Raw genomic sequence first — 144,179 nt, forward strand, 5'->3', positions numbered from 1 at the left:
AAACTAGTTTTCTATGTTGAACAGCTTCTCTCACACTGCAGGGTTCCATTTACCTGTGTTGCCACTGTCCATTACTTAGTTTGATTGTTCCCTTAACTTCAGAGGCCAGGAAGTATGAACCAAGAAGTCACATGCATCCAAGTGTGTTTAGCAACAGCAATACTATTTAGACTTAAATACCGCTTCATAATACTTTACAGCCCCTCTAAGCAGTTTAAGAGTCAGCATATTGCCCCCAACAATCTGGGTCCTGAACCTGGAAGGATGGAAGGCTGAGACCAACTTTGAGCCCCATCAGGATTGAACTGGTGAGTTTGCCTGCAATACTGTATTTTAACTACTGTGCCACCAGGGCTTCTGCTTTAGTGATTAGATATTGCTAATATGGCAAAATGGGTTCTTAAGTTATGAATCGAAGAGATCAATATTTTGTCACATTATAACTCAAAAATGAATCTTATACATACTTTGTATATATTGTACTTGAATGCAAAAAAAAAATGGTGATCATGTATTGCTGGAAGAAAATTTGTGTGGCAGACTCCACAAGATGACTTAATGACATTTGTCAACATTCAGCATTTGATTAGCAATTTATCAAAAGAGGTAAAACCAGAGAATATGATTCTGCATGATCTAGATTTAATTCATTGTTTTCAAATTACACTATAATGATGAATTTGAAAAATGTAATATAAAATTAATATTTGAAAGTTATTTTATTCTTTTCTATTTTACATAAACAATCTTTTTATTTTTTTAAAATCATGTTTTTTTTCTTAACCTTTTCTTTTTTCTTTTAAGTAAATATAGGGCTTTTTCTTTATTAGATTGTTTTTCCTTCTAAAACATATAGGGCTTTTTGTAATTTATGTATAATATTAATATGTAAATGCCTTTTAAGAAATTAAACTAATATATTTTAAATGTAATTTTCAAACATTTTAAAAAGAAATACATGCAGGTGTCATTCTCAAGGTCATTGAAGCTAGTGAGGCTCCCACCACATGACGCTTGTAATTTCCAGAGAAGGAATCATACGATATAAATTTCTAGTGAGGGAATGGCTACTATGTGTAATTTTGCTGATACAATAAAACTTCAAAAATAGGTTGCTAATTTGAGCTCAAAATTTGCAAGAACCTTAACTCATCAGATAAAAAGTGATTGGAAAGTCAACATCAAAGTTAATCTTGTATGGGCAAGATGTGTTTGAACATGATTCAACAGATGAGTTTATGAGAAAGCTCTGAATAACAAATGCACTCAAAAGATATGATAGGTATGTTCTGTAACAATATTTTGGAAGAGACAAGAAACTTTAAAAATCTGCCAAGGTGGCAGCAAACACTAAGCACTGTCCTCTTTATGCCTTAGCAAACATGCTTCTCCAGTTGAAACAAAGCTACCTGGCTCAGTTTAAAAAATTGCTGAATCTCACTCAGAAAGCTATTCAGCAGAAAGCTCAATAGCAATACAGAAGAATTAGATAGTAATGGCATCAAGGATTACATTTGCAGTTTGGAGGGTTAGAATAGAACAATGTAAGGGACAATCAGGACTGATTCAACTGATTGTGGGCGAAGGCCTACCAGATAAATATGCACTGCCCAATGTCGTAGGCACGGCAATGGGCTTTTAGCTGATCATCTCATGGGAGAACCTTCCATAACCAGATATCCTGGATTGTAATAAATTTTGTGTATGACCCTGAATTTCATGGGAGTTACAAATGACACCAGTTTTTGTGGATACATACTTAAATTGTATGTGAGATAGCCTTCTATCCTTATTTAGTATGGCAGGGCGGTGTTGGTGTTGGTGGTTAAATAAATAAACTGGTATTTAGCTGGCGGATGCTCTGATCCTGCAAGATTATACAATTATTTGGGAAGGAGAGAGAAAACAATTAAATGGAATAAATAATCTCAAGCTTCCACAGTACCACTCAAAAAAATTAAAATTCTGGGATGAAGGGTATTAGTATTAGCATTAGTAGCATTAACATTAGCATTAGTATTCAGAAGTCAGTTCCTGAAACTTTTCTACAGACTTATGAGTAGAAATAGGGCAGGCAGCTCTGCTTTGCAAAGGTCAGCTCAGAACCACTGTTGAAAAAGAATGAAACAGTAAGAATGAAGATGATGAAAAATATTTTCAGTCTTGCAAGATTGATGTTAGCCCTTTGAGACAGTTCTGAGAAGCACAACTAGGAGCATCGGAACTATCTTTATTGTATGGTTACATTAAACAGGATCTTGAACGACTGAAAATATTTCTCCCTTCATCTCTTTTTAGTCTCCAGAAAATTGGAGATCCTTTCTGAAATGGTTCCCATGCTTCCCCCAATTACAGACTGAGCGGTCTTTTTTCAGATTGTTGCCTAGACTACAGATCTTCCTCCTGTGTACCAAGCCATCCCCACATATCACAGGCAGTTAAGAGATTCACCCTGGATAACAACCAGAGTCTGGTCATCAAACCTCCAACCATGGACTCACATTCTGGGGAGAGCTGTAGATGGAGGAAAGAGCTGTAAATATTGGAGGATGAAGGTGGGGGTTGGCCATGCGTGTGGTGGGACAAGGTGGCATTTGCCGAGAGACTTTGCTGATGAAGCACCTCCCTCATCTGGTTCCTCTGCGTCTATTGCCAGCTTATTCCATTTTCCCTATTTTTAGCTTCCTAGCTGCTTTCCCATTTCCCAGTTAACTGCAGTAGACACAAAGTAATAGCTTCCTTGTGCCTGCAAGTTAGAAAGTGCATAAGAGCACCAGCATGCCTACCGTTCCTGTCCTAATGTTCCCTTTGATAGTATCCAATTCGTATGGTTATTTCATGCTTATATTTTTATATACTGTTGTGTTTGACAAATAAATAAATAAATAAATAAGTTCTGGGGTTCATTCCACCTACAGGCCACAGCCAATGGTCCACCTTTGCTCCACTTTCAAATTTTGGAATGGAGTAAGGAAAAACAAATCTAATTCCATTTTCCAAATGGAGCATTTTGTGGATAGGCTGCCCAGGAGTTGCCTCTGGAGTACTGCAAAGATATGAAGTGTGGGGGGCCCTAATACAGAGTCTTACTATGTTCCTGCAGTCCAACCTGTGATGAACCACAACCAATACTTGAAGAGATCACCTAATTATGGAAGTTAGTGTAGAGGTTGATAAAAATGTCTACCATGGTATGGTGCCATCTCCCTTCAAATGCTCTCCTAAAAATCCATCTTTCCTCTGTAGTTATTGGCTCAACCTCCTTGTTCCAAGGCCTTATTACACTCCTCTAATCCTTAGAATTGTGTCTGTAAGTGGGATGCTCAACATTCCCATGCTCATCAAACTCTTGAGATCTTTTGATTTATTTTCTTAGATTGTTTTAATCTATTTCTTGTAAAATAGAGGTCAAGATACCTTCCAGTTTTGATTTTTTATTTTATAAGAAAATAAAAATGCTAGATGACTTATATTTAGGGGAGCAAGGAAATCACAGAAAATTAGAAATTACATAGTGGCTCTTTCTTTATAGGCCTTCTTCCCTTTCCCTTTCTTTTCTCATGATTATTGATGGGAATTTGACATGTTTAGAAAATTTCAAAACCGGAAGCAACTGGAATAGATTACTATTAAAAATTGGCAATATAAAGATAATTCAAAATGTATCAGTGAATATAAAAAACCTGCTCAGTTTTATTCCCAATTTTGTCATGCATGGACATATAACTTTACACATTCTGAAGGCTTTCTATTTTCACTGGTAAGTAATTCAGGAATAGTGAAATAACTGTTTCCAGAATATGCAAAAAAATCTCTACCTGCCATTCACAATGGACAGCAACTCCTAGACAGATTTCCTGTATACCCAAGTAGAAGCTGAACAAAATCATGTAGAAGAGAGCTTTCTAATGGATTAGTCCCTGGTGAGACAGATCCATCTCAACAGTCTCACACTCTACCACTCTTAATGGAACCCTGAATCTTGAGATCACGTTGACTCTTCATGACCCCTAAAGTGGCCACAACACTTCTGCTCATGTCAGCCAATAGATAAATCAACAGCAGTTTTATAAAGCAGAATACCAGCTGCCTAAACAAAACCTTATTAGATTATAATATGTCCTACCTTAATGGAAGTGTATCTCATTGTTCTTCATCTCTCTCCAAAATGTAGTTCCAAAATGTACTAAATGTGAATTATAAACTTGTGGAAAGAAAATAGGATTATACGTAGCTGCTTTTGCAAGGCCAGACTTTGTCCTTCAGTTTGTTTCAATCTGCTCTGTATAGCAGATAAAAGAGAAGATATTTTTAATGTTTTTATTTCATAGCAGTCTTTAGTAGTTTGTTCTTAATGTAGCTAAAATGTACTGAAAATAAATTACAATAGAAAAGTAATGCAGTGGGATGAGGAGTTTGCTAAGTTCCTTAAGTAAGTGGGTGCAAGTGAACTTTTCTTATCAGGTGTTCAAGAATCTCTTAAGCAGTTGGATACAAATTTAAGTTCTTGATTAAAAAAAGGGAACATCTTGAAGACCATAGATACAGTTAGCTGGTTTACAAGACTGATCGTCACATTCAAATTCTACACAACAATGTTGCTGGTCAGTAGGATCATCTCTACAGTGATAAGAACTTTGTGTCCCACTTGTAAATCTATCGGAAAGTGATAGAATAAGTCACCATTTAGAACTGCACTTTAGACCATGCTACTTAGAAGGACAGCTTGCATTTCCCAATGGAACAAACTCAGCACTGAATTCAACATTCTTATCTGCTGGAATGATTGATTCATAACATAAATTTAATTTTAGATATTTTAACCCAAAAATTTTAAAATGCCAAGATGTTATAACATAGAGATAATTTAAAGAATAAAAACATTTATAGACTTTGATTTTAATGCAACAATTTCTGAAATACAGTGATAACACTATTTTTTTTAAAAAAACCAGAAAGGGGGGTAATTGTTTTTAATTTGTTTCTCATTTGTCTGATTTCTGTGAGATGCTCTTGACAAGAAATAGCAATAGCACATAGACTTATATACCGCTTCACAGTGCTTTACAGCCCTCTCAATAGGTTTACAGAGTCAGCATATTTCCCCCAACAATCCGGGTCCTCATTTTACCCACCTTGGAAGGATGGAAGGCTGAGTCAACCTTGAGCCTGGTGAGATTTGAACTGCCAAATTGCTGGCGGCCAGCAGTCAGCAGAAGTAACTTGCAGTACTGCACTCTAACCACTGCGCCACAGAGGCTCAATCATGGATATTAGCTTGGTTTATGAATAAAGCCAACAATTTAAGCAGCTGCAAAAATGGGGACAAATCCTTTGGCCAAATTTAAATAAGCAAATGCAAACTAGTTGCAATGCATAATCAAAGTGAAAAATACTGAGATTTCTATTTGTAAGACAGTAAAAAATGAAATTCACAATGAAGCAAATGAAAAAGATGTGCTGAAAAAAATTAACTGAGAGCTGTAAGGAAAAAGAGATTTATATCTACTTGGGAAAAATCTCATGAAAGAGCTTCCTTTGGGTCAAAGCAACCTAGGTTATCAATTATCAATTTTAATATCAACCGGCTTTAAACTGTCTGAAAATATCCAGCAAGATTTTTATGTTTTAATATATTTGAATGCTGAATCCTCTGGTAATTTGATGCATTTCTAATGAAATATGGGGTTTGTGCCTTTTAAAATATGCATTAGATTTATATTGGTAGATAAAATGTGACTTCCCCACTGTTTCTGCCAATATGATAAATATAGAGCAAATTGGAGAGAATGTGGCTTCTTGTGATTGTTTCTTTCTATGGCAAGAAGCCATAAAAAAAACCCCAGAAACTGTGTGATTATATGTTTGATTATGTGCCATCAAATCAGTGTCAATTCTTAGCAACCACATCAGTTTTCTCCCTGCCAGTCTAACCTGGCCCTGCAGATCTTCTAATGGTGCGCCCATAACCGCTTTGAGTTTGCTCATCTTGCTGCTGGTCATCTCCTTCTCATTCCTTCCCTTTTTCCCATCAATAGAGCCAGAGAACTAGGTCTTCACATAATAGATCCAATGTACGATCATTTGAGCCTGGTCATTTGTGCCTTAAGTGAGAACTCTGCATTGATTTGTTCAATAATTTGATTGTTTCTCCTCCCCCTTCCCCACTCACTGACATGGAATTCTCAGGAGTCTTCTCCTTGAAGTTCAAAAGCATCAATACCTTCTTTCCTACTTCCAAGTCCAACTTACACTTTCATTGAGCGTCAGAGAAAAACATTGTCTGCTCTGCTCTTTGTAGGTATAGGCATATCCTGCTGTAAGAATTTATTTTCCAAGAACTTCATGGCTTCCCTGCCAAATGCCAGAGGGCAAGATATTTATTGACTTGCTGGTTCCTCCACTGTTGAAAGTAAGTCTTAAAAGGTAGAAGCTATGCACCACTTTAATGTCATTGTTCATTCAGGCTATTACTGTACCTGTTATTCTATTTATTTTATTTTATTCGATTTTTATACCGCCCTTCTCCCAAAGGACTCAGGGCGGTGTACAGCCATTTAAAATACACAATATACACATTAAAAACAAAATTAAAACAAGACATATTATAGGGTGGCCGAAAATTTAAAACAATTAACAAACCTTAAAATATAAATAACCCCGATTAAAATTTAATAAAACTTTTAAGCCAGTCCCGCTTGAATAAATAGGTGCGTTTTCAGCTCATGGCGAAAAGTCCGAAGATCAGACACTTTATCATTACTTTGGTCTTTCTTACATTTTATTTATATTTATTATAAATTATATTGTAATTATTACTTTTGGAGTTTTTTGGCTTTTTAAATTATCCATGTGTATTTGCAATGTTTCTTGTTCCTTGGCCTTTTTAAAAGATGACTTGAGCATCTGGTATCTCACTTTCCACATAGGGTTCTAATCTACAGTGGATGGTCTTAATGATTATTTTGCTAGCAGGTGAAATTAAGGCAAATCTACACTGCCATGCACTCTGTTAAATCTCCTTGTATTGACATTGCTATATAGATTGACCTCTTCCAGTCTTTTGGTCAGTGTGTCATTCTCCAGATTTCCCTGATTAGAACCTTCATAGATTATTCTTCTGTTGCTTGCCAAATTTCTATATAATCCATCAATTTTTATAGCTTTCCAACTTGGTAATAACTCTACATAGAAATGTAGAAAACTGATGGCAGAAAAAGACTCAGCGGTTCATCGAGTCCTTTGAGACCAAAGTCTTTTGAAAGGTTTTCCTTTGTTTCCTATGTGTTTCTACCTTCAGTGTATTTACAGATGTCACTGTAACACTGTTTCTTGCCTTTTCTAACAGCTCTTTAAAATTCTTTGCTAAGTTCCATCCTGAAATGGTTGCCTTTCTTGGCTTCTGCTTCTCTTCTTTTCTTGGCAATTTCCACTATTTTTTCTGTCATCCAGTATGCTTTTTTGATTCTTGGTTTCTTTTTACATTTATCCTTAACAACTTCTTTGATTTTATTTCACAGTTCTTTTGATTTCCTGTCATTGAGGTTCATGACTTCAAAGCATTTTCTGATCTTCTCCTTGAAAAGTTTGGGTATATGTTCAACATCACATTATGGTAATTTTTTAGCTTTTTTCTTCCACTTTAACTTTGAACTTGCATAAGAGCAGTTTGGCCACACTCAGGTCTGGCCATATTTCTGTTGTTACAACTGAGTTTTTCCATCTCCTTCCCCCAATAATATAGTTAGTTCAGCTTCTGTGTACTCTATGAAGTAAAAAAAAAGTCCATATATACAGGTATTTTTGTGGTTGTTGATCAATTGCGTTATCGATGAAGAATTCACTAGACTAGAGTGATACAAATTGACCAGTTCTTCTCATGTTTCATTTTGGTTTCCTAGGTTATAGAGTCAAATCAGGTATATCCAATTTTGGCATTCCAGTCTCTAACCAGAAAAAAACACATCTTGCTTGCATGTTCTGTCAGTTTCAAATCTATATACTAAAACTCTATAACTTTTAACTGGGAAAACAGTGCAACATAGGGCAACAATTTTTGAACCAAGGTAGGTCAAATGATCTACCCTACAGAATGCATCCAAAATCTGGAGCTCATAACTCCCATGGGATTGAAATTTGGCAAATCTGTGGTTGCTTCAGTGTTGCTGAGATTCAATAGACCAATACCACCTAGTCTTTGAAGACCACATAGACTGGTCTCTTGTATTGCTGTTGCCCAATATAGGTGCCTGATTGATTTAGTTGTACAGTTTGCATTGGGTGCTCCTGCTGGCATACTCCTCCCAGGAAGATCTCATGAGGTCATGCAGTAGAATTTAGGAGACATTATATAATATCCATGTCTACATTTTATAGTACATAACCATCCACTGAAGTACATTTCAAAAACAAAGATATTTTGTCAGAATCAATATCTAACAAATTCCACCAAACTATGTCTTACAATTTCTTAGAACCATATCTAACACATACTTACATTTGCTAAATCCTACTCTTAAATATAACCCACATATTCTAGAGGCAATTAAGTCTTATAATTTTATATGATTTTTTTTTATCAGTAACCATAACAAACCTAATTACTGGTCTATTTGTATCAGCAATATATTTCATCAATTAAATAATAAAATATTCCATAGATACTCATAAGATTTATAATAAAGCCCACAAGGCAGAGCCAGCAACTATTTCAGACCAGAGATGCCACAGAAGAGCCTAGTCTTTCTAATAAAATTTCCCCAGCTCCAAATATAAATTCATGGACAGATAAAAGCTAAATGTGTCAAACCATAGCAATTGCAATAGCAATAGCGCTTAGACTTATATATTGCTTCATAGTGCTTCACAGCCCTCTCTAAAATATTTTACAGAATCAGCATATTGCCCCCAACAATTTGGGTTCTCATTTTACCGACCTCAGAAGGATGGAAGGCTGAGTCAACCTTGAGCCGGTCAGAATCGAACTCCTGGCAGTGGAATGCAGAGTTACCCTGCAATACTGCATTCTAACCACTGCACCACTCTTACCAGGGCTGTTTTAACTATGGCTTGTTAAATAATTCTTTGTTTCACTAATTAATGAAATGTAGTTTAGAACATAGTTGGATTCATCCAACCTGCTAAACAAACCAAACCAAACCATGTTATTGTCAGCATTGTGGGCAAACTGTGCCTCTGAAAGCTCTTTGATAAGTCACAAGTCTCACCATTCTTGATTAATCATCAAATTTGTAACATGGAATCAATGCAGTTTATCCTACTGGACAGTTAAAAGGATTACTGAATCATAAGAACATAAAAGCTCCTGCTGAGTCAGGCCACAGACCCTTCTAATCTACCATTCAGTGTCACAGAATAGTCATTTAGGAAGCTCCTGAACCTGGGCTGTAGACCAGTAGACCTTTCTCAATATCACTTCCTAGCAGCTACTAGAGGCATTACTGTCCAAGATTCAGGAGGGAAATGATCATCATTATTAAGAGTAATTTGCCCAGCCCCCTTGTGAAACCATCCAAACTGATTGCCATTCCTTGCGCTTCAAGGTTTTGGTAACCACCCTCAAAGCGCTCCATGGCATAGGGCCGGGTTATTTACGGGACCGCCTACTGCTACCGAATACCTCTCACCGACCCGTGCGCTCTCACAGAGAGGGACTCCTCAGGGTGCCGTCAGCTAGGCAGTGTCGTCTGGCGACGCCCAGGGGAAGGGCCTTCTCTGTGGGGGCTCCCACCCTCTGGAACGAACTCCCCCCAGGACTCCGTCAACTTCCGGACCTCCGAACCTTCCGTCGCGAGCTCAAGACACATTTATTCAACTGTGCAGGACTGGCTTAGATTTTAAATTTATAGGGGTTTTTAAATTGGTTTTTTAATATTCATATTTAGATCTTTTAATAATTGGGCATTAGAATAAGTTTTTTAATGATTATCTTAATTTGTATATAAATGTTTTTATGTGCCTGTGAGCCGCCCTGAGTCCTTCGGGAGATAGGGCGGTATATAGATTTGAATAATAAATAAATAAATAAATAAATAACGCTACCCATTTTATTACATGCCACGTGAAGAAAATATTTATGTTGGTCTGAAAGTTCTCTGCATCTAGTTGCAATTGATGACCTTGAGGTCTAAAACAGTGAGAGAGGAAGAAAATATAGTATATGAAGCATCTTGAGCACTCTTTTGCTTTAGAAATGTTAATCATTCCTATTTAATCACCACAACCACATAACATTTGCTTTCATTATCTGTTCAGTTAGTTTACATCGACAGAAGTTGCTACTAGGTGTGTCTGTGTCTAGGCGGAGGGCAATTGGCTTTTCCTCTAGTTTTTTCCATATTTACTCTTGCCTGGGCACTGCTCCATGGGTGCACCTCCCTTGGCCAGCAGGCAAGTGGTTCTACAAGGGTGTGTCTCTTGAGTTGGCACTGCTTGGCAGACTGCCTCTCTGAGCTGGCTAGAGCCAGACACAGAGCTATTTTCTACCAGACAAACAGGTTGACTAACAACTACCGGTTAGTGTTTTCCTTTTTGTCATCTGAATAGTATCTCTATGTCCTGTTTATTGGTGACTGAGTTCATGAATGCCATTGCACAAATGAATGATCCATTAGATACAAAAGTCATTAAGAATATCCTCAACTCACACACTGTATCTAGAACTGGCTAAATGCTGAATCAGAAGTTTAGTTCCAATTTTGCCTCTCTCAGAAACTTACTAAAGGTTACCACTTGGCAAGACATCCAAGTCTCCAAATCTGCAATAATAAGATTGATTATTGATATTGATAACAGTATTGATTTAATATACAGATCTATTTCTTCGGATTTCATACTATGTTGAGTCTTTCCATCTAATTTAAAAGTTTACAGTACAATTTTCTGCAGATATTCTGGTGTTTATGTAACTTATCTGTTGTCACTTTGACCTGCATGATAAGCCTCCGAAAAATCTCAATTCTGTTTTTTGTCCATTCTCTGATCCACACAAGTCTTCTCATTTTTAGCCTTGAAACTACCAAAATCTTTTTTTCTTCTTTCCATTCTAGTACAGTTCTTTTCCTTCTTTTTCTTTTGCCCATCCAACCCACTCTCTGTAATTGCTTATTCCTTGAAAAACTTCATTCTTTTTTGTCAAGTCTCCCTTCTAACAGGAACCTCTTCCCAGAATGCTTCCATATGCCCATCTCTCCTTCCTCTACATAATTCATTTCTTGAAAATCTATTAAATACCATATTTTCCTGAAAATAAGACCCTGTCTTACATCTTTTTGAACCCTGAAATAAGTGCTTGACTTTATTGCCATGTGCTCAAAAGCCCAATTGGGCGTATTATCAGGGGATGTCTTATTTTGGGGAAAATAAGCTAGTATCCTGTTTTAAGTAAGCCAAAACAAATGTAATTAAAATAATCACATGTCTTCCTCTTATTTTACCCCAATCCTTCTCAGAGTTCTTATCTGTTTTGATAGGGTAAGTTATTTATTTATTTATTGTTTAAATTTATATACCGCCCTATCTCCCAAAGGACTCAGGGCGGTTTACAGGCATTTAAAAAACAGGTAAATACAATCTAAAAACAGTTAAAAAACTTATTCTAAAAGCCTAAATTAAAAATATGAAAATAAAACCCAATTTAAAAACCGTAAATTAAAATCTAGCTCAGTCCTGCGCAATTAAATAAGTATGTTTTAAGTTCCTTAGTTTAAAAGTCCTTAATGCATTTTTAGGATAGATGCCTTCCACAGATACATGGTATGGTGTCATACAGCCTTTTAATAGGTGAAAATTACTACTGCTGTGGGAAAACACCACCAAAACCGGTTTAAAATAAGAAAGCGAATTTCCAAGACTGTGTACATTTAGATATCACATTCATTATGCTGTATGGTTTAAGAATAAATCCACATTTTTACACAAATTTCTCTGTGCAACTTGCCAACTACGGTACTACAGATGCTAGATTAGTATTTGTTTTAGAACTCTTGTAATATCTGTCAATGACTCCCACCAGTGGTGGGATTCAAGCAATTTAACAACCGGTTCTCTGCCCTAATGATTTCTTCCAACAACCAGTTTGCCAAACTGCTCAGAAAGTTAACAACCGGTTCTCCCGAAGTGGTGCGAACTGGCTGAATCCCACCATTGACTCCCACCCTCATTAACTAGGAAAACAAGCCTAAACAAAAATTGTGGGCAGATAACGGTACTCTAAACAACGTAAAAAAAAATAGCCATTTGTTTTCTATGTGAAGTGGCAGGCAGGAACCAGACACCATACTAAATGAATTTGCAGCAACTATAAACCAAAGTGACTATGAAGTCTAAACATAGACAATAACCCTCCAACCAAATCAGTTCTTCCTTCAAGTCATTTTTTTCCCTCCAAGAACCTATGGATGTGCTAAAAAAAGAATAATTTGGAGAATGTTTAATTCATTCCCAGAAGAAATGCTCCCAGAACTTTCTACTCCACTTAGCGTAAAGTAAAGCAAAATAGGAATGTTGTCAAAATATATAACCCACTGTTTTCACAGAGCACAGAAAGTGCCAATCTGCACGTCAGGCTTCAACACTACTAATTTTTGTACACACAATCAGAGATGCCAGATAAATTACAGAGTCTGAGATATCACAATGCTTTCCCCACTCCTGTGATACTGAATTAGCAATATTTTAATGGACTGCAAGGGAACAATATACAACAGCAGTAACCATTCTTTTCTTTTACAGCATCTATCATGTAACTCAGCATCAGGCAAGCAGTGCAGATTTTTTTTTAAGTATGACGTTTTGTTTTATTTGTCATCCCTATTTTTTTCTGCTTAGATTACTTATTTTGCTTTTATTGTAATAGTAATAACTTTTTTTAAAAAATTGCACATGAATATTTATTTTGTAGGGAATCTAGTTTTTAAAAATGTTATTTAGTGCGCAACTCAGTTCACCATTTGGATTAGCCGATTAAAACTGAGCATCGTGATTTGCTCTTTCCTCTTGGCCACGCGTGCGCTCCCTCCCAAAGCCTGCAGCACCTAGCTCACCTCCAAATGTGCTACCAAGCTGCAATTTTAAATGTGCCTAAAACGTTACACCCAGAACTACATCTTATTGCATTTATTAATATAATCGGTTTTTTTTATTGTCCTGACTCATACGCTTTTTTTATCCTGCCCGTTTTTTGCACCCCATTCCAGATCGCCAACGGTGGCCCTAGCCTTGAGATGCTGCTGGCTTGTGGCCGTGAGTCCGAAAGATCTCTATACATGCCCAGAGGGGCTTTTGTCTTCCCTTGAGCTTGGCCCAGGGTTTAGAAACAAGTCTTGGAGAGAAGCCGGCGGTGAGGGCGACAGGGCTTCGTTTGAATGGAGCTAGGCGGGAGCTGGCTGCTCTCCCTCCTGCAGCGGCGTGCAAGAGGAGGAGGAGGAGGAGGAGGGAGGCGCGGTGAAGCAGGCGAGGCCTGCGCGCCGGAAGTGAGCGCTGACTGCGGGGAGAGGAAAAATCCCGGCCGGCGGAGGGGCTCGCCGACGCTTGCGGTGGCTGCGGTCGCGCCGAGGGAGCGCGCGGCTGAGAGGCATCTCGCGCGGGGAGGAACCTTCGTCTGGCTCCGCTTCCAGAGCGAGCGAGAGCAGCGCAGCCACAGCGGGAAGGGAAGCGAAGGAAAGGGAGGCAAGCAAGCAGCCTGCTCCGCCACTCAAGCCAGCGACCGCCGGTAGCAACAAGGGCGTTAGGAGAGAAGGAGAAGGAGGAGCGCCGCCGCCGCCGCCGTGAGCACTCTCTTTCCTTCACCCGGGAAAAAGGAGGGGAGGGCAAGTCGAGTCGCCCCGTCTCCCCCATTTTCGCCTTCGGAGGCTTCGCGAAGGAGCGCCTGCCGTCTCCAGGCGGTTGAGCCCCGGGTGGGGTGACGAAAGCCGAGCTGGGTGGCTGAGCCGCTGCTTCGGACCGGAGAGGCTGCCTTAGGCGAGCAACTAAGGTGCCGGGTGAAAGCGGAGCCTGGGATCGGGCTCTTTTTTTCCCCCCCCTGCCTCGGAGATTGGGGGGTTGGGGGGGGGAAACACCCATTTTCTCCCGACGGGGCAGGGCTTACAAGCCCATTCATCCAGCTGAATCTCGGGAAAAGAATGCAAATGGCCCACTCCATTTCTCCCTGAAATTTTTTAAGAAATAACACAATTTCAAGAAACGCAGGAGCCAGGTCGAAGGCTGGTTGTCGTGCAGACTCTCTATTTGAGGAGTGGGTCGAAGAGCGTTGGGGTAGTTACTGCGCATGTGCTTATGGAAATAGAATCCCTTAACCACCCATAGAAGAGATACTATACTGGGGAGGGGGGGTGTTGTTAATTATGCCTTCATGAGCAGGAAGGGATAGGCTTGAGGGAAAGAAGCCTTACGTCCTTTTCTCGTTTATGAGTGCATTAAACCACTGCCTGTGGATCCATCTTCTCCCCTTTCACGCCTTCCTTCAGGGAGCAGTTAACGTTTAATGGGTTTGCCTAGTCTCTGTTTGGGCCTCCTCTTGTCTGAAATCTCTTCCAGTGGCATTCATAGTGATAGCTGTCAAACAAGCAGAGAGGGATTCAACCGGAATAATCGAAAAGCAAATGCCACTTGCAAAAGGGTTTGTCCAGCACTGAGGCAGAAAAAAAAATTGTTACAGTGCTGAGATACAGAGATGTTGCTGCTTCCAATGAGACTCCACCCTGTGGAACTTGAATGAATATAGTTTTCATCCCCAGCTTCCAATAAACATGTAAATTTGTGTGGTATTATTCAGGAATCCAACACTGGTTAAGTGATAAAAGTTAATAAGAGTTGATTGCTATGCACCATGCCTTTTAGAATGCCTTCAAAAAGCTGTTTTTAGAAATGATGTTAGGCTAGGTCACTGAAATATCTTGAAATTGTAGCTACCCTGTTTTCCCCAAAATAAGACATCCCCTGATAATAAGCCCAATTGGGCTTTTGAGCACATGGCAATAAAGCCAAGCACTTATTTCAGGGTTCAAAAACATATAAAGCAGGGTCTTATTTTCAGGGAAACACGGTAGTTACCAGTACTTTCATTAAAGCATTTTCATTAAAGCTGAGATGTTATTGACTAGCGAAAATTGCTGGTAGTGATAGAGAAACAGATTGTTATCTCTTAATATTTGACCTTGGCAGTGATGATTTTTGCAGTAATATAGTAATGTTGGCATGTGCAAAAAGGAATAAAATGAAGTTTTTAGGTAAGTTTAATTTAGAACAGTTTCTTGAATGCAGTTGAGTAACCTAACTTCCATAAGCCTGTAAAATAAATTGACATTTTTAAAAAACTGCTCAGTTTCCTAACAGTTTTTCTTGGTCAATGGAGCTGAAATTAATACACAAATGAAGGCAAATATACATGTCCCAGGATAATGTTGCAGAATCCAATCTGGGTCAGTCACTCGGTTGGACCCAGATTGGATTCCGCAAAATTTAATGCAGATTTATTACAGGACAATTATTAGAATAGAATAGGAAAGTAGCAGAGAAAAATCCTCAAAAATAAGACTACTAGTTGCAGCAGTAGTGTACGCAGTTAAAAGGGAAAATTAAACATTTTTGGCTGGGGCTGAAAAATAGCGCCATTGGCTTGTCTCAGTTTGATATTGCATATAGCCAAGAGTTATGAATGCAGAGGCTTTAATGATTATCTCAGGTAGAAAAATATGGGAAGAGGTAGTACATGAAACATTGCTATGAAGGCTAGCACTAACATTTTGATTTTGGATGCGAGATAACCATATTTTTCCAAAAGGAAGATCCTGGATTTATTTACTCTCCTACAAAAGGCAATATAATCTGCCTTTATTGTCACAATGTCAACAAATCTTAAGATGATACTTCTATTTTAAAATTATCATAAAATAATATTTAGGAGTATGTGTGAACCAGGTTTCCTTTCAGTAAATACTAGACAATCTATGTATGACCTGTTGGGTCATCCTGTGATGTGGCATAATTGGGCTGGCTTTCTTTTTAACCTGAATGCTGGATGTTCATCATCTCAAGAGTATGCCATATGACCATGGGACACTGCTATGGCCAGAAACGTGGGAATAAACTGTTCCAATCATGGTGGAAATTTCAATTTCATAAGAATAATGGGCCCTGGGATCTTTTATGCATTCTTTAAATAAGGGGATTTGAAGTACATTATATCAAAACTTGTTGTGATATAATATACCAGGAGTAGGGAGCAACTTCTGACTTCCTGTTGGTTTCCCCATTGATTTTGCTTATGGGAAACTCAACTGGCATTAAAAAATCAGTCGTGATCACAGCTGATCAGGGTAGTACTGCAGTAGCTACAAGTTTGCCAATACAACTGATCTGAAGATCCTTGAAATTTCAGTTCATTAGAAATAAAGGGTCCCAAAGTTTGTATGCATTCTTTAAATTAGCACATTTGAGGTATCTTGATTCAAAAAATGCTGCCCTATGATGCACCATTCCTGTTAATTAAAGGTTACAAACAGACAAATAGAGTTTAGTGGTATATAGATAGTTATTAAAACTCAGTTGCAGACACGGAATAACATTTTTAGGCCATCTTCAAGGGCAACGCTACACATAATGTGTTGTGGCCATTTAAATGAGAAATTAGAGATCACTATCATGGATAACAAACTGTTTCCCTCTAGGAAAGGTTGTAGCTAGTGACCAGTCCAAGTTGTTAAAGTCAGTCTATGCTACAGAAGACACTTCCACAACAGGCTGAACATCTATCTATATTGATTGATGAACCACCAGTACCAATATTACAATCTTGTTTGGATAAAGTTTAGTTTATCAATCTTCAGGTCCATGTAATATCATGATGATCAGGAACTTCCATTGCCTCATCAGGAATTTCTAAAAAAAAGAGAAACTGCTAGCACTGTATTTTAGATTGTTGAACAACTGCACTTTCAATAGCTGTTTAATATGTGATAGAGCTCTGCAGAGCCCCAAAGAATAAATACCATAAGCTTGATCAGAAGTTCCCAAGTATGAGACAAGCCTCACAAAGCAATATTTTCATTGGACAATGAAAGGGTACCATGGCTGAAAATATTGAAAGCTGTTGAAATACCAAGGGAATTTAAGAGGATTGCATTCACCAATCCCATATGATGATGAACACAGATGTGTTTTCAAAACTGTGCCTAAACATTAGTTGAAATGTATTGGGGAAATCTATTAATTTTAGATGTCTCAGTATTTTAAATGGTATTTGTTAAAAAGTAGTGAAATACAAAATAATTTTTTAACATAAAATAGTGAATTAACAGACGCAGAGCTTGTTGATCGAAAGGTTGGCAGTTCAGCGGTTCGAATCCCTAGTGCTGCCGTGTAATGGGATGAACTCCCGTTACTTGTCCCAGCTTCTGCCAACTTAGCAGTTCGAAAGCATGTAAAAAATGCGATTAGAAAAAATAGGGACCACCTTTGGTGGGAAGGTAACAGCGTTCCATGCACCTTTGGCATTGAGTCATGCCAGCCACAAGACCACAGAGACGTCTTCGGACAGTGCTGGCTCTTCGGCTTTGAAATGGAGATGAGCACTGCCCCCTAGAGTCAGGAATGACTAGCACATATGTGCGAGGGGAACCTTTACCTTTAGTGAATTAACAATAAAGGAAAAAAGCTTTTAAATATGTTACAGTAATTGAGCTAAACACAATAATATAATAATAGAAGGAACAATCCATTTGATAAATATAAATACCTATGTTACCCTCCCTATTTTGGCTAAGATCAACTGTAGTCTGGATGTAATCACTTACGAATCTTGCCAAATCCATGATAAAATTAACTTTAGACTTGAATATCCATAATCACAGTCATGTATAGTTTGGTTGTATTGAATATCTTAAGTCAATATTAAAACTATACTTAAGGCCAACTTGAAAGTTTTAGAAATGTATAAAATCTCAAAATCTCTTAATCATTCAAATATGTTACAGAAAGCAGATTGGAAGAAAGCTACTTAGTATTGGGCACATGATAAAATTAAGAATTCAAAAGGTTATGTTTTTTATCTAGTTTGATAAATGATTTATATGATTCTTTATTGTCTGCAGAGTTACCTTTCCTTTTCCTCTTAATGTTCAAATTTAAATCTTGTAATCATACAGTGGAAAATGGATAGTGGGATTCAATTCATTATTGTGTGGAGGGATATACTGTATAGTATCATAGAATCATAGGTTGGGAAGGTACCCTAGAGGTCTTCTAGTTCAACCGCCTTGCCCAAAGCAGGAGACCTTATTCCATCACAGACAAATGGCTGTCCAAGCTTTTCTTGAAGATCTCCAATGATCGAGCACTCATAACTATGTATATGTGACAAATACTATATTAACTGGTGTTCAATTTTAGCCCTCTACTTGCTGAAAAAAGTCTATATAAATGAAGGATGAAGGATAAGAATGTGGAAAATGCTGAATCAGAATCTAGTATCTCAAATGTGTTTTTTCCCCTCTCTCCAGGAACAGCCAACAATATTGGCTGTTAATGTGCATATTTTGGCTTTGCATGCAGTATAGCGCATTAATGGTTTTGCTTGCTTTGCTTATCTTGCCAAATTGGTTCCAAACAGATATTCCAAGAAAAGAACAGTAAGGAATGCTTCCATTTTTTAAGCATGTAAGTAGGGCTGAGCAGGACTACATTCCAATGTATACATTATTTGGTAACAAGATGTAAATTCTACTGAATACACATGCATAGGATCAGACTACAAATATATCTATTTCTTGTGATATTTTAAAATATTTAGGAAAGCACACAAATATTAGTTAATTTTATATTTTGATAATTGATAAGAATACATGTCTTTCTGTTCTATTAATATGTACCTAAAGAAACTAGGTATAGTGTTTATACCATCAATTAACATAATATTTATGCTAAGTTGGCTATATCTAGTGTGCAGGATAGTGATCTGTATGTGATGCAAACAAGTGGAGTGAGTGGCAAGGGATCAGAATGTTACTTGAAATGGGCTGAATTGTGAGAGGTCAGAATGTTAGTCAAAGTGAGACAACCCGAGACCATTGGATCATTGCTTAAACATGTTTCCTTAGCTAAACAGAAAAGCAGAATAACCAAGGGCAGGCAAGAAAGCAGTGGGAGCTGGACTGACTTCTTGCCAGCTTTCCCATTCCCTTTCCTTGTAGGAAGCCAGCAGGGAGTGTTCAGTCATGTGACTGCAGCAAGGTGGTGATGTGGCAGCACTGGAGTGGCCACAACTTTGCCAATTTCAATCCCACAGAAGTCATGGGTTCCATATTTGGGAACCATTCTTTAATTTAGCCCATTTGAGGTATGCCAGTTCAAAAAAAAAAAAAAGACGGTTGCTCTATGACGTACCATTTCATCCAATTGAAGGTTACGTTACAGTCAAACACAAGAATTCTAGTAGAATATAAATAGGGTGAATGGTGAGAGATCACAATGTTAGTCACATTTGGTTTCAAGGGATTCTACAAAGCAAGAGCTGAAGCTCGGAGGAAAGGGAGCGGAGATAAATAAAATTGCCTTACTCTCAGATACTGGCTATTTGCTGTAATTTCCAGTGTTTTCTAAGCTTCTGTCATTAGAAGTAGAGTTGTGACCAGATGGATTTGCATCCAGGAGATCTTCTGATAGATCTAGAATTTGATACTAATAATCTAGAAGAAATTAGTTTTTCTTTAAAGAAAAAGATAAATATGGAAATTGTAAGATAAATATGGAAAGCAAATCCCTTCCTGGTCCACCTGCATTTCTTGGAAGACTTGAACAACTTGTAAATATCAGTCCAGAAATATGACTTTATTATTGATTTTTTAAAAGATCTTGAAATCAGACACTTGCCTTCTTTTGTTCTCCATTCTCTCTTTTTTATTTTTGGTATGTGAAAAGATTCTAACTGATGTTCCCATGCTCTCATCATTACTTTCTTACATTCCCACCACCCTTGAAAGGCACAGCATTCTTCAGCCTTAGGGGCTTCCTGTACATTGGATTTCTCAGGCACAGAATCTGAACTTAGATGTCACTTCCAGTGCATATTATACATTGCATCCAAACATTATTCTTACTAAGTCAAAACATTAAGTTAATACGCATTTTTGTTAGTAACATGTCATAAACTTTGTATCAGTTAACACAAGGATATTGGTTGATTAATTTCTTTGTCCTGTGTAGATTTCGGGAGAAATTGCATTTGTTCTGTCAGTTATTTTGAATCATGAATTTGAATGGTTCTTCGCCATTGGATTATTAAGAATGATTTGCTTATTTTTACTTGTTGTTACAATTTCAGAGTATTCTCCCATATACATTCCCTGGCATAAAATAAGTTTTTCACATCTGTGGAAACCCATAAATATTGTAGGAACTCTGTATATTCCTTCTGTTATATCTTTCAGTAGGACTGTGGAGATTTCTGTTTTATTTTGTTGGTGTCAATTTTTCTTCCAGAAAACCACCTTAAATTCCTGTTGTCTCTTAAAGTATATGGTAGGGACCAATGGATTGTTCTGTATTGTCCTCTCTGTAGTCAGGGAGAGCAATCTAACTTCAGTAAGGGGAAACCATTGCCATAAATCCCCTGGGAATCTGAGGCTCCTTTGTCTCAGAAAGGGCAACAGTGAAAGAACAGAGGTTTTAGTTGTACAAAGAAAGGCCAAAGGGCAAAGACCATATATGTTCTTCAGCCAGTGCTATCCCACCTCTGGTTGTACACCCAGCAGGGGAAGAACTTTTTTATGTATTTATTTTATTTAATTTTATCAATTAAAATTAATTAAATTAATTAAAATTAACTTACTACTACCTTTCTGAAATGTTGGATAAATCATTACATTCTGATGGACTCACAGTGGCCTTCAATTTTACTGTACCACAGCACTCCAAAGTGAATGATAGAATGCTCTGCAATTTGAAAAATCTCATTATTTTTGGTTTCCTATTAAACTATGTCCTCACTCAGGACTTTCTGCTTATGTGGCAAAAAGTTTGTTTGGAGTTATTTTGCTATACAGTTTTAAAAATTAATTTGGTCTTGCTTATGATTTTTCTCCCATTTTGTTTCTCTCTTCAATTTTTTTTTTGTACCAAATTAGTATTCTGTGGAACTTTCCAAGAGCCAGTTTCCATGGAATGTAGAAAGCAGCTGTGCAAAGCAAAATGTATAAAAGTTGTGTATCACTTTGAAAGAAAGTACACTTCTCTCTTCTGTTTTATGGCTATGGTGCAAATCCACACTGTATTATCTCCTACTTATACAAGTTTTGATTCTTTCATTATCATAGTGGCCCAGAATACATTTATCACCCAGTTCCCTGTTACTAACAAAATAGATTATGGCTGGTAACAGTTGGTCCAAAATCTCAAGAGGGTATCAGGGTCTCTTCTACAATTTTCAACATGAATTCATCAACAAATAGATGCTGTAGGAATATTTGTATATTAAAAGAAAACATGAACAAATTATTTAAATGGCATCAGTGGTGAGTTGCTACCGGTTCTCCACAGTTCGCAAGAACCGGTAGTAAACATTTTGAGTAGTTCAGAGAACCAGTAAAAATTCTGACTGGCCCCGTCCACAATCTATTGCTGCCTCCCGACTCCCAGCTGATCGGCTAGAAGGAAAAAACTCAGGGCTCACTTGACAAAGAAGAAGAAAAAAAAATGCAAGACACCGTCGCTTTAAATTGAGAAGCCAAGAAGCCTCCCAACTGATCGGCTACAATGAAAAAATCAGGACTCGCTTCTCAGCCAGGATATCGCTTGGCAAAGAAGCGGGGGATGGGGGGGAACGCTGTCGCTTTAAATTGACAGAGCTGGAAGCTCCTTTCTGGATCAGCTGAACAACAAATTGGATAAGTGAAGGAATTCTTATATGGTTCAAAGTTTTTGAAGTTTTGGGGTTTGTGCAACATGAGGCTTTGTGTTTCTAAAAATGTTTGGGCAATTTCCATTGTGAAGTATCCTGTCTTGAATGAGTTTTCTGCCTGCTTGTAAATGGAACCGAACTTCCGGCTTTCACCTCTAAGCACCGGTAGCTGTTTTCTGCTTACAAAGTTTTCTTTATGCAGCTGGCAGGAATGTGGAATTCCAGGCAGGTTCCTTGTTAACAGCTTAATTATTTCTTAATTATCTAGTAATATTTTATTTGGGAAATGAAGAAGGGGGAGTTTGTTGAAAACTTCTTCAGCTTCAATCACAACAATACAAGAGCAAACAATAGATTTAAACTTAATGTTAACCGCTTCAATCTTGACTCTGTGGTCTCTTCTCAAAATCCCAAAATCTTTAACCAAAAACGATCTACTATTGACCTCACCCCATTCCTAAGAGGTCTATAAGGGGCGTGCATAAGAGCAAAAACGTGCCTACCGTTCCCTGTCCTATTGTTCCTCTTCATTATATCCAATTAATATAGTTATTACATATTTATGCTCATATATATGCTTATACATTATATAGTTATTTCATGTTAATGCTTATATATACTGTTATGACAAAATAAATAAAATAAAAATAAAAGTTATGACAAAATAAATAAAATAAAATAAAAAAGTTAATTCCTTCCCAGAACAGATTAGTGGGGTGGGGAGGGAATGGGGATTTTGAAGTAACCTTCCCCTGGAGTGGGGAAAGAATGGGGATTTTAGGCTTGCTGTCAAACATCAGTCATAATACTAATGACTGTTTTGAACAATATGCAGGTTGTATTACATGAATGGCTATTTTATATGTGAAATTATGACTGAAACCTATATAGGTTCACACTGTCAGGAAGTTTGTCCTTAGTTTTAGGTTGCTTCTCTCTTTGTTGAGTTTCTATCCATTGCTTGTTTTGCTTTCTGGTGCTTTGGAAAATACTTTGCCCGCCCCCCCCTTCTTTCTAGCAGCCCCTTAAAACCCGTTGCCTATCACACTCTTGGGCAAAGCATGAGCCATTTCCTCCTTTCAGTGGTCCATGAAAGTGCATCTATAGCAGAGGTCTCTAACCTTGGCCACTTTAAGACAGCAAAGGCTGAGGAATTCTGGGAATTGAAGTCCACAAGTCTTAAAGTGCCCAAGTTTGGAGACCCCTGATCTACAGTATGTAGATAATAAAGTTGAAAAAAAGGTGAACAACATTTTTGCAGAACTATAGATACGTTGAGGCTGGGTGTGACAAGGAATGTCTGGGAGGGGAGGGTCCAGGCAAGGTACTCCTTGACGTGAGTGACATTAAGTTGGCCACGCCTACCCAGTCACATGACCATCAAGCCACACCCACTGTCACATACCATCAAGCCACACCCACAAAATAAGCCACGCCCACAGAACCGGTAGTTAAAAAATTTAGAACCCATCCCTGAATGGCATCATATGATCTTGTATATTTTTCTTTAACACATACAGTCTTTATTGCTTTTCTTTTTCAATGCTACTCCTCAACTCTTTCTTTTACAGTGTCTGTTCAAACTTAATGTTGAAGCTTATCTGCAGTACTATTTACCTTTTTGCATTACGTTAGCGCCTAATTTCTTTGAAATATAGCTTGGATTGAATATATAGGAAAGAGGTTTTTCTTTTAATAGTAAAATGCTTTTAAAATGTTCATATTTATTTCAGGTAGCATTATTCACTTAATAAGATGCAAAACAGAAATATTACTGGTTCTTTAATTCATTGCTTCTTTATATTATTCCTATATTTACAGAGAAGTAAGTCAGATAAATTCTCCTTCTAGCTAAGCCATTAATTGGTATTCTAGAAATATAGCTGTGTGCGCTGACATAGCTATGGTTCTACTGTATATATGGGTAAATAAAATCCTCTTAAGATGCCTTCCAAAATAAGTTATTTTGTAATAATTACAATATTACTTAAAGCATTAAAATTTGTATAAACATTTTCTAATCTGTAGAACAATAAAGTGGAATTTATAAGTACTTTGGGAATATCAATGCCCATTATTTCAGCTTACTTCAGGCACTTAAAATCATATTGGGTATAAATGTTGTAGGCATGTGAGAATGACCTTGAGAGACAGGTTGGACCTCAGGCAGTTTAGCTCACAAAAGGAATTTGGACAACATGGCAAATGTCTCAGAGGAGACCTTCCCTCGCTTATTGTTCTGTAAAATCAAAGGGAGAAAAGCTACTTTCAGACTTGCAATAGCCATCAAATGTAGCCTTATAATAAAGTAGAATTAGTTCATCTGTTTGTGCTTCCTATCTGGATTACCTAAATAGGTTGATAGATGTATAGAAATGGTTGAGAGAAGAGGAATACCTTTGCATGATGCTGAAAACTGATACAGCAATAACCAGACTTGACTCTGTGTGAGAACGTATTCTATAAGTGTTTTTTTATAACTCAAAGGACCAACTCCACTATAGTTCCCTTACTCTTACTTGGGAAGGGCATCTAGAGGAGATAGTTTTCAGTTAGGTCAGACTGGATATCTGATGGGAGATAGTCACAGGAAGAGCACAACTATCAGTCTTGAGTTGTTAATCTTGTGCATCTGTTTGACCTAGCCAAAGTTCACAAACAATTGTCAAAGGTTTTCCATGTATTGTACATTGCATTAGTCTAGCAAAGAGGTTACCAGGAGTGAAAAGTCACTCCTAGTCCTGAGAGCATCTCCAGTGTGAACCATGTGAATCTCATTCACCTGGATAGATTTATTCATCAGTACTGTCTTTGCTTTTGCTGAAGTCCTTGCTTAATGCAACATGTTGCTACAGCATCCTTAATACCTAGTCTTTCAGTCTTTATTAAATGCCTCCAGCACTTCCCAGCAGTGTGTTCTACTAAAGAAGCAGGATAGGTAATCTTTGATTAATGATGGTAATTGGGATCAGAATTTGTGTCTAAGCAATGCAGTCATATATTACAACTTCACATGATTTCATCAATTAGCAATGGAAATCCCAATGGTTCCCATTGCCAGTGTTAAGCAAAGACCTCACATAACCACGATATGCAAGTTCTTGCTGACTTCCAATAAGTAAAATCAATGGGGAAGCCATTGCAGGAAGCTGCAAGTCTGGCGCATAAGTGCTGCGGAATGGGATGATTTCCTCTCCTATTCGTTTTTTTTTTTTTTTAACTTAAAAGCAAAATTCAACTTGTTGGTGGTCTTGATCTACTGCTGACATCATCTTGAATTCTGTCATCAGTTGGCTACTCCTTCCAGCTTTTGTATCACCTGCAAATGTTAAAAGCAGTCTCACTGCTCCATCAGCAAAACACTGAATAGCTTATAGTGTCAGGCCTGGAAGTCATCTTTTGCATTGGGCCTTCAGGCCTGCCACATTTACTACTGTGGGAAATTGGGAGGTGGGATTGTATGGAGCATGAGTGATATATAGTCATAATAACATTCCTTTCTCAGAGAATCAAGGACATCTTGCCCTGCATCTGGAGGGCTGGAACTGGGAGACATCTCCAGTTGGGACGGTGTTTCGATTGGACCATGTGATGGACAGTGGGTGCTGGGCTGGGACTTGGACTTTCCTTTGGGTGGGAAAACCTGGAAGCTTTCAGATTCGGGTTTTCCCAGATGTGCCAATAATGACATCTCTAATAAAATGGAACTTTGAGGAACTTCAAGCCTCGGAGTTTTCTTTCATTGGGGGTGTTATTTGGAACCCTGATATAGAGTCCAGCACACATAGCTCTGCAAAATTTTATTTGATGCTTAATGGATATTCTCTGAAAACATTTACCAGAAATTAACAAACATTTACCAGAAAACATTTACCAGAAATCCAACTCATATTGTACATCATGTCAGTAATGAAGACAATCATGAAAGAACTTACCCAATGCTTTACAGAAATTGAGCTATGCTGTATCTGTGACACTTATGATACACCAATATTCTAGTTAACACATGACAAATTTATCCTGTTTTCAAATGTTCGCCAAATAATTCAAAATATAATTGCATGCTAATTAATTTGATCAGTAAAATGTTAACTTCTTAACTGTAAATTGTTAAAGTAGATAATTTATGTGATTAAAATGTATATAACTTATGTTGTTATTGTAAAAACTATTGAATAAGTGCAACCGTACCCTGGTGCTGCAACTCTAGGTATCCTTTATAAATCACAGCATAGACAATTTTTCTACTAGGATATTCTTGTAGAAAAAGAAATAAATTCACTGCAGTTGCCCTAAGGATGCCTAGACAAAGGGAGCAATAAAATTTGAAATGTCCTTACTACTTTTTAAATGTGTTATTTCATTTCCCATATTAACTTTCAAAAATTCAGTCAATCTAACTTGGCTCTAAGTAATTCTTAGTTGAATTTATAGTTGAGAAAATAATTGATACTCATTTGAAATTCAAATGGAAGCTTTACTTTATTAATATTATCTGTCAAATATGTTTACATTGCTGTGGTATTGGTGCCACCAGTTGAAAATAAAACATCTGGGTTTCTTGTAATTTCTTCAAAGTAAATAGTAGTGGTGGTAAAACTGATTTGTGAAAGCACTTTCACAAATTTTTTGAATTATGTTGCTATATTCTGGGGGCCTTAATAATGAGATAAATATTATTGAAATTCAATGCCAATCTTCTGCTGACAAAATTACATATGCCAGCAAAACAAGCACTGTAATAATTCTTTCCTACAGAAATTATGATCGTTATAGGGAGATCTTTCTCCTGTGAATCCACTAGTGGATGACTGGCAGTGAATTCTATATTTAATCATACTTAGTCAAAATAAGCAAGACTGAAATTATGCTGTAGAACAAGTCTGGATCAAATCCAATGTATCTCCTGTTTTTACTTGTTTTGCAATAGTGATTGTCAATACCGATGATGTTCAAGTGATGCTCCAGATGTTTTGGGATTGCACCCAAGGGATCTATTACTATAGATAGGAACTATCTTTGCTTTCTTTTGCCACAATCATTCTACATCTATTTGGAAATATTTCTATTTTGCTATTTTCCCCAGTTCTTTTTCTTTTATTCCGCTGTCTGCAGGTACTGCAAATCCACTATCCAGACTATTTTGTCTTTCCTACCAACAATTGTTAAATCTGGTGTTATATGGCAGATACTTGTTTGAATTCTAAAGTACCAGAGAACTTCTTTATTTTTTACTTCTTTGTTTTTCTTCTTTATTTCCTATTATTTTGTCTATTTTGTAGTCCCACCAGTTCCTGCTTGCAAGGAATGGTGTTTTATTATTATTTTTCTATATTAATATTAATATAATTATTAAATATTACTTAATAATAAAGCCAGTTTGGTGTAGGGGTTAAGGTGCTTGCCTTGAAACTACAAGAATGTGAATTCTAGTCCTGCCTTAGGCATGCAAGACAGCTGGGTGATTATAGGCCAGTCATTCTCTCTCAGCCTACCCATCTCACAGGATAGTTGTCATGGGGAAAATAGGAGAAAGGTGTATTGTCTGTTTGCTGTCTTGAGTTCCTTATAAAGTAATAAAGGCAGGATAAAAATTTAATATTCCAAAGCGCTCGTTTCTCATGTGATTTCCAAATTTCATTTGTAAAACCTATTCAGTTTGAGAACAGTGGAAAAACATTGGAAGAACAACTTTTCAAATATATTGTAAGAATCCTAAGGAAATTACAGCATTCATTTGTAGTTTTCAACTGCTTCCTTTTACAAATTCACATGATGCACATATTGGGTTATATCCAATATTATATGTACGGATTTCCACTCATACAATAGGACTTCCTTTGCTCACCTCCCTTCTGTACCACCCTGTGTACGATTTTACAAAATCCACTAACTTTCTCAATCGTATGTGAGTGATGATGAATTGGAGTAATACGCTATGATTTTGTTCCAAATTAGAGTTTGTCAATGTATAAGCATTGTTAGAATACAATCCATTAAATCTAAATCAAGACTAAGTTAAGTATATTAAAAGTTGTTTAGTAAAAATGTGTTATTTGATAGGGAAAATATGGAACTAAACATAGGAAAATCAGTCATATACTAACTAAAACATTTTGCTTTTAATAGTTGTAACTAGAGCAAGTTTTTAGCATTCTGCTATCTTGAGAATATAAACCTGTAAAAGGTTTTCCTAATGAACTGCTTCATTTCTATTATGGCAAGAGACAACTCTTATTCAGCATTCATATGGCTAAAACTATTATGTTGTCTTCTTGATTGCTGCACTTTCTCTCTTTAGGTTCACAAAATTTAATTTTATAAAAAAACTGATTAACATTTGGATATTGGTTTACAAAATTTATTTTGGACACTTTTATGCACAGATGTTCTATAGCTTTTTTGAGAATAATGTACTGCTCTGCAGATTATTATTTCACAAGAGAAATTTGTTTGGCAAAAGTATTTCCCCTGTCATATAGACAGAAGTCTATTTTTAGCCTTGCTGCATAAAACCTTCCAGCTGTATTTAATTTAAATAAAATATGCAAGTAAGCCTACATAGTGAAAAATTTCTGTCAATTCTTTTGTTGCCACTTCAGTGTGCTAGTAATTCATTCTAATGAAAAACTGCTTAAACTTCAGTGATCACTATATTCAATGTAATTATGGCAACTTGGTGTGTGTATTTATATTATTAGATTTTTCTACTCTTTTATTTATATTAGAGACTTTTCTTGAAAGAAGTTAAAAAAAATTTAAGTTTTTGTCATGGAAAAATCAACTAATATTTTTCATTATTTTTCGTTATGTGCATTTGGCATATGTAAACTTAGTCTATCTGGCGTGTTTTCTTCCTGAATAGTCGTAGAAATCCAGAGACATGTAATGAACAGAATAGCCTTTTAAATGTGTGATATGCAAGCTAAATAAACCAAAAGCAAAATTTACCTCTCAGCAACAAATGGCTATTTTACACTTCTGTTGCTATTAGAATAGTTGACCAAAAGAGCCTGTAGAATTTATAATGCAAGGGTAATATCTTTGGATTAGTCCCTCTCAATTGCTAGATTAAGTTGCATCATACAGAATTATTCCTGGACACTGGCCATGGTGACTGGATTAATGAGAGTTGGGTCTTCAGCAACATCTGGAGGAACCTAAGGCTGTCATCCTCAGTTAGCTCTAAATTCTGAGTAGATCCTGTAGTAAATCATTTGTTAGTCATCAATGTGAAATAGTATATGTTGTAAATATATATCCTCTGAATAGCAAATTTAGGGGATTTTTTTTAGTGAGCAGACTATTGCTCACTAAGATGATAGAATATTTCAATTATTGTAGATGGGCTAAAATAAACAGATATTTTATTATCTAAACAGATAATACAGATAGTGAACAACTATTTCACAAACTCCTTGTTGTGGAAGAAGAGAATGTATGTGGTGTAACTGCAGCCAGTCATTTCTCATTCTTAGCCTTGTGAGGTAGGCAAGGCCAGGAAACAAGAATTGCTGGGAGACTTGTAAAGTAATGTCCTTAAGTTTTGAGTCTCAGTCACAGCCCCTTTCTACTTCAATTTATACCTAACACAGTTGAGGTAAAATTATTTTGAGTTCCATTTACTTGTATTCTACATTTCCAGAACTCAAATATATTTCTTGTAATGCCTTGGCAATATTAGTCTCTACCTTAAATGCCATCACACTCATAGTTGACTGATTGGCCAGAAGAACATGTAAGATCAGTAGGGAAATTCAGATAACTTTAAAAGTAAACGAATGAGCAAACATCTACTAATAATTTGTTTCCAATTGGTCTATTTATGAACTTCATATGGAACTATTGAAACAATTTTGAAAGGGATTAGCATATTATGATTCTTCACTACCAAATAATTTTATTATTATTTGGTAGTGAAGAATCATATTATTATTTAATACATAAAACATTATTTTAAAATAATGTTTTATGCATTAAAACATTAAAAGAATTAAAATGCATGTGCAAATTATTTAAGCTAATTCTGTAATAAATTGAAGCATTTTATTAAGCCAACAAATGCACCATTATGGCCATTCAAATCAGATTGCGATTATGTTCTTCATACGGTAATTTTCATTATTAAAACTTCGGTAATGTGAATGTCTGTATCTTGCATCCTAGAATTGGCTTATGCAATTCTTAGCAGATCCGTGTCTTCATGCCAAAGAAGATATTTTTGAAGAAAGGAAAATAATTGTTGTTTTGGGATGTTATTCACATACAGTGTCTATCTAGCCATGCCAATATTTTGTACAGCTGCTAAAATGACATAATAGGCTTTTTGTTTAACCAAGAGTAAGAACTTCCTTCCTTCTTCATTTGTATGTCTTTCAGCTACATGTAGGATAAAGATTTTTGAGATAAATTATTATGAAGTTACTGTTCACTGTGAAACACTTTTTTAAACATTGTAATTAGCATATTTTACTATATAGATACTGAACTATGTAATTGTCCCCAAACCTCTAATTTTTGCATGCTTGATTAGAGGCTGGGTAACTACATGGAGAAATAGAAACTGAATTAAAAGGAAAAAAATGGGAATTAACTTGCTGGGGAAAACAATAACTTCACTTTGATGATTGGAAAATTTAATAAGTTTTTTGTTAAAAGTGAAAGAAGAAAATGCAAAAAAGCCAGTCTGCAGTTCAGTATTTTAAAACCCATGTAAATGGCATCCTATCCGAAACCAAATAGGTAACAGATTTTGTCTTTCTAGGAGTAAACATTCACACAGTTTACAATTGTAGGTCATGAAGCAGATATCGCTGCTACTTAAAGGAAAACTATGACCAATGGACAGATGTCACATTGACCGCAAAAGATATTTTGCCAAGTGCATGATTTCCCAGTTGTAATGTATGCCTGTGGAAGATAGATCATGTGAAAGACTGACTAAAGAAAAGTATATGCCTTTGAACTGTGGTGCTAGAGGAAATTGCTTTGGATCTCAAGAGTAAGAAATCATTCCAAGTTTTTAAAAATGTTAATTTTTTATCCAGTTAACTTTGTTTTTCTATTTCAGAGAGACAAAAGATAATTTGTTTTTGGGCTAGTCATTCTGCTGTAATGTGAACATTAGCAACGTTATTTTTGTTACTTTAGTAATAATTAGCAATTGAAATATGGACATCTGTGACAAATTATTTTTAAACAAAGGCACTGTAGTAATTTTGGGATTCTGAATGAGTTCCATTTACTAATTGTTGATGCTATAATGAGCTTTACACAGAAAGTGTAGTCCAGCACAGCACTAAGTATCTCCATCCTATCTGGTATTATTCATTTATATGATGTTCTCTATAGCTGTCTGTCTGTCTGTCTAATTTATGTGCTGCTCAACTCAGTATTCAAAGTGACTCTTGGCAACTCTTGGTTTTATATCTAAATGATTTCAAGACTTTGTCCATCTACAAAAAGATGTAACTCCTGTAGAGATGTGGCTAACCCACATTGGAGTAGCCAGTGGTATATACCAGGACATCAATAAGCAGGTGAGTAAGAATTCCCTCATGATTGGGATTGCGTATCAAATGAAGTCAAAGCACTGTGTGACCTAATCCCTCATCATTGTATTACTTTAAACTCTATCTAACTATATTTATAATTCTTGATTTAGCACAAGATTAGCATCACTAGGGCTGGGTTATGTCAAATAAAGAATTTAGTTAAATGAAGTTAGGAATTTCCTTTGCCTCAAGCAGAATAGTTTAGCAGTTGCAACATTCCTATTGTTTAATGATTATCAAAATAATTATGCAGAAAATGTTATTAGAGTACTACAAGTGAGATTTCAACTTTATAGGTGTTACGTTTTAGTATTCTGAAGCTTTTGTTGTTTATCAAATCAGGTGTTATCAGTCATACTTGGAATTGCAGATTATATTATGTACTTTATGATTCATTTCTTTATTAAAACACTCTACATATTCATTATTTTTAAATGGAAATTGCTCATTCCAAAGATGGTCTAGTGGTCCAGAAATGAGCTTATGATTACAGACAGCCGTGCATTTTCTGCTCTCTTTGTCCCATGTAAAATATAGTATGCTTGCAACTTAGTTGTGGAACAAGATATTTATTCCAGATGTATTTTGCAGTTCAGAAATATGTTTGGAACTGAAAAGCTTTAGAAAACTTCACTAATGGTTAATGAGTTTGTATACAAATATTTGATCCAGAAAAATATGTTCTATCTTGATTCTAAAATATGCACTTGAGTTTATATTTTTACTGAAATAACACAGATATGACTTGTTATTAATTACAGATAAGAATGTACTCAGGCTGGAGAGTCTAGGGATGTTTGTTTCTTTACAAAAATGATTGCGATTGTTTTTTATATATGCGTTCCTATAATGCTACAATTTAAAAAATTTCACTGAAAGCTTTATCGATTGTTGTCATAGTTAATGTCCAAGCCTGCTTGTTCTCTAGTACTTAAAAATGCAGCAAGACCTAAGTTACATTAAGAACTAAGCCTGAGCTCAGCTCTGTTTACTTTCACATAAACAACATGCATTGGACTGAACGGTTAGTTTCATGTCTGGTGGTGGTAGAAATGTTTTTTCCCATGGCTCATAGGATATAGCAGAGATTCACATTTTTTGCCATAGCCTGGGGAAATGCTTCATGTATCTCCCAAGGAAAAGGAAGGGTGAATCTTCAAATATTTCAATGAAATACTTTTTTTAGAAAAAAAATATTCTTAGCTGCATTAAATTCCTTCATGTTGAAGAAATACTGGTAATCCTAGACTTACAACAGTTCGTTTAGTGACTGTTCAAAGTTACAATGGCACTGAAAAAAGTGACTTATGACCATTTTTCATACTTACGACCATTGCAGCATCCCCGTGGCCACATGAACAAAATGTGGATGCTTGGCAACTGGTTCATATTTATGATTGTTGCAGGGTCCTGGGGTCATGTGACCACCTTTTGCAACCTTCTGACACGCAAAGTCAATGTGGGAGCCAGATTCATTTAACAACCATGTTCCTAAATGAACAACTGCCATGATTCACTTAACAAATGTGGTAAGAATGGTCATACAATAGAGCAAAATTCACTTAACGAATGTCTCAGTTAGCAACAGAAATTTTGGGCTCAAATGTGGTCATAAGTCAAGGACTAACCTATATATGTAAATTTAGAGAATTGCTTCCTGGGCTTTAACAATGTCTACCGGACCTGAGCCTTTGACTTATATACTCTCTCCTTCTCCTCAAGCATGCCTAACTTCCTACTTCTGATGAACCATAGCTTACTGTTACGCCAGAATTGGCAAACTGTTTGGCCCTTGAAACTCAAACCAGAATTGGTTTCATTGTGCCTTTCCATTGCAGTATGCTTGAAGAGCCAGTATGCTTGAAGAGCTATAACATATTGTTTGTCAGAATTAGGAAGAGTTGTCTTGTAAGAGGAGGCATGAATCCTTAGCCTGGGACTCCACTCTAAGCTGCGCCTATTCCTCTGGCAGTTTTTAACCATAAAAGGTTCTCCAGTTAGTATTGGTAGAATATGGTACCTATGGTTGCCTTCAAATAAGCAGAACATTGAGTTATTATCCTAGTTAACCACTGAGAGGAAAGGGCACCCTAAATTATAAAGAATAGAATCAAAATCCAATTGTTCTCATTGAGTCAGAGTAATCCTTTCTCTGACTCAATGAGAGATTTAAGACTAATCTCTCAGAGTAATCTTAAAATCTTAAAATAATTTTATTATTTTCCCTCTCCCTCTTAAAAGTCAGGCTTAGACATTTTACTATGGTTAGTTGCACAGTCAGTCCCGTTTAGAATGGATTTGGCATTTCTATCCAAAGGACTTGGGACAGACAGATGTTCTTGTTTGATTGCGTTAAAGGTATCATTGCAGGATGTATAGTAAAGTAACATTGCTTCTGCAAAATTGACTAATATTATTATTAAAAATGTTATTTTATTACAATAAATATTTTTCTACATTTTCTACATTTTCCTTACTTGTAAACAAGGCATTTGTGAATTTTGCCCTGTTTTACAACCATTTTTGCCACAGTAAACCCAAGAGACAGGTACAGTTATATGACACCTACAGCTGAATTCACTTCAGTAATGAAGTACAGTTAGTTCTCAACCTACAAGCATAACTGAGCCCGGAATTACAGTTGTAAGTCATGTGGTTTCTGAAGTGGCTCACCCTATGAAGGCACTCCATCTTTATTACATTTTCAGTGGTCGCTATGTGAACAAAGATGTCATTGCGTGTGGTAATCGTTAAATGAATCCATTATACTCAATGGGCATTTTTTGCTGGAATCAGAAGTAAATTCTGGAAACCAGTAAAAATTGATTTAAAAATTGCGATCACGTGAGTTCGTTGTCAAGTGTCCCAATGTGATCATTTGACTGCTCGATGTGTATGTATGTGTATGTAGCCATTGTAACTTTGAAATCAGATTGTAGGTACCTTTTGTGGGTCTGTCATACCTATAAATGGTTATTAAATGGCTGGCCATAAATCAAGGACTAGCTGGATTGCAGATTATAAAATGTTATTAACTATTTTTTGCAAGCATCAGACAATATAGAAAGCCAGATCTATTAAGCATCAGATATGCCATCATAAATAACCAAAGACTACAGGTTGTTAAACTTTTTCCAAGAAATATAAAGTGTTGATTTCAGATATTATTGCCCTTGGGTCTTTATAAAAGTAGAGACAGGCTAGGAAATGGGAAGGTTCTTGAGAAGCAAGGATTTCAAAAGAGTTGTGTAAAGTTAATATGCTGAAATATTAATGAATGGCTGCAGGAAAAAAAATAACTCAGACTGAGGGTTAAAAGTGAGACTCATTAGTAATGCAGTGTTCTTTGGCAGTAATTTGTTAAAACTCCAATTAAAAAAGCTTATGCAAATATAAGCAGGCAGAGCCTGCAGTTTTCTTTTTGCTAGTTCCTTGAAGGATTTGTTTTATAGAAATGTATAATAGGTGTAATTTAGCAAAAAATATGGACTATTAATGGAACAAGAATTTTTAACTGGAATCAAAGTGTCATTGGCTTTAGCCTTAGTGGTAGTTGGCTGTAATTATACACACTCACAGACACACACAGTAGTATGGGGAAATGTTTTTACTGTAGCAGCTACAAAACTGAATATCTTTATAAAAACGAAAAACAAGCCACAGTTGAAATGCTGATACTGAGTCCTTGTTGAAAGGAATTTGGCAGCTTCTCTGGAGTTTTACTGGATAAGTACCCACATTGTACAGTTCAACAATGTCTCTTATGGCAGAGAATCTAAAAACTAAGCACTAGCATAATTGCCACTTAAATCTTTATATAAAGAGTCCCTTCAGCAAGAATAAGAAAGAGTTCATTATTTCTCCCTTTTCAATAATGCTAAATCTTTACACACTTTGTTTAATAGATTTGAGACCTTTAATACTTTCATAAATAGATATTTTTTATTAAGGGATTATTCCAAACTATACTTTCTTAAAACAACAGTTTATTTAAAAGACACTTTTAAATGATAGATAGAAAGCCATGCAGGTATAAGAGATATAGTGTAACTGTGGGTTATGTCTAGATATACACAGGTAGTCTGACTTATAACCAGGGGTGGTATTCACTTACTTTCCCTACTGTAAGGAACTATCCCTTACAGTTTGCAAATGTGCATGCGCGTATGCACCCAGCCTTCCGCGCATGTGTTTTGCTGGCACGCACACCTTCCACGCATGCGCCCAGCCTCAAAAACATGCCTAAATAGGATGGCATAGAGCTGGGATGGGGGGCAGGCCACCCGCAATTTTTGCTACCGGTTCAGGTAGCGGCTGAATACCACCTCTGCTTATAACCATTTAGTAACCGTTCAAAGTTACAGTCGCACTGAAAAAAGTTACTTACAACTGGTATTCTCCAATGTACTGCTTTGAGAATCCAAAGAGTGGATATTGCTCCGCCTTCTTCTTTTGGAGAACTGAATCTGTTGAGCTTTCTGCCACGCCTCCCCTGGTTGCCTCCCAGTTTGATTCAATCTTGTATCCAGGAGAGACGCAATTTCTTTTTGTTGAGCTATTAGAGAATATTAGAGTTCATGTGATTGCCATTTGTGATCTTGCCAGCCGGCTTCTGACAAGCAAAGCCAAAGAATTTAATGCCTGATGGTCTGAGGTGGAGCTGGAAAGATGATGCTAGCACTGGGGGAGCGGCTACAAATACAGATAAAGCTTCACTCGCTCACCCACTGCTCATCTCCAGCTGTGTGGCCCTGTTACTAACAGGCCACAGACTAGCATCAGTCCATGGTCTGGGGAGCCTTGCTTTAAGTGGCTAATCACTTCCTTGCTTATCCTATAAGCATTGCTCTGAAGGCATTCATAAGGAAGAGGGTAGATATTCTGTACACTTGCAGGATGAAAAAGCACGAAAGATATTAAGTAAAAATATATGAACATGTTACCATAGGATTACTTTTAAAAACCCAAACCAACTTAAGGAAACAAACAGCATTTTTAACTAAGTACAGAAATGCATTGGAGAGTATAATACTATCATTATACTGCTTATTAAAACCGTCACAATCTAATTATGTAGTAGCACAAGTTTCTGAATCATCCTTAACGACAGTCCTGTATTGGGAAGTTACCAGAGTGTGGGCAATTTTGACCAGATTGTTTGTTTGCTTTAGAAATATATGTACCAGACAGACACTACTCCCTAAAAAAGATTTATCCTTCAGAATCACAGTTACACAGACCATTTGAGCTTCTGGTGACTTTTTTCCCAAACACTTGAAGCTAAATAACAGGGATTCTTCCCCTTTCCGATCAGCTTAGCCCAGAGGTTTCTTCCTGCCATCCGTTACAACAGTTGAATAGCTTCCTGTCTCACGTTGAGGAATCCTACAGTAATAGCATTTCTGCCCTGGCCAGACTTCATTTGCTTACTTCCATCCAGTCTGTTACTGCCTTTGGGCACCATTTTGCCATTTGTTTTGCCGGGCCTGCTGCCAAAAACAAAGAAGCTGTATATTATCTGAATATTGCTTTCTAAAACTGAACAGCTAGTCCTTGCTTACTTACCATTGGTAAGCGTTTCGCAGTTCAGCAACTGTTTAAAGTTGGGATGACACCAAACAAGTATTACTTATGGCCATTACAACATGCCCATAGTCATATGGTCACAATTGGGTGCTTTGCAACCGGCTCACACTTATGATGGTTGCCACACCCCGTGGTCATGGGATTGCCATTTTCACTATCCTACCACCTTCCCACAAGCAAAATCAATGGGGAAGCTGGCAGAAAAGGTGGTGGTTAGTTTCAATAGGTCCTTCTGGTTTCTCTGAACTCACATGATGTGCACCCTCTGTCCCATGGCTTTCCATGTTCATCAGGCACTGCACCGTTTCCCCCGGCTTCCCTGCACTTGCATGGCTCCACAGCCTGCTTTTCTTGAGTTCCCTGCACTTGTGCATGGGCTGCATTGCCTGTCACAGCACCTCCCCAATCCCCATTGTCACCCCCCCCAATGCCACCCCATTCTCCTTACCTGGAACTCTTGTCACTTACCACTTAACAACCTGTTTGGCCCATTTGCTGTTGTAACCTGAAAACTATCTATACAAGATTTCGTTGAGGGGTTTAATCTAAACGTTTTGCAGGGTTATAAATGCATAGTATGCAGTGAGTGAGGCCTTACAAATATAACACAGAGACCTTCCCTAAATTTTGTTGCAGAGTTCCTGGGGGAGGGCCAAATAGATACTGTATGCTTTCGATCAGCCATTTAGTCCAGAGAAACCCTCTCTGCTGCTGATTTTTCAGGGAGGAAGCCATTAATTACTTGCTTCCCTCATTAGCTGGATTGGCAGCAAGACTAAAGGCTGAATTCCTTTCCCAGGATGAGCAAAACTGGTTTGTTTATTTATTATTAGATAGTTCATTTAGAATCTATCTGTGACTATGCCTATATCTGTATGTCAGAGGCCTAGAAGAAAATCCAAAGAAGAAAAAAGAAAGAACGAATGCCTTCTGAATAACTATCATCTTGAGTACAGTGCTTTTTTTCAAGCTTCCCTGATGTGACCTTGTTACTCTAATTCACTGGATTCAGCTCCGTTGTTGCTGCCTGGGGACTTTTCCTTTCAGTGATTCTTGGATAAAATGGGCACTTCCTTCTGATTCTGAAAGTCCACCAAAAAAGGAAAAAATCATGTTTTTGATTTGTTCCTCAGCATTGGATTTTCCTGAGATGGACAGATTAAACTAGCTTTTCATTAATCCTTTCAGTATCTGAACCTCTTCGGGTGGAATTTTCCACATTTGCTACATACATTGAGTAGCAAGGGGAGCAGAGGGCATTAAAAAGTAGGGTTTAGTTCAGTGGCACTATCCTTGGACACAAAAGGCTGATAACAGTGTTACTTCTGATAACTCCCATTCATTCTTAACTTCTCCATAAGACTGTTAAGGTGTGTGGTATTGAATGCAACTTAGCCATTCAGAGATCACTCCTGTTTTGATGAGACCATCTAACCTTTTGGTCAGAGCTGTTGTGCCCAACTCCAGATTGGCCTCTATTTCAGCTGGCCTCAGAAAATCAGTACTATTAAAAAAATCTGGATCCCATTTACCACTTTGTCCTCAACATCTTAAGAAGAACATATTTGCCACCAGCCTATTAGTAACATTTTTCCAATCCAGTAAATTTTTCAGGAGTTGTCACACTTCTGTCTTCAAATTTAGAGCCATACTCATACCATGGCTGGATGGAGTCACTGAAGCAGTTGGCGTGAGCTTAAATGGACTCCAGAGGATAGAGGACAGGAAGGCCTGGAGGAACGCTGTCCATGGGTTCACAATGGGTGACACGACTTTGCAACAACAACAACACTCTTTTGAAGAGAAGTTAATATATGCTTGGATCCAGTCATTGATCCATCCTTCATACGTTGTTGCTGATACTGTTTATTCTACATTTATACTGCTGAATCAGTACAAACTTCACACAATCCAATAAGTTAATATTAACAATCCAATAAATAGCTATTAACCAAAAAGATAAGCCAGTCAAACCAATTCAAGTATCTTCTCTATATTCTCTATATTCTACAAATTTAGATGCATCTAATAGGCATTGCATCCAATTTAATTTGTCCTCAAAATGGCTTGCAAGAATAACGTGCTATTTTTGGGAACAATTATGCCTAGCTTCAGGATCACCTGTTCTTCTCAGATTGACCTAAATACTTCTCCCCAAGACAGTTGAATGCATCAGGGCCAAGAACTTTTTTTAAAAGTCAAGAATAAACCTGCTTGTATTTTAAACAAAGGTAATTGTGACTACAAGAAGTCCTAATTTAGCGACCACAATTGGGATAGTCATTAAGCAAAGCAGTTGCTAAATGAAACTGAGCGTGCTTATAACCTTACTTCAGCTTTCCTTTGCTTTACAGACCTGCAAAGGTTGTAAATGTGAAAACTAGTCATAACGTTTTCATCACTGTGACTGTGAATGGTCGCTGTATAAGGTAAGCACTAAGGAAGAACTAACTTTATGCTTATAGCCAGTGAGATGAATGTAACATCAGCAGAATCGCCTGTATGTTTCACTATCCACTACAATACGGATCTCAAACTCAAGGCGTCACATGTTTCCATTCCCGAAGCTGGGGTGGGAGTTGCCTGCACGTCACGCATCTGGCCTGCGGGCCACCAGTTTGACATCTCTGCACTACAAGGTAGAGGTAGTCCTCAATTTACAACAGTTCATTTAGTGACTGTTCGAAGTTACAACAGCACTGAAAAAAATAACTTATGGCCATTTTTCACAGTTACAACCATTACAGCGGCCCATGGTCACATGATCAAAATTCAGACCCTTGGGAACTGACTCATATTTATGACTGTTGTAGTGTCACGGGTTCATGTGATTATCTTTTGTGACCTTCTGACAAAGTCGATGGGAAAACCAAAGTCAATTAACAACCATGTTACTAATTTAGCAATTGCAGTGATTCACTTAACAACTATAGCAAGAAAAGTCATAAAATGGAGCAAAATTCACTTAACAAATGTCTCTCTTAGCACCAAAAATTTTGGGCCCAATTGTGGTCGAAAGTCGAGAACTACTTGTATTAATGGTTATCACTTGCCTAAATGATAAATGGAAGGAGAGACAATTTGAGTGCAAAACTCAATGTTTCTTCTTAAAAACTGGTTTGATGCTGAAACCCTAATCATCCTCTGTACTCCAAAATATTTTTTTTAAATACATTCATATATATCAGGCCTGGCACAATTCCAACAATTGAACAAAGGGTGCCTTTTCCTGGTGTGGCAACCACTTCTTTATTTCAGGGTGTACAGATAATGTGGACTGAATGCTGGATTTAACAAACTCCATTCAGTAGACTTCAGATACAACAGACAAATTTTCTGTCTGGAAATAGAAATAAAGGACAAGTTGGTTGCACCTGAATTAGTCAAGTTGACACAATAAATTTACATTATCATTTTCATCAGGTTATGTCATTCATTTAATGATGTCATCACACAAATTATGCAAATCACTGTGAATGACGCAGTTTGGGAATAACAATCACCAAGCTGCTGAATTTAGGTTTCACTGTATTTCCTTTGTTTTTTTTCTTACACTCTGGATTTGTATGGTTTTCCCAATTTCTTGCGCATTGTTTTTAGGCTAAGTAGTGTCAGGACCATACCAGAGAGCATCTGTATTAGGATTGTTCTTGTATTAATTCGTAGTTGGAAGAAAGAACTGCTTCTTCATAATCAGGATGGGCAATAAGAATGCCTGCGATGATATTAAGAGTACTTTTTACGTCCTAAAACATACTCTTAAAATTTTACAGAAAGACTTTTCTGGGCCGTTGGTCTCAAAAGTTTGCTTATGCCAATTTAACCTTTATTTTAAATTTAGCTGTGCAAATTAACAATTCTTTGAAATGTTTGGTCCTGTGTTCATTATATGTTCTTGCATAATATTTTTACAAATTTGTATAAACAAATATGAATACAATATTAATGTCCTATAATGTCAGATGTTTAAGACAAGATGAACATAAGCAATCTGTAATAATTTTTGTTTCACACTTAAAATTCTGCGGTTTCAACCTTTGGACAGAAACTTGCAAATCTAGCATAGTCCATTTTATTTGGCAGGCAGTGTTTTATTTGGCAGACAGTATTTTGGATGTCAGTATTTAGAGCGACAGCTCCTGAATTTTAAGTTGGACCAAATGTAAAGCTGTATAGACTAATTTGAAGCTTGAATTAGAAAAAGGAAAAATCCAGAAACTTGGTGACTGATTCTGTGAGAGTAATATATAACTGTAAATGCATATTTTCTATTTTAGATTGTTTAATACACTTTGAATATCAAAGTTGTACTTAAAGTGGAGGATTATTTGTAAGAAGTTTATAATTATAAATCAAAGTGTTTTAAGTGTTCTCATTAAGCAGTTCTGTGACTTGGATGACAGGAGTGAATTGACCTCTCCAGCCTCTCCAATTCTAGGCTGTTCTTTCAGTCTCTCAGAAGGCCTCTTCTGATAATTTGGGGAAGATCCTTGAAATTTTGATAGCACAAGGCATTGTTTATCTAAATAAAGCCATCTTTGAGCAGTTGCTAAATAACCCTGCTGTTCAGTTTGTTTGTTTTATTTCAGCATGATCAATGTGCTCACTTAAACATCCACAGTACTGTTGTCCTTTTATGTTGATAGTCTAGCTACCACTATTTTCATTTTTCTAACTTACTGAACAGCTTTTAGGAAAAACTAAAAAGAAAATAAAAAATCCTAAAAATTGCAGGATCCAAATGCTTTGTTGTTTTTGGAAGTGAGCTTTTCTTTTAAAGGTTTTCCTTGTATAAATATAAAAGGTAGTCAGTATATTAATAATTTTCACTCATATTTAACCTTCTGAGACCTAATATTTGCATTCTGTAGACTGGCATCTGGTAATTTCAGTTTCATTTCCCCCAGCATGCTCTGTCTTCAGATAGCAAGGGTGTGTTTTTATTTCTGCTTAACATCCAGGCTGTAGTGTTTAATAGACAGCAGTCAGATTGAACTGAGTTGCTATTGTCTTATTTCCCAGGAGTAATGTTCCTAGAATATTTGCGCCTCAGGTCCAGAATTTAGTTTTGCCAGGCCACCAGAAAAATGTGAAGTAAATGGAGGACTGATGAGGGGAGAAGATAAACGCCTTGTTCAGCAAAACCTGGTAACAATGGTTTGAGTCCTAAACAACAAGTTAATTCCATTGAATTCTCATGTCCATCTCATGTTACATATCCCTGCCCATATTCTCATCTAGTGCTTATACCCAAACTTACCAGGGACAATTGCAAAAAGAGTCCACTTTAACTTTCCCCCCACCCCGAGAAATTCTCATTGTGAGAAATTCTCCCTATATATGCCTTGGCACTCAACTGGAGTCCAATAGAATGCTAGAGAGAGGAAATGGAGACGATTAATTGCTTTTTCAAGTTTTTGTTCAAAACATTTTGCCAGGAGTGATAAACCTTTCCTCACAAAGCAAAAGACAAAAAAGTCTTCTTTTTAAAATATGAAATATTGGATTTGCTGCAGGGATTATTGTAAATTTTAATCTAGTTCACGTTTGGTTATAGGTAGTCCTGGAATTACAAGAAGCTCATTTGGTGACCATTCAAAGTTACAACAGAACTGAAAAAGTGACTTATGACCATTATTCACACTTATGACTTTTGCAGCATCTCTATGGTCACTTAATCAGAATTCAGACACTTAGAAACTGACTCATATTAATGATGGTTGCAGTGTCCTGGTTATCACCTTTTGTGACTTCTGACAAGCAAAGTCAATAGGGAAGCCAGATTCACTTAACAGCTGTGCTATTAAGTTTAGCAACTGCAGTGATTCATTTAACAATTGTGGCAAGAAGGGTTGTAAAATGGGACAAAATTCACTTAACTGGCTTGCTTAGCAACAGAAATGTTGGGCTCAATTGTGGTTGTAAATTGAGGACTACCTGTATTCTATACCCATTGAGGGGTAGGGCTGCCCTCCTGCCCATTTTGGTCATTCTTCCGTAAATGCTGATACCATGAGCAGGTGTGCTTGAATGCAGTGCTCTAAAGCAGTGGTCACCAACCAGTGGTCCGTGGACCATTGGTGGTCCGCGAGAAAATATTGGTGGTCCGTAGAAAAATGATTTGCATTTTTATATTGCACTAAATACTATTTATCTTCTTTTAAAAATTGTATTAGTGGTCTGCAGGATTTAAAATTATGAATTTAGTGGTCCCTGAGGTCCGAAAGGTTGGTGACCCCTGTTCTAAAGCAAGAACAAAGGGGGCAAAGCGTCCGTGGCACAAATTTGACTTCACCACCCCTTTGTACAGTTGCTCTTGACTTCTGCTGTGTGGCATTTTTTCCTCAGTATATTAACACAATAGGTAAATGAGTATGTTGCTTGTTATATAGATATTAGATTTTTAACTTTTTCTAAATAAAGACAATAAATTATCAGTAATAAAGTATTAATTTACTTTATTACATTTAGGAAATAAAGCAATGGAATAACTGTCATTTACATATATAATCCCTTTTCTACTCCAATCTCTCTCCCTTCTCTTTTGTTTCCCTTTTTATTTCAACCCTGACTTGGTGGGTTGATGAAAACAAGGGAAACAAATACCAATTCAGCATGCTTTTAGTAGCTTTCAAAGGAAGGTAACAGGATTCAAGCCTCAGTTTTCTTATAATCAATGAGACTGGAGTTTGTTTCTTTTTCCTTTACATAATATCCATGTTAGGTTGGCTGCTTGGTAAAGTTTTTAGAGGCCTGATAAAGTGATGGGATGAGGAGAATAGGGTCTCTGCTCCACCCCCCACCCCCAATTTCAAGGCAGCTGGTGACTCTTCTTAGTATAAGATCCAATTCGGTACGATTTGGGAGGAAATAAATAAATAAACGTTTACGCCTGCTAAAAGCTTTCATAATCTGTAACCAAAATTAAATTTATGCTTTCCCCTGGATAAATATAATTGTAAATCCTCTGACCTTTAGAGAAATAGATTATGAACATGGCCAGATATTATTAGTTTTTGAGCAGTCATATTGGCAACATGCATGTCTTCTTCAGATTTTAAACCTGCCTACATATATTAAAAAGCTAAAAGAAATGTTTTATTTACATATCTTTCTGTTGAAGAAATCTAGGACAGTGACATCTTCGACAAGTTATATTAAGCTGCTTTGTCATTGTTAACGTAGTTATTGCCTGCATTTTGAGTGCTTTTCATTCTTCCCTTTCATTAACCTAACATAAATTATTGAGGAAAAACTATTCATTTGGTTTTAAACATGTATTCTTTAAGACAATAATCATAAGGTCCTGACAAGATAATATATCTGTCTTCTACTTGAAACAAAGCGAAGTGCTTCCTTAAATACAGTACATATCTTGCCTGAGAATTTTTTGTTCTGCATCAGAAATAATACTATTGATATATTTCTGTAAGGAGCAGTTCTTGTGGCTTTTTTAAATTAATGTATAGGGGGGTGTTGTCCTTGGAAAAGCCTCAATTTTTATATATTAATGCCAGCAGGTTTGGTGATTAAGACTGGTAACAGGAAAGACCATGGCTTCTAGTCCTACCTTAGGCACAAAGCTAGCTGTGTCACTTTTGGCCACTCCCTTACTTTCAGACCTAGGAAGAAGGCAGTGGCAATCTACTTCCGAAAGCGTTGCCAAGAAAACTGCATGAACTTGTCCAGACCAGTTGCCAGAAGTCAAGACAAATTTTAAGGCAAACAATTAAAATAATATAAAATAAAATCCAGCATATTATTAGAAAGGGAGTTCTACAGCTATAGAGCAACACTGGGAAAATTATTTCTACTATCCAGAAATGTTGACATTCAGAATGCAAAATTGCTATCTACTGCTCCGAGTTTGGTCTAGTGCAGACCTACCTTACAGCAGGTGGGCCATGTCCCGCCAATCTGGGCAGTGGCAGTAGAACAAGAGAGCATCATTCCTGATGGGGCGTGGCATCATTTAAACACTGAATGCTGTTACAACACAGATGCTTTAGTATTAGCCCTTCAGAATTTTTCAAAATATGCTTATAAAGGTATTTTCTAAGCAAGAAGAATAATGTAAAAAAAATCTTATTGTTTTAATGACAAATATTTCTAAGCTTAAGATCTCCATTATTTAAATTTATTAAGATCAGCATCAGATGTTCCAGTGCCATGTTGGAAAATACATTTTTTGCCAATATCTTCCTCTTTCTTCCAAACCAAAATGACATAAAAGTTTTCAAGCTTATATTATATATCAAGATTATTTGCTTGACAGTGAGTAGCAATGTTCCACTGATAGCTTAGATTCCAGTTTCACATTCTCTTTAATACTAAACACACGCAGTAAGAAATATTTCTCTGAATGGGGAAAGAAATCCAAGCTAGTTTAATCTTTAAAAAGTAATATGTATTTATTTAAATATCTATAGAAATCAAAAGTAGTTTAGTTTTTACATAAGGTTTTAAAAGTTGATGGTAAGTGAACTCTGTACCCGAGCATTGTTCTAACTCATTTTGTATAATGTAGGAAAGTGTGCTAATGAAGTAGGATTACTCACTTAAGTTCCTTTTCATTAATATTGACTTTAGTTAAGCAAATAAATCAGCCAGGATAGTCAGAGAACATCAAGGAAACAATAAAGCACAAGGGCATTTTGCTAGATGAGGAGGCTACTTTTTAATAAAATAGTAGTTTATGTGGTTAAAGAAAAAGATATTCAGCATTAAAGAGAACAAATAAGTTGCAAACCTTTGTGTTAGTTGTCGTATGCATCTGAAAAGTTGTATTGGAGAGAACATCACTACTGGAAAATAGGAATTCATACTGGTGTCCCAACCATCACAAAAGAAGATTTGAACTAACATAGCGATTCACCTAAAAGCTATCTTAGAGGAAGTGGATTATCCAGATCCCTTACAATCTGGTTTCTGAGCTGGGTATGGGATTGAGTCACCATTGATTGCTGTAGTTGGATAACGTTTGTTGGGAAATGGATGGGAGCGTGCACCCTTCTTGATCCTTTTTGACCTTTCAGGAAGATATTCTGCACCATTGAAAGTTTTTAGTCCCTTAAAGATGAAACATGCTTTAAGCATTCAGAGTAGAAAAAGATATGGAAGAATGGGAAACAGAATGGTAGTTCCTAAAGAGTAGAGAGCATGCAACTATGCCAAATAGGATTACAAAGAAAAAAGCAATGATAGTTTTGGCTTGCTGCTATGACAAAACTGAAATATATGCCAGCTAGATCTATTGGCTCATTGAATGTGCAGTTTGTCAGGAGCAAAGATCAGGGATGGACAGAGAAACTCCTAAGATATTATAACTCAGTGAAATTTCACTCTCGATGGACCGACCCAGATTGGATCTTGCAGTAGTATCCTGGGACCTTCAAATTTCAACTTCACTATTATCCACTCTTGCTAACATTGGTGGGAGCAAATGATATGGCAGATAACAGCTAAAGCCTTTACATTTCTAAAAATCATTTTCTCTTTTAGATGGAGCAGCTCTCAGATGAAGAACTTGATCATGGTGCAGAAGAAGATAGTGATAAAGAAGATCAGGATCTGGATAAAATGTTTGGGGCTTGGCTTGGAGAGTTGGATAAACTCACACAGGTTAAAGTTTGTTTATAATTCTGTGAAATGCAAACAGTAAAAGAGATCACTCTTACTTGCTATAACAGCTTTCTATAAGTTGCATCCTCAGTGTGTGTGTAGTAAAAATTTCCTTAGTTACAGCCAATGTGACTGCTGTAATCCATTAGCCGATTGATTTAGGGCAGGGGTCTGCAACCTTAAACAATCAAAGAGCCATTTGGGCCCGTTTCCCACAGAAAAACACCCACCCACAGAAAAACACACACCGTAGCCACAAAACTTGGGTGGGCCTGGCCAACTCGATGTCAATCACTCCCACCCAGTCACATGACCCCCCTAGCCATGCCTACCCAGCCACAAAACCATTCTCTCTCTCTTTATGACTCCCTCTCCCTCTCTCTCCCCTTTGCTGTATCTCTCTGTCCCTCTCCCTATCTTCCCCTCTGTGTATCACTCTGCATGTGTCTATGTCTGTGTCTCTCCCCCTCTCTATGTATCTCTATGTCTCTCTCTCACCCCCTCTCTGTGTAACACTCTGTGTTTGTGTCTCTATGTCTCGCTCCCCTACCCCCCTCTCTGTATGTGTGTGTGTGTCTCTCTCTCTCTTGGAAAGCCGCGGCTGGCCAAGTCAGCAAATTCTTCTTGGGGCATTTTTTTTTTTGTTTACATTTATACCCCGCCCTTCTCCGAAGACTCAGGGCGGCTTACAATGTATAAGGCAATAGTCTCATTCTATTTGTATATTTTTTTACAAAGTCAACTTATTGCCCCCCAAACAATGTGGGTCCTCATTTTACCTACCTTATAAAGGGTGGAAGGCTGAGTCAACCTTGGGCCGGGCTCGAACCTGCAGTAATTGCAGGCTTTGTGTTCTAATAACAGGCTTCTCTATTGCCTGAGCTATCCCAGCCCAACCATTTTGCTACTCCTTTTATTTCTTCTTTTTGAAAATCCAGGCTGGCTGAGGAAAGATTGCCAGCAGCAGTGGAGGCTTCCCTTCAGCTGACCGTCCTCTTCCTTCCCCCCCTCCTTCTCCTCTTGCGACCCCCCTGGCTGGCTGTGGCTGAGCTGGGAGCGTGCACACGTATGGGGAGACCCTCCACAACCGAGTACCAAAGCACAGCAAAGGTGTGCACACTTAAGGAGGGTCTTAACAGGACACGGCTTCTCTCCTGCACTGAGGCTCCGGCTATCACCTTGCCATGTCCCCCACCCCCAGCAGGTCTTCGGCTGAGCACGGAGGTCGCGAACTCCAGCCCAAAGCAGTAGGAAGCGAAGGCTGCCTTAGGCACAAATGTGGCATGAAGGCAAGTACAGGGCCGCTTCTCACTGGAAACCCTCCTCCTCCTCCTCTCGTGACCCTCTGGCAGCTGTGGCTGAGCCAGGAGTGTGCGCACATGCAGGGAGACCCTCCTTAAGTGAGCGGCTGCCTGCCCAACATATGACTTTCCTGCTCTTTGGCACTCATTTGAGGAGGGTCTCCCCATGTGTAAGCACGCTCCCACCTCAGCCACAGCTGGCCAGAGGGTCACGAGAGGAGGAGGTCGCCCGAAGGGAAGCCTCCACTGCGGATGGTGATAGTTCTTCAGCCAGCCCGGATTTCCAAAAATATCCAAAAAAGAAAAAAGGGGCGGGGGTGAGGCCAACCAGTGATGGGACAGGGAGCCACAGCAGAGGGCCCAAAGAGCCTCATGCAGCTCCGGAGCCGCAGGTTGCCAACACCCGATTTAGGGTAATGCTCCTGATAATATAGGTTATATCAGCAAGAGAGATTATAATTTATAAGCAGTATTTTTACACAGAATATTTAACTGCTCTTATGTTTTCTTCCTATCATTGGAAGCAGCTCACCAGGCTTAAAAAAACCTAGTCCTGTGGAATGGTTAACATTATGTCAGTGTTTGGATTTCTGGCTTATTATATATTTCTGAGTCTCCAGTAATCCCCTGTCACTAGTCAGTAAGGTAGAAGAGGAGGTGGACAACAGATTCCCTATTTTCCTTTCCCCCAATGAATACACTTCCAACCACTAGGGCAGTGTCTGGCCTAGCCATTTAACCCAGTCTTCACTCCCTCCTCTTCCTCCTACCCTGTCTGTACACCCCCGCCCTGGCTCCAGTACTCATTTCAGTGCTTAGGGTTACCACCAATACTTCCCTACTTTGCTTGACCAAGACAGTTCCTGATCAGTGGTGGGATTCAACTGGTGTTACAACCGGTTCGCTCCGTGCAAGGGCATTGCATTTCAGAACAGCTGAGATGCGGCAATCTGCTCTGCAGTGCCTATCAGCTGGCCCAAAAATGAACAAATATAGGTAGGTGTAGCACAGGGGCGGGCAAGAGGGTCCAGTTGACGGTCAGAGCGAACCAGTTTGTTCTCAGCTCACCATTGCCGCTACTGGCTTGCCCAAACTGGGGCAAACTGGTAGAAACCCACCATTGTCCCTGATATTAAATCAGCAGTAACTATGGCCCTATATCGTAGATAACTGGATACATTTTTCCTTGCCTATATAGAGGTCCATACAAATATTTTATTTTGACATAGATTAATTATTGGTAGCCATTAAACATTTTGTACACACAAATTTTTGTAAGAAAAAATACCTGTTGAGTTAATTATTTCCTTATGTTCATTTATATATGATATGGTTCTTGATTATTTTTCTCAAATTTATTTATTTAGAGTTTGGATACAGACAAGCCTATGGAACCAGTTAAAAGATCCCCTCTTCGCCAGGATGCTAATATTGCCAACTTCTCTTACCGCTTTTCCATGTACAACCTGAATGGTAAGATTGATAAATCATTTCAATTAGGGGGGGAAAATAAATTATATATTTAAGTACAAAACAAACAAAAAATCCTATTGAAATCTTATTACTTTGTCTATGTATGCAGTACATATTATTTTTCTAAATAAAGTTATCCAGAAATAATTTAAACGCACATCAGATAAATTAGTAGTTTGACTTACACATAATGCTAAGCCAATATGATTGATTTGGTTTTGGCCCAGCGTGATATATGAATGCAGCCAATAAAGAGATTTATTATTTATTCTTGTCAGTAAAATATTCTTCATAAGTATTGTTTATTAGCATGTGAATTCTGACATTCTAAATATGCCTTGATTTATATTTTAATCCAGAATAATTAATTAATTTGTTCTCTGCCCATTTCCTCTGGGAAGTGGAAGATATTGAGAAAACAAATTAGGACATGAGGAATTCATTATTTCTTCACTCATCTACAAAAATAGCCTTATCTTGTTCATTAGACCATGGTTAAAATATTTTTTTTCTTAACAGTATGTGCAGAAACAGTCCATGCAGTAAAAACAGAAAGCCTGACAATAATTTCCACAAGTTGATCAATAACATTGTTAAGGGAATCACATTTCTTTCCAAATTGCTGCTATTTCTGCCTGCATGTGTATGCACAGCTACTTCATTTTTTTCGCCAGCAAAACTAAAGTGGCTGTGCATACAGATGCCTGCAGAGACACTTGTGAACAACTTCTGAACCCGATCCATGAATCTAGAAAAAGAGATAGCTGTTTTAATTTGAGTGGGGGGAATCCAAAGAACCTCTTTTTGATGGCTTTGCATGGCTCAACTAATCAAGTAAATCTAACATTAAACTAAAATATCTTTGATATAGTGGAACCTGACAATTGAAATTCGAATATTGTTTATGTTCTTGTCATTCACTGCAGAAGCCTTGAACCAAGGTGAGACTGTAGATCTTGATGCTCTTATGGCAGATCTTTGTTCCATAGAGCAGGAGCTCAGTAGCATTGGGTCACAGTCCGCCAACAGTGCATCAATGAAATGTTTTCCCATAGAAGGGAAAATGACCCAGAAACCATCAAGTGGTAGCCGACTTCCTTCCAAGCACGGTAGCATGAAAGGATTATCTTCATCTAGTCAAGTAACAAAGCCTTCACATGCTATCTTCTCTCTGGATGACATTACTGCGCAGTTAGAGAAAGCATCTCTGAGTATGGATGAAGCAGCTCAGCAATCTATAATTGAAGATAGCAAGCCTGTAGTTGCTATTCAACATAGGAGGACAGCATCAGCTGGTACTGTGAGTGATGCTGAAGTCCGTTCTATCAGTAATTCGTCCCGATCTAGTATCACATCTGCAGCATCCAGTATGGACTCCCTGGACATTGACAAGATGACAAGACCTCAAGAGTTGGAGTTGACCTCCCATGGGCAGCCCATCAGTGAGGTAAACTATGATTGATTGTTCATAGCAATTAAGTTTCAAAATATAATTCATTGGTTCATTTTGGGCCCTTTATAAAATAAAGAGAGCTTTTTACTATTTAGCTGTTTTCCTCTTATCAGTTGCTGCATAGGAGTCTTCTAGAGAGGATATCCATAACAAATTTTATTAATGATTATGATAATACGTGCTTAGATACAAGAGCAAAGTGATATTTAATCTGAAACAGTAACTTTTTAATAACATTACTTGTTTGTTTGCACAGCTAAGGATTTAAATATAGGCTTCTCTTAGATATATAAGCATCCATTTTCATGTTATGGCTAAGTTGTTCTTACGGCACAGACCTTTCCATTGACCAAAATCAAAGAAAAAGACCAGAATCATTCAGCAAGGATGGAAATTAGTTTAGTTGACTTCATAATTTTGTATGAATTATTTTGAAAATGGGGAAGTGACAGATAGGTAAACTGGATTGTGACTGCAAAGACGAGAAATTAGGTATGGGAAAAAATAGAACGAGTAATGGAGAAAGATATATTGTCTGAGGTAAAGGAGAAGAAAAATGTGGAAGACTTAATAAGAGACAAGTAAAAAGAACCTGGAATTTGAGAATGAATAGGTTCTCAATGAAGGAAAAATATGCCAGTCCTGAAGTGGTTATTAAAAGGTAGTGACATTTTGGTATTCTATATGTGCTCAATTTTACATGCTATTCTTACCAGCCAATCCTCTGATTGTAGGCCGTTCTTAGGGAAAAACAAGACCTGAAAAATTATATTATGAGAAGTCCTTGGTGCTCTCTAGCACTGATGATGTTACCTAGTTTGGGTAATGAAACTTCTGTAAGAAAACAAGCAAGCTCAGAGAGCATCAAGCACCCCTCATGTCAACCCTGAACTGCAAATATTCTTTATAAATTATATGATGAAGAAGAAAAAAACCTAAAAATCTTGAAATAATTTGAAAGTCTGCCTTCTTATCCCTTTTCTAAAATGAATAACTTAATTTAAATGCTAACAAGTAATATGTATCAACAGTTCATTACCACAGATTAAATATAGATTTATTCTTCCAGTATTCATTGCAAACTCATGCACAAAACTCATACACACACATTCTTCTTTTGTTTTATAGATTCCAAGCCCTAAGATACAATCAAAATAAACATCTTAACAACATTTTTGACCTGCAACATAGTTTATAATCATGTTAATAATTTTATGGATTTCTACTCCAAATGGATAATCCTAGGACAAGCCTAGGACACTGTACATGTGTTAATGTTCCAATTTCTAATTTGCATTTCTGATAGGACAAAAATGGTGGACAATCTCTATTAAACATTCTATGAATTGTCCTAATCTATTATGCAAAAAAGATTTTAAATTGTACTGAAATCATTTTAAGATCAAAGAAAATTAATGCCATACTCTTACAAGAACAGGACAAACCTGTTATGTCAGGAAATAACATGAATTATTAACACTAATTTCATCAAATGCCTTCATCTAATTATAAAAAGTGATTGCAGGCCTAATCCTAATCACTGCACTGTGAGCTGAACCCATAGGCATGGCTTTTTCTAGCTGACCTGATGAATGAGTTGGATAATGCATGTTTTATTGTTTGTACTGATGTTTTATTTTGCTTTAATTTTTCTTAGTAAGCTACTATGAATTTGAATAATGACATATGGATGTAATAAATGAATGTGCAATCCTCCATTCCCTGTTTTCTCAATTTCCTGTTCCACATTTTGGGGGAATCTGAAAAAATATTGTGGTGAGGAACCAAAGAAGCTTGAATTAACCAACAGCCCTAATTCATTATTCTCCCCTCGATCTGCTATCAATACTCCATAGAGCTCAGTGATTACACTGTGATTTAGATTAACCTGATCTCATTTGTTAGGAAGATAAAGTCATTCCAGATCCTTGTTTATTTTGTAATGTGTACAAAATCTATCATTTCTAAATTACTAAATTTCCTTTGTCCCAAAATCTAGGCTAGAAGAAGGTATGAGAATTGCAAGATTTATATATTCATTTATTTTTTTAAAAAAAACGAATCTCCATTACTGCAATTTTGTTTGTTTAGAAATGAAATGGAGAAAATTTTCCTTATTTGCAGTTCATATTTGTATTAATGTTAGGAATATGATTATTAATATTATTTTGGCCTACAGCATTGTGAGCAACATAAATGTCAGAATGACAATGAAACTCAGAATGAAGGAAAGGATTAAGAATATTCTGAGTGGCAATTCACTTACACAGATGAATATTGCCTAATATGTTTTAAATATTACTCCTTTTTACTCCTGCATTACTGTTTAATGTTGTTGGTTCCTGATCAGAATTTGTTCTCTTTCACTTTAAAATATGTTAATGAGAGAAGATGTGATTCATAGTTTTTTTTTCCTTTAGAGGTTCATTATTAAGCATAGTGCTAAATACCCTGTTTCTCCCAAAATAAGAGATCCCCTGATAATAAGCCCAATCAAGCTTTTGAGCGCTTGGCAACACGGCCAAGTGCTTATTTCAGGGTTCAAAAAAATATAAGACAGGGTCTTATTTTCAGGGAAACATGTTAATAATCTGAGAGGGTCAGAAATGTTTTAGTTGTTTCTGAATTGTAAAGGATCTGGAAACAAGGCAGTATTATCAGTAAAACAAAATAAACGATTAAGGAGGAAAGGAAACTCAGTAGGAATGCAGCCTAGCAAGTTAGAAGCATTCTTTCCTCAATATGTAGTAGCTAGGTGGTAGTAGTAGAAATCAGAATTTGTCAAATGAACAGGTAGGGAGAGAAATATGAAAAGAAGGGAGATGCTGGAGGATTGAGTGTAGTTACCCAAGCAGTTGGCTGAGGGAGACAAGGATGCAGCCATACTTAGTGCACCTCTGCTTGTGTGCCTTAAATAGGCTGTGTCTACTAGATAGGCATATGGCAGCTAAATGTGGTAGCAGATGAAAGACTATTACATAAGTTGGTGTACAGAAGAGAAAAAATTGTTATAGCAATACAATCTGACCCAAATTCTTTAAAAATGTTTGAAGAGTTTCTAAGAACTACACTGTGTCCTTTGAAGGTCTATATATATATCCCTAGTTTGTAAGCGTAAGAGAGTGGCATTAGGGGAGAGGGAGAATGGCAAAAATATCAGACCATCAAAATACAAAAGCTCTACCCCATTCATCTGTGTATCCTGACATCACACATACTTAAAGGTTCTCCCCATGCCTTTTGAAATTTTTTAATTAAAAATAATAATAATTTTAATTATTCTACTTTTGTTTTATTTGCCTCCTTATATAATTATCTACTGCTTTCATGTTTTTATTGTTATTTATATATTAATTTATTAATTTTTTATGCTGCCTATCTCCCCTAGAAAGTGACTCTGGGAAGCTTACATGTTATAAAACAGTAAAAAATAATTAAAACATTAAAACTATACAGAATAAAATATTATTAAAAACTGTACTAAAACTGAAACTAAGAGAGTGAAAAGACGTACAGGAGAAGAATGAGATCTTCTTACCCCATCAGCCACCTCCACTGGTGAGCTATATCTGTATAGTTGGCTAAAGAAAGAAAATGATAAACTCAACTTACAATTATAGAATGAAATAAAATAGTCTTAACATTGGATATATTGAAGGATATTTTGAATAATGGACTCAAATGTTAATAGTGTCAAAAGAGACATTTTCTCTTTGGGGAGACGATCTAAAAGATGTTATGGAAGAGGAGCACGTTCTGTCTGACAAGAAATGTAGTTGAAAGTAAATTCACAGATGAATGGCAAGAATGACATGGAAAAAGATACTATACTTGTCATATAAAGCTGATGTCTTAATAATTAAAAGTACAAGCAATAAACCAAGAGAGTGACCTGGATAATTGTTTTATATTGGATTTACAAGGGGGTTGCTAATTTTTTTTAAAAAATCTCAGGAGAATGGATAAAGGAAAAATGAAAAGAAATCATTTTATTAATGGACTAAAGATGAAGATTGTTAGAAGTAAGAGGATGGAATGTAAAGCTGATTTATTTCCTCAAAGCTAAAATCAGTATGTTGTCATCTCTGGTAACCATAATGGACTTTTGCTGACATCGGGTCTGAAATAACAGTGTTTGTTTGTTTGTGGATTTATTTATGAAATCAGATCCAATTTTCATTTGTATTAGAAATACAAATTAAAGCTTTAGTTAAGCATACGATAAAAAATATACTAGCAAAGGGAAACATTTAAGGAATGCATATAAATAATAGGGATGAACCCCCACCAAAAGATGTCATGAAGACATCTAATCAACAGAAACATCTGCAGATGCAATGAACAGAATTTCGAAGTTTTAACAAAAAGCAAAGAAAGGTTTCTCTTTTGACTCCTGTAAAATACTTTAGCCGGAGGTCTGACACAAATTTACATGTACTTTTCAATACAACTTTCCAAAATCATATTATTTGCCTTTTTTTCTAAATGCCTTATTGCTAAATATCTATAATTTAGAGCTCATAAAAATTAAGGTAATTTTAAAAACCTTGAGACTCTTTTACTTGCTACCACCAAAAAACCAGCAAGATAAAAACTTGTACAGGGTAGTCGTCAGTAGTCCTCAATAGTGACTTGAATTTCCTATGCTAAGGAAGTTGGTTGTTAATGATTTTACATTTTACAACCTTTTTTTGCCACAATCGGTAAGCAAATCACTGCAGTTGTTAAGTGAATCACAAGGTCATTAAATGAATCCATTTCCCCCCCTTGTTAGCTGGAAAAGTTATAAATGGTGATCATATGACTCTGGGATGCTGCAGCCATCGTAAATGCATGCTGTGACAATTGTAAATGCAAGAACTGGTTGTAAGTCACATTTTTCAGTTTCATTGTAACTTTGAATAATCATTAAAAGAATGGTTGTAAGTTGAGGACTACCTATATGTATGTGTGTTTGTATGTGTATGGTGTAAATATAAGATATATAATGAAGTGTAAGTGTATATAACATAAAAAGGTAGTAAAGTAGCAGATAAAATAAAGGAAAATAAAATTCAAGCAAATGGAAGAATTTACTTTACCTACAAGTAAAGTGAATAGAAGAAATGCCTGGTAATTCCTCTAGATCACGGGTATCAAACTCGCGGCGTCACGTTGCCATCACTTGATGTTTCAGGACGTTTTCCCCATTTGCTGAGCCTGGGTGGGCGTGGCCTGCACGTGACGCATCCAGCCTGCGGGCCACCAGTTTGACACCCCTGCTCTGGATGGATAGATGAGAGTCCTTGAAAAGGGAACATCAAAGATGGAGATGGCTCAGAGCCATTGCTATTGAGCCATTTCTACAGGGGCCTATGGGCTGTCATACAGAGATATCCTTATAGTATCCAATGAAGACTGGTGAGCACATTGCCTTTGGCTTGGCTAAGGTAAATGCCTTATGAAATGTCAGTACCATATTGTAATGGATGATAAGCAGGTTGGCACAAATCCTTTTGGAAGAGTCTCCCAAACTATAAGCCTAGAACTTAACTTTAAATTGGTCAGGTCGATGTGCTGATATGCTGTTTGAGAACATTTCTGGCATTTTCAAAGCCTAATTAGCAGAGACTCTCTAATAAGATACCCAATGAGTACATATTGTCAATAGATTTTTAAGCCATCTTCATTAAAAACAGTCTCTATGGAGCAAAGAGCCCAACCTATAGGAAATCATAAATCTTAAAAATTTCGTATTTATTGGTGGGGGTTTACAGATAACAAGCTCTTTGGTGTTTATATTTTATATACTGTTTATTCAATCAGTTAAAAGCAAACATTTTAAAAGCTTTGATTGCAGTTACAAATAATCAAAATAATACAGCTGTATAATTTTTCACTCTTTATTTAGCTTTTGACTTTATTCCAGTATTTGTTTTTGTTTTTAAATAATATCCAAGGAAACTCACTCATAGGGTTTTTTGGTCACATATTAACATATCACTGTCTGACTTGCATGCAATATTGGGAAACTGAAGAAAAAGGCCAGGTTTTTTTTAAATATACCGGCATACTATTTTCCATTAAGTCATAAATTTTGAGTCATAGCATTTCTTAGCAAAGCATGTTCTGCAGAAAACAAGTCAGCAGTTTCCCAATCTTTCTAGCATCTCAGTATCACTGATTCAGCCCTTATTTTAAAGTATGTGTCATCACTATTACAGAGTGCATTTATTAAAGCGATAACTCAGAAGAGGGCAAGTTCTACTTCCTTTCTCAGAACTCTTTTTGAAGTAATGAAATAAACATTAAAATAATCAAAGCAATGAGTTAAAAAGTTAATAGAAACAAAAACCCAAATCCATTGTCAGCAGTAGGCGCTATAATGTGAAAAGTTGATAAAATGTAAACCAGAAAATTGATTTAAAAGACCAGTGTGGATACAGTGTTTATTTTTCCTGGTATGTAAAGCTAAATAATTAAATGCAGGTGCTCTGGAACTAAAATACACTCTGAAAAATATGGTCACATAGATGAGGAAGTTCTGAGAAGAGTCTCTCCAAATCTCAAATTTTAGGCAGGTTTTTATGGGAGAAAGTAAGTAAATTTGTAAAGCAGGGTGGGCAATTCCTTGGTGGCTGGACCTGCGGTTAATATTGTTGAGGGACAGAAGGATGCAATAATAATTCATGATAGTTGGAGAGCACACGATACAAGGATTTTCCCGTTTCCTTCCATGCTCCTGGTTTGATAGGTGATACAATGTTGTTTTTCTTCCATATTTTTTTAAGTAATAATAAAGTTATTTATTTCAGATAGGTTTCATATAGGCTTTGCCTCAGTGGTGAAATCCACTTACCTTAGCTATCGGTTCGGGAATGGGAGTGTGCGGGAGCGCGCGTGTGCCTCTTCTGCGCATGTGCAGAACCTTTTGCGCATGGGCAGATGGTAAAAAAATGGCATCCCGGCCGGGGGTGGGGGGCAGAGCCTGCCACCACCGTTACCATTTCAGCGAACCAGATAGAACCGGGGGCAGGGGGTTCACTGCTGCTTTGCCTATTTCCCACCCAATAGTGTATTGTTATATTTTGTTGTCAATTGTGGACAGAGGGCTGTGTAGGGGTATGTAGCTCTGTGCTGCCCACTTCTGCTACGAACTCTTAATTGGTTTAGCAGTACAGTAACATTTGCTCTTCTCATCCTTTTGAATCACTTAAACTGCTAGGCTGAATAAAATTACATTAACTGAATTAAAATCCATAATCTGTATAAATGAAGGTGCAATCTTTCCAGTACAGTTCATCTCAAAAGCATTAAATGATAAAATATGGAAATCTTGCTTGGCAAGTTCATAAAATGGTAAAAACTAGCAGTCTTTTAAGATGTGTTGGATTATAATTTAGCAGCATTGCCATTTTCAGCCCAAACAGCATTTCTGGCCAGTAGCCTGTGGCCATGCATTGCTTGGCTTGTAAAATCAACCAGGAAATCAAAAACATATCCTGGAAGAAAGCCATAGCAAAAGAACTCTGTTTAGACACAATTCCTAAGAGTTAAGGTTGATTTTAGCACCCCTTTAACTTTACATGCTTCAAATAGTAGTTTTGACAGGGAGGTCTTTTCAGTATCGGTGAAAATAAGATCTAGTTCAGAAATAGGCACTTTATTCTGATCTCAAAAAGTTGCAGCTGACTTTGTCACAATATGAAACTATAGATTGTTCATTCTGAGGCTTGTGAATGTTTTGCAGTGTAGGATTAGGTTAAGCAATTGTGTAAGGGGCTTACTAATTATCCAAGGCACATTACTGCCATCTCCTGACTAGAAAATTATCTGACTTTTTCGTTATCTAAAATTGGGTGGTTTAATGTTTTAAAATAATATTTATGTGGTAGTGATGGTGTTAGTGTTAGTAGCAATAGTACCCTTATTTATTGTGTTTCTGTAACTAAGCATACTACAGATGTAACTCGGTGCTTATTAAAGTACTTAAATTATTTTTCACTTTTAAAATTTTATTTTCAATTATTAAAGTTTTTTTTTTAATTTACATTTATATCCCGCCCTTCTCCGAAGACTCAGGGCGGCTTACAGTGTATAGTGACATTTAACATATATCATCTGTGTTTCAATGTTATATATAGGGCAATGTAGTTATTTATACAGACATACAATTTTCTAGCTTGGTGTCTTAACCACTAAATATCACCCAAAACATTAAAAGATGAAGGATATTTTTTTTTACAAAATTAAAATCTTAACGTAAGCACAGGAAAAAGCATAATAAATTACTTAAGTATGCTTTTAAACAACATTTCCAGAAGAACATGATAATGGTTATAGACCTTCGTTACTTTGCTTTTTATTGAAATTTTTAATCACTTCCCCTTAAAATATTTGCTTGCCCTCCATTTGTTTTGGTTTGCGAAATTTTGCAGCTGAATCTAGTTATTTAGCACAATGGTTTTACTTAGTTCATTGCCCAATATACTACCTAAGGAAAAAAAGCAAAATGTAGATTTAAAATAATAGTAACAAAAATAATGAAAGCAAATATTTTAAAGGGTAAGTAACATGAAATAGAGTGATATGCAATAATACACAAGGAAGACCCCTGATTTCTGTCTTTCTGCACTTTCTACTCCTCCTTTCAATGTTGCTATGCTCACTATATTGCCAAAGTGTTTTCTTTTGCAGTTTTTCACATGGGCAGTTTTTCTCTGAGCAGAGTGTTTATCTGCCCTTAAGAATTGCTGAAGATAGTTTGTTAAAAAATGCAAGGGTGCAGTGACATGGAAGAATAAGCTGCTTAAGATAGTGGTGCTACCTGGAGTTTAATCAACCAGATTCTTACTACTGTGCTTTCAAAAATTCTACCTCAGTCTTCGTTTATGGCCATATCCCTCAAGTATCTGCTTTAGCATCTCTCCTGTTTGGCCACTGCCCATTTCTACCAACATCTAGGAAGAACACAATCTCTGCAGCAATTTATTTATTTATTTATTTATTGAATTTATATTGCCGCCTATTCGCCCATGGCGACTCATATAAAACCACATTTAAAACAATAAAAACTAACCAAAAGAATCAAGTTAATATAGTACAATATAACAAAATCATCTCCCACCCCCCGCCATGATGACAACAGATCACATGAGCCCTTTAATGGGTTCCCGCTCTGGGTTCCCTAGGCTTGCTGGAAGAATCAGGTCTTCAGCACCTTCCGAAAGAGTGCTAGAGTGGGAGCCATTCTAATCTCTGGGGGAATGATGTTCCAGAGAGAGGGAGCCACTACGGAGAAGGCCGTTCTTCTGGGTCCCACAGGTGTATCTCCCTCAGGGATGGGACCCACAACGTTCCCTCCCTCCCCGCTCTGATGGGTCGGGTAGGTGTGACCGGCAAGAGACGGTCCCTCAGATAGTTTGCTTTACCATTAGTTTCCAGGATACATAGAAACAGTCAGCTGGCTTTGTGAGGAAAAATTCAGTTTTAACCAAAAGTTAAATATCCTCATTTCAGCCTTTCTTAGGCCTACCTCCAGTGCTGCATTGAGAAAGCAAAACACCATTTGGAAGCCTTTGTTTAGAAGGTTTGTCTGAATAGTCTCTAACAGAAGAGTTTACATTTCATCCTATAAGAATAGTGTACTACAGGTTTATCCACAAAAGTGATAACAGATGGAATACACTGAGTTCCCCTAGTGTAGAAAAAACAGAAAATAGTTTCAGTGACAGTGAGAATAGATTAAAGCTGAGCATTCTGGATAATACAGTCCTGAACAGGGCTATAGTTATTAGATTATATTGTTTTTAAATGGTTGAAATACCATTTTTTCATTATATTATGTGGGTGAAATTCTGGCTAAAATTGTTAAGTTGTCATGGTCATAAATTCTAGAATATTTCTATAAAATTGTTAAGGAATAGTTCCTAGAAAATTCAGAATTGGGATGGAAAGGAATTTGTAGATGTTTTTAAAACTACGGCACCATTCTGGCAGCTTGCTTAATACTTTGCTTGAAATATACCTAAAACCCTATTTGTGCTTCAGATGAAGAAGAGAAATTGTTCTTATCTATTGCTGATCATACACTATAAAATGACTGCACTGGCTTTCTTGTGATTTAATTTGTTTTCTTTTCTTTTCTGCACAAGCACTCCTATTTGGACAGGGAAACCTCCCTCCTTCTGAGAAACATTGCAGGAAAGCCTTCTCATTTGCTGACCAAGGTGATATGCTACTTACTTCCCACCTGCATGTGACCATTTAATCCTAGATAGATGTGGAATTTGTGTAGTGTGTATATGTAAATTTGGACTTTATATCTAGTAGCTTTTGTTTTATGAAAATGATTTTTCCTCTGGTCAAAGATGAGCAAGGCATCATGAAATATATTTGCATGGTTTATCAAAATGTTATATTGCATAGAATCTAAATGCATTTATTGTTGCCAGGTTTCATAAAACAAATGCAGAAATCACATAGCTTTAACAAATGTCAAAATGGTCTTGAAATCATTTAAGGAAATATGTTTGTAAATAAATATTAATGTTCCAGTCAGTTCTCTCATTTTAAATCTTAGTGTAGTTATCATTGTATAAAATCATAATCCATAAGATGCTGTCAGTTAACAGGGAAATAGATTGTCACCACAAATAATAAAGTCATTGATTTCCGGTAGATAAATGAAGCCAACCATAGATCAGATCAAATCAAAACATTATTATGGCTAAAGGCCAGCAAGAAGAACAAGCAGACAAGTAATTTATATGGAAGGAACTTAATCATCAAGATGTATCATTTGGCATATTCTTGATACTAGACAATAAAGACAGACATAGAGATTAGGCACTGATATATGAGAAATTGAAAGCTTTGTACATCTTAACATATAATTCCTTTTATTAGAGCATAATTTTTTCTGAATTATACCCTGCCCATACATGGGGAGAAGATTAAAAAGTAAAAGGTTACAGGGAAATGAAATATTGCCAGTATGTTCAGTGTTACTGTACTTTTTAATAGAATCTATATATATATATTGGTGTGACATTTTTGCACTATTAAGATAACAAATTTATTAAGTTTGATATCTTTGTCTCTGTTTAATCCATGGAAATTTCATCTCAACTACTTTATCATAAAATAAATTGTTATTTTCTTATTACATCTTGGTCATCTTGAGATCAGTTACAAAATAGCCATGAAAGCTGGAATATTCTGCAGTTATTTTGGGGAAATTAGGACTCTGGGTTGTGGGTTTCTCCCTGCCAGTTAGTATGGATAGATGGTATAGAATCCAGCAGCTGATTGTGGGCAACATTTAAGTGCATTGCAGCTTTGCCACATAAATCTTGCTCGAGACTACAGCAATCTACTAAAGTTCCATGTTCCTTACAGACGGAGTCATCATTACATCTTTACATAAAGTGAGTGACACTTTTTAAGGGTATAATTGATCATATTTGTGCTTCAGCAGAAAGTATTAAGGCAGTTTTTAAGATTTATGCAGTCACAATTTTAATAAGCTAATACAGTATGTTTAAAATTAATTTGATTTTCAACAAGTTCATTAAACTGTGTTGGAGTTTAATAGGTAATCTTGAAATTTACAATACATTCTTTTTATTTGGATGATTCTGTGATGTTTTACCATATGAATCTCCTAGATATAAAGACTTAATAAAATATTATTTACCTCATCATTAATGTTTTGTAGTAAATAAAACTAACATTCCAGAACAAAAGTCATTTTCTGCTATTTCACAATCTCTGGTTTAAATATAAGACATCATTTGTGCAATTTAAATAGTAGCATTGTTTTAACATTTAGATGCATGTTTAGATCAGGGGTGGGTTTCACTTACCTTTGCTACCGGTTCGCTCACGCTGCCTCGTCTGCGCATGCACAGAAGCTCCTGTGCATGTGCAGACTGTATTTGATGACGTCCGGGTGGGTCCCACCACTGGTTTAGATGCATGCCATAGAAGTAAAGATTATAGTTTTAATTTTATTTTCAGTAATTATGTTAGCTAATTTGTTAAAACTTGCTATTTTAAAATTTTGCTTAGAAACAGCATTGTATTTTAGTGTTTTTTTCTTGCACATTTAATTAATACTAAAAATCAAATGGGAAAATCAACAAAACAGTAACAAAGTATTTCCTTTGTTTATCTAAAGAATAGCATATAATACCCAACAGCTAGTGTTTGGAACAATAACCCACTGTTGTTGGTATTTCAGTAAATCTCAAAAAATCTTGTGAAAATAATTGATAGGATTCAAAAGAGTTTGTTAGGTCTATGCCAAAGCAGAAGATAAATATGAAACTTCCAATTTTGAAATAAGCTTGAATTTGAAGTGAGAAAATTGTGAAAGAGAACTACAAAACCAATTAATATCATTGCATCATTTTTAATACTGTCCAGTGTTTATACTAAAGATATTGGTAATGAAAAATGCATACAGAAGAACAAACTAATATACTAATAATCTGCATTATTTTCAATTATTTATTTTTCGATATATAGCAAATATTTATATGCACTTTTTAATGCATTTTTAAAAACAACTTTTTAATTCAAAATAGTTTTCATTCCAGTATTCTTGCAAACATGTTTCTAAAGAGATGAATTTCATAACTAATAACCATAACTTTACAAAGTATAAAGCTTTTTAACTTCAGCTTTTTTAATAAGATTTTTTTACTGAAGTTTGAAATGCATTTAGTTGGTTAAATAATAAATAAGCAAACTGCTATTTAATTAATGCTTTTAAAGAATCAAAAGAATAAGGATCATAGTTTAGAATGAAGAATTATTTATTCTTCATTATTCTTCATTCAAGAGTTTTGAAATTATTCTCAAAGAGATTTTTATTACTGAAAAGTATGCATTATTCATACCCCTTTAGGTGCTATAAAGACTATGCGAAAGAAGCCATATGTCACATCAAATTTATACCTCCCAAAAGAAGTATATGACTATATCAAATTGTATATTTATCCAGTATCTAAAATAATAAAAAGAGTGAAAAGAATTGTCTTACAATGAAAAAGCAATTGTCCTAATATGTTTAAATTCACCATGTTCTCTTTCCCGGTTTTTTTTTAAAGAACTGGGACCAGTTAATTCAGAGTGACTTATTTGAAGAAGTATCATTTTTGGAGATGGTCTCATTTTTATCTGCTAGATTTTTGATAATCTATCCCCTCCCCTTTCTATCTTATAGGGCGGAATCAAGAAAAAACCTTTTTAGAGATGCTTTACTCACTCCTACCTGCCATTATAATTTTCCTTGGATATTTCAGTAAAAAAATCCAGCAAGCAATAAAAAAATGTGCTTATATTGGTTACCATTATTGTGTTCAGATTTAAGCAGTGCTTGAATAGAAAGAGCAATATTTCATTTGCATTAATTCATTTCTTGCAGCTATGTTGGTCTCACTTTATCAAACTACTTTGTATGGGGAGGGGGGGAATAAGTGTGTGCACATGTGATCTTATTGTGCAGTTAACCTTGTCTCATTCTGAAGGGCAAAATCAGTTAATTCAGAACTGATCACAGACTACCTGTGATTTATTTATTTTTTGCTCGTCATATGTCATAGCTTTCTATTGTCAATTAAAAAGGGAAAATATAAAATACTTGTTTTATTGACAGTGGGTTTTTTATATCCTTTATTGTATGTTGCCTTGAGTTGCTTTGGATTATAGAGCATTTAAATATAGAATTTTTTTTTTAATTTGAATTTATATCCCGCCCTTCTCCGAAGACTCAGAGCGGCTTACATTGTGTAAGGCAATAGTCTCATCCATTTGTATATTATATACAAAGTCAACTTGTATTGCCCCCCCAACAACCTGGGTCCTCATTTTACCTACCTTATAAAGGATGGAAGGCTGAGTCAACCTTGGGCCTTGTGGGACTCGAACCTGCAGTATTTGTAATTGCAGGCAGCTGTGTTAATAACAGACTGCATTAGCCTGTTGAGCCACAAGAGGCCCTAAATACAGTCTAAATAAATACAGTCTGAAAAACAAATTCTTTAATGGTGAGAAAGAGATGATTTTTAGAAGCACATAGAATTTAAAGCAATTATGTAGCCAGGTTTTTTTCAGACTAATTTCCATCAAAAATGTAGTAATGATTGTAGTATCAAGCAAAGACATGAACTTATTAAGTCATTATGAACTGATTGACCTCAGATTAAATTATTTTAAATGTTTGAAGAATAGTTATCAGCTTTTAAATTGGGCTAATATTCTCATGATTGGTTTTACTAATCAATATTATTTTAAGATAAAATAGAAGTTTTTTTGCAGTTAAATATGTTCTTTAATGTGTAAAAAATAATCTCAAATTAACACAAGAAACTTAAAATATTAGGTAGGTGGTAAATTCACTCTGTACACATGGCTTTTTTTTTATTCACAATTTTTCCTACTTTTTCATTCTAAATTATTTTTACATTTTGAAGAAATCGCTCCAAAGTGAAAGGAGTGGAGTGTGTTCACCAGAAAAAGCTATTCTTATCAAAATATTGTTACTTCACTAAAGTCTGAATATAAATAGTTAAATGGGTTCCAATGATTCATTGGTAGGACTTGTCAGCAACAAACATGTATTGCTTGAATGGTGTTAAAATGAATTACAGTAGATACTGATGGAGAAATGATGGCTAGTATTATTTCATATCCAATTTATTTTTATTTTACTTATTTATTTGCACCCTACCTTTATTATTTTTACAAATAACTCAAGGTGGCAAACATATCCAACTTCCTATTTTCCCCACAGTGTGAGGTTGATTGGGCAGAGAGAGAGGGACTGGCCCAAAATACCCAGCTGGCTTTCAAAGTTACGGTGGGACTTGAATTCACACTCTCCCACTTTGTAGCCTGATGCCTTAACCACGACATCAAACTATTCCTCTGCAACAATTAAGGATTGGATTTAATTCTGACTATTAAAGAATTGGGGATAAAATTAACAGAAATGGGCTGTTCCTTTGTTTTTAGTATTTGTATTTGTTATTACCTCTACCTTTAAAGTTATACTCCATTCTTCCAACTAAAAGTAGCAGAAATGAAACTTTCTCTGCACTTTGTTCATTGTCACAGAAATAGGCTTTAGGGGAGTTATCTAATAATATGTTTTTCTTTACAATTTTTTAATTTACAAATCTATTTTCTGAATTTCTTTTTTATCTTAAACAAACATACAATATTATCCATGATGAAGATCCATAATATAGATTTGAAATTATTTTCATAATTCATTATAATTTTCCCTGCTGTTGCTTAATATTTGTGCATTGTTTCAGTAAGGACAAGCTGATAAAAGGATGTAACTTTGTGACTTAATATAGGCACATATAAATAATTGGAGATATTGTTCTACCTGCCAAAATTGCCAGAATTATTTATCTACTGCAGTGGTAGTCAACCTGGTCCCTACCACCCACTAGTGGGCGTTCCAGCTTTCATGGTGGGCGGTAAGGGTTTTGTCTGCTACTGAAGCACTTTCCTTTTTTTTAATTTAATTGACCTTTTAAAAAAAATTCATAGCATTTAAAAACATTTTCATTAGGTTTTCATAAAATTCCCTGTGACAATTTAAATTTCTGAAAATATACTATTTGTATCACCCACGCATAAATTGAGTTCACGTTACTTAAGTGAAACTAAATGGCGCTATAGTGCGACCGCAAACAAAAGAGCCTTATCCCAGAATAGCTTGCGCATCTCCCCCCACACCACCCAGCTATAACAGACAAGTAGAGCTGGTAGCCAGCCCCCCTCCCCCCGAAACCCAATCCATGATGCACGAGAGGCATGCACAGATGACAATACACAGCGCTTTACTGTGGAACCGGTGGGCGGTTAGAAAATTCTACTACTAACAGAGATACAAAAGTGGGTGGTAGGTTGTCAGCCTCCGCTTTAATTTAGTGTATTTCTCTTACTAGATGATTGGACTGTTTTATTACCTTGATAAAAGTTTGCTCTACTGAATGTCTTACATGCTTTATGGAAGAGGGGGGAGGTTTTCACTGTTTCCAGCGTAGGCTGACATTGCATGTGTGGGAGAGGGGAAAAGCTTTTTTAAAATAGATGTTTGAATTGTTTTGGCGCGTGAATGTAACGGCAGCTGCTGACTCCACATTCCATCCAGAAGATTGACAGAGGGAGAATATCGGAAGTGAAACTACACGTGGCTGAGGAGGAAGAAGACATTGGACTATTACTGTATTGACCTCTAGTAGGGGGAGGGTTCAGGAGAGAATATGACTCTGTGGTTTTGATTTACTTCCAGTTCCAGCTTTGCTTTTGCTGCATCCAGATTTGTATGATATAAATTACCAATTTCTTCAACATGATGGAGTTGGGTTTTTATTTTCTCAAACACTGATCTGGGGCAGGCTGACATAGGTATAAAAAGGTTGACTACCCCTGATCTACTGCTTTGTATTCTTTACATGCTTTATTCAAATATTTATCTGTAATTTCTACTCCAAACTTTATCATGGTCAAAATGTATAATCAGATGAGGTCATTGAAGATTTTATACTCAGTCATATAGTCAGAGTAAACATGAGAATATGAAACACAAATATTGGCTATATTATAAAATGATACACTTTTGATTAGAAAAATATATCTAAGGTGGAGAGGATGTAGCAAGTAGGTGCTATCATTTTTAAATAGATTAGGAGATTTTAGAATATTTGTGGTTGTGATTTAAAATAAGGTTGTAAAATTTCTGGACAGTTGTGAAATCACTAGGATGGGAATTTAGTAAATAAAACGACATTTATTTTACTAAATCAAAAGTGCCTGTCTTTTTAGAAATTGGCCATAAAATCCTGTTTGATGCATTCATAAAAGTATGATTGATCCATAAATTAAATAATTTTGGGTAGGTGATTTTGCTTTAAAAAAAACAGATGAGAAAGAATTTAAAGGTATGCCTGTGGTATGTACCAATCAGTTGTACTTCCAGAAAATGAATGCATTGACATAATTTCTATAATCTATACATAAAGCCTGATTATCCCAAATATTTCTTAAAACTTCATTTATAATCTAATATATTTTTATTTTATATACAAAGTGCTGAGTTGTTGGGAATATTTTCCCATTTGAACCAGTACGGGATTTGTGCTACAGAACGCTTTCTCTCATTTTTGTTTTCAAACTACATGAAATCCTTTTTGTATTGGATATGATGAGCTTTTACCCGACCTCCAGAATCTTGTTTCCTTTATAATTGTTTATTTAGATATTGTTTCAGGCCTCATTTGCTCTTATCATTAGTTTCATTAGTTTCATTGAAAATTACTATGTTTCTGATGAACATTCTTTTACAAGCTGTTGCCTTTTTCACTACTAATTGGACAGTAATACAGATAGAACTTGAAGAGGCAGGTGGCAGCTACAGGGAGCTAGGGAATAATTCAGAAATCTTCATGAGGATAGAAAAGGCAGCATATAGTAAATGTTACTATACTGTAAAATTCCTGTGCTCAAACAGGTGCATTTGAGTAGCACATACTTTTTAAATATAATATTCTAAACTGATGGGAAGTTTCCTGTAAACATTAGATTAGCATGTGGTATCTTTTTTTAAAATAAGTTTTTTATTTTTTACAAACATACCAAATCAATGCGTGAACAGTGTGGCACCTGGGTGTCAAACATTCTAATACAAATAAAACTAGGAAAATTAATCATAATTATTATATTCAATCAACTTATATATTTATAATAATGATACACTATTATAAGTTGCAATCTATCATTATTTAATTATTCCATGTTTTCTCTTATTGTTACTTTTGTTTTATTATATAAAATGTATACACTAACATTCCCCCTTCTCTTATTTCTATCACTTATTCTAACATTTAAACATTTCACCTTTTACTAAAAAAACATTTTCTTTCTATCCTACCTAATTTCTAGTCATGTCACCTACCTAAAAAAAAAGAAAATAAAGAGAGAGAAAAGGAAAGCAAATCAAACCAACAAAGAGAAGAAAAATCATCTATCCATCGTCTCTTGCCCGCTTCAATACTTTAATTGCTATGCTTTTTTTTTAAACTTACCTCCCAAATTCTTCTCCTGGATCACTGTCTCTGTCAGAATCTTTTCCTTGGCTTTCAATCTAGGTATCTCTCCCACCTCTACCCTCTTCCTGCATGTGGTATCTTTTTGTATATGTCAAAAGTACTTTTGAAAGTACTTTTACAGTAGAAATCCACTTCATAGAACCCTGTCTTTTGTCTTTACTTTCTTTCTTTCAAGTATTCTGTTGGAGAATACAATTTGAAGGGGGAAGATGGGGAAAGCACTGATATATTGATATTTATGTATGTGTATCCAGTCCAGTTATATTGCTCAGTTTTAAACCAAAAAATATTTTTCCTAGGAGGAACAGGCTGCTAAACTGAAGGCTGAAAAGATCAGAGTTGCTTTAGAGAAGATTAAAGAAGCACAAGTTAAAAAGGTAAATTGTTCTTGCTTAATATATTTTAAAATCAATAGAAACAATTAGTTCCTACTGAGGAAAATATAGGGCATTAAAACTCTTGTTTCTTAGGTTATATTTCTAGTTCTACAGTTTATATTGCATTGCAATTCTAGCTATCAAGCAACTTTAACATATTCAACTTGGACTACAGCAACAGAAAGTTCCCTTTTAATGATTCCAGGATGTGGGTTGTATCCAGTTATATCCATTCAGACTCAAGACGTCACAGGTGCATCGTGTAATGTATTGGGACTTATTCCCCCTTTGCTAAACCGGGCGTGGGCGTGGCCAGCACGTGATCAGGAGCCACGCAAGAGTTAAACAGGAATGGAGATAGGCTGAATCAGGGCTGTTAAACTCCTGGCCCATGGGCCAGATGCATGGCCAGCACCCATGGTGTGGCCAGCACGTGACGCATCTAGCCCATGGGCCAGGAGTTTGACAGTCTTGATTCACCCTATCTCCATTCCTATTTAACTCCTGTGTGGCTCCTGATCTGTTCCATAGACCTCAGGGTATCTTTGCAGGGCGTCTAAGGGATAAACAAAGATAGGAGCTAGTTAAGGGTAGAGTCATCTCAAACTAGAGTTGGAAATGTTAAATTATACTTACTACCCATGTGAAAATCCTATCATTGAAAATTCTGGTATAGGTACTGCTTGCTTAACAGTAATAACTGGGACTGGTGGCTCTCACTAAAGAACACAGTCATAAACCATGATGTCACATGACCACACCCACTTACAACAGCAGTTGCAGCAGTTCTAAGTGCTTTCATTAGACAATCCCACACGGTTGCAGATTGTGCTCACATGATTGTCATTTGCAACCTTCTGCCAGCTTCCTCATTAACTTTGCCGTGAAGGTCACAAATTGCGATTACATAAACCTGGGATGCTGCAACATCATAATTATGAAGTGGTTACCAAGTTCCCAAAACATGATCCTATGAATGCTGTGACAGCCTCAAATATGAGGACCCATCATAAGTCTCCCTCATTCAGTGCCATTGTAACTTTGAACACTTGATGAATGAGTGGTCATTCAATGAGGACTACCTGCACTCAGTAGAAATTTTGTTTCAAAAGTTCATCAAAATTTAATGCCTTCTCCTTTATTTCTGCTACAGCTTGTGATAAGAGTCCACATGTCTGATGACAGCTCGAAGACAATGATGGTAGATGAACGACAGACAGTAAGACAAGTGTTAGACAACTTGATGGACAAGTCACATTGTGGATTTAGCTTAGATTGGTCCTTAGTAGAAACAATCTCTGAATTACAAATGGGTTAGTAATTCAGATTTATTTGACAGTACCAAATTGTTATGGAATCTTTATAATGTATGATCTTGTTTCATGCTTTGCTCTTATTCCTGAGTTGATATGCTACATTTTAAAAGGTGGCTTATTTTGTCTACCAATGTGGGGGGGGGATCTTGTTCTTTATTAGATTTCAGGGCAGTGTATATGTGTATGTGCTTGTGTGCATATGCTGTAATCTTTCTTTAAATAGCTGGCTTGCTTTGGGGCAGACTTGATTTTGCTTGGAACTTTTTGTAAAGATCCTTTTATAATTCTAGAAGTTCTGGGTTTTGCTAAAACTTCTATAATGTTTTGGTGTTACCACTTTGATTACTTAACCACAAGCTTTCAATGGACCAAATCAGAAATACAATAATAAAATAGTTAAGGCTTTGTTTTCCTTGGGAAAGATATTAAATTGGATACAGATTTATTTATATGCTTCATATACCATACTGCTTTTACCTATACACAATTTTATCCACATTTTTATTTAAAAGTCAACAACATATTTATTACAAATGGTTGATGTTCTTGCTACTTTAAACCTGTTAAAAGTACCTTTATATGGATAGAGCCTTTGCATTAGAGCTTCGGTATATACTTTGTTTTCATCTTTTTGTATACAAAGATTCTTCTTAAATATTGGGATGTGTTTTAAATAGAAACACATTCCAAATGTGGTGCAATCAGTTGATTTTGTTGTTATTATAGTTGATTTCCTTTCATAGAATTAAATTGAATGTATTAAAAATACATTATTTGCAATAAGAATAATACGTGTAAGATTCCTGTTTCTGTACTCTTATACAGAGTACATATACTATAAGAGTATATATGAGTAGTTTTTCCCCCTTTTAAAAAAATGTTTCTTTATATTCTTCACAATAATGGAGTGATAATTCATTCCATTGGTACGTAAAAACAAATCTGTATTGATTTTAGATTGCAAGATAAAAGATAAAACTAAGCAAAATCAGAACGATGGAGTTGGACTTCATCCATGAATGAAATTGTAGCCTCCTAATTCCATGAAATGAATATAATAAATACACAGAGATTCATTTGTATGCAAAATAGGTTTGTAGAATATGTTCTCACAGTTAAAAAAAAAGCATATATATTTATTTATGCATTATATAAATAATGTAATTGGAAAATAGACTTTTACCTGTCTTTGGTAAATATGAAAGATACATGTTCTTTAATTTTACTTTTTTATTAATATGCATTGTCATATGACATTTGGGAAAGGACTTTAGACTATAAAATTAGATGACTTGATTTTGAATTTACAATGGTTGTTATATTTCTGTAATTATGCAGAGAGGATTTTTGAAGACCATGAAAATTTAGTTGAAAACCTCCTGAACTGGACAAGAGATAGTCAAAACAAGCTCATGTTTGTTGAACGTATAGAAAAATATGCCCTTTTTAAAAATCCCCAAGTAAGTATAATGCTTTTCCATCATTCTTTATTATTGCCACAGACCAGAATAAAAATTAAAATACTAAAATAAAACAAAACAAGACTTAATAGTGCATTAAAACTAATGGTGAGATCATCAATGGGTGGAAATAAAGCTCTTTTTTCTACTTTTGAACATCCATTGTGGCTTAAACATCCTTTATGGTGGTTGTTTTTACATGCTTACATGCACTAAGATTTATGAAATACAATTTATTGAAACCATAACTGTGATATGAAAGGGAGTATTTCTTAAATTTATTTTGATGTTTCTATTCCCTTCCTAATAAAATTCTGAGAAACATTAAAAATATATTTGCATTTAAATTTCTGACCAGGTTTTTGTATATGAGAAAAAACCTACCTTTAGACTTCATATTATTCCCATAAATGTATATCTGTTTCCATATAGAAAAGATTTGTTCACAAATAGCATTCTTTGTTAGCATCAGGAAAAGATGAGACTAAGATAACTATTTCATTTCTATTATTTTACATTCGTTAACTGTGGCTTCTATTTATTGCAGAATTATCTTCTTGGGAAAAGAGAAACCTCTGAAATGGCAGACAGGAACAAGGAAGTACTACTGGAGGTAAGTTGATTATAGGTTAACCACTTCACTAAGGGCTACAAAAGGGAAATCTGCTGTATGAATATCTTGAAACAGTCCAGAACTCATCCACAGAATTCAACATTAAAATCTATCTGTCAGGTGAAAAATATAGTATTATAATATTCATGTGCCATGATTGATATGTTTGTGAGGAAATGTCAGTTACTTAGAAATAGGACCTAACAGAAATACTGAATACTCTCAGGGTTAGGGAGTTAAACTTGTTTCCCTGCTTAAGTCATCTAAATCCCCACAGGTCAGAATAACTATTCTTTTGGGCTGAAGTTCCCCATCCTCACTCTTAAGAGACAGAAAAGGAAATACTGAAGAGACAACTAATGCAAAACATTTTCTTGTGAATACATAAAATTTGTCTTTCACAATTCCTTTACCCATATGTTCTAGGAGTGCTTTTGTGGAAGCTCAGTAACAGTGCCAGAAATCGAGGGAGTCCTGTGGCTGAAAGATGATGGTAAAAAATCTTGGAAGAAACGTTACTTTCTTCTGCGAGCTTCTGGAATCTACTATGTTCCAAAAGGAAAAGCAAAGGTGAAATCCCTTTTGAGTCTCATATAATGCTCATCTTTTCAAATGGGCATGACTGCGACTTTTACTAGACAAAACACACTGTAAAATGCACTTTTATGATTTATTTATGAAGCAGGCATCAAAATATCACATTGCATTGGGAATGTTCATAGCCAAGTCTTCACTTTCAAATTGACTAGCGGTCTAAATAAGATTCCGAGTTTGAAACAATAGATTTCAGGATTCCATTGCCAGAGTTTCAAAATTTTGTGCTGAACCTAGATGAAACAAGACTATCCCAGCAATCATAATAGAAGCTATAGGTATATTTTAAAAAATAAAACCCCAAAACTCCATTGGGGTAGTGTACACAATATTGATGATTTTTTCCAAAGCTGGATCTATCAGTTAAAAATTTGCCTAATCTTCAGAGGGTATCATTAAATGATGGTAGTGATTGGTAATTGCTGTCAGAAGGATACATCATTTGTGTATAGAGTGAAATATATGCATCTGACTAAAAATCTGCCCAGACTTCCTCCCAAAATAATGGTCTTGTACCCAAAATATAGTAATACAAACAAGGCATTTAAAGTTATATTAATGATAAATTATGTTTATGTAATGATGCAGATCTCTGAAGAGGGTTGTGATTTGTATCATTTGCATAAGTGATGGGGTGTTCTGTGCGCATGTCCAAGATGGCGCCGCGCCGCTGAACGGAGATGCGGCGACGGGCCTCTTTTGGACCTGACCGGGCTGGGGGGGGTATTTTTTAAAGCTTGGACCCCCCCGCCCGGGTAGAGGGCAGTGTTACCAGTCGGAGGGTGGCTGGATTGAGGCTGGGCGGCGAGGGTCACTCCAATCAGCTGTTGGAAGTAAACTTTCCTCAGGCTCATATGCTGTGGAGGAGGGGGAGGGGTCTAGCTGCTCCGTTTGCCTGGGCATGGAGCCAGGGCTGGGACCGGGGGATGCTCCCTCCTCTGCAGCCTGCTTGGGCATGGAGCCAGGGCTGGGACCGGGAGGTGCCCCCTCCTCTGCAGCTTGTCTGGGCATGGAGCCAGGACTGGGGCCGGGAGGCATACATTCCTCCGTGTTCGGGAGCAGATAAGCAGACCCCGGCTGCAGTGAGAGCGGACAAGACACAACACTACCTCTCTGACCGGATGCAGACGGTGTTGACAGGGGGGCAGAGATCGACTCCGAGGCGCCTCATGTGTGGGGTGCCGCAGGGATCGATTCTCTCACCCCTCCTGTTCAACATGTATATGAAGCCGCTGGGTGAGATCATCAGTGGCTTTGGGGTGAGATACCAACTGTACGCTGATGATACCCAGCTGTACTTTTCCAACCCGAGCCACCCCAGCGAAGCTGTCGAAGTGCTGTCCCAGTGTTTGGAAGCCGTACGGGTCTGGATGGGGAGGAACAGGCTCAAACTTAATCCCTCCAAGACGGAGTGGCTGTGGATGCCGGGGTCTCGGTACAGCCAGCTGCAGATGCGGCTGTCTATCGGGGGCGAGTTGTTGGCCCCGATGGAGAAGGTACGCAACTTGGGCGTGCTCCTGGATGGTCAGTTGTCCTTTGAAGATCATTTGGCGACCGTCTCCAGGAGAGCTTTTTATCAGGTTCGCCTGATCCGCCAGTTGCGTCCCTTCCTGGACCGGGATGCCCTATGCACGGTCACTCATGCTCTCGTTACCTCTCGTCTGGACTACTGCAATGCTCTCTACATAGGGCTCCCCTTGAAGAGCACCCGGAGACTTCAGCTGGTCCAGAACGCGGCTGCGCGGGTTATTGAGGGAGCGGTTCGGAGCTCCCACGTAACACCTATCCTGCGCAGACTGCACTGGCTACCTGTTGTTTTCCGGGTGCGCTTCAAGGTATTGGTTACCACCTTTAAAGCGCTCCATGGCCTAGGACCGGGCTATTTACGGGACCGCCTACTGCCGGCCTCTATCTCCCAGCGTCCGGTGCGTTCCCACAGAGAGGGACTCCTCAGGGTGCCGTCAGCCAAACAATGTCAACTGGCGGCCCCCAGGGGGAGGGCCTTCTCTGTGGGGGCTCCTACCCTGTGGAACGAGCTTCCCCTCGGGCTTCGACAACTACCTGACCTTGGGACCTTTCGCTGCGAACTTAAAACCTATTTATTTCATATGGCTGGACTGGCCTGATTTTTAAATTTTTAAATTTTAATTGTGGGTTTTAAATTGTGGGTGTAGTGTTATTTTAAATTTCGGGCATATTTGAATCAGTTTTTTAAGGGTTGTTTTAATTATGGTGTATATTTCTGTTCTGTATTTTACTTGCCTGTTCACCGCCCTGAGTCCTTCGGGAGAAGGGCGATATACAAATTAAATTATTATTATTATTATTATTATTATTATTATTATTATTATTATTATTATTATTATTATTATTATTATTATTATTATTATTATTATTATTATGGTATACTACAGAAATAACATAAATGTTTGCAAAAGATGTAATATGCAGTTCAATGGACATTTGGGAATAATGGACGAGCTGTCCCCTCCATTCATATTTTGGAACAAGAGGTTGGAAGATGTTGGACTGGCACTGGGAAGAGTTAGGTTTTGTTCCACTATCAATCACAAAAGCTCATTGGACTGGTGACTTTGCACCAGCATTCACTCTTGGCCCCAACCTGCTTCACAGAGATGTGCTGGAGAAAAAGGAAGCAATGCTTTATGCACTCTTAAACAAAAAGACAAAATACAAATTTCATCAATAAACGGATACAAATAATGTTTCTGTTATATAAAGGTTGCACTATTCATTTAGTTGAGCACGTCCAGTACTGTGCAAAAGCGGTGTAAATTAAGAATGCTTTCAGAAATAGTGTTAATAGTTTATTTTTATCAATTAACAAAATGGAAAGTAAATGAACAGAAGAGAAATCCAAATCAAATCAATATTTGGTGTGCCCAACCAAATGTATTGTACTTTTGTATAGTACTGTATATAGACAGTAGCCTTGACAGAATTGTGTTAATATGATTTGTACCTCTTTGTCCATGACCAAGTATATCATTATTGATAGGTCTCACGAGATCTTGTGTGCTTTCTTCAATTGGATCATGTTAATGTTTACTATGGACAAGATTATCGCAACAAGTACAAAGCTCCTACAGACTATTGTCTGGTACTAAAGGTAATTATTGACTTAATACTTTTGATGTGACAAATGAATAAACTTCGAAGAAAATTGTCCATAACTTCATACAATTTGCCATGGATTTCATGATATGACAGCTATATCATCCTGTGCTTTATTTAAGAGATATTAATGTTCCTTTAAAACTAATCCAAGTACAGGTTCTATTTCCCTATTTTTAAAAAATCACAATATCTTCATTTTATTTGGAAGATTTATTCTAATCCTCTTATGAAAACAGCATACAGACAATTGTATCAATTTTAAATATGCTTCAGCTGGTCTCCATTATGATTAATTTTAATTCTGTAATTATTTATTTTTAATCTGATCAAAATAGACTAAATATTTCTTTTTCAGCATCCCCAAATTCAGAAGAAATCTCAATATATTAAGTATTTATGTTGTGATGATATCAGAACCCTTCATCAGTGGATAAATGGCATCCGTATTGCTAAGGTATTATCTCCTTCTGTCCATGTTTTTCTTTATCATTAATTCTATATTAGAATAACTTAATTTTATCCACTGCAATTTTGGGAAACACTTGAACCGAATTTGTTATCTTCTCCTACTTTAATTATTGCCCTGTTCTGCCACTCTCAATAAGAACTTATTTAATTAATAGATTTAATACTAATTAAATCAAGCCGATATCATGACAGATGTACTCTGGATGGCAGTGAGCATCAATTTACAAATGTTCTCACCTATGATCCATAGCAAGGCAATGCACAATAACAAAGAATACGGAGTGTAAAACAAAATGAAATGAATATAATTCTTTTTTTAATCTTTTTTTTCTTTTATTCTTTTTAAACTTCTATACCGCACCATCTCCCGTAGGACTCAGGGCAGTTCACAGCCATATTAAACTACAGCAATACCAATATAATAAATAACAATATAAAAACAATTAAAACCAAATATTAGATGGCCAAAACAATAAAAATCAAAATTGACAATAGATGTTTACCAGCAAATGACTTGAACATAAAAAAGAGCCCAGAAAATTTCAATTAGCTAATCTATCATTGACCTCTAAAATACCTTGATTGCCCTGATGTCTGGGAGAGAGGGACAGAGGGAGGGAGAGAGGAAGGAAGGACATCAGCACCCATCACTTTCCTGTAGCAACCAGGCTGCAGCCTCCCAGTATCTCTCTCCCTGCCCTTTAATGCTAAAAGCATCTCCCACTCTACCCCTAACATCCCAAGGGACACGAAAGAGAGAACTTATGTAGTAACTGTAACTTTACAATTAATGCATTTTCTGAAGAATGAATCGGGTGAAATGCTCCCGGTTCGGACCAGATCACATGATCTGGTAGCGATGGGGGCGGATAGTTCGGAGAACCAGTAGCAAAAATCCCTGCCCACCGCCCACACCACACTATTCTCCTCTGTCCCGGAAGCTCTCGGTGGTGATATAGCTGCGAACGGCCTTAAATGACTGCCACGGCGCTTCAAAGGGCCGCACTACAGCTGATCAGCGCTGTAGGCGGCTAGTAGACCGGTGCTTCTATTTTTAAAGAAGGTAGACAGGTGCACTCCCAAAAAAAGGCAATTAGTAGACCGGTGCCTCTATTGTTAAAGAAGGTAGACCAGTGTGCTCCCAAGTTTTGTATACTTTATTATTTTTATTATTTATTATTATTGGCCATGCCCAGTCACCTGACCACCAAGCCACGCCCACCAAGTCACCTGACCACCAAGCCACACCCACCAATTAAGCCATGCCCACAGAACAGGTAGGGAAAAAATTTAGATTTCATCCCTGGAATGAATTGTAATTTACCATGATTGTGTAGTGTATTGGTGAGCAAAATCTGAAACACGATCCCATTACCCATATACTTTTACTTCTTTAAATTGCTATTTTTCTTAACAGTGCCATTGTAAAATTAGGGAAGGCTGTTTGGCTCTCCTTATATGTAGGCAAAATGACTTGAAGGCAGTGCCAGCATCTTCTAAAGACAAAGGAGTGGGGGAGAGAAAACTACCTATTGCAAATTTGAGGCAATTTCCTCACCCCATCATACTGAAACTAAGGGCAGCATATATGGCTATTTTCTAAGTATACCAATCTCTTTCAGATGAAGAAGGTTGCCCAGGTTGCCTTCTGCTTGTGCAACCAATGGGTGGAACCGCTTTATTTGTTCCCAAATACATTCAGGTTTTAACATTTTTATTTTATTGTTTCTTAGTGATGCTAATCAATTCAACAGTAATTCTGACCCTCTATTTTGGCATATCAAAGTTAAAAAGAAACCTTCCAATACTTACTTTCATAAAATTAAGAGTGTGCAGTGGGATTGTCTTGGGTTTGAGTCATACAGCTGGAAATGGTATAACAAGCAGCATTCATATTTCTTATTTTGTACAGTATGGGAAGCAATTATATATAAACTACCAAGAAGCTCTGAAAAGGACAGAATCAGCATATGATTGGACATCCCTGTCCAGTTCCAGTATTAAGTCTGGATCTAGCTCATCTAGTTTACCAGGTAAGCTCCAATAGACCAATCAATGCAAATGGCTGTTTCTATGTATAATGTATATGTATTGATTCAGTGACTAATGAAAATATATGTGTTTCTCTTTCTCTACCTCATCCCCTTCGGTATCAAAATTATGCCTGGAGACTAATGTGGAAGCAAAATATGCAGTCTGCATTTTAAAAGCAGTAATTAGGAGTAGTCCATGTGGACTTTTTAAGAAAATATCTTGTTAAAATATAGATAGTCCTTGTCTAACAACAGTTCATTTAGTGATCATTCAGAGTTATAATAGCACCAAAAAAAGTGACTTATGACCATTTTTCACACTTGGGAGCATTGCACATCCCTATGGGTCACATGATCAAAATTCAAAGTGTTTAGCAACTGACTCATATTTATGATGGTTGCAGTGCCCTGGGGTCATGTGACAAGCAAAGTCAATGGGGAAGTCAGATCCACTTAACAGCTGTGTTACTAATTTAACACTTGCGGTGATTCACTTAACAACTGTAGGTCGTAAAATGGAGAAAAACTCACTTTACAACAGTATTAGTATTAGTATTTATTAAATTTCTATACCACCCTTCTCCCGAAGGACTCAGGGAGGTTTGCAGCCAACATAAAAAACAATATTTATAAACAGAATTAAAAGACAATATAAAAATCTAATTCAATTTGGCTAGTACCTATTAAAAATTATTCAAAGAACAATGATAAAACCCCACTTAAAACAATAGTATCTTAGGCCAACCCTGCTCGGTGAAATAAAAAAGTCTTGAGCTCGTGTCGGAAGGTCCGGAGGCCGGGGAGTAATCGTAACCCCAGAGGAAGCTCATTCCAGAGGGTGGGTGCCCCCACAGAGAAGGCTCTCCCCCTGAGGGTCGCCAGCCGGCATTGTTTGGCTGACGGCACCCTGATCGATGGGAGGCTATCTGTGGCAGCAGGTGGTCCCATAAATAGCCCGGTCCTGTGCCATGGAGCGCTTTAAAGGTGGTTACCAACAACTTGAATTGCACCCGGAAGACCACCGGCAACCAATGCAGCCTGCGCAGGAGGGGTGTTATATGGGAACCACGAGTAGCTCCCTCTATCACCCGCGCAGCCGCATTCTGGACCAGTTGGAGCCTCCGGGTGCCCTTCAAGGGGTGCCCCATGTAGAGAGCGTTACAGTAGTCCAGGCGGGAAGTGACGAGGGCATGAGTGACCGTGCACAAGGCATCCCGGTCTGTGAAGGGGCGCAACTGGTGTATCAGGCGCACCTGATAAAAAGCTCCCCTGGCGACGGCTGTCATATGTTCTAACAACAGCCGAGCATCCAAGAGAACGCCCAAGTTGCGGACCCTCTCCATAGGGGCCAATGACTCAGCTCCAACAGTCAGCGATGGAACCAGCTGACTGTACCGGGACGCCGGCATCCACAGCCACTCAGTCTTGGAGGGATTGAGTCGGAGCCTGTTTCTCCCCATCCAAACCCGCATGGCCTCCAAACACCGGGACATCACGTCAACAGCCTCGTTGGGGTGGTCAGGGGTGGAAATGTACAGCTGAGTATCATCAGCATACTGATGATATTGCACCCCAAAACCACGGATGATCTCACCCAGTGGCTTCATATAGATGTTGAACAGGAGAGGCGAGAGAACCGACCCCTGTGGCACCCCACACGTGAGGCGCCTCGCGGCCGACCTCTGCCCCCCTGCCAACACCATCTGCGACCGGTCAGAGAGATAGGAGGAGAACCACCGAAAAATGGTGCCCCCCACTCCCAATCCCTCCAGCCGTCGCAGCAGGATACCATGGTCGATGGTATCAAAAGCTGCTGAGAGATCCAACAGGACCAGGACAGAGGAACAACCCCTATCCCGAGCCCTCCAGAGATCATCTACCAACGCGACCAAGGCCGTCTCCGTGCTGTACCCAGGTCGGAAACCGGACTGGAACGGGTTTAGATAGACAGTTTCATCCAGGTACCAGGGAAGCTGTCGTGCCACCACACTCTCAACAACCTTCGCCACAAAGCGAAGGTTGGAGACAGGACGGTAATTCGATAAAATAGCTGGATCCAGGGAAGGCTTCTTGAGAAGGGGCCTCACCACCGCCTCTTTCAAGGCAGACGGGAAGACACCCTCCCTCAAAGAAGCATTAACAATTCCCTGTAGCCAGCCTCGTGTAACCTCCTGTGTGGCCAGTATCAACCAGGAGGGACACGGATCCAATAAACATGTGGTCGCATTCAGCCTCCCTAGTATCCTGTCCATGTCCTCGGGAGCCACAACAGAAATTTTGGGCTCAACTGTGGTCATAAATCGAGGACTACCTATAATCTTAATTTAGTTTTTTATCAGTTAATTGCCTTAGCACATTTTGGAAATGCTGTAGATGTAAAACATCTTGACTCAGAAAGATAATTTGTCAGTTGACTTGGAAACCCATTGAAATAAAGAGAAACAACCCACCAGTTGCCCACATATTTGCCAGTGACACTCTCTAGAAGCCAGGCACCAAGCTTGAAATTAGTTTTATAGGTGAGAGGAAGTGTTAAAAATACAGAATTTAATAGACACAATAAATTTATTCACAGTCCCAGACCAAACACAAAGAAAGACAAGCATATAATACAGTAAGTATAAAAAAGAAAATTTAAAATATGAGAAAATCCTAAAGCAAGTAGCATCTAACAATAGCACAAGGGAGGATTTAGATTATTTCTATTAATTTTAAAAAATGCAACTTTCTTTCTGAGGTTTCTGAAGAACGGTTACCTAGGGGAAAGGTAACAATCTCTTGATTGCAATAGCAATTAACGTTATTGAAAATTGAAATTATTAAACTTGATTGTCATTGGGTGATCAATGGACATTTTGATAGCACATGTGAAATACATCCTATTTCAGAACAGATACAGAAACAAATTCAGCTTTCATATGGGAAGCTTATGTATCTTATAAATACCACATAGCATGAAATCCAAAACTTTTGTCTTTAAACGATTTAATAATACTTGGGACAGAATTATTACCAAATTGTCCTATAAAGTTAGCAATAGCAAGGGAAGCTTAGTAGAGGAAGATGTAGAAGTCTTTACCAAAGAAAAAGTCATTTGCTCAGATATAAAATGAGAGTTTTATGGTTTGATAATGGTACATAGGAAAAGATCTTGGTAGATTAGATTAGATTAGATTAGATTAGATTAGATTAGATTAGATTAGACTAGACTAGACTAGACTAGACTAGACTAGACTAGACTAGACTAGACTAGACTAGACTAGACTAGACTAGACTAGACTAGACTAGACTGAGTTGGAAGGTACCCTGTAGGTCATCTAGCCCAATCCCCGCCCAAGCAGGAGACCCTACACCATTTCCAACAAATGGCAGTCCAATCCCTTCTTGAAAGGTTCCAGTGATGAAGCTCCCACAACTTCCAAAGACAAGCTGTTCCATTGGTTGATTGTTCTCACTGTCAGAAAATTTGTCCTGTAGTTGGCCCCAACCTTTTTAGAATGTCTGCTAAAAAAGCAGATATAGTTTAAAGCTGCTTGAATTGAAGTATTCAAGTAATGGCTATTCCACTAAGTTCTGCTTTGACTAGACCCCAACTTAGTTTCTTTTTTTTTTTAATTCAAAAAGTTTTACAAAAAATTTTTTCCCCTTTCCCCCAGCCCCTCCCCTCTCCCTTCACAAACCCCCCTCCCCCCTGACTTCCCGGAACAAACACAAGGTATGGTTAAAAATAAAACGAACATATGCTAAAAAAAAAATTTCCCCCAAAACTATTATACCAATTTTCCCTCTCTAGCTCTGACTTCCTCCTTACATAACCAAAATCCTTCAAAAAAAACAAAACAATTAACAGTAATAAAATATATAAATCAATAAAAGAAGTTAATCCTAAAATATTTAAAACCAGCTAGTGCATAACAATGCAATCCAATTCAGAGAATATCTCCCTTATAGTTTCTATAACCATATAGTTTTCCCCCCAAATCTTTCTTACGTAAGATCTTTCGAGAATATTCTGTTTGGAATTCAGTACAACACATTATATAATTTCAATACAAGAAATTACAGTATCTATTCAACTTTAGTCCTAGTCTTTTATGATAGATGTTAGAAAAAGACTCTTTACATCATTTTGTTTATTCATGATCATATCTTCATTTTTATCCGTTTTTGTTTGCACCTCCATTCCATATTCCAAGTACCGATTACACTGGTTAATTTCCTCCAAGCTCTCATCCAAAACGTCCCCATTCTTTGTCAATTCGTATTTTTTAATAATTAAATACATTCTGTATAATCCTGTATAAAGTCACAAATCCATTCTTCTGAAAGAACCTTCATGGCAAAGTTCTTGCTGAGAATCCCCTTATGAAATACTTAAACAAACTAATATAATCCAACAGTCCACAGTCCAACACAATAAGATAAAGTCTCCATTCACTTTCAGTTTCTCAGCAAGGCTCCTTTCCACTTTACTTCGCTCTACTTTCAGTTGCTCTCAAACGCCATTTTAAACAGTCAGTTAAAGCAAGGGGGGGGGAATTCTCTTTTTAAAAGGTGGAAGTCAGGAAATCAAAAATACTTGCAATCCAATAATTGTTCACTTGTGCTTCTTCCGTCTGCATATAGAAATCCACAAAAAGAAATCAATTGAGCAGAGGTGGACACCTTTCTCTTTTCCTGCTTTTGCAGGAGCGCGCTGAATACTAGAGATTAAAGCAGGATTAAATGGGATTCCACCCTTTGGGACTTTGCATAACAAAAACAAAGCCCCTAGGGGAATCTACCACTCCCCCCGCCTGCTCTATTCTCTCTCTTTCAACCAGAGAGAGAAATCGAAGCCGGGAACAGCTGTTCTTTGCTGTTTTCACCGGCTTTTACCATATCCAGTGCGGAGTGCCTTAAATTAGCACCCAGTGAGAAAGTGGCGCCAACCGGAAGTCCCCCAACTTAGTTTCTTAGTGAGATTCTTTGTTACAAATGTTCATACTCGGAGAAGGGAAAACTGTTTCAAAGAAGGACAATGAGGGTAGTGAATGGAATAAAAACGAAGTCTTATGAAGATAAACCAAGAAAATAGAAAATTACAGCATTTTTCAAGAAACAGGAAGTATGCCATATAGAAGGTCAAGATGTGTTCACCATCAACTCAGAATTCAGGACACCGATTAATTACCTTACAGAAAATCAGATTCTGGTTCATTATTTTGGGGTGGGGTGTCAAGAAATGTTTTCAAAGTGGAACCAAAGGAAGAAGTGAGTTCCGGGTAATGGATGAGTTTAAACAAAACTACAATTTCAATGAGGGCTACTTTAATTTAGAATTCTTCATTGAGCTTGATGGCCTAAATGATACCTTTTAAATTGGTGATTAAGTGAAAAGAATCTGTACATTGAGAGTATATTTATATGATTGGAATCAAAATAAGATTTGGCTTCTGCTTTGTCTTGCTCTTGCACACACACACCCCAAATTTAGTAAGGTTTTATTATATATCATCCAGTTCACCATGCTAATGTAGTGTGATAGTACTCCGTCTAAGCCAGTGTACTTTTGAATTTTTTTAACGAGGACAAAATATTTCTTTTGACAGAATCTCAGTCCAACCACTCAAATCAATCTGACAGTGGAGTTTCAGACACTCAAACAGGACACGTCCGTTCCCAAAGTATTGTTAGCTCCATCTTTTCAGAAGCTTGGAAGAGGGGAACTCAGTTGGAAGAGTCTAGCAAGATTAACGTAAGTATAATCATTGTTGCAAGGGAATGTCCCCATTACAAAATCTGGACTTATTTGAAGGTCCTGATGTTTTTCGTTTTTTTAAATGCAAAATGCCAAAGTGTAAAGTGTAAACCAACAAAGCCTCCTGACTTCTGAAACTGTGTCATGGTGGGGAAAAGTTGCTTGAAGTCCCCCATTGGTTTCCCTGTCCCCTGATCCCCCGTGTTTCATGCTATGTTTTTGTTCTTGTTTTTCCTGTTGCCCTGCAGTCTCATGTGGCAAAAGCAAAACCTGGAACAGCTCTGAGCTCCACTGCAGTGATGGCTTAAGCAGGGGTAGAGTTAAGGTCAGGGGCTTTGTTTGAACTATTAACCTGGGGGAATGATGCAACCCAAATCATGCAAACTAACATTTCCCAAGTTCTAATCTTTAGATTTGCTGATCAATTCACAAGTGCTTGAACCTGTCCTAGTTTAATTTGACCCTATCATGCCGCCCACATTAATCTATGTAGTTCTGGTTTAGCCTGGATTACTGAGAAACATTGCCCAGAATGAAAGATCTCCAGTATGCTATTGCTTGCCAAACTTCAGATCCTTTTTTGCAATGGAATTCTTGGCTTTATAATATTTAACTGAAAGCATTGCATAATCAGGAGGGCAAGGCATTCTTTAATGTGGATTTGCTTATTTCAGTTCCATGCATTAATACAACCATGCTACAAAATAAATTACTTTAACACCTTGACCAGAACTCATCAATACCTTCTGTTCTGTTTCTCTCCTTGACTACTTGTTTCCTCCCACAAAATATTTGTGCATGCCTTTCCTTATGCTATCATATGGAGGTTTTGATAGTTTTCACTCTGCGCTCACTCTATTGATCATAATTGCTTGTTCACCTATTTTTTCAGCTCTTCGGCATATTTTTTTTCCTAGAATTGTGAAGGAATTGAACTTTGAAATATCTCAAAGGGAGATTTTTTGCAATGTCCACATTCCTTAGTGGAATTGCGATCCCACACGAACTGCTGCATATTTTTTTGTCTTGTTACCCTTATTTGTTAGTTAAATGACACTTTTTCTTCAGCATTTCATAGTTCAGCTTAATTAGGTATATTGAGCACACAGGATCATAATTGCCAGTATAAATGATATTTGCATGAATTTGTTTTTTGAACATTTCGCTTTCATTTCTCCTTTAGGCTCGAATGGATTCAATAAACCGACCTTTCACTTCACTTGTATCGCCTTTATCTCCACAAACTAAAACAGCTACTCCATATTCAGCATCACAACCATCACCTCCCCTTCCACCTCCTCCCCCTCCCCCACCTCCACCCCCACCTCCTCCACCCCCACCTCCTCCCCCTCTTCCTGGTCAGTCTGTGCCATCTGGAACCAGCTCAGCAACAGTGTTTGTGAAATATAGCACTATAACAAGACTACAGAATGCCTCTCAGCACGGTGGGCTTCTTTACAAATCACCTATCACAATACAGCAGCCACCATCCCCCCTCCCGCCTCCAGGAAAACCTCAGATTTTAGTACCTCCAAATGGTATAATCCCACCCCCTCCTCCTCCTCCTCCTCCCCCTACTCCAGGATCAGCAATGGCACAGCTCATGAAACCTGTGCCTTCCCACCCATCAGTACCACTATTCACACCGCCACCGCCTCCTGCGCCCCCTCTCAAAATTCATCAAGTTCACCAGAACATTGTTCAGTCTGCAACTTTGCCACCTCCACCACCTTCAGGGCCAGCACCTCCACCTCCACAAGCTCCTCCTAAGCCTACTATGACTCTCCCTACACAAAACAGTGCAAAATCTATCTCGGCAGTCGTAACACATCCAGTGCCGCCACTTCCTGTTCCTTCAGCAGTAAAGAAGCAGTCAAGTTTCACCACTCCACAAATTCCATTATCTCCTGCTTCACTAGGTCCATCTCCTCCACCTACTCTGCCCAAGCAGCAGAATCACTCTAATAAGCTTCCTCCCTCTCCACAGTCTCCTGTGCCATCCGTTGTGAAGCAAATAGCCAGCCAGTTTCCCCCTCCTCCTATGCCAGCTTCAGAGCCCCAGCCTTTAAAACCTGCCCCTCTGAGTGTACCACCTCAGTCTCCTCCAGCTGTAAAAGCTAAGCCAAAATGGCAGCCAACCTCTGCTCCGTCCCCTGATTTTCCTCCTCCACCCCCTGAAAGTAGCCTAGCATTTCCTCCTCCGCCTTCTCCTTCTTCTTCTCCATTGATAGTATCCCCTACACCAGATAAGTCAGGAGGTTCTCCAGTCAAAAAAGGTAGTAAGACTTCCAGTCCGGGAGGGAAAAAGCCACCTCCTACACCACAGCGCAATTCCAGTATAAAATCAAACAGTTCAATTGAATCCAGTGAACTTAAGAGACCTTCAGTGGATGTCTTAGTTAGCAAATTTGCACATCCCCCAGAGCCCTCCGGATCTCCTGGCAAGGAATCCCCAACTCCACCTGCAGCTCCTCCAAAGCCAGGAAAGCTCTGCCTGCCTATCGTTCTTCAGCAGGCAGGTATTTCAACAAAATCACCTGCCACAGGAGCACTAGGCAAGGGTGCTGCCGAGGAATTTCCTTCTCCTCCATCAGATTCAGACTTTCCCCCTCCACCACCTGAAATCGATCTTCCTTTACCTCCCGTAGAAATTCCTGCTGTCTTTTCAGGCAATACCTCGCCAAAGGTTGCTGTCGTCAATCCCCAACCTCAGCCTTGGTCTAAGTCATCTGGGAAGAAAGCTCCCCCTCCAACACGTCCCAAACGCAATGACAGCACTCGTCTCACGCAAGCAGAAATGGTGGAGTCGCAGGTTGTTGTCAGTGCACAAGTGCCCACCTCGCCCAAGTCCGGCCTTAGCGTTCAGCCTGGTTTTCTGGCTGATTTGAATAGGACTCTGCAGCGTAAGTCCATCACTCGACATAGCTCCCTCTCCTCTGCCCGGATATCCAGAGCTGAGCCAACCGCTACAATGGATGACATGGCCTTGCCCCCGCCCCCTCCAGAACTTCTGACAGACAAGCAGAAGACCAGCAACTTTGGGGGTAGTCATATATTAGGCTACGCAACCTTAAGGAGGGGCCCACCTCCAGCACCTCCAAAGAGGGATCAAAACACCAAACTGTCTAGGGACTGGTGATGTTTAGGAGACCCCTCTTTGCATTGCCAGCAAACCCTAACCGGGACACATCTGGTACTGAGACGCCTCATCTTAATAGCTGTGAACTGAAGTCTGTTTTAACAGTAGCTGTGGGTAGTGACTACATTCACTTCCAGAAACGGTCCCTGAAGCTTTGCTTATTTGTGTTCTGTGTATTGGGGTGAAGGATGGGATGAGTACTACTTCAAAGTTCAAATACTACATAAGGATTGGACCAAAATCTTTAACACTATTTTTCCTGCTGTTCAGGAAATAACTGTTGTCTGTCAATGTGGGACATGTGGGTGCATGTATTATAAATGTAGGTATATAATATATTGTGAAATATTTTGTTGGAATTGTAGAGACTCACCAGAATGTTTTTGTACATCTGTATTTATTGTTTCAGTCAACTGAGGTTTTTATCAGAAATTGGATGATGTATTAGAAAAGTCATTTGCTTTTGAAAACAAAATTGTTGGGGCACCTTAGATCATTGGAAACCTCTTTGGGCAGTTGGTGACGGGTATGCAGGGCTGACAAATTCTGTCAGTCTCTGCGCAGAATCAATTGATTGAAAAATTTGGACACAGTCTACCAAAACATTCTGGTTGTAATACTACTGAATAGAAATCCATATAGAGAAAAAGAAAAATGCTGTACAGTGGGGCTGCAGTTTAAGATGTTGGGTAATAAAGGCATTCTGTTCAAGAATTCTTTAAGGGGGAAAAGCCCCTTAAAATAAATCAGAACTTTCTCCCAAATAAACACTGGTAAGGATTGGGCTTAAACTTAATGTTCTAGTCACACGTTCTAAAGAGGAATGCATAAGGAATTGAACATATCAGAATGTTGTGCTTTGGAAACCGGATCATCATTCCCCAAACCCTCAATGGGATTATTTGGACTGGTGATGCTCGATTTAAATTAACATTTATTTCACTGTCACATACATGTCTGTTTTGGTTAAGTGAAAATGGTGTACCAGAAGGCACTCGAGATATGTTGCTGTCATGTCTGATCACCATTTCTCTTTAACTGGTGCTGCTCATCAAATTGCCTGTGTACAAGTTTACATATAGCGGGTGCATCTCTCTCTCTCTCTCTCTCTCCCTCCCTCCCTCCCTCCCCCTCTCTCTCTCTTTCTCTTTTCTCTCTCTCTTTTCTCTCTCTCTCTCTCCCTCTATCTATCGCCCCCTCTCCTTCCCTCTTTCTCCCTCTCTCTTTTTCTTCAGAATAAAACTTAATCAGATATTCAAATATTACAAACTCTTAAAAGGAAAATTCTTTATGAACATTCAAAACCAGTAAATAGTGAGGATGCTATAGCTTGCCTTAAAAGAACATGGCAGATGAACACCATGGGGTAACACAGCTTAAATCAAAAGTATCAGAGGAAGCAACTATCAAATTGTGTTGAAATGACAGGAGTGATGTGCATTTTGGTATAAAAACTAAATAAGAGAAGCATTGGTTTCAACTATTTCACAATTTATGGCCGTTGAAATAGCTCTTCTTCCACTAAGGTTTGTGGGTAAGCCAAATGTTAATTACAGAACCACTGTTTTAACCAGAAATAGCCTAGGATGTATAAAACAACTTAAAATAACTACTGTACATGTGCTGTGCAATACAGGGGATTGTAAAAATGTGTTTTTAAATTGGCAGTCGTAACTGATAGTTCATGAAGACATCACTGGTTTAAAAGAAGATCCAGAGTTACTAGTTTGGATTAGTGTTTGAATCTTCGAAGGTTAGCACAGTCTCATCCACATGTGGATGTAGTAACCAGAAGTTACTTCTGAAGATTAGACATTTAAAATTACTAAAACACACACGCCTGGACTTCTGTTAGAATTATTACAAAATTCATTAGAGAGTATTTGTTCTAGAAAGAAGTAAGGAAATGTGACATTTTTTTCCTTTGTAGAACTTAAAAATAACTCTTCACAACAGAAAAGTGGTGCTATGTCATTGGATGCTGAAATCATAGTAGATGATTTGCTCTGCCCTAGATGTATCCTGGGCATATTTTTCCTATTTGACAATATTTTATTGAGCAATAATAATATACCATTTTGTGCATTTTTAAAGTACTGCTATTAGAAGGCACTTTTTTTTTGTATCTTTCAAAGTGTTTGGGATTACAAAGTGTCCTTAGCTATTAACCACATTTGCATTAGTGTACTTTAATACATATTTGGCTTATGTCTTATGGTATGGTCTTTATTTTTTAATTTTACTTTGAGAATACATTGGTGCTCTGCCTTTTTATTCCTGTTGGTTGCTGCTGCTGCTGCTTGTTGGCTCTGGGAGAGGAGGTCTCATTTTGTGAATATGAAACTGAGGGTTTCTGTGGGGCAGAGTTTGTTCACCTCGTTCCTTTGGAGACAGGCAGTGTTGAAGTACTGCCTGAATTCACTAATTGTAACAAAATATTGTCTTATGCAAAAAATAAGCAATACCTATGACCAAAAACAATTGTATTAGTTAAATATCTGAGGCCATCAAATTAAATTATGTGCTCCAAGGAAGGTTTTTGATAGAGAATTTAACCTGGGCAGCAGCAGCAGGAAGAGCACAGGAATGCCTTTTCCCAGACTTTTGGTCTTTTAAAAAGAATATTAAAATAGAACTTTCTTTCCTGGTTGCTCCCATTTCGCAGGTGTAAGTTTCTACACTTTATTTCTCTAAGGAGGTATGTATCTATTACTAACATAATGAAGTCTCATTACCTACTTTCTTTGCCCCTTTTGGTTAACTTCCTCTGGCTTTAGTACATCACTGCTTCTGCCCTTGCAGCTCTTCCTTTTTCAACCCTTCTCAAGGGCCTTTGGTTAAGTATCTGAGAAGTGATGAAGTATCACAGAGCAGTATCAATTTGATTGGCTTTGAACCAAATAGGTAGGCTGCATTTTCCATTAAAATCATTGCCCTGAGCCTAATATATCTGTAATTCCTTTCCAAAGGCCTGAGTTTTGTATCAGATTGTTCAAGCATTCATATTTTCTTTTTGAATTAGGATTTTAAATACATTTAATGTCTTTAGCTCAAGGCTAGTTTTCTTCAAACTTTTCCCCAAAAGGCTCTAAACTGGGAGTTTATGGTATATCAACTTTGAAACTGAGAAATCAAAAAGCGCAAATATATTTAACTCCAGAGATGGTTAAATACCTAAATATCATGAAGAGGGAATGTCTGAATTATGGCTCAATTTAGCTTTTGATGAATAAACATCTCATTTCCACTGGCATTTATTTTTTGGGTTCATACATTGATCAGTAAAATATAAATTTGAACAGCTTTTTAGCCTTAAATACTTAATTCTTAAAAGATATAAATTGGGTTTTAGATTTTAAAAAAAACAGGGTTAGAACCAAAAGCAAATTTCTTCTTAGAATTATTCTTCTTAGAATTATTCTGGAAGGAGGTATGTCTAAAATACATTGTTAACAATAGGATGAAATGATTCTTCACAATATTTTTAAGTGACTTCTATATGCCCTCTAAACCTATTAATAAATTATTCTTTTGAATAATTCTTGAAAATATATAAAAGCTAAAAATATTTTTAAAATATGATAAAACTGTATCTTTATTGAGAGGAATGTGTTAAGACCAAAGGGAATTTCCATCAATCTCTATGGCTGCCCACAGTTGGGCTGAGGTCCCTGGGCAGGAAAATGGTGCATCACAATTATCTCTCTCCTACTATTAACTATTTCTGTGTCTGCTGCATATGTTATACATGTATACCTCTAACCTTACATGAATGGATGGTTGGTCCTGATACATTACAGCTGAACATCTAAAACTATAGTGCTCATTTTGTTAAAGCATAAAATGCTTGCCATTTGTGGTTATGAAACTTATTAGATAGCAAACTATTTCAATCATATCAGTAATCTAGTCTTACGTGATGTACAAAATGTTATTTGGTATCTGCTGCTTCAGTGTAGGGTTCAGTTAAAATTTGGTTCCTGGCTTTCCTTCAACTAATTATACTGTATTCTTCCCTAGTTCATACATTTGAAGCTTACAGAAGCTTCCACAAATGTAACAGGAAGCAGCATCTGGCTCATGTAGTACTTTCTTGCATTGTTACCACTGCCTGGTGGAAATTAGAATATGTAGATTGGAGAGTTAAGAGAATTTCTGTATGGTATTCAATGCCCTCAGCAGTGAATAGGATAGCCCCGCAAAATTGGGGGAGACCTTGTCTACCAAAGAAAAATAGGATAGTCTGCGATCTCTCCAGGACTGCTTACACCTTCATGAACGCAGGCCATAGTACAAATGTTTTGGAAAACAAGGTTTCTGATCCAAATGGGTATTGCCTTTATTTTAATGTGGGTGTATCATTCTAAGGTACCTATTTGTGACTCTGCTGCAACATACTTTCTTCCCCCCCACTCCCGCCCAATCTTTGTATTTTGTCACCAGAAAATGGGTTAGGTCAATACTTGTCTGCTTATCCCTGCTTTTCCTATTTTGTAATTGTAAATTTTAGGATTGTAAATTGTGGGAAAGAACATTTGATTTGTTTTGCAGCCATTGGACGGAGTCAGTGGTGGTGATTCTTGTATCTGATTATGCACATGTAAACCACCAATGTTAAATCAATGATTTTGTCTGTGTAGCCAATGTGTGCTATGTGCTGTAAATATATTCATATGTTTACCGCTTTACAGGAAAAAATTGCACATTCTTTCTGAATGAGACTGCCTCCCCATATCCTTTTAAGAATGAAAGCTCATTGCAAGTAAGAACTTATGGTTGAGAAGAGCTCTTTCTATATAAATACTCTATAAATATGTATAAATATACTTTTTTAAAGCATGGGTAAAGAAATAAAAATGCATTCATGGAAAGTACTAAGAAATCATTATACAATGGAATATGCACAAGTCAATAAAGATATACTTAAATTTGTGTGAGGTTGTTTCAAGGGATAATTTGCCTCTGCTCTAGAAGGCATCTATCTACCTGGCAAAACTGCCCATCAGTATTCGGGAAATTCATATTCTTTCATATGAAAACTCCAAATAAAAATTTAAGATTTGTTCATCACATAGATGGGAAATTAGTAGCGCAATTCTACCATATCCAAATTTGAAGTTTCTATGACAGAGAAGAAGGCAGGGACAGAAAGCTGAACAATCAGAGGCCATAGTATTATTTGCCACATAAGCGTCCAAAAACAAGCAAAGCATCACTGCTGCTACTGTATTGGCTAATTTGTGCATGGCTATCGGGGCCCCTGGGCAGTCCAAAGTAAAGTAGAAGACCTTGCTGGGTGCTTGAGCTTGAACAGTCAACTTTTAGAAGTTGTTGAAATAGTTTTCCCCTCCTACTTGTGGCTGTTCAGCTGGATCTTCACAGTAGAAGTTCAGCAAGATTGAGATCACAGCTTATCCACCCAAGACCCAGAATGTTTCTTAAAATGGGTGCAGACTTCAATTTCTTGTAAGCAGTGCTGCAGTTCTGTTTTCTAAACAGTGTTCTGAGTTTAATGAAGAACGGCAGTATGTAAATTAAATTAAAGCATCATGAAGTTGAACATTCATTAGTTGTCCAGTTAATGAGAGGTAGATTTAGGTCACCCAGGAAGATGAGAGGATATGGGCAAGAGGTAGCCCATGTTAGCATTGAGGTTAGCATATTTGCATGGGTAATGTCATAGTCAGGGGCTCTGTAGCGTAGTAAGAATCAAAGAGTAGTGTCAAGGGATAGGTCGCATACAATAGTTTCAGGAAGAGAGAGTTTATGTGCTACTTGGATATTTTTTAGATTCAGTGACTTTTTGTAAAAGATAGCCACTCCACCACCTCTTCGGTTTTCACGATCTGATCGATAGACTTGATATTCTTCGTTTGAGATAATGGAGTCAGGAAAGGATGAGTTCAGCCATGTTTTACAAACAAAAATGATATCAAATGTGCCACTGTTTAATAAGAGGATAAGTTCAGGTAATTTGTTGACTATGCTTCTTGCATGAAGTGTATATAGCAACCAAGATTGCAGCAGAGGGAGGGACTACAGGTGAAATTCAGCTGGTTCTCACTAGTTCGCTCGAACCATTAGTAAATTTGCTTAGGCAGTTCGGAGAACCAGTTAAAAAAAAGTGAAAGAGGTTTTTTTTCTGTCGCCCTTCAGTTAATAGCTCCACATAACAGTTGCAGCTGGAATGCAGCCAATACACGCCGAATCAAGTCAATAAATAAATAACAGAACCTGACAGGATTAGGGCAGAGAAACCTATCAATCACCCATCTAGGATGAAACCTTCAGGAAGGACAAGATTACAAACATTTTCATTATAAAGAGTATTAAGTAACACTTCTATGATCAGCTGGTACTCCCTGGAGTTTCCCCAAGATCTTTTATAGCTGCTGCAGTGTTGGCTACTTCTTGTTTCTTCCTGGAGGAAAAGAGTACAGGAGGAGACAATGATGCAGCTTGATCATACAGGCCATGAATTTAATGCATGTGTGGTCCAGCCAGCTGTATTGCTTCTGCTGCGAAGCACCCAATTTAGAATATAGAGAACATAGAATAATAAGAGTTGGGTTAATGGCTTTTGGCAGCATGCCCAGGCTTCCAATTAGCCTGAACAGTTGCTCTTAGTTTCCCTCTCAGCTGCTGCGTTTGCTTTGGGATTGACTTTTTTTAAAAGGAGGGAATGGCTGTTTTAAGTTTTCTGCATTGTTTTAGTGGTTCCTGGCACTGTCCTTTTGGAATATACTTCCCTCACTCTTTTTGAAAGCCTCTAGTGATGACAAGCTATTTCATTGGTTGATTGGTCTCACCCTTAGGAAATTTCTCCTCAGTCCTAGATTGCTTCTCTCTTTGATTAGTTTCCATCCATTGTTTCTTGTTGTGCCTTTTGGTGCTTTGGAAAATAGATTGACTCCCTCATTTTTGTAGGAGCCCCTCAAATTTCCTGACAGAACAATTAATCAGTGGAACAACTTGCCTCCAAAAGTTGTAAATGCTCCAACACCGGAAGTTTTTAAGAAGAGATTGGATAACCATTTGTCTGAAGTGGTGTAGGGTTTCCTGCCTAAGCAGGGAGTTGGACTAGAAGACCTCCAAGGTCCTTTCCAACTCTTGTTATTCTATTCTATTTTAAATATTGGAACAGTGCTATTTTATTGTGAGTTGGACCAAGGAGAAATTTCCTAAGGACGAGACCAATCAAGTTGGCCACACCCACCCAGGCACAGGACCCACTTCCCACAGAAAACACTGGGAGCCACAAAACCTGGATAGGTGTGGCTGGGGTGGAGTGACATTAAGTTGGCCACACCCAGCCACTCACATGACCACCAAGTCACACCCACAGAACCAGTAGGCACTGTAAAAAATTTGAATTTCACCACTGGGACGGACATCTCTTTTCCAACAGTGTCAGCATTTTGGGAGAGAATAGGCCTGCATTTATACTTTTTTGAGAAAAGGGTTCTTTAAACACACCAGAGGTTAAATATATTTTATTTTACCCTCCCACCTCCAAATGTAGTAAAACACATCATTAAAAACTCATACATTATGTTTTTCACTGAATTTTAATGTAATCTTTCTTTAAAAAAATGTTCTGGGAACCAGTTACCCCAATTTAGAACTCTGAACTGGAAGACTCAAGGGCTTTCTCGGTATGTAGACATAACGAAATACATAATCTAACCCCTCCCCTATCATTATTAAGGTAATTTGTTAATGCTATATAGAAACTTTTGTATGGTCTAATGCAAAGAATGCATTTTTGCAGGTTCTAGCCCATCAATCATTACACACCTGAATTGAATTCCATTCAATCATTTTATCCAGGATAATACCTTAAATTATCTCCAACTTTCTATTTGCCAAGGGATCTATGATTTTCACCACTGTTGAATTCTACATTTCTAAAAATGGAATACTATCAACTTCTTTCTAATTGTATGAGGGAGAATATTTTGCTTGTTTTAATATTTACCTGTCTTTGCTATTTCTGGTTTGCCCAATAGTTATTAAACTAGAAAAGTAGAACTCAGTGAAAGAATGCTGCATGGAAAGGATACAGATGATGAAACACACCAAGTCTTGGGAGCTCTTTTTTCAAAAGTCTTGAAACAGTATCAAGAGGTTTTAAAACCTTGCCCAAACTATCAATTTTTCAACTCCTTTTAAGGAACTAGTAGCACACTGAAAATACGAAAGCAACTATTTTGTATCTGACAGCACGTGTTTTTACTATCTTGTAAATGTGATCTTTTAGTAACACCCTGATATTTATACACCTATATTTAGATATTTCCAAAACAAAGTTACCCAAGATGGGGCAATGAAACTTCACCAAGTGCTTTTACTTCTTGAGCACAAAACAGTCACTGTTCATGTCTTGTGAATACCTTAAAGAAAACAGTTGACATCAAATAACACACAATTTGGAGAACTGGCTAGTATTAAAGTAGGGTATAACTATTAGAGGTAAACTAACTGGTTTAGCTAATGAGATTCAGGTGACTATTAGACACCAGCCTATTCACACTCTCTTTAAGGACATCAGTGTTAACAAGCACACATCATACATTTTTAGACTTAAAATATTTATGAGAGCCTTCATTTTAATTCTTAGACTACTAAAAAGAGATGCATATATAAAAAGCCAGAAACCAATAAGTTTAGATCTAGTAATAACTTAAGTGCACAGCAAAAAATTAATCATGAAAAAGTTCAAGACAATTGTCAAGAGGGCAGTGCAAGTTTTGGGGGATTTATTTATTAGGACTTGTAACAAGAGGGTTTAGTACACAGCAACAATTAATTCCAAATACAATTTTTAAAAAATTAAAAATTTATGTCTCCTCCCTCACCCCCCACCCCCCCAAAATGGTTTCATGGTACACACAATAAATCAAAACCAGCAAGGCTTCCTTCCCTAAAATCCCACACTGTCCTCACCCTCCTGGGATACTTAAAGAGCTCAGAGGCCATAGCCACTACTAGTAAAGTGGCCGATTTTAAATCAAATGCCTGTTTTTTTATATGATAGCAAATTAAGTTTGCCATACGAGGCACATAATTCAATATCTGAAAAACAGCATCCAATGTTGATGAAATTTCAGCCAGAACTCTTGAAAGACTCCAACTGAAACCACTCTGTGCTATTTCCCATGTTATAGATGAAGAATATAATGGTGTCTATGAATAAAAGAGTGATAGTACTGATAGTATCGCATTAGGGCCAGGCAGGACTGGTCATGATATTTTCTGCCTTGAATTGCTGCCTATTCTGCTGCACTGGGGGGAAAAGACCATTCTTCTATAGCATGGATTTTAGCATTGCCATTGATCTGGTATACATAATTAGGTATAGAAGACCTTACAAATTCTCTTCATAGGTAAATCTAACAGCTCCCTCTGAATTTCCAATGGGACTCACTTGTCAAATTCGAATCTATCAACACTTTTTTTTTAAAAATGCACCAGTCTAAGTTCTTTGTTTTGAGTAACAACTTCTTTTTTGTTTTACTGCAGTATCCTGTCTAGTAAAAGTGATGTATAATACTGTAAATGTTAAGACAGGTGTATAATCTCTGAGAAATCTATAATCATAGAGAATGTCTATATTTTTCTAATTGGTACACCAGCTCTCACAGAATATGTATTGATGCTCAAAATCTGTCATCACATAGCTAATTTAATCCTATCTAGTTCAACATTTCCTTCATTGATGACATTTTCAAATACTGCTATAAACAAAGGCTGCTCCAACAACCCAAAACTGGAAGACATGCTGCCATTATTAATTAATTTAACACACTTCATTTCTTTTAACACACTTTTCTTTTCTTTCACTTCTGGAGTGGTGCAAAACCATCTAAGCTAGCTATACCTTTAATTTTTCTCTAGCAAAACATGCCTAAGGTCCTGCTCATCAGAAACACTTCTTAAGTCCTTGTTCTTATGTGAAAAAGTTTAACTCCTCACTTTTCACTCCACATAGACATCAGGAATAAATTATGAAAACAATAAAGCTAAAACCACAACACAATCTGCAAAGATTAGATTTTCCTCACCTCCCTACAAAAGCCTATCTGTTAGAGATCGCCCAGAACATTCACTTTTCTCATTAAATTCTCCTTCTCCCTTCCCAAATGTTGCCAATTTAACCAAGGTAAAATAACAAACCCACAAGCAACATCTCTATGGCATTCTTATAAACCATGTAAAATTCAAGCAAAAGAGCAGCCAAATGATACAATAGACTCTGGATCATATTCTTTGCCTCTTCCTTCTTCTATACTATGGTGCCAGCTCTCAAATGAGGAAAATAAAGTTTCCATTGCTAGTGAAGGAGAGGAAAGAAAGCCCCTGAAAAGGATAATCCTTAGGCCTGAAGGCACCAACATATTGTTTGTACGATAAGCAAAAAGCACTTTTCCATAGGGGAAGATTTGATCTTCTAGGACAGCAATATTTGAAGGTTCTGGACCAAAGCTTGACTTCTCAATCTTCTGGAGGGCTATAGGAGCAATATTTTTCTCCCGGAAAGCACAGGGTCAAGAATTTTGACCTGTGGAAAGGACAGGACAGGAGAGGCTCCTATTCTTGCCCTCAATGCATCCAAGGCCCTACATTACGGTATCTCCCCAAATCATTCATATGTTGAGGATGATAAGATAAGATAGATAAGAATTAGGGTCGTCAGGCTTCACATTTCCATTCATTCTCATCTTTAATTTAGGCAAAGCCTACCTTAAATTCAACTACTTGGCTTATGAATTTGGACAGGATGTCTCGCAGTGGTAGGGCTCAAACTGGATGTAGAGAAACTACATGAAGCCAAAGGGCTGCTAATTCGTACCATAGCAAACAAATGTTGCTCTCTAAAAGAAGCAGAAGAATGTTGATGAATATGGGTACATGTGCCATAATTGCATGGTTGGAAAAATGAGCGCTTAGGGAATCAAAGCCATTTTATGGTCAAGGAAAAGCTTTAAAAATTGACACTGAGCTCTTTTTGGTCTCCCCACTACATGTTTTTCCCCACAAGATACTGAAACAGAATGTGGAATGTTCAACATATTTAATAGCTTTACAGCAGGACTAGGGAAAGAGGATAGGTACAAGGGAGAAATCCAGGCCCTTCCTCTTCACCCCTTTTTCTTAATTAAACACTAGTGGGGGCAAAAAGGTAAGTTGGGGAAAATAGTAAATGATATTTGAAAAACCACTCTCACTGTCTTGATATAACATGCAGTCTATGTAACATTACATACACACAGAGTCTGATTACTTTGGGCCTTGTACATAGCATCATCCATAGGCATTCTACAGAATTCAAAATTGTAATTGTACAAAATAAAAAATAAGCATAAAATCCAAGGATTATTTTCACAACATTAGTATTGCAGAATAAAAGCATTAAACCAGCAGGAGGCAAGGAATCTGTAAACACCCTCTGCAGCAGTTTGCAGGAAGATGATCTTGGCCCGTGAAGGATACAGGAAGCAGTCATACAATCAGAGAGTTCCAAATTTTTATAAGGGAACTGTGGTCCTGCCCTCCATAGAAGCTGTACAGTTTCTCCCCAAACAAGTAGCATCTTATAAAAATCATGTGATACTGAAAGCACTTTTAAACAGGAAAAACAAAAAGGCTATCAATAAAAAATAAACCCTCTCCAACCCTCCCTTTCATAACCAGGATTAATTTATGTTCTGCTGCAGAATCATCATCCAACTTCTATTTGTTCTAGGAATAAAATTTGATGGTTTAGGTCTTGCAAAGGGACAGAGTTAAGAATTCACATTACTGATTTTTCAACAGGAGAGCTCCAGGCATAACAGCAGTCTTTTCTACAACCAAAAACAAGTGTCACATTTCCCAGAACAGCAGAGAAGACACCACATGTGAAGGATTGTTAAGGCAACCTGTTTCTGAAAAAGGAAAAGGAAAAGATGGGTGGGGGGAAAACACTCTTCAGAAGTTGATGAAACCATAAAAAGCCAGACAATAACTGCATCGATAATGGTACCAGGCAATAACTGCATCAATAATGACCCAAAAAAAAGCAGAATATGAAAAATTGGGAGAGGAAATTTGAATAAGCTGTGTTTTTCTGCTGCTTTCCTAATCAGCTATGGCTCGGGTTTTTCATTCTAAAGAAATAGTTTGCAACACAGCTCATAGCCTATAGGCACAACACCCAATATGTTTAAACAGGCAAATGTTAGTTTTTCAGAACTGAGCCCATGCAAATCCACAAAATTTGTCCAGAATAATTTGCCATAACCCCTGATCTCTTTTATTCATCCTCTTGGCAGGCTCTGCAAAACTCTGGAGAAAGCAGGGCGCCACTGATGATCTTTGAAGCAGAATCCTACTCCAAAGCTCCAAACAAGTATTACAGTTGTATTTTCAACTTCTCAGAGCAGAGTCTTCTCTTAGCTGGGTCCCCATGGAGCAGTGACAGCCACTTATAACAAGCATATTGATGGAGGCTGCATTCCCATCTTCATATGGTAGGCTGTATCTCACGACTGTACACCGTAATACCACATATAAGATATACAGTAAAACCTATATGCATTCCCATCATGCTTGGTCCTTTGTAGAAATCTACCCTTTGTCCTAACAGATCAGGCTCTCATAACTCATTCTCAATTGGAGGTCCAGTGTTTATGCAAGAAGCTGGTTCCAGTATTCCAACATCTACAGAAACATCCAGCTTTCAGAGATATCCATCCCTCTTGGACAAATCAAATCTGGATGCCTTCAAACAAGCCAGTCCTCAGTGATCTTTATACTATAAACACTGGCATCTGTTGGGGGGTGGGGGTGCCAGTAAAGGCAAACTGATGGTCACACAATGCAACTGAACTTGCATTCCTCTGTACCTCTGCAATATCTACACCATTAAAAAGGGGAGGCAGCTTTGATGATCTTGTTTTTTGGGGATGCCAGTGACAAACATTATCACAGTAGGTCTCAAGCTTTGAAACAGTAATCTTTGAAGGGACCTGGATCTCATTAGCAGTCCTACTAATGGGAGCTATAACAATTGATGCTAAGTTAATGACTTTTGGTAGCACCTGAGGTTTATTAATGGCACAAGCAAGCAACAGAGGAAGCCACAGAACTTATACCAACATAATCTGCATAACTCAGAAAGTTGTTAGTAAATTTATAGCTAGCTTATGTGAGAAAGGAAGGCTGACCACTACAATCAGTGTTCCAAGCACATGATTACTGAACATTATCTTCAGCAATATACTCAGCAAATCAACTAAGAGTAAGAAGTATGAAATGTTTACAATGCCTTAAAAAGAAATATCTTATTCTGTGTATTTGGGAAAACTTTTATTATGTTAATCAGCAGCGAAGAATTGGACTGGGATTATGGCATATAGGTAAACTTAACTTCTCACAATACACCACAGAGCTAATACAAAACCCTTCCGGTCCTTCTCATAATCCCCCCAATTCAGCTGCTATCAGAATAAAACCAGCAGCTAAGCAAAAGCAAGTTTCATAAGGACTATGGTCTACAGTATAGAAAAAAGTTCACACCTTCCCCCTCATTTCATGCCTGAATCTGATAGCTCCATGATTGCTGGATAACAAAAATAAACACATTCTGTATATCCCCTAGCTTGTTGCTAAAGTGCCTACAGACATCATAGCAGATTTTCATTCCCATGTTGGAAAATCACCCACATATTTACTGGTGGGAGAAAAAGCAGTTACACTTTTGCCAGTTTCCAAATTAGCGTTCAAAGAAAACCAACAGCCCTTGGTAATCTTTGGGCAATATTTGTCTGCTTTCAAAGGTCCTTTATGCTATGTATCAAAATCTGAAATAGAACAAATGGCCAATTTCATTAGTACATACTTATTCTGAGTTGGACAAGCTATAGTCAACTGAAGCAGGCTAATCAATTCAGACAAAAGCCTTTCTCTACAAAATACTTATGTCCCTTTCCAACTCCCAAATTATGAAACATGAGGTAATTTTAGAACACTGCTGTCAGCCTGTGTGACAACAATCAGGGCTATAGCCTGACTGAAAGCAGTTTTTGAACACTATCAGGAGGGCAAGTTTAAACCATTTCACAAATATTTTGCATACTGAGGGCTGAATAAGGCTGTTATATAATTATATGAAGAACAGAGGCCATTTTTAAAATGTCAAGCTTTATCGTCCTTCATGATCTTTAGTCCAACTTCTTAAAAATAATTGAATGATACAAAAAGAAGCCCAGTTTATGACTTGGAAGTCTCAATATATTGGGAGATTATCTCTGATGTTACATCCTCCTGTAAGAAGAAATGAAACAGCTCCTTACAAGCCTAGATCAAGCTATATGTGTGAAACAATTGCAGAATTGCTGTATTAGAGATGCAAGGAACCAAGCTGAGACCCAGTTGGTGTGTAATCTCAGAATGTTTGCCAGTACAATAACACATATCCAACAGTAATATGTCCAGAATAAGGAGGGGGAAAGAGATGGCAGATAGCCTAACAAAGCCTTCAGCGCTAACATCCAAGATGCCCCAATACCAGACATGGTATTCCTGAGGAAAAATATCCCATATTTTGATTGAATGGGTCTCAATTTGAGTAATGGATCCCTTTACTGGCAAGTTCATTACATCTCTGTATCTACATGTTGATCAGTCAGCTCATTAATATTGGTCATTCAGCTTGGTCGCTGCTGGCAAATGGAAGAGCCATTCTTCAAAACAATTCAAATCACCATTTTATAAAAAAGAAGAAAGGGGAGTGGTTTTGTTACAATGATCCTTCCTTCCTTCAGGTGCCCAGGTTCCCCCCAAGCTGCCAATGGGACCTGGGCAGCTCAACAATCTCTTGGTTCTGTCTCTTGCCATAGTGGTCTTCATTCTGAGTAGTGCATGATGGACTCTACATAGTTTCCGGGGAAGAGTCCAGTTACTCCATTCATCACACCTTCATACCATCCATCATCATTTTTCTTAATGACGTAGATGATGGCACCTTCCTGAAAGGAAAGTTCATCTTCCTTGTCTTTAGTGTAATCATAAATTGCCACAACTAGAAACAAGAAGAAAAACAAAATTAGCATTTCAAATAAGCAATTGGACCCAAGGCAATTACAGCTTTCACTTAAGAGGTCTCTTGTATCAAAAAGTAGGCATTTTCTTTATTGGCTATTCATTTACAGAAACAGTTGCTATCACAAAATTGAAAAACATGTAGACATGTCCCCATTTTGATTCTAAAATGATGGAATACTAAATTTTAAAAAAATGACTAATTTTACTAAATGACTAATTCCTCCAAACTGTCCACTGACAGGGCAACAAGCTTTCTTTGATAATGGAAGGGGGAGTTCAATCCATACACTTTCCCTTTAACAGACATTTTCCAGGGTATGTGGTGCAGGACTACTAACAATGCTTTGGTGACTTAATGAAATTCTATTTATTTCTCATATGGCTGAAAATGAAATGAAAAGCACAAAGATGATTTAGTGGAAAGTTTTTTTAAAAAACCTCGTTGCCTTGTGCTCAAACACCAAACTTCTAGTCCTACAATTTCAGCTGGGTAACCCTGGGCCACTCACTCACTCTCAGCTCTAAGAATGAGGCAATGGCACATCACTCCTGAAATCTTACAAAGAAAAATAAATGGAGTTATCCAGTGAGGAACCAGGAGTCAACCCTGAGCCAAAGCAACACCCCCCTCTGTGCGCCCCGTTTTTGCGAAAAATGAGCCCATTTTTGACCTCCCAAACCCCCCATACGTCACGTTTTTGCCCTCCATGGCCCCCAGGAGCACTCTGCAGGCCTCCCAAACCCTTTGCGTGTCCCATTTTTGCGAGTCCAATCCCAGTCCAATTAACCTGCAGAGTGCTCCTGAGGGTTGGGGAGGGCAAAAACGTGACGTATGGGGGGTTTGGGAGGTCAAAAATGGGCTCATTTTTCGCAAAAACGGGGCGCACAGAGGGTTTGGGAGGCCTGCAGAGTGCTCCTGGGGGCTCAGGAGGCAAAATGCCCCCCTTTTTGCCTCCCAACCCCCACCCCGGTCACATTTTTGCCCTCCCCAGCCCCCCAGGAGCACTCTGCAGGCCTCCCAAACCCTCTCCAGGCCCGTTTTTGTGAAAAACAGGACACACGGGGCAGAGTTTTGGGAGGCCAAAAATGGCTGTATTCGATGTATAAGATGCACCAACATTTCCACCCTCTTTTGAGGGGCCAGGAGGAAGTGCGTCTTATACTCCAAAAAGTATGGCAACCAGGATTATATGGACTGCGTCACTAAAAGATGCAGTCATACTTTATTAATTGCATTGCTTGATGATGGAAAGTCTGGTCCCAATTGCTGATGTAGGTCAAAGACTGCACATGACACACAGATGAAATGGAATACAATCACAGTTATTAGTAACTGACATAGGGAAATCTTTTTAAAAACTGAATACATAAAATTAAATTTCTGAATTGCATTCATATCTGGGTGTGGTTTGGGTTTTTGGGGAAAGGAGCCAGCTATATATTTTGTTTAAAAGGAGTTGGAGATGGCTAATAACAATTTTATTTCGCGATCACATCGGAAGTCACACTCTGGGACATCACATAAGAGAGCAAAGTCATCTTCTTCTTCTTCTTCTTCCTTCTTCTTCCTCTTCTTCCTCTTCTTCCTCTTCTTCTTCTTCTTCTTCTTATTATTATTATTATTATTATTATTATTATTTATTCGATTTTTATACCGCCCTTCTCCCGAAGGACTCAGGGCGGTGTACAGCCAAAAGTAAAAAACAGACAATACAATATACAATTTAAAATACAAATTAAAAAACTTATTTTATAATTGGCCTAAAAAAACTTTAAAATATATAAAACTAAAACCCCATTAAAATTAATAATAGAAAATTTAAAATTGATAAAATTTAAGCCAGCCCCACACGAGTAAATGATGTGTCTTCAGTTCGCGGCGGAAGGTCCGAAGGTCAGGTATTTGGCGTAAACCCGGGGGAAGCTCGTTCCAGAGTGTGGGAGCCCCCACAGAGAAGGACCTTCCCCTGGGGGCCGCCAGCCAACATTGCTTGGCGGACGGCACCCTGAGAAGTCCCTCTCTGTGAGAGCATACGGGTCGGTGGGAGGCATGCGGTAACAGCAGGCGGTCCCGTAAGTACCCAGGGCCTAAGCCATGGAGCGCTTTAAAGGTAGTAACCAAAACCTTAAAGTGCACTCGAAAGGCCACAGGTAGCCAGTGCAGTCTGCGCAGGAGCGGTGTTACGTGGGAGCTACGCGTAGCTCACTCTATCACCCGCGCAGCTGCATTCTGGACTAACTGAAGCCTCCGAGTGCACCTCAAGGGGAGCCCCATGTAGAGAGCATTACAATAATCCAAGCGAGAGGTAACGAGCGCATGAGTGACTGTGCACAAGGCATCCCAATCAAGGAAGGGGCGCAACTGCCGAACCAGGCGAACCTGGTGGAAGGCCCTCCTGGAGACGGCCGTCAAATGATCTTCAAACGACAGCCGTTCATCCAGGAGGACACCTAAGTTGCGCACCCTATCCTTTGGGGCCAGTAACTCGCCTCCAACAGTCAGCTGCGACTGCAGCTGACTGAATCGGGGTGCCGGCATCCACAGCCACTCCGTCTTGGAGGGATTAAGCTTGAGCCTGTTTCTCCCCATCCAGACCCGTACGGCTTCCAAACACCGGGAGAGCACTTCAACAGCTTCATTGGGGTGGCCCAGGGTGGAAAAGTACAGCTGGGTGTCATCAGCGTACAGCTGGTATCTCACCCCAAAGCCACTGATGATCTCACCCAACGGCTTCATATAGATGTTGAACAGAAGGCGAGAGGATCGACCCTGCGGCACCCCACAAGTGAGGCACCTCACGGTGACCTCTGCCCCCGTCAACACCGTCTGCGACCAATCAGAGAGATAGGAGGAGAACCACCGATACACGGTGCCTCCCACTCCCAATCCCCCCAACCGGCGCAGCAAGATACCATGGTCGAGGGTATCAAAAGCCGCTGAGAGGTCTAATAGGACCAGGGCAGAGGAGTAACCCCTGTCCCTGGCCCTCCAGAGATTATCCACCAATGCGACCAAAGCTGTCTCCGTGCTGTATCCGGGTCGGAAGCCGGACTGGAACGGGTCTAGATAGACGGCTTCATCCAGGTATTGGGGTAGCTGTCGCACCACAGCACTCTCTACAACCTTCGCAACGAAGCGAAGGTTGGAGACTGGACGATAATTACCCAAAATAGCTGGGTCCAGGAAGGGCTTCTTGAGGAGGGGTCTCACCACCGCCTCTTTCAAGGCGGCAGGGAAAACCCCTTCCAACAAAGAAGCGTTGATAATCCCCTGGAGCCAGCCTCGTGTCACCTCCTGAGTGGCCAGTACCAGCCAGGAAGGACACGGGTCCAATAAACATGTAGTGGCATGAAGCCTCCCCAACAACCTGTCCATGTCCTCAGGAGCCACAGGGTCAAACTCATCCCAAACAGACTCGACAAGACGTGCCTCCTCTCCCTTGCTTGGATCATCCCAATTTCGGTCCAGACCATCCCGGAGCTGAGCGATTTTATCGTATAGATAACCACTAAACTCCTCGGCACATCCCTGCAAAGGGTCATCCCGCACCTCCTGATGAAGGAGGGAGCGGGTCACCCGAAACAGGGCGGCCGGGCGGTTATCTGCCGACGCAATGAGGGTGGAGGCGTAGGAACGCCTCACCTCCCTCATTGCCACTAGGTAGGTCCTAGAATAGGACCTAACTAGTGTCCGATCAGCTTTGGAATGACTGGACCTCCAGGTGCTCTCTAGATGTCTTCTCCGGCGTTTCATCTCCCTCAGCCCCTCGGAGAACCAAGGGGCCGGACGAGATCTGCGCCGGGTCAGAGGCCGCAAAGGCACGACACGGTCCAAGGCCCCGGCCGCGGCCTGTTCCCAGGCCACAACTAGTTCCTCAGTCGTGCCGTGGGCCAGATCCTCAGGGAATGGCCCAAGCTCCGTCAGGAACCTCTCGGGATCCATCAGGCGCCTGGGACGGAACCAACATATAGGTTCCGTCTCCCTGTGATGGTGGGTGGCGGTCCGGAAGTCTAGGCGACTAGACTAATAGTCTAATTCTATTACTTGGCAAAATGTAGGAAACCTGTGACTCTCAAGCTCTCAGGATCAAAAGGCATCTGTATAATGTACTGCACTGAATTCAGACCCAATGAGGGAGACAAACTTCCACCCCTTCCTACAACTCCAACCAACTAACCTTTCTCCAAATAAGTTCTTGGTGCCCATGGTGGATCCTCTTCAGCATAAGGATCGCTGTATTCCACCACAGCTGCTTCTTCTTCTTCATAATCCTCTGGAGGAGGGGGTGGCGGCGGAGATTCATCAAAAACAGCTTCGTCTACTGGGGGTGGAGGGGGAGGTGTGTCTGAAACTAAAAAAATAAAAAAAATATGCAAGTTTCCTGACTTACAGTTGCAAGAAAAGGTATGTGAACCCCTTGGGATTACGTGGAGTTTTGCATGAATTGGTCATAAAATGTGCTCTGAACGTCATCTAAGTCACAACAATAGAAGAACACAGTCTGCTGAACATAATACTACACAAACATTAGATGTTGCCATGGTTTAATTGCACATAACATGTAAACATTCACAGTGCAGGGAGGAAAAAGTATGTGAGACCCTAGCCTAATGACTTCTCCCAGAGCTAATTGGAGCCAGGAGTGAGCCAACCTTGACTCCAATCAGTGTGATGATATTGGATGTGTTGCTGACAGCTGTCCTGCCCTTTAAAAACACACACCTGTTGTGGGGTTACTGGTTTCAAGAAGCACTGTGATGTGAACCATGCCTCGCAGAAAAGAGCTCTCAGAAGACCTATGATCAAGAATTGTTGACTTGCATGAAGCTGGAAAGGGTTACAAAAGTATCTCCAAAAGCCTTGATGTTCATGTGTCCATGGTAAGACAGACTGTCTACAAATGGAGAAAGTTTAGCACTGTTGCTACTCTCCCTAGGCATGGTCATCCTGTAAAAATGACTGCAAGAGCACAGCGTAGAATGCTGCATGAGGTAAAGAAGAATCCTAGAGTGTCAGCTAAAGACCTACAGAAATCTCTAGCACATGCTAACATTTTTGTTGACACATCTACAATAAGGAAAACATTAAATAAGAATGGGAGGACACCCCAGAGGAAGCCATTGATGTCCAAAAAGAATATTGCAGCACGTTTGAAGTTTGCAAAAGAGCACCTGGATGTTCCACAGCACTACTGGCAAAATATACTGTGGACAGATGAAACCAAAATTGAGTTGTTTGGGAAGAACACACAACACTATGTGTGGAGAAAAAAAGGCACAGCACACCAACATCAAAACCTCATCCCCACTGTAAAACATGGCGGAGGGAGCATCATGGTTTGGGGCTGCTTTGCTGCCTCAGGGCCTGGACTGATTGTTGTCATTGATGGGAATATGAATTCCAGAGTTTATCAAGACATTTTGCAGGAAAATGGACATTGGTCCTACCTGAATGTCCTTTCTCTGTTGGCGGGACCAGCAGCCAGGCATGGGGAGTGACTCGGTCTGTATCCAATGGGATCGAGTCTGCTAGTTGAAAAGCACCTCCTCCTCCTGGTGCCTTCCAGCTTTCGGACGAGGATGATGCGGCAGACCGACGCACTGAGCTGTAAAACAGGAACTGCAAGAATATGCTATTATGCCCTCCCCCCCCCTGGCATATGACCATGAGAGCCCGAATGACCTCTATAGAAGACAGGAACCGGGCGTTCAGGGAGGGGCTGGCTGCTGGTCCCGCCAACAGAGAAAGGACATTCAGGTAGGACCAATGTCCATTCTCCAGCAGGGCGGGACCAGCAGCCAGGCATGGGACATACCAAAGCAAGTCCTATCGGGAGGGATCCGCCCGGTCCGGGTTAGAACCCCCTTCTAGGACCCTTTGGAGAACCCTGCGGCCGGACGCCGCATCAGCAGATGCATAGGAATCGATCTTGTAATGGCGTATGAATGGATTCGGAGAAGACCATGTGGCTGCTTTGCAGATTTCCTCTAACGGAGCCTGAGTGGCCCACGCAGCTGAAGTAGCCGCGCTTCTAGTAGAATGCGCAGTGATGCGACTTGGAACAGGAATTCCCTGAATCTGATATGCTCTGGCAATGCATGCCTTAAGCCATCTACCGATGGTAGAGGAAGATACCTTAAGGCCGATGGTGGTTGGTTGAAAGGACACAAAGAGAGCCTCCGTCCTCCTGAGAGAGGCGGTACGCTTGATATAAATACGGAGGGCTCTCCGGACATCTAGGGTATGCCAGGACCTTTCCAGCCGGTGTACCGGATCTGGAGAAAAGTCGGGAAGAATGAGCTCTTGTGATCTATGGAACAGTGAGTTAACTTTAGGCAGGAAGGTAGGATCTAGCCGGAGGACCACCCTATCTGAGTGAAAAACGCAGAGATCCGCCCTGGTGGAAAGGGCAGCAAGTTCAGAAATTCTGCGAGCTGAAGTAATGGCTACTAGAAAGGCCACCTTATATGTCAAATATTGCAGGCCACACTCCCGCAAAGGTTCGAAGGGGCCCTTGGTGAGGGATGTTAGAACCTTCGTGAGGTCCCAAGATGGATACCTGTGGACTACCGGAGGACAAAGGTTGGTTGCTCCCTCAGAAATTGACGGATGAGGGGCCGGTGGGCTAGGAGCGTTTAGCACCGCAAGTTAAAATAGAAGAGAGCAGCTACCTGTCGTCGAGCGTGTTCGCTGCCAAACCTTGTTCCAATCCGTGTTGAAGGAAGATCAGGATAGTGATCGAGAAGCGTTGGTAGGGTCTATGTTCTTGCTTGAACACCAGGTGTAGAAGGTGCGCCACGTCGAGCCGTGATGCGAATGGTGGAACTACGACGAGACGCCTGGATGGTGTTGGCGGCGTTGGCAGGTACATGTCTCTTCCTCAGGAGGCTCCGCCAAGCGCCAGGCGGTCAGCTTGAACCACTGAGGGTCCTGATGAGTCAGCTGCCCTTGGCTGAGCGAGATCTTGGTCTGAGGAAGTTTCCACGGGGGAGCCACTGAGAGAGCCACCAGGTCCGCAAACCACGGGCGCCGAGGCCAGTGTGGAGCCAGCAAGATGAGTTCCGCCTGTTCCCTCAGCATCTTCCTGATAACCTTGGGTATTGTCGGAATGGGAGGGAAGGCATAAAGGAGGCCGGGGGGCCAAGGGCTGCGCAGGGCGTCTATGGCCTCCGCCCCTGGACTGGGTACCTTGAGAAGAACCGATCCAGTTGACGATTGTCTCGAGTGGCAAAGAGGTCTACCAGCGGGTTCCCGAAGCGGAGTGTGATCTCGAGGAACATATCCGGATTCAGTCGCCACTCCCCCTGGTCGACTGAGACTCGGCTGAGCCAGTCGGCCTGTGTGTTTGCCACCCCTGATATATGAGAGGCCCGTATGGACCTCAGGTGAGCCTCCGCCCAGAGACCCAGTTGCACTGCCTCTTGCAAGAGAGGCTGAGAATGGGTTCCCCCCAGGCGGTTCACATGAGCCTTTGCGGCCACATTGTCCGTTAATACTAGAATGTCTTGATTGAGAACAATGTCCTGGAACGATAGTAAGGCCAGATGAATGGCCCTGAGTTCTAACCAGTTTATGTTGTGGGTCAGGTCCCTTGGGGACCACTGACCCTGAGCCATGTTTGATCCCAGATGGGCGCCCCAGCCATGAAGACTGGCATCTGTTGTCAAGATTAGGCGTTGGGGTTCCCTGAACTCTCTGCCCTTTGACAGGGCTGGGGAGATCCACCATAAAGAGAGTGTCTGACTTGTTGTGGAAGTTGGACAAGTATTGGTGACGAGCTGTGTGTGCCTTTTGATAGGGAGTAGAAACCACTGCAGTGTCCTGCAGTGGAGGCAGCAAGGTACAATGCCGATGCAGGAGACCAGTTTCCCCAAGAGTTGGGAAAGGGTCTTTAAAGGAATAAGGCGTCTCTTGGTTACCCCCCTGACTAGATTCTGTAAATTGGTGAGACGCTCCTGTGACAGATAGACCCGGCCCTCTATCGTGTCTATGATGGCCCCTAAGTGTTGGATTCGATTCGTAGGATGTAAGTGACTTTTGGCCTTGTTGATCGAGAAGCCGTGGGCTTCTAGAACCTGAATGGTTGTGGACAAATCCGCTGCCGCCAGGGTCTCTGATCGAGATTGAATAAGGAGATCGTCCAGATAAGCCTGGATTCTGATTGGAATAGCCCGGAGATGCGCTGTGAGAGCGGCCATTAGCTTTGAGAAGACCCTGGGGGCCGAGGAGAGCCCGAATGGAAGGGCACAATATTGGTAATGGAGACCCCCGTGGCAGAAGCGGAGGAATCGTCTGTGAGCCGGAAGGATAGGGACGTGTAAGTATGCCTCCGTCAGGTCTACTGACGTGAGGAAGTCCCCCTCCCTGATGCTCTCCAAGATGGACTGGAGTGACTGCATCTTGAACCGCCTGTAGACTATGTGGCGGTTCAGAGCCTTCAGGTCGAGGATTGCTCTCCATCCCCCCGAGGGCTTTGGAACTATGAACAGTCGGGAGTAAAACCCCCGACCGTGCTGATCTCGTGGCACCGTTTGGATGGCCTGAATTGAGAGAAGATGTTTTATGGCCGATGCCACGAGCAGCCGTTTCGTCGGGTTGCAAGATAACGGGCACCTGACGAAATGGCCCGGGGGGGTGGAGAGGAATTCCAGGGATAGACCGAACCTGATTGTCTCCCTGACCCAGGAGTCCGAGGTGGACTCCTCCCATTGGCTGGCGAAGAGCGCCAGTCTGCCCCCAATGGGAGGGACGGGCAAGCAGTCAACGTGAGCGTCTGAATGGGCGACCTCTCCCCCCCCGAAAGGGCCGCTTGAAGGAACCCCTCTGACCTTGACCTGCCTGTCTATCCTGCCTATCCTGTCTACCCTGTCTGGGGGAGAAGGGTCTTTGGGTTCTGGAGTTTCCAAAGTTAGAATCAGCCGCTCTGAAGGGACGAAAATATGGGGTTGGTCTGGAGTCTGAACGGCGGGACATGCTTGGAAGGATTTTGCGCTTGTCCTTGGTCTCTATAAGTAAAGGATCCAAGGCTGCTCCAAAGAGTGAGGTCCCCGAATAAGGGGCTGAGGCCAACCTCCATTTGTTTTTGGCGTCGGCTTGCCAACGCCTAAGCCAGAGAAGGCGGCGTGAGGATACTGTGGAACCAATCGATTTGGCAGCAAATCGAGAAGCATTCAGGGTGGCATCGGCTGAGTATTCGATGGCAGCTATAATCTTGTTTAAGTCCTGATGTGACCGGGAGTCAGTGACTGGTAAACGGTCCCGCAACTGTTTTAACCATAAAAGGGCCGCTCTATTAAAGAAAGAGGCCGAGGAAGAGGCCCTAACGGCCCAGGCAGCCGCCTGATGACTCTTAATCAGGGTTTGTTCGGCCCGTTTGTCTTCCGGGCGAAGGGTTTCCTCTGGAGGACCTGTGACCACAGATGGCCCTGCTAATGCAACTACTGGGGCATCAACTGTGGGGATTTGCAGTAATTTAAGGAAGTTAGGTTCCAAATTATACAAGCGACGGTCCAAGGCATTAGGATTAGGACCAGTTATAGGAGTGTTCCATTGCCTATCGACTACTTCCACAAAGAGCTTGGGGGCAGGCACCTCTTCTGACTCGACCACCGGAACTGAAAACAAGTCCATGGGTGGATCAGTGGTCTCTGAGGTGGGAATTGGGGCCGGTCGGGCCACTCCCAGCCGGGTAGTGACCTTGGCCTTGTGTAGCAAAGACCGAAATAATTGTGGGTTGAAGAGACCCACAAAGGAGGGTTGGTCTGGAACCAAATCCTCATCCTCAGAGAGGTTCTCATCCCTAAGGTCCCCTTCATCCCCCAGTGAGGCCCGAGATGGAGAATGAGCCTGGAAATCTTCAGCTTGAGGTGTGGAGTAGTCCTGCACCAAATCGTGACTAGTTTGGGATGCTACATATTCTGAAACCCATGAATGGGTTCTTGCCTGCCTGGAAGCAGTAATACCCCTCTGAACAGCAGCTGCAATCATTTCTGCCATAACTGCAGGGTCATTAGCCACTGGGGCAACTGCCTGGTGACTCACAGGCCCCATTGGAATAGTGGCACTAGAAGGAACCTCTGCTGACTCAAGTACTGGCGGGGCTGCAGGTAAAACCTCCATTTCAGATACAGAAATAGGACAGAATAAATCAGAATTGGGCAGAGGTTGGGATGAGTCTACAGATATATCAGGAGATAAAGTTAATGGAGCCCCAGGAGACTGCACAGGAGGCTGAACTGGTAAGGAGGTGGATTGCTGTTCCTGTATAGTATCAGCAGATTCCCTCACTGCCCTAGCAATGGCCCTATCCATAGCCTTCTGGCGTTGTAGGGCCTTCTTTTCAGAAGTCTTAGAAATAGCCTTTTGGGGCTTAGAAATGGAGGATTGAAGTGTCTCTGACCTTGTGGGTGCATGAGAGCTCGAAGCACTAGGCCCTGGGCTTGGACTGGTCTGATGTTGCTTCCTTTTACTAGGCCGGACTGGAGGAACGGCGGCCATCTTGAAAGGCCTAACCGATAGTTAGGGCTCAAACTACGTGGACAAGGCCTGGATGCGAGGCCTATGAGCCTTTAGAGGCCCAAGCCAAGGCCTATTACAGAAATGACCTAGGACAAATTATAATTAAATTACCATTTAAATAAAAATTCAGTGGGGAAATTTTTCCATTCTCTAGGGCCTACTAGGTATTTTGCCACGTGGCTAGTAAAACCGGAGGTGGCTAAAAGGGTAATCATACTCACAGACTGAAGGCCTCAGTGAGTGGCCGGAGAGCCAGTCGAAGATCGATGCAGAGGCCCTGCTGAGTCACCAAGCGATCGGGAATGAAGCCCGGGAGCGCCCACGAAGATCCGGTGACTGGAAAATAGGCCCATCAATGGCCTGATTAAAGACGCCCCAGAGCTCAGGTAAGGGCAGGCTGGCCGGCCTAGACCCTTTTATGGGTAGGCCGAGGCGATCGGGAAGCACCCGGGAGCGCCCAAACTTAATATTAATTAAAGCCGCCACGCGGCTGTGTTTTAATTTCGGCAGCCGCCGAATTTGCCAGCCACGGGGAGGCGTAATTGAGGCCTAACAGCCTCCCCGTTCTTCCAGCAGCTTCTTATGCTGTCCCCAGCGGTATCGGGCTGAATCGCCCTTTCTCGCTGGGGAGGGGGAGAGCTCACCTACAATGGGAGCCTCAACCCCTATACCAGCAGCTGGGAAGGAATAAATAGGGCTGAATCGCCCTCCTAATTACTTAAGAAAAGCTTACTTTGGGAAGAATTCAAAGGGAAGCAGCTCCGAAGTGCGTCTGTTCCCAATCAGATCGAGTCTGAAAGCTGGAAGGCACCAGGAGGAGGAGGTGCTTTTCAACTAGCAGACTCGATCCCATTGGATACAGACCGAGTCACTCCCCATGCCTGGCTGCTGGTCCCGCCCTGCTGGAGAACGTACGACCATCTGTCCGCCAACTGAAGCTCTGCAGAGGATGGGTGATGCAACAGGACAATGACCCAAAGCATACAAGTAATTCAACAAAACAATGGCTTCACCAGAACAGAATACACCTTCTGGAGTGGCCCAATCAGAGTCCTGACCTCAACCCGACTGAAATGCTGTGGCATGTCCTTAAGAGAGCGATTCACACCAGACATCCCAAGAATATTGCTACACTGAAACAGTTTTGTGAAAAGGAATGGTCCAAAATTACTCCAGATCATTGTGCAGGTCTGATCTGCAACTACAGGAAACGTTTGGTTGAGGTTATTGCTGCCAAAGGAGGGTCAACCAGTTATTAAGTCCAAAGGTTCACATACTTTTTCCTCCCTGCACTGTGAATGTTTATATGTTAGGTGTAATTAAACCATGGCAACATCTAATGTTTGTGTAGTATTATGTTCAGCAGACTGTGTTCTTCTATTGTTGTGACTTAGATGACGTTCAGAGCACATTTTATGACCAATTCATGCAAAACTCCACATAATCCCAAGGGGTTCACATACTTTTTCTTGCAACTGTAGATGTTTATATAATTAGCAATGTAATAAATTTTACACATTAAACCCGAAGTGGAAATATAGAGATGCCTTGTAAGTAATGTTACAGATTATGCTTTAAATGTTCCTTCATCCTTCAAAACTTTCATTGATAAATGAGCAAAGCCACAGATACACAAACTTGTGGATAATAAAACTACAGATAATGAGGGCTAGTGATATGTATAACATTTATATAGATTGTTTTGTAGCAAAGAATTTGCAAGAGTCGTTTGCTTCCCTTCTTCTAATGTACATAATCTGTTTAATGGAGATAATCAAATAGTTTTGATAGCCACCAGCTATTAAAATCCAACTCCTAGCTAGTATGATGTCACAGATGATATCATATACCAGTGATGGCTAACCTTTTTACAGTCGCGTGCCAAAAGCGGGGGGAGCGCAGGGGGGGTGTTGTGCACACGCGTGCCCATACCCATAATTCAATGCCCCCCATCTCTGAGCATGCACGCACACCCTCCCCCATATTCCCCACGCTTTTGGCACACGATGGCATGGTGGGCCCAGTAGGCCTGTTTTTCACCCTCCTCAGGCTCCAAAGGTTGCTAGGAGCCTGGGGAAGGTGAAAACGGCCTTCCCCACCCCCAGAGGTCCTCTGGAGGCTAGAAACAACCCATTACCCGACTTCCGGTGGGCCCAGAAGGCCCAAAAATTAGCTGGCTGGTTCACACATGCACACTGGAGCAGAGCTAGGGCAACGCTCATGTGCCCACAGATATGGCTCCACGTGCCACCTGTGGCACGCGTGCCATAGGTTCGCTATCACAGTCATATACCATTCAGCACTGTAGGGAAAAGAGCGGCAGAACCTGGGGGTGCAGTTAAAAGAGGGATGATCTAGGACCTCTACATAGCCACAAATGAACTAAGTCCAACCTCACCACCACCCCCAATTTGGTTGGCTCTTATCTAACTCCAAGCACGTGCTAATCATTAGATGAGAAGATTCCTGTTCATGAACAGGCTTTTTAGCAATAAGTCAGTTTAACTGGACCTTCAGGTGTGGACCTGGTCTTTAGCACCTGATAAGCAATATCTGAAAGGTAGAAGGTGGCTTGCTCTACCACAGGCAAGGGGAGAAAGGCAATTACCCTATTTTCGTAGAAAAAAAGACTATGTCTTAGCTGCTGTCTGAAATTGGGACAGAATTTACCAGATAAATCAACACATCTAAACATGGAATCTCTACCAGATCAGGAGTGAATAGTGATATGGCTGCACAAAATTGCCTGTTACCCAGAGATCAGTCAAGCTAGTGCATACAGGTAAATTAAGGTAAGAAACAAAAAGTGAAAGACCTTTACTTAAGTCACAGATCAATAAAAAGGCAAACTTACTGTTTTCCTGAACTCTGGCCACAAATCCCATTAATGGTAACTGAGGAGTTACCTGCAGGATGGAGGGAGGAGGTGGTGCAAGAGACACTGCAGTGAAGAAGTACAAATAAATAGACTTCAAGCAGAAATAGAGTACAGAAACATGAAATAACTGGATAAACAATGTGGCATCTTACTAAATGCAATGGAGTGACTGGATAATTAAAAACAAGGCAATATTAATTGTGCAGAACTTTGAAAACGGATAACCAGGTTTTTTAAGAAACCAATTTTTTGAGAATTCTGGGAAACATCTACAGTATCTACAGAATAATATTCCTGAAACGGCCCCATTCAAATCATACTTATTTTATTATAGCTAATAAAAAGTTGTACAACATTATTGTGGCAAATAGAAATATTGCTACACTATTAATGCCGCTAAGAGGAAATGTTTCTTCTTCCATATTTATCAATTTGATATAAATATGGACCGTTGATCCATTTCTGCTTAATCAAAATTAATTTAGGGCTGAGGATTTAACTGCATTTGAAGAGTGTAAATTAGTAAATTGCATTTACTAGAATACTTATATTTTTGTAAGTTTATAATCAATGGAAGCAACAACTTTAAATAATTTTTTCTTCTGATTAGATAAATTGAATTGGAATTACATGACTATTATTATACATTATTGGGTACTTTCCATGATATCTCAACAAAGGAATAACAAATGTCAATAATTTATCTTCCAACAGTTTATTTTACAAAATATTCTACCAAATATATTGATTAGTAAGAAAATAAGAGTTTTTGCAGAAGAAAAAGTGTCCAAACCTAAGCGATTTACTTCACATTTTTAAAAAGTACATGCAAGTTTTGGAGAAGGGGGAATATATGTCTCTGAACATAACGTGTATGTACTTGTGTATATATATCAATAGCACTTAAGTCTTATATACTGCTTCACAATGCTTTACAGCCCTCTCTAAGCATCAGCTTATTGCCCTGAACAATCTGGGACCTCATTTTACTGACCTCGGAAGGATGGAAGGCAGAATCAACCGTGAGGATCAAACCACTGGCAGTCAGCAGAATCAGCCTGCAATACTGCATTCCAGCCACTGCAGCACCACAGCTGTAATATACGGTACCTTTCTATTCACAGGCATTATAGAGGCATTATGATAATGCCATTATGTACTATGTCGTCAAAAGACACTTAAAGCAAGTGAAGTAGGGGTTCTTGGATTTGTTTTTTCCTTTACCAATTCCTTAGTATAAACAAACATACTAAAAAAAATGAAAGCCAGGACTTAGTTATGTGCTACGATATATAGAAGGTTCTTGCTAAACATATCCAGCTACTTATCTTCTCTTCTATAATGGATCAGAACTGGGAATTCTGCAAGGGCCTATCTTACCTGGATTCTGGCTATAAAACGGTCCTCCGTTGACCTGGTTTTGAAGGCTGTTCTGTGAAGTGATGGATGGAGGGCGCCTATATGGCAAAGAGCCTCCTATTGTTGGAGGTGTGTGCCGAGTAGCAGGTCTGTTCATGCTGTAGAACTGAACAGGATGACCTATTTTGACAGGTTAGAAAAAATATAAAACCTTCAGCAATGCACTTTTAGATGATGTAATTCAACTTAGGCATGGCAATTCAAATTAAGTGTTTAAAAACACATGTTTCCGTCAATTTCCCTAATGGAAAAAAAATCCTATGTGGATGAGAGTATATTAAACAAAGTTAAGAAGAAAACATTCTTAGAGATGATTCTGACTCTGAAAAAACTTGGCCAAATATAGAAGTAGATAACGTGATGGATAATCTGGAAGTCAGCAATTCAATATAATGCACATATAACATGCAAGTTAATTATTTAATAACCTGCATAGAAGAATGTGTTAATATGAACTGAATATCTACATCCTCTACTCTTTCAGCCACAGTACTTCTCAGTGGAAGTGTAAAGAGTCAGAATGCAGAAGAATCTCATGTCAGATATTGCATTGTGAAACAGTTGGGTACTACTCAAGTACCATATGAATGGGTTTCAGTAATTATAGAATGTGAATTTCTCATGCCTGGACTTTCCTCAGTTGTTTTTGCATGCATTTGCATGCACAGCTCTTTCGCAGAAGTACAGGACAGTCTGTTGCCAACATGCTTTGCCCAAATGTTCCTTTGAATAGTTTCCACAATCATCTTATTGATCAGCTTGAGCCAGGACCAAGGTAAAATCAAGGGCAATGGATTGGAACTGGTGGTCTCAGGATCACTGATGGCTCCTGGGAATCGTAAATATTCTCCTGATTGATTGCCAAAAATAATTTTTAAAAATGGCAAAATATTGCCAACTGTAAAACTATTGGGGTTCATTCAGCATTACCATCTCAAATCTTGTGAGATATTTGATCTTAATCATTTTCAGCTTTCTTAATATAAATATGTGATCATAATTAATGAGCAGTTATTAGAACAATCAACAGAACAAATAGAAAGTACTGTAATGCAGAATGAGAGCCAGTTTGGTATAGCACACTGAGCTAAAAACTGGGAGACCCTGTATTCTAGTCCCGCATTAGCACAATGTCAGCTGGGTATTCTTGGAAGGAGGCAATGGCAAATCATTTCTGAAATGCTGCAAAGAAAATGTCAGGGATTTGTCCAGGCAGTCTCCGATAATCAGACACGATAGAATGGAAGAAATTTTTTTTCCAAAGTTCTATCTTCAAATTAAGAGTTTCTGATTTAATTTAAAACATGAATTTCACATAGCCTAATTGTGCTTTAATACATATGGAAGGTTTATTTTCACTCCAAAACTATGTACTTCTTATATAGGAATAAAATAAGCCAAGCTGATACCAGAAGCTGCATTATATGAAGTTGAGAAATAAAACCGTAGATAAATTTAATAGCATGAACTAGAGCATATCCCAGAGTTTGCTATTCACAGAAGTAATCTGGCAAGATGCATCTTGGTTGATTGTAGCTTCCATCTTTCTAATTTTGTCCAGAACATCAGAAAAATAAAAGCCATCAGCTCCAAAATGAAGCATTTTCATTCTGATATGGTTCTAGGGGAAAAGGCATTTTTCCTCACTCACGACGGAAAAAGAGAAATAATGGATATATCCATCTATCTAAATGCTCAAAACATCTGATCAGTTTTAGGCAGGAATTGCACTTTTCAGATGACAGCAATCAGCAGCAGAAACTCACCTGAAGAGGGATTGGAAGAGGCAGCAGGGGGAGTTGGAGAAGTGAAGCCATCAGCAAGGGGCTGACCCCCTGCAGCAGCAGCAACATCTGGGATAGCAGAGGATGGGGCAGTAGCAGGAGTGAGAGGGGCGGAAGCAGAGGCAGAAGTAGCAGGAAGAGGAGAAGTGCCAGCAGAACTGGCAGGGGCTATGTTGAAAGAGGAGGAAGAGGCAGCATTAAGGAATAGTTCAGGTTAGCAAGGAGGAGAAAAGCTTTTTGAATCATTGCTGTTAGATTTCAGTCAATTCTTTAAAAATTAGCAAACAAAGAAAAAAAGAAAATGGACAGAGCGGGAATGTTTACACAGAGGGGTTTCCCATTACATATACAGCCAAACACCAAAGTAAAAAAAAAAGAGAGAAGCAGGAATGCATTCTATACATAAAAACCTCATAAACCTAAATCATGTCTTGTTTTAGCTGTTGATATAGAACAAGAGTGCTATGTGGTTCTTTGCCATACCGTGTGGTTCTGTCTCAGAGAAGGCAGGACCAAAATTTTTGTGTGGGTTGTTGTTGGTGGTGGAGGGGGTGTTTGATGTGTTTTTGCATGTTGGTGTTTGGGGGGGGGGGCAAATTGGACCTATTGCATCTTTTATGGTCCCAGGCCAATTTTTTCTATTAACTATTTGACTCCTAATCAAATTCAACAAAAGCCCATCCCAAAATGTAAAATGAAAATTTTAAAGCAAGTATTTGACCCCACCGATTCCTATAACTTCCCTCTTTTGGTTGCAATTATTTTCCTGTTTGAAAAGGAAGGAAGAGGAAAAACAGGGAAATCATGTTCTTTGGAATTCAACTTCCAGAGATGGCACTTGACTTTTTTTCTATGTAACAAAGTAACATGATACATATATGTTTCTCCTCATAAGTTCATATTGCATCTATTTGTGTGTCTCTCAGGGTCCAATCAGATTGGATGTATGTGCATTGCCTGGGTGTGCATGAAAAAACTCTATTTAGAATGACTACATATATGTTGCCTGATTTTGTATATGTGTCACGCAGCCTAATCTACAATATGTGAGCGGGTAAATGGATGGACAGACAGATGCATCTCTATACATGTCTTTCTGCTCTCACTTTGCATCTGTTGCATCTATGTTTACATGTACAAGGTTGACTCAGCCATCCATCCTTCCGAGGTCGGTAAAATGAAGACCCAGATTGTTGGGGGCAACATGCTGACTCTGTAAAACCACGTAGAGAGGCCTGTAAAGCATTGTGAAGCAGTATATAAGTATGAGTGCTATTGCAATTGCTACTGAACAGCAATAGGTAGGCTGCAGGACAGAACATCTTACAACAGACCAGTCAGCAGCATTCTAAGCTACTGCCCAACTGTGGGAGACACACGAGGGATGGTGATGTTCTGGAATGTATTTCACGGTAGCCTCCAGTCAAATCCAGCCCATTTTTGTACGTAGTTGTACTTCCACTAGTTCTTCTCCCCATACCAATTTTGCTGCTGTTCTATCCTACTGATGGACAGACCCTCAGATAGAGTTACAAACACATTTACATTTTTTCAATGTTCTGTTTGATTGGAATGAAATAAGAAAAGACTGAAATTTTCTTTTTATCAGGTGAAGGAGCTATGACAGAAAATGCAATCTTACTGTCAAAGGTGCATGTCACCAACAAAGAGAAAAGCTTCTGGTTATTTGGGGTTGAAGAGTGGAGAATTTTTCTTTTTACTGCCATCTCCCCACCCATTAAAATAACACAAAATTAAGGAAAGACCTATTTCATTTACTTAATAAAATTAGATTTATTATAAAAGAAAATATTACAAATGCTATGCATTGTTTTATATTTCAATAAAAATACTTATTTCACTCCATGCATGGAGATAATCTTTGTCTTTTGAACATGTAGAATAATATAACTCATTACTTCTCCTTTTTGTCTTTGCAAATATTTCATTGCTTATCAGTCAGGTTTTTTTTTTTACAAAAAAACAAACAAACCTTAAGGCCAGTGCATTAAATGGTATTATCATAATCTGAATTTTAAAATGCAATCAGCTATTCATTCGATTCTGATAGCTGTTGTGCAACTGATAGGCCGGCTCCAACAATTCATACAAGAGATTTCGAACTATGGCAACAACTTGTTAGAATTCCTAGTTCTGTTATGTTGCTGTAGAGAAGAGAATTCAAATTTAAAACAACTGGGTTATCTATATGAGATAGAATCAGCCTGCACCTTCATTACTTTGCATGATACATGTGAATATGAATGAAAGGTTTCAATGTGGCTACTAACTTTTTATAGGTATAAATTAATGTTATGTTTAAACATTAAAACTTAGGACTTGCTTATTTGTAGACCTGCTGCTGCTGCTATTATTATTGCTGTTATTATTCATAAGGTCATTTCAGCATGAGCAATTCAAAGCAATACATGAAAACATTTAAAAGTACATCATAAAATGTTCAACAGATTAAAATGAATTAACAGATTAAAATAACCATTGAATAGGGAAATACCATTAAAATTAAAATATACATAATATATGTATGTATGTAAATACATATGTGTATTGTGTGTATTTTAATTGTTATGGTATTTCCCTGATTCAATGTATTTACATATATGTAAATACATATAAGATTACAAATCACCCTGGCCCAGGGCTGTTGGGAGAATCAGGATTTTTAAGTTTTCCTCAGTGTCAGAAAGACCAGGGCCATAAGGACCTCAGGGAAAAATTCATTAAAATACTAGTTTTGGAAATACTAATACAACAAGTCAGCCTTCTCACAGCTCAAAAGTTGTATTAGTGATAATCTGAAGTAGACTGATTGATAATTGATGAGGTGATTCAAAAAGTTGAAATGGTAATCAATTATATAAAATGCCTTTCCCATCTTCCTAAAAATGTTAAATGTAAGTTGAACAGAGTTAGAAAAAGAACATAAATTCCAGTCAAATAGTGCCAGATGAAATGTACAGTATGCCTAGGTATGAGTGAGAAAGTTTCCAACTCTCCTCAACCTCTGGAACCAAGCAATATAGATAGTTTTGATCTGGATGGAATAATTTGACAGTATTCAAATTAATACTATGCTCACTGTATAATAGAGAATGATATGCCAGTATCTTAGCCTGTACAATCTATATTTATAGTTATATAGATTCTGCCTTATTGCTATTGTATTACATAAACTTTATAATATAGAGCAGGGTGTCAAACTTAAGGATTGGGGACCAGGTGCTTAAATCTGCTCATGGGGCCGGCCTGAAAATATCAAAGGCTGGCCCGTGGTGCCTCTGCCAGCCAAAACGGGCTGCAGGGGGTGCGTGCGGTTCCCCCCTCCTGTTTTTGGCTTCCCAGGCCTCCAACAGGAGGCCCCACGTGGCCCGTTTTCAGCCTCCACGGCCTCCTGCAGCACTCTGCTGGCCGAAAACATTTTTGGCCGGCAGGGTGCTGCAGAAGGACTGGATTACAATTCTGTAGCCTCAAATAAGTGCCTGATCTGGATAGAAAACAAGCAATAATCTATGTTAATACTATAGTTTAATGCCAGATTTTACATACTGTAGGTCCATTTAATCTACAATCAACAATCTATAATTGACAGCCATTTCTATTTACTATCCTGGAAATTTATCTCTGCTGTTAGATCTTGTAAATCAAGTTATATATAACTTAAATATGTTATATGATTTATGTTATATATATATAACATAAATCATGTTATTTATGCTATTGTATTTTTATTATCAGTTGAATAATAAAAATACAATAGTCTAAATAACTTTTCTGCCTGGAAAAGCAATTTACTATTAAACAATGGGATATAAATTTAGATATAAAGTTTAGTTGAGTATGAAGAATAAGAAATAAATGTTTGCCGGTAATATCTGGTAGAAGATAGGAAAATGGTTATAGTAAAGAACTATGGAAAGAAAGAAGAGAAGGGGGAAAAATGCATCTTCTGTGTGGCTTGGGGGGGAGTCGTGTGACTAGGTGGGCATGGCTATGTAACCATGTGACTGGGGGATCAAAAGACAGAAACTCACTAACAATGTCTTGCAGGAGCAGGATTGGACTAGATGATCTCTAGGTCCCTTCCAGCCCTGGATTATCCTCTGAAGCTACATCTAGTGCCAGGTTTGTACTCCTTCACTCCTTCCTTCCTTCCTTCCTTCCCTGCCTCTCTCCCTTCTTTCTCTCTCTCTCTCTCAAAAACAAACCCCCCTCACACTCACACACACACACACACACACACACACACACACACACACCGTTTTTTGGCTAGCAGCCTTCCCTGAAGCAGGCTTTCCTGGGAGCAAAAATGGACTTTGCCACCCCCACCCCCATAAAAAAAAAGGCTCCGACAATTGTGTGCCACAGCTGTGATCCTCGGAGCCTTTTTTTAACCTTTAAAAGCATTTTTTACAACTTATTCTGGCAATAGGTTGTAAAAAATGCTTTTAAAAGATTAAAAAAAGGCTTTGACGATCACAGCTGTGGCGCACGATCGTCAAAGCCTTTATCTTTTAAAAGCAGGAAGTAATGACACCTGGGTGGGTGGGTGGAGCTTTGCTCCACCATCACTACCGGATCGCCGAATTACCGGCCATGATCACTACCGGATCACGCGATCCAGTCCGATCCGGGAGCATTTCACCCCTGACTGTAATGGAAAAAAGAGAAAAGGTGTTTATTGAATGGGCAAGAGATCTTTGCTGAGTATCTGATATGGGAAAGAATCTCCCAAAACGTTCTCCTTCCATACAGCACTGGAATTTTGCTTAGGTCATACTGAGTATCAGTGTTGAGGATGTTTTGCTTCAGCTTATAGCAGCTTCTCTCAGGACTGCAGTGAAACAGTGGGCTGGTAAGATTTCAGATTGTGAGAATGGCTCACTTCCACAACATTCTTCAGTTGCCACTGCTTGCGCCCCCCCCCCCAAAGTGCTATTTCAAGCAGCAAAGTTTCTCTGTGTATGAGTTACGACAAAAATTGGGCCAGGTTCATAAGGAATTCATAGCCATGCTCTAAAAATTTAGTTAGAAATGCCTCCATAGACCTCTATATACCTTATAACAAATCTGTAAGCTGTATAACAAATAGGTATCTTAGCCTTGAAAAATTTAATTGTAGCAAAAACATGTTTATTTTCATTGTGGTTGGCAAAATACAGAAGCTGCATTTGAAAATATCTGGCTCCGGTGGCGATATAACAAGACTTGTTTTAGCTAAGAAACCGAAGAAGGACATTTTAGAAGTGTATGACTAATGTGCTTTTGTAAGATTGTAACAAAAGCTCACAGGATTAGACCAAGATTCTGCTGTATGGCTCCAGCAACATGCTTAAGAGAAGATGACTCTACAATCTACAATTATGAGTCCCCAAATCTACACCAGACTCTTCTTATTCTCTTTTTTCTAAGTAGAAAGAACTCACCCATAGGGCTGTTGTGGTGGGGAAATAGGAGAAAGGTGTGTTGGATATGTTCGTTGCCTTGAGTTATTTGTAAAAATAATAAAGTGGGATACAAACAAACACAGAGATAAATAAGCCATTTCCTCAAAGTTGGCCACATTATTGTTCATTTTTACATCTGGTTAGACACAAAGAAAATGCTGCAATCCCAAAACAGTTGCTCAGGGAACCCCAGTATCAATCTATTTTTGATCTTTGGTTCCTGATCTTGAGTCAGTTACCAATCTATAAGAGAACCTCTTCTTCTCTTCTCATGAATGCTACATTGGTCCAGGAGATTTTGGTGAGGAATTTTTGAAATTCAAAGTGTAACAGATAATCCTCAATGTATGATTGTTCACTTAACAATGGTTTGAATTCATGACGGCCTCCCAAAAAGTCAGATAAGACCTAAATTTGAAATTATGACCATCATCCTATCCCTATAGTCACAGGATCATAATTCAGGCACTTGGCAACCAGTTTGCATTTACAACTGTTTGCAGTGTCCCAAAGTCACATGATTATTAGATATGACACTTTTCGCTATTTTCCAACAAAAAATATCATTGATTAAACAGGATTCACACTACAAGCATGTGACTCAACTTTTTGTCACCGTAAAAAATGGTCATCAAATTGATTATGTATGATGACTTGATTTACGATTGCAATTTACAACAGAAATTCTCATCTCAGTTGTGATCATAAATCAAGGATTACCTATGTATTGTATGTATTTTATAATACTAGCAAAATCTAGCTTTACTATATCTGCTATTAGTCACATCATTATTATTGTTGTTATTTAAATTTCTGCCCATTTCACCACAAAGAGGCTCTGGGAGGCTTACAACATTGAGTCACATGGAATAGTGAAACAAAATAGCTAAGATTTTAAATAAATCTTAACATTCCAAATTAAGGTAAAATACTCACTTCCATTTAAACAGTACCAGGAAGATATGGTAAATTGTACACACTTCATTACAATTACAAACCACTGGCTAATTGAGCACATAATCAAAAGAACAAAATAGGACTAGGAACAAAAGGGACATTACCTGGATACACACTGGGAGGGGATGGAGTAGGGACAGCAATAGGGACGCCGACACTTCCACTCCCACTGTTCTCTCGACTGCTGCTCCTACTGCTAGGATGGCTCCCTCCACTGCTTCCGCTGCTGCTAAAAGAAATCCAAACCACCAAAGTAACTATATTCCATTCCCTAACAGGTAAACCACAGCTAAACAACATTTATAGAAGCTTGCTAAATTTGCCATTTCAGAGACCAATAAAAACTGGATATGTTTTTAAAATGTCTTGCCAATGCCTCAGCTAAAATTAGGAAACATCGTTCAGGATTAATAGTACAGATGAAATGATGAGAAACAACTTCAAGAGCATTTTCTGAAAGTCTTGGTAATATGGACCTTCGGTGGAGAGAAGCTGGTTTCATTTAAAGTGCATAATGCTCTTTGAAATAAAAACATCTATGTATAAAATAGTTTTCTTTGTAAATGGCCATAAAAGCTCTCTAGTATATGCTAACTTTTTTTTTTCCTTGTGTACTGCTGGCCTGCTCTGCAGGTTGATTCCACACTGCAAAAACTATTTTACCAAGGCTATTTTCCTACTGTTACAATTTACCTTCTAAGGGTCAACAGAAATAAATATTAGCCACATTTCAAGTCAACTGAACTACACATTTGTTTAAAACTGGCAGCACTTTCACAAGCATCAAAATTTCACCACTTCAGAATTTTGTACATAAATTTCACAGTTGCAGTATTCTTGTTAGCAGGTACCACATTTTAGAAGCTGTGTATCACACCGGTTATAAAGAGAAAGTAGGCAGTAAAAATAAATACATCAAATACAATAGTATATCTGTTACACAATGCAGTAGTGTATTGTATATTGCTTTTGAACAAAACAAAAACCTGTTCCAAGACAAACAACTTCACACTACACAACACGTAGTATAAGCAGCATGGTTTCTCTCTATCTCCCAATGGATTTCCCAGGAAATCACATGAATTTATGAAGCTCTAAGTGGAGAGGTGGGGTGGAGTGGGGTGGGGTGGTTAAAAGCAGATTGCTATAAACCGAGTTTGTCTTAATTATTGTTAATATTTTGCGCAGGAGCAGAGTGAATACCTGTAAGTGCGATTCCTCTGATTCACAGAAGCTGTTCTAACAGGGCTCTGCTGCGAGGGAGCGATATTACGGGTAGGGCTAGGTACATAGTCATTTGGTACCACTGGAGGACGCACTGGCTCCAGTGTGCGATAGGGAGAGTGACGCCTACACAAGAAAAACATGTATGGAAGCAATTTCAGACAATGAAATACAAAAACCTTTTGGCCAAGGCAGTGCCGAATTCCTGCTAGATTGTTCTGCTCAAAAATGCACAGGGCTGGATCCAATGCACTGCAGGAGTAGCATATGTGTAGGATTTCCTTAGGCCCAGCTTTCCCAGCTGGCATCTATGTAGATAATTCACAAAGAGATCCATGCATGCCTGCCATAAACTATCCTTCCCTCCCTCTTTCCTCAAGATTATTTATGTACTGGGGCAGAAAGGACAGATGGGATTAGGTTATAAGAGGCATGCACAGAGTTCCTATTCCCCTTGATGGTCTGTCATGCTACGTGTAACAAGCATCCCTATGCAGAAGAAAGGAAGAGAGAATAGGATTCTTTGGAGATAAAAAAAATCCCCACATTATGGTACAGGGTCATGAAATTTTCTATTCAGGCTGGTCATTTTTTCCAAATACAGCAGAAAATAGTGTACAGCTATTCAAACTGCAAGCACTAGCCCAAAGGCTTCCACAGAATGGCTATGCAACACCTTTTGGTGATATTATGAATAAGTTTATGCTTGCCTTCAAACCCCAGATTGCAGCTTTTAAGTACCTTTATGCCAAGAGACAATTGTAAAAGCTAAAAGAAAGTTTTAGATTTCCCCTTTACATTCTCTCCCTCCACCTTCTGATGTAAATGCAATTATACTTACCCAATAGTTCCTTTCCCTGACATTGGTGGACTGGGTGGTTTCTGGGTGGGTGGTGTGGTACGAGGCAGACCACCCATTTTCATATTCTGCGTGCTAACCTGTGTAAGAGGTAATGGGGAAAAAATAACCTCACAAACTTTTCAGGTTTAAACAAGAGTCCTTAAAAGACTTGATCTACTACATTAAAGAGACAAGGAAATGTGCAAATCAAAAAAAAGGAAAAGAAAAAAACCAAAATAGTCATACATCCATGTGCTAACTCTACCCTCATAAAAATTATTAGGCGCACTTAAATTGTGGTGATATGTGGTGTGGTTTTGAGACAGTTTGCCTAAGGCCATCACATTTACATTTAGAATAGATCATTGGCAATATGGCACAGCAAATCTATCTCCATGGAAGTTGTTGAGCTTTCTAGGCTCAAATTAGGAGTTTTAGACAAATTACCATTCCAATAATGCAGTAATGTAGGTGTCTACTCCAATGAGATTGGAAGGCAACTGTATCTGAAATATTTTATTGGCTGTGCTTTAATTATACTATATGCATGTGAGTTTTTCAACTACATGTAATCAATTACATGCTCAAAAGCTGGTTTGGAGTTTGATTCTCGCTACACATACTCTTGGTAACAAATACAAATTTACAATGGATATTATATGAAAATCCAATATGATTTTACTGCCTTTGAGTGGTGTCTTTCAGGAACAATTTTCTTTTCATTAATGCCTTACATATAATTTTATCAGATATTCCAAGGAAGTCCTAAAGTGTATGAGGTCTCATTAATAAGTTTTATAACAAAATTGGAATGAGAAACATAAATCCAATTATCTTTTCAATCCAATTAATCCAGGGGTGAAATCCAGCAGGCTCGGACAGGTTCTGGAGAACCGGTAGTGGAAATTTTGAGCAGTTCGGAGAACCAGCAAATACCACCTCTGGCTGGACCCAAAATGGGGTGGCAATGGAGATTTTGCAATATCCTTCCCCCAGGAGTGGGGAGGGAATGGGGATTTTGCAGTATCCTTCCCCTGGAGTGGGTGGGAATGGAGATTTTGCAGTAACCTTCCCCTGCTACGCCCACTAAGCCACACCCACCAAGCCATGCCCACAGAATCGGTAGTAAAAAAAATTGGATTTCACCACTGAATTAATTATATATAACCATTTGTTAAGGGGACACAAAAGTTTGCTGGAATCAACAGCAACAGGAAGTAGTGATAAATGCCAATCCAACATCTTCCCTTGCCCTTTCCATATAAGGTCCTTTCATCATCATGATAAAAATTCTATTCAATCCCTCTCCCTTTATATGGCTTGTGATGTAACTCTTCATAAGCCATTTCCCCCAAGAATATTGAGATGGGGGATTCATTCTTGGCATGAAGAGCAGAAGAATTTGACCCAAAGAATAGGTACTAAATTTAAATTTAGTTGCAATTATATAAATTTATTGAAGCCATACTTAATAAAACAGAAATGATATCTGTTAGTTTTATCACTAATATCATAAATTCAAAGGGCAATTAAAATTTCAAGCATGTAGCTTCTGAAGAGAAGGTTTATTTTGAGCTTCTAGGATAAATAATCCAATACTGCCCCAAAGAAAAACATACTTAAATAAACCTTGAAATGGTTTTCATAAGCGTTACACATTAAATATACTTGTAAATTTTAACATTAAATTCACACTGATATTACTATACTTCCAGAAGCTTCTATAAATTGAATTCTAGAAAACGTATTATGATGCGTTATGTAACAAAGGATAAAAGTTTAAGTTTATTATGTTGCTGAGATATTATTAATTTTTGTTCTTAATTATTTTTACCATGAATATTTTACTGTATAATTGTATTGCAGCAATTTGCAAATAAAATAAGTAGTATACAAGACTGTAAAAAATATTTTCCTGATTTAATAGTAAATACAAAAAACCCAAGTTGTAATTAGTGCAACTAATTGTGCAATTAGTGCAACTAATTGTAATTACCTCAATTTTTCATTTAATAATTTTACTGATCATATCAGCAAATCAAACTATATAAATGATACTATAAATTCAAGGTATAAACATTAAATGTCTCATGTTCAACAGACTGTTTTATGAAAAAAGCAGGATTTTTATCAATCATAAGTATGATAGAAATTGTGATTATTTCTCTGTAGATTAAAAAAAAGCTCATTAAATGAAGGACTCACTGGAGGGTCAGTCAATTTAGGTTTAAGAATTGGGATTTGACATGGCGTTTGGAAAGTTATTCAACTGTATTTCCTTACCATAAAAGCAACACTAATAATGCATCCACAGTGTCTGTAAATTTATGGGACACCCTACAGTTAAAAGCCTCTGAATTTTTTTTGTTTGTTTGTTTAGTTTGTCAAATTTAAAATGTAAAATTTATCTTAAAAATATAGAAGGAAGGGGATACCTTTACAATAAATAAAGTCCATGAAACGTGGCATTCTGTAGCTACCATTATAATGGAATGTTATGAAACCTGGAGGTGATGGAAGCTGTATCTAATATTTGGATGGCATCAAGTTAAACAAGATTGTCAATACTAATAATTTATTAGTAGTTAATATATGCAGAATACTTGGTAACTTTAGATTATCTATACATACTATCCAGGGAATCAGTGCCAAAAATACAGAAATATTAATTCAAGATTACTGAATGTTTTCTAAGATTTTCTAAAAAATCTTCCAGCAAGTATAAATGCACACAAGTTGCTTCACTGTTCCTCACAACATCAGCAATATAGGAGAGAAGTAATAGTGGTTGTGGTGACCTTAGTAAAGACCATGTGGGGCAGTTATGGCTATACCCATTGCTGACATGCAGGCTTTTATGGATTACCTCAAAAGAAAATAAGTCCTCCATATTCTTATTTTTGGTAGACTGCCTTTCAGATATTTGTTAGACATGTTGTGATACATTGACATTTAAGACTGTCAATTGAGAATATGTATTCACTCTTAGAAAAAATGGCAAAATGCCACAAAGAGGAATGCAAATAGTCAACACCCTGCCATCAAAATATCTGCTAAGGTATGAACAAAACAAAAGATTTAAACACAGTTCTCAGCTCAACCAATGTTCAAAAACTAAGGTGTGTTTGGCATAAGTGCAATTTCTTGTCATCAGTTATACTGTGTTTTTTAAAAAAACTCAATTCCACATTATTAAATCACCAATTCCTCCAGGGGCAAGGATACAGTAATATCCCTAAGGAGAATCCCACTTTAGACTCACAAGAACTTTGTAAACTACATTTAAGTGAATATGTGAGTGGCTGAAGATTATAGTTAGCACAGTACAGAACTGTGCTCCAAATGCAATTACTACTTAATTACATGATAAAAGTCACTACGTAAATAAGCCAAAGTTGGCAGCACATGCTACTTGGTACCAAATCCCATTATGTTCAATTCAGCACAACTTTAGGAGCTCTATTGTCCTTTCATCTTTCATCTACATCTCTTATGTTAGCCACAAGGGACGAATTACCAGCACTAGATTGAATTTCATGAGGACTGTTCACATTCTTAAACCAACAAAGGTTACTTATAAAGTATAATCAAAGGGCTCAGGATAATTGGGAGGTTCCTTTTTGGAAATTATAATACTGTTATATCTACTCCTACTTTATATCCCCCCCCCCCGAAAAAGGGAAGAATTACTCAGTGCATGACTCTCTCTCTACCCAATTGTCTAATTTGTAGGTAATTAGTTCTGTGCACTCAAAGAGTTGATTGCAAATGGACTTTAGGCACACACATTTTTTCTGTTCTATATTACTTAACTGTACACATATTGGGCATGAGTGTATTTTAATATAAAAATACTGAGAACATTAAAAGTAACCTTAAATCCTAATTAATATAATGAAGACAACAAACATAGCAGAAAATATATAAATGTATATATTTCCAAAGGAACTACAATATATAGATCTGCAACACCAGCCTAACCGTAGGACTGGTGTAGCAGCTTAAAAATTTGCTTAATAATTGATAGTATAACTTCAAAACATATAAAACAAAACATGCCCCAAGTTATATTTGATTTTGCAAAATAAAATAAGTTTGCAAATTCAAACTTGGCTCATAAATGAGATCAAATCACATCATATAAATAATAATATATTATTACACAGGGGGAGAGAAACTTATATTTATATTTTTTCATGTAAAATCTGATTGCTGAAGTCCTTGCTAGTTATCTAGTTCTTTCACCATCTAGCATATTTTTAAGACACAGGAAACATATTAAATATTACTTTCTTTCCATGAGATTGGCAAGAAACAACATTCTCCCCATATGTAATAGTCTCAAATATAAGAATGAAATCCAGCCCTGATGTTTCTTACCTTAAATCTAAGCAACCACTTAATGCATAAATGAAGCAAATAAAAGAGGTAAGGAAGAAAAGCATTGAAAGGTTAGTTGAAATTTCAGAATATGAAGAAAGAAGGGAAAAAGAAAAGTTAAGCACTTAGCATCAACTAAATAATGTATCAATAGATCATAGAAAGAGTGATTAAAGCAGAAGGTGTTATGAATAAAGATTTTCAAAATGAATAACGTTTTAAAATATTATTAACAGAATTTGTTAACAAATCTGTTAACAAATAACAATGATAAATTGAATTCTAAATTATTATTTGGCACATGTAGCATATTCATAAATCTCATACATGCTAAAAATACTGAGAGAAAAAAAGTTCACCCAATATATATTTTGGGGGCTATGAAAATCCTTCAGAAGAAGTGTTTCAATCCATGCTAAAACAAAGCTCTCTTTGGATCATTAAAACAGTGGCATCTTTTTCCAGGCTCCCATACCTGCTGTACCAGCTATCTCTATACACCTGCACAAACCAAGCCGTTTCCAGTTGCTTTTGGGCTGGCTTGCATGCACACATATGTAGAGACAACTGAGAATAGCTTCTGAAGGAGCCACAAGTGTACAAAAGGACACAGCTGTTTTAATAAATCAAAAAGAGATTCTTTATACGTGATTCCTTATATTCTGAAATACCTTGTTTGAAAGAATTTATTCAGCTATAAAGGATTTACTATTTATCCATTCTTCTATTCCTAAATCTATTAAATATTCTGACGAAGTACATACCCCTGCCCATGTGTAGACTCAACTATAAAGTTACTCTCAAATAATAATCTTTCACTTGATTAAAAAAGCCTAGCAGCTTGTCACCCAATGGGGCTTTGCAACACTTTCAGATTTAAAGAGAAATAGATGCTCTGGAGCATTCAATATGCTCCCTGAATCAAGGTTCTCAAACAGGTATCACAATAACTTATAACCTGGATGCAGCTTCTGTTTAAGACTTTCTGCTTTGCACAGGTAAAGTAGGGCATTATCAAAATCTGTTCTGACTATATCGTTTTCCATAAATAATGTTTATTCCTAAGTACTTTTATTCTGGTTTTCTATTTATAGCATTCATGTTACAGAATAATTAAATTAACTGCTTGTATACTCCCTTAAAATTAGGTTTTATTTGGTCATTACCTCCACTATTCATTACCATTATCTTGTAGGTAGGGGCAGCGACTGAACTGAATTTAATCAGTCTATGCACCAGCACAAGAGAAAAGGTTGGCAAAGCAGATTTCCCTTTTCTGTGTGAGCAATCTACACTCCTTAATCTGCTCCAGAACATTAATTAGCATTCCAGAACAGATATAGAAGATATATGGAAGAACAGGAATTTTTGATATTAGATAGAACTCATAATGGTTACCAAAGATGATATAACATGGCTATGTATTTTGGCAGTTGTTGCAAATTAAACTTTCATTTCAAATATTATTTCAAATAGTGCAAACTGACATACATATATTTGATTATTGTTTGCCTCCAGGATGGCATTATTGAAAGAAAAACAGAACCAAACATGCTATCTCATAAATCAAAGATGTTATTTCTACAATCCAAATGTAAATATGTGTAACAGCTACAGAAACTCTGTATTTGTTTTATAAAACCTGAAGACATGATAACAATAAGAAAAATAGCTGTAGTTTATATATCATCTTCACCATACGACTGTCCTATGCATGCAATTTTTAGAAAATTCATTAATGTTTAAAATAAGAATTTTAGTCATAGGTTATTATGCACTTTCAGAAGTTTTATATTATAATCAACATAGTAAATATTTTCACTGAAGAAAGATGTATTTAAATATATTTCAAATTTAACAAGTTTCACCGAAGAATCTGAATCATTACATTCTGGGTTGTGAAGTAAACAGTAATATACTTAGTTCAAGAAGAACCACACAAACAAATCCATTTCTTTGCAAGGTAAAGAAAATACTACTTCATATTACTTTGTCCTTTATGTTACTATGCTGACTAAATGCTGCAAGTACTGTAAATTGCTCTTTTTCACATTAACTTTTTCCTTCTCATTGGTGTTTTCACATCTTTTAATTACTTTGTATATTTTAAGATTGTATTCCAGAGATGCATGCAAGAAAATGAACAAACTTTATACATGCAATTAAATGTGTAGCTACACAGTGCATGCATACAAATTTAATATGTAATTCTACCTGTAATTTAGCAACACTTAAATCATAGGTGTTATACCCAGTGGATCCTAGAGATTTTCTCTGGTTTGTCTTTACTGTTTTAAAGGGATATTCAAAGATTAGCTCCTTAATTTTGTTTATTATGCAAGTCTGGAATTAACTGAGTCTAGAATCAATAGAGTAGGCAGCAGACAAATCCATATAATAAATATGAATAAATTGGTCTGACCAAAGGAAAGATTAATATCATGCTTGAAATGGTATTAAAACAAGAGTTTAGTTCACAAGCAAACAGAAAAGAAGTATTGCATTGTCAGTCATTACTGTTTAATAACCAAATCAAAATCAAGGAGACAAATGATTTTTTAATTTTTTGCTGATTGAGACAAAAAAAACAATATAGTACAGAATCAATAATATAAAAAGTAAATAAACCATGCTATTAATTGGAGAATGCAAGGTAGCCTCTCCACACAAACATTTTTGCATTCATAAAATATACAGGCAGATTAATTCATTTGAATTATTTCATTTTACCACTTACCTTTACCCCATGTCCAATATCATCAAGAATTGTATAATCAATAGGTTTCCTGATATAACGAACAGGTCGCTCCAAGTTGGCTGGTGCAATGATTTTGTGAGTTCTTGAAGTATTTTTGTTTGTAGTCAAGATGCCAATTTCCCTTCTAGCCACTTTTTCCTTGTGTATGTCAACTGTCTGCAGGCATAATGAATATATACATTGTTAAAAATCATCATTAAAGATCATTAAATAAAACAGCTACAATTGTTACATGTTTTATTTCTTTTGGTATAATAGAATTTAATTTCATACAAAAACTTCTGAGATATACAGAATAGTCATACTAATGCTATGTTAAATAATTAAAGAAAAAAAACAAATTCTTTTAAAATACAAATGACATTGATAATTGAAAATAATGACATACATTTTCATAACAGTTACATTCTCCCTAACGTTAAGTGAAAATATATGCCTTCTAGAAACATGATTCTATTTTCATGAATCATTCTATGTGATTAACAGTGTTACATCATGGATTCCTTCTGTACATTGATTACTGTCTATTGTAGATACCTAAGTCTGCTGCTCTCTAAGATCCCTACAGAAACTTAACATTAGTTACAACTGTGAAAAACATAATACTGTCCCAATATGGACTTCCTGAAATGAAAGGAATAATTTATGCCATGCTTGCTAATATTGTTTTTATCTAATGTGAGACAGTGTCATAGAAAACAATTATATTTTCAGGTTCTTTCTAGACTTTTTTAACGCTATAGGTCTCAATAACTGAATAAACTCATTGCCATAATTGAACGTTTTGGGAAACTGGCAATTCAGATTAATTTTTTTAGCAAAACATCCCAAGGAAATAATAAATAATAATATTCAGCATTTGTTGCAATAATCATACATTTCAAGTATGAATTTTACACTGTAAAGCTGGCTAAAGAAGTTTTTTTATTATTCAAAAAGTGCCTATTTTATTTTCTTCAACAAAAATAATTATATTTCCATAAAAATTAAAAGACAGATTGTATCTGCCTATATGAAACAGTGCAATATTCTCTGTATTACATTGAGCCTTAAATATAAAGTGAGTAAATATGTTATCTTACTTGGGAAATATGGTTGATTGATGATTCCATTCGCCTAAGCTGGGATGCCTGGATATCCAGCATTTGCAGAACATTATTTGCCAAAGTGTTGATCAGATAGGCTACACTAGCTAAGGACTGAGTTGTATATGCTTTGGTTTCTTCTAGAGCCCGTTGTTTATCTGGTGACTAAAGAAAAAATAATAATCAAAACTGTACATTTTTCATATACAATCTGTGCATCTTCCAGCTTTTTAAGCCAATATACACATTATAGTCATTTCTCACAACTTCTTTCTTAGGTCAAATTGTTCTTTCATGTTTTATTATAGAAACTGCTGGCATCAAAGAAAAGAAAAGAATTGGCTTAAAGGAAAAACTGCCATATAGAGATAGGAGTTTCCTACCTCTAATTGATTTCAAACCATTTATGAAAGTAACAAATGTAATCTTAATCACACTCGGTAACTCTGACCAATCACCAATTCATTAAAATGCAAAAAAATGATCTACTCAGATGCTATTGGTAAAAAGCATTTCTGCTTTTTTAGTTTCCAAATTATTTCATAATTTCAAATGCGTTACAGTCAGTCCTCGACTTATGACCACAACAGGGAGCAGAATTTCCACTGTTAAACCAGGCAATTGTTAAATGGGTTGCACATGATTTTACAATCTTTTTTATTATTTTTTTCAATCACATGGTCATTAAAATGAATTCAGTTCCTGATTGAGTTTGCTTGTCAGAAGATGGCTGGCCGGGAAGGTTGCCAATGGTGATCACTTGGTTCTGGGCACTGCAACCATTGTATGGTGTCAAATGCCGAAATTCTGGTCAGGTGACTCTGGCGATGCTGCAATGATCATAAAGGCAAGGACTGGTCTCTTCATAAGTCCATTTTTTCAGTGCCACTGTAACTTCAAACAGTTGAATGATCATAAGTTAAGGATTTTCTGTACTATACAACTAGTCCTCGACTTACAACCATTCAGTTAGTGACTGTTCAAAGTTACAACAGCATTGAAAAAAGTGATTTAAGACTGTTTTTCATATGACTGTTGCAGCATCCCCATGGACACATGATCAAAATTCAGAACCTTGGCAACTGGCATGTATTTATGATGATTGCAGTGTCCTGGGTTCATGTGATCACGTTTTGCGACCTTCTGACAAACAAAGTCAATAGGGAAGCAGATTCACTTAACAACCATTTTACTAACTTAACAACTGCAGTGATTCACTTAACAACTGTAACAAAAAGGCTGTAAAATTTGTCAAAACTCACTTAATAACTGTCTTGCTTAACAACAGAAATGTTGGATTTAACTGTGGTCATAAGTTGAAGACTACCTTCAACTGACTTGTCTACCAGCAAAAAAAATTGACTCCAGTACATAATTATACTTCTACATTAACCAATCTCAAGTGTATTCTTACTACTGTAAGCGGATTACCTGAAGTCAGCTGACTTCAATTACATAATTCAAAGCTTTTCATTTTGTTTTTTAAAGTAGTGTTCAGTACAACCTATCTGGGTGGGCTCATTTGAAATACTGAGAGCATGTTATTGGCATTTTCACAAAATAGCTACCAAAGTGAGTACTATACTGCACAATATACTAGAAGATGAACTGGTAATGTTGTGGTACATGACACCCTCCAGTAGCTTAAAAAAAGTACTAGGCTGACTTTCATTTTAACAAAGAATGTTGTCATTTTCATTTTTTAATAATGCTTTCAAGATAGAGACCTGCTTCTTATGTGTGCTACACGGGGCACATGATTTTTGCACCATCCAACATATATAAGTCTCCCAGAGGTTACCTTATTGGTGAGATATACGTACTTTTTGGACTATAAGACACACTTTCCCCTAAAAAAAGTGGGTAGAAATGTCTGTGCGTCTTATAAAGTGAATGTTGCTGAAGCCCCGCCCACCCTTCAGCCTCTGCATTCCAGCAATTTGCCTCCTTGCAATAAACAGCAAACTGGTGAGCCTCACCACAGCCTGATTTAGCATGAGCAGGTGACTGTCGGTTAGATCTGCTTCCCGGAATACCACCGATCAGCTGTTCCAGGTTGCGGGGATCAGCGCCGCCTATCGCCATCACTGCCACCCATCACCACTGCCACCTATTGCCGCCTCCACCCGTCCCATTTTTGGCCCATTCCAGGTGGCGGGGACAGGCGGTGGTGGGGAACAGGCCAAAAATGGAATGCATGGAAGCCGAAAATGGGATGCGCGGAGCTGGATAGATGGTAGGGACGGCAGCAATCCCCTGATATAGATTTTCATGATATATGATCTTTTTTCTAAAATGCAATATTATTAGGAATAATATCCTAATTTTTAGGGTATGAGAAGTAATAATTATTAGTTTGGGAGATGGATGGATGGATGGACGGACAGACAAATAGGATTTGTACATGTTTATGAAATTCTTAACATGCAGAAGTTTATATAGAATATCACAAATGTATATATAAAATACCTTTAAGGAAATAAGAAATAAGAAAAATAAGTAAAAAATTGCCCCATTTCGTGTGACATGAAGATTACAGAACATTGAAAAACTCCATTTAGAATTTTAAAGGTCAAAACTGGGAGGCAGAAAAGTAGAAGAACTAGGGTGCACAGCAATCAAATCACTTCTTTGTAATAATAAGGCAAAATCTGAAGTGTCTTAGTTTATCTATTGATCTTTCAAAGGTGCTTTTCAGGACAGGGCAAAGGAGAGAAATGGTAGCAGTTCACTTCCTAGAGGTCTCTCAAACCATGCCCAAACCATCCCTAGAAAAGCAGACCATTTTGAGATTTAAGGGTACTTTTCAATTTGAATAAAACCAAAAAATATCTGAGCATTTTGCTAACAAATATAAGTACAATTTTTCAATTCTGGAGGGGGCTTAAACAGAAAATTGAAGGACTATTAATGTGTTGGAATTTTTCCTTCACTGAGGGCCAAGTAAGTACCTTACATTTTTATGAGATTTTCATAAATTATTTAACAGATGAAATCAATCATAATACTGGTAAGTATAACAGAATTTTTCTACGAGCTCTGTCCTACATTTTATATAACTGGTGCAAACTGGTGCAAAACAAGCAATAATCTTCATCATTAGATTTGCAAATATATTATAACAGGGCAGTAGAAATACTTTATATTATAACAATATGACTGAAATAACATTCAACAATGTCAAATCCCATTTTATTTCTTAAAAAAATATGTATGGGAATGAGACCTAATATAATTTCAATAAATTGTTAGTATTTTTAATAATTTCATATTTCTCCACAATGCAAATACAAACATTCCCTAAACTACAGTATAATAACAAAGTACTCCTGAAAAAATTAAAGACTGATCACTTTCAACAAGTGTCAGTATTACACTTATCTCTAATGCATTCATCACAATAAAAATAACCTCAATGTAAAATATTTTTTAAATAATATTCACCAAAGATAGCAAAATTCCCTTTTTTCTTAGAAATAAACAGTATTAGCTCCTTTAAAACCTGTATTAGAATCTAGAAAATGGAAACAATGTTTACATATTTAAATATAATTCATTATATTGTCTGACTTGGCAATGATGAAAATAAAGTCTTCCACAAATCGCTGGTCATATGCCAGACACAAGCATATCTTTGAATCAGGAAGCCAGAAAAGGCGGATTTCCTACAAGAGGTTACGTTACAGAGGATAACTCTCAGAAAAGCCATAATGTGAGTTTGAGGTGAAAATTTTTAGGTTATATTAGCAAAGGTTTCTTCTTTTTTACCCATCATATCCCTGAAATGTTGCACAGTTTATATAAAAATGTTCATTTTGTTTTTTTTTTCTTTAATTACAGGTTCAATTTGTTCTATTTTGTTTTTATTTTTCTAAAAAAACATCAAAGAAATGTCTTATAGTCAATTCCATCCATATAATTTGCTGAAGAAGCTATAAGAATGTTTCTATACTACACATAATCTTAGCCAAAGGGCCAAGAAGAAAAGTTTAGAACTCTCCAATTATATATAGGAATTTGTTATTAAGAATACTAATATAATTTGCATGTCTTAAAAACTGCAATTAAAATAAAAATATCCTGTCACTGATCAATTTGCCAATCTAATTGCCTACAGATAATTTCCTTGATACCCACCAATCTCTTACATAAACTCACTCACCTTTTTCAAACAGAAAATGAAATATAATTATATAATATTACATATAAAAAGTTAAGAGGGTTGTGGCCCAGACTTTTCTTTGGAAATGTGCATAATTGTCCAGGAAGAGGAGAGAGAACACAAGTTGTCTTTAATGTGTCAATAATGTTATCAAGTACACAATATTAGATAAATTCTGACAAAAAGATATTACTGTACCAATTGTCAGCAAAGCAAATAAAATTAAAAATTCAGCTTTCCTAGATTGCATACTATCAGCTGAATAATGCTAATTATATTCAAACTGAAGCACAGCCTAGGCCTGTGATGGTGACCCTATGGCATGCTTGCCAGAGGTGGCACACAGCGCCCTCTCTATGGGTACACGAGTCATTTCCCCAGTTCAGGTCTGCCGCATATGTTCCACTGGCCAGCTGGTCTTCAGGTCTCTGCTGCGCATGCGCAAGGGGTTGGGCACATGCGGGGGGGTGCACGCGCATGTTGGGAGGCGGGTGTGGGCGGGGGGCTACACACATATTGCATTTGGGGGATTCAGGCCGTGCGTGCGCATTCATGCGCACACACACACGCTTTGGGCACTCAGTCCAGAAAAGGTTAGCCATCACTGGCCTAGGCAGACTATTATTTAACTATGCTACTAGAACAGGCTACAGTGATAAAAAATCAAAGTTTTTGAAAGCAAAATGAACAAGCAATAATAACTGAAAATACTGAAAATCCAAACTTTTCCTGACAGAGGACTCGAGACTCCAGGCTTGGGATTCACTCTGTGCTCTAGCTCTACAGACAGGGTTGTAACTTGAAAAGACACCCCCTCTCCCAGTTTCAACTCTCTCTCGAACTAGTTCTGTCACAGTTTAAAAGCCCTTTCTGATAGGATTTGTTGGTATATAGAGAGGAAAGTCTTTTTAAAGACAGCGGCACAAACTCTGGCTCAGGACTGCCGCGGCGTTACTTATCATGTTGCGATCAGCGCGCAACAGCTGTGGGGAGATCGGAGCACTTTGGAACCTTTGAGCTGCCGATCGCCATTTTGTGGAGCCTGCAGCGACGAAATGAGCCCGGGAGAGGTCGGATTCCCCAGAACACTCCCTGAAGCCCGCTGAGGATACGTACCAGCACGGGGGTGTTTTTTTAGTGGAGGTGTTGTTGGATGGCCGCACGGGGCCTTTGACCTTATTGCAAGTACCGGGGTGAGCGCAAAACGCCCAGAGTCACTGGGCTTAGGCACTAAAACTCTTTGGGTGTGAAAAGGCTGCCAAAGCCGTTGGGAAACAGTGGCGGTGGCCATTTTGATTGACTAATTTCAAAGTTTTCGCAGCCAGGAGCTTCTGCAGGCGGCTGGCAGAAGGGCCTGGTTCCCAGTCCTCAGGCACGGCTCCACCTTAGGGAGACAGGCTCCTTCAGGAACTGTCTCCATTGGGCATACAAAGGCCTCTGGGATTTAGCCCTTGGTGAGGTGGGAAAAATTTAGGAGCATGAAGGGCAGCTGCCCGAGCCCACTCAGGAGTCTGTAAGCCCCAGCCAGGATTTATTATTGGTAGGAGACTGGCCGGTTTCTGGCTGGCATTTGCCAAGTCTATTTGCTCAGGTATATTTTGCATCATGACAGCAAGTCAGATATTACTGATTGCCTGAAGGTCTGCTCCTTGTGACAGTACCAAAGGCCCTTTGGTGGTTACACCCATTTAGCTCCTGCTGTGATGTACAGTGTACCAACAGTTTTCAGCATTATTGCTGGGCAAGCGGGTCCTTGACGGAAAATATTGAGGTTTCAATCATATCAGCCTAGAGAATTGCAGGATTACATACAATGTCTGCTGAGACATTATTTAATGATCCCATGGAGCTGGGGAAAAGGACCCACTCACAGGGCACGAAGGAGCGATGCTCCAAATGTAATCATAAAGCTAAGAGTGGGTGTAAGGAGGCAGTGGCCAAGTTAAAGGCCAAAGCCATATCAGTCAAATGACCATCTAAAGCTCAGGAGAGAGCTGAGAAGTACCTCCAAGAGGCTTTAGAGAAGCAGATACAGAAGGCTGTGAAAGCAACCAAGAAGTGCAAACACCTTAGTTCCCACGGAACGGCTGCACAGCAGGGGGCAGACCTGGGTTTGGATTTGGAGTTGTTTGGAGCCAGGCCTTTCTACCAGTTATATGACCTCACGATCATTATCATTAATACCTTTGGAGGCGGAGTATCACAGGGATGCAATGGCTTCGCCTGCGGTCTCTGTTGTTCCGCCTGAGGCAGTGGAACCCCACCTGGGGGGACGGACATGCATTCACTCTGACTATGGTTCAGCAGTGGATAACGGAGGCGGTGCAACGAGGCTTTGAAGCCGGTAGACACCAGCATAGTCAATTCCCAAGGAGAACAGATTCAGGGGACTTCCCAGCTCAGGCCAGCCCAGAGACAGTTGCTGAGTCAGGAGAGCGTTTCCTCTTCAGACTCGTCTTCTGACACCGGTGAATCCCTTTCCTTAGATGAGGAACAGTGGGATCAAGAGCTGTCGGAGGAAGATGGCCTATTACCAGATCAACCTGTCTTTAAGGGGTTGTTCCGTCCCACTTGTTTAAACCTTTACTGTTTAAGGCGAAGGTATCCACAAAGTTAGGCACTGCCAGCGCAGAGCCAGGGAGGGGGTCTAGGGCAGAGCAAGGCCGAGCGGAGCTGCTCTTTTCAGAGCCAGCCACAGAAACGGAAGCCATTCCGGCACCCCCATTATTTTTGGATATGATATAAAGACAGTGGGCATCCCCGGGCACATACCCTAACACAACCTCATATGAGAGGAAGTTTTATAATGCGACCCCCGATCTCACTGACCTATTACAGGAAGTGCCAGAGGTGGATAAACCAGTCATGGCCTTGGCATCTCCTTCCGCAACATTAGCAGAGGCGGAGGAGCTGCTGAAGCCGGAGGACCGAAAATTGGAACTTGCACTACAACGGGCCCACCAGGCTGCAGCCTGGGGAATAAAGGCGGCCATGACTGCATCTTTCTTCACCAGAGCCTCTTTGCTCTGGTTGAAACAAATGCAGGAGAAAGTACCGGCAGATGATGTCAAGACCCATCAGGAATTTAATGAAGTGGTGGCGGCTGAGTTCACCGCAGATGCTACGTTGACTTCTGCCAGATTCCATTGCTTCTGCAGTCATAGCCAGACGCCTGATGTGGCTTAAAAATTGGCAGGCCGACACCAGCCTCTCTAGGAGTCTCTGGGGGCTGGGGACAGCAAAAAAAGGTCACTTCCTGTCCAACTGGAAGTTGGTAAACGGGATGTTTCTGGCCTCCGGAGGGCCTCCAGGGAAATGTGGAAGGCCATTTTCCACCCTCCCAGACTCATAGAGAAGCTCTGGAGACAGGTAAGAGAGAAAAACAGGCCTACCGGGCCATTGCGTGTCGGGGGGAAAGAGTCGCATGCGCATGCGTGGGGGTGGGGCGCATAGAATTATGGGTGTGGGCATACATGTGCCTGACCCCCCCCCACACCCCCTTCCTGGCACGCGATGGCAAAAAGGTTAGCCATCACTGCCCTAGCACAATGACCTTGAACTGACAATCAACCAAAAAGGAAACCTGAAAGCATGCACAACCTCTTTGATGGGTTTGCGTTATTTTACTGATTCAAAATGATAGCTAAAACTCATACCAATAACCAGTAATAAAAAGCCAGCCCAGGTGCTAAAAATAGTAATTATCTGTTGTGACATTTCCAAGTGTT

General features: G+C 38.4%; 2 protein-coding genes across 21 annotated transcripts in view; one reads left to right on the forward strand and one right to left on the reverse strand.

The window, feature by feature from the left end:
- Nucleotides 1–13,489: 13,489 nt before the first annotated feature.
- On the forward strand, nucleotides 13,490–92,824 carry RAPH1 (Ras association (RalGDS/AF-6) and pleckstrin homology domains 1). Of its 7 annotated transcripts, none has more exons than XM_058186742.1 (16): nucleotides 13,490–13,787; nucleotides 39,408–39,482; nucleotides 46,555–46,674; nucleotides 49,343–49,448; nucleotides 50,375–50,895; nucleotides 61,035–61,109; nucleotides 69,314–69,391; nucleotides 70,545–70,704; nucleotides 72,046–72,167; nucleotides 72,715–72,780; nucleotides 73,207–73,350; nucleotides 76,394–76,504; nucleotides 76,868–76,966; nucleotides 78,893–79,013; nucleotides 84,605–84,750; nucleotides 85,937–92,824. In XM_058186742.1, the coding sequence occupies exons 3-16, from the start codon at nucleotides 46,555–46,557 to the stop codon at nucleotides 87,890–87,892; spliced, it is 3,825 nt and encodes a 1,274-aa protein (XP_058042725.1). In that variant the 5' UTR covers nucleotides 13,490–13,787; nucleotides 39,408–39,482; the 3' UTR covers nucleotides 87,893–92,824. The 7 variants fall into 7 exon arrangements, with proteins under 7 accessions (XP_058042725.1, XP_058042743.1, XP_058042767.1 ...); XM_058186760.1 differs by having other exon boundaries at nucleotides 13,490–13,784; XM_058186784.1 differs by lacking the exon at nucleotides 39,408–39,482 and adding an exon at nucleotides 85,002–85,078 and having other exon boundaries at nucleotides 85,937–86,074.
- Nucleotides 92,825–97,072: 4,248 nt separating this feature from the next.
- ABI2 (abl interactor 2) overlaps nucleotides 97,073–144,179 on the reverse strand; it is a 62,676-nt gene continuing 15,569 nt past the window's right edge. The window contains exons 2-12 of one of the 14 annotated variants that reach the window (XM_058186806.1): nucleotides 136,287–136,454; nucleotides 135,184–135,360; nucleotides 128,067–128,164; nucleotides 127,205–127,351; nucleotides 126,106–126,227; nucleotides 125,024–125,080; nucleotides 119,562–119,747; nucleotides 117,757–117,915; nucleotides 116,353–116,439; nucleotides 107,158–107,331; nucleotides 97,073–102,956 (exon numbers count right to left, since the gene is read on the reverse strand). In XM_058186806.1, coding sequence (XP_058042789.1) covers nucleotides 102,781–102,956; nucleotides 107,158–107,331; nucleotides 116,353–116,439; nucleotides 117,757–117,915; nucleotides 119,562–119,747; nucleotides 125,024–125,080; nucleotides 126,106–126,227; nucleotides 127,205–127,351; nucleotides 128,067–128,164; nucleotides 135,184–135,360; nucleotides 136,287–136,454 — 1,551 coding nt within the window. In that variant the 3' untranslated portion in view covers nucleotides 97,073–102,780. Of the gene's footprint in view, nucleotides 102,957–107,157; nucleotides 107,332–116,352; nucleotides 116,440–117,756; nucleotides 117,916–119,561; nucleotides 119,748–125,023; nucleotides 125,081–126,105; nucleotides 126,231–127,204; nucleotides 127,352–128,066; nucleotides 128,165–135,183; nucleotides 135,361–136,286; nucleotides 136,455–144,179 lie in introns of all 14 variants that reach the window. The other 13 variants (XM_058186796.1, XM_058186839.1, XM_058186829.1 and 10 more) reach the window with 13 other exon arrangements.

This window comes from Ahaetulla prasina, chromosome 1, assembly GCF_028640845.1.
Source record: "Ahaetulla prasina isolate Xishuangbanna chromosome 1, ASM2864084v1, whole genome shotgun sequence".
Classification (NCBI taxonomy): domain Eukaryota; kingdom Metazoa; phylum Chordata; class Lepidosauria; order Squamata; family Colubridae; genus Ahaetulla; species Ahaetulla prasina.

Excerpts from the sequence above, each read along its gene's own strand:
- RAPH1 (XM_058186742.1), top strand. The coding sequence starts at position 46,555 with ATGGAGCAGCTCTCAGATGAAGAACTTGATCATGGTGCAGAAGAAGAT. Across the intron at positions 72,781-73,206 it reads ACAAGGAAGTACTACTGGAG|GAGTGCTTTTGTGGAAGCTC; the intron begins GTAAGTTGATTA and ends CATATGTTCTAG. Across the intron at positions 76,967-78,892 it reads ATGGCATCCGTATTGCTAAG|TATGGGAAGCAATTATATAT; the intron begins GTATTATCTCCT and ends TATTTTGTACAG.